The sequence below is a fragment of the Gigantopelta aegis genome, chromosome 15, assembly GCF_016097555.1.
Source record: "Gigantopelta aegis isolate Gae_Host chromosome 15, Gae_host_genome, whole genome shotgun sequence".
NCBI lineage: Eukaryota > Metazoa > Mollusca > Gastropoda > Neomphalida > Peltospiridae > Gigantopelta > Gigantopelta aegis.
The window spans coordinates 12,712,272-12,856,450 of record NC_054713.1 but is presented as its reverse complement, the minus strand read 5'-3'; the positions used below and the strand labels follow the sequence as shown (position 1 = coordinate 12,856,450).

The 144,179-nt window shown below is 38.6% G+C and overlaps 2 protein-coding genes across 5 annotated transcripts; one reads left to right on the top strand and one right to left on the bottom strand.

Moving 5' to 3' along the window:
* The first annotated feature begins 30,904 nt into the window (after positions 1 to 30,904).
* LOC121390367 lies at positions 30,905 to 42,411 on the top strand. The gene is made up of 4 exons (XM_041522163.1): positions 30,905 to 30,997; positions 33,489 to 33,499; positions 40,858 to 41,513; positions 42,236 to 42,411. Exons 1-4 carry the CDS (start codon positions 30,905 to 30,907, stop codon positions 42,409 to 42,411), a joined length of 936 nt encoding a protein of 311 aa, XP_041378097.1.
* Positions 42,412 to 43,169: 758 nt separating this feature from the next.
* Positions 43,170 to 126,441, bottom strand: LOC121390663 (caspase-2-like). 4 transcript variants are annotated; one of them, XM_041522532.1, is made up of 9 exons: positions 125,116 to 126,441; positions 121,741 to 121,897; positions 114,084 to 114,327; positions 106,395 to 106,501; positions 92,173 to 92,361; positions 73,800 to 74,016; positions 72,389 to 72,610; positions 62,715 to 62,824; positions 43,170 to 43,871 (listed from the first exon to the last, which is right to left on the bottom strand). In XM_041522532.1, the coding sequence occupies exons 2-9, from the start codon at positions 121,873 to 121,875 to the stop codon at positions 43,770 to 43,772; spliced, it is 1,326 nt and encodes a 441-aa protein (XP_041378466.1). In that variant the 5' UTR covers positions 121,876 to 121,897; positions 125,116 to 126,441; the 3' UTR covers positions 43,170 to 43,769. The 4 variants fall into 4 exon arrangements, with proteins under 4 accessions (XP_041378466.1, XP_041378464.1, XP_041378465.1 ...); XM_041522530.1 differs by lacking the exon at positions 43,170 to 43,871 and adding an exon at positions 49,374 to 50,204; XM_041522531.1 differs by lacking the exons at positions 43,170 to 43,871; positions 92,173 to 92,361 and adding an exon at positions 49,374 to 50,204.
* Positions 126,442 to 144,179: the final 17,738 nt, after the last annotated feature.

The following is a 144,179-nucleotide window of genomic DNA, read 5'->3' as shown; positions in this document are numbered from 1 at the left end:
TTGGCTGTGTAAGGCTAGTCACGCTAAAAGTATACCCGACTTCCCTATTACTAGTGTAAACTAAAACCTCAATAAATTATCTAAATAAAAATTTGAACTTTGGTTTTCCAAAGTTTAGTTGTATTTACCGCTAAACAGTTTGACAGCTGTGACTCGTATGTACAATAAATATAATTCTTCAAGGTCACGGTCAACTCGGCCATTACCGCCATTTGCAAGTTCGTGAATATATAAACATGATTTGTTAAACACTCAGAAGTGACAAGAAACTTCGTGCGACGACATGACATTATTGAAATATGAATTTAAAATGTACACAAGTAATAATTACATCATTTAAAAGGATCGACATTCGCCCAAACGTAATAACATGGACATAAAAGACTTCGAAAGTTGGCGGTTGGTAATGGTCTCATACCAGAATTATGTGAGCGCCAGTTTACAATTATGAATATATATATATATACATACATACATACATACATACATACATACATATATATATATATATATATATATATATATATATATATATATACATATACATATACATATACATATATATATATATATATATATATATATATATATATATATATATATACACACACACATATATATATACATATATATATATATATATATATATATATATATATATATATATATATATATATATATTCTGTAATGTCTGGAACTATGCCATTTATTATAGTTATTGTTTAATGAAATTCTTAGTAGTGTCGTTTGTCGTGTCACACACTATAGGCAAAAACGAACTTGCGTAACTATTGTTATTAGTGATCGTTTGAATGCACAATGAGAGCTACATTTAGTTGTATTTCATAACAATATGTTTATAGTTTATGAAATTATGTTGTAAATAGTTGCCGTAATTTATTTATGGGATATTAGTGTATTACGATCGCTAAATGTGTTAACTTAATGTTTGACGTCCCTTTTTTTGGTCTTGCGGTCTTCGACTTTTATTTAATTCCCAAATTCCATTGCATATAAAAGCTATGACACAATGTTGACATTAATATTATTGATGTAAACATTTCCATAATTGCAATGTGTGTGTACTTACACACTGAAAACCTCCCATGGGCTCATAAATAAACCTGGGATAAATTTCCGTTTGATCGACTGTTTTGACATGGCTGCCGGGATTTATCTTGCCCTTCAGTAAAGTTTATTTTCCTCCAAAACTTGTACGATCGATTAGCTATGTTCTTAGTTAAACGTATCCTAATATTGTTTGTACATTATGGCAAATCATTTTATTAATTAAGTGAGGTAATAATTGTAAAACTGATTACTGTAATATTAGTGTTTTAGGAACTATATCCTTGTACGCCGAGAACCTGTTTACACATACTGGTTACTAAGGTCTGATATATCGGTACACAATGTTTGTAAACAACAGTATAAAAATGCTGTTTTTATAATATTCCCAAAGGCTTTTTCATCAAAACTATTTTATATTGGAATTAGACCCCCAAAAAAGCAATTGTGCTGTGATAGTCAGTTTAATTTGGATATTGTAAATGCTACAGTAGTAAATAGTAATAAAAATAAATTAGAGAAAAAAAAGATAAAAAAACAACATTTTACCAAAATATACGATGTACTGTTTATTACAGTAATAGTTTGACAGTTATCATCTTATGTCATCATGAAAGTCTTGATGTCAATACTTTAGATCTGATATGTTCTTATTAAATGCAAACTTGAATTTAAAACAATACAGACAACGACAATCAATTAACTGGCCTTTGGAATAAGCCCTGTAGTAAAGGAAAATGTCATTGTTATTTGTATATATGCGCATGCGCTCACGTTAGTGCGAGTTAAAATTACAAGATAGATTTTGTCCCAGAATAATGTAAGCTAATTAAATATGTTCATTTTTACCATAACACTGAATAACAATTGTCAAATAGTATCTGTGCTAGGTAATTATGGCATATCCATTCTATTCTAATAAGCCGACGACATCCAGAATTTAAGAAATACATGCAATGTATTCAATAAGTTTTGATATCTATTTTTAGACGCGGAGTCTGGTGCTGTTAAAATATAAAGCATGTGGCCTCAGACCACAATTAATTACACTATATTTTCTCATATAGCCCCAGTGGCTGCAGCACTTTTATTAATTTCACCAGACCATTGACATTTCACAAGAAACCTTACCTGCCTGGGGCCAATGAACATTCAAAAGGACGACCCCTGTTGTCCAGCTCTTTTTCACGTTATATCAGTGTAAACAAACACACGTGGGCCAAGGGACTGAATCACAGCCATTTCTGTGCATTTTATACAAATGTTGCATTACTTCAAGGTGCTGTGGAAACAGTATGCAGTATCCAGTGTAAACCAAGTACACATATTCACTAACTGCATCCTCTTCCCTGTCAAACCCAGTGTATCAATTCAGCATACAAAGCAGCTCCCCAGCCATTAATCACATAACAAGAAAATTATATTTTCTCGCATTCGTTTCCGTATGGGTGGATAACGCTAGTCTGATGCCATGTTCCCAACGGACAACCTTTGTAAACGTCTTAGTCGCCCTTAACCATTAAGGTCGCCACGAGCGACTGCCAAGTTTCAACCCTGATTGTGTATATATACTCTGACAAAAAAGAAACGCATAGGTGATAGGGAAAGAAGAAAAGTGTTTGATTTTATAAAATATCGTGGGTTTTTTACAATGCTGCTGAATGACCATGTTTGTTAATGTTCCTGGAATGGGACAGCATGCCCAAATGCACCCTAAAAAAATTAACGCACATTGTGGCACGTTGTGCGACAACTGCAGGAAATTGGCGTCAAATGGTCAGATTTTGGCGAATGCACGTGAAACTCGGGGAAAAGATTGGGGTAGTGATGGGTATTTAAAACTGCAATGCTCGCAATGGTGCCTCATTTCCATTTCGACGTAGACGAATTACAAGATGACAAAACTAAGCCTGCCGAATCGAAACATTGCAATAGGCCGCCTCCAGTTAGGTGAATCGCAGTCAGCGGTCGCACGCCACATGAACGTCCATCAGAGCACCATTTCACGTCTCTGGGACAAGTACCAGCAGTTTCAATCAGCTGAAGACCGGCCCAGAAGTGGAAGACATCGCATAACAACTGCAGCACAAGATCGCTATATCCGGGTTCTGCACTTGCGTCACCGAACTGCCACAGCAACGAACACTGGTGGACGCATACCTGGTTTGAGAAGGGTGTCTGCACAAACTTCGAGAGGCTGGTTTACGGGCTAGGAGACCGTATGTTGAACCCGTCCTGCGACGTCAACATCGACATTTACGTACCATTAGTAATGTGATTGACTATGTCATGGGCACGCATCATATATTTCCGATCACTAATCATTTCCAAATTTGCGAATTTGATCCACTTTTGTCAGACATGCATTCTCCCGTAGAACTATTTATTCATGTATCGGAACACGCAAACGACAAAAATACATATAGCTCGGAAAATAGATTACCATTAATAAACGAAAGGTTACGTAAATGGGCACCCGAAATTTTAGGAAATAAAATGAAATTTGACCTAGTACAAATATTAGAACGATCAGAAACACGTTTAATATACAGCCACTGATATATTATGCAGAAAATATATTGGATATGTAATTACAATCGTTAAAAAGTCTCTGTTAGTCAATAACATCTTTAAAATTTTTAGCAAACTCAGGAATGTCCCTTTAATGCAAGTAAATCATATTTAAAAAATGCTTAACAAATGAGCAGTCCGCTGAGAAACTTAAAATTGAAAAGCAACTGAGAAATCTGAGATTAAACGAACAAAAGGCTTTTTATAAAATCCTTAAACCTTAAATCCTTTTACCGCTCATAGAAGATTTTTAAATTTTTTATAAACACCTCAATGAAGAAGAACCGCCAGAATCAGATCACGAAAACGAATTAAATCTTGACGATATCGATATAAATAAACAGTAAAATTGAAGATGGTGAAATAAGAAATGCAATTAAACAACTGAAAATGGCAAAGCAACTGGAATAGATAACATTGTAAACGAATATATAAAATCTTCTATCGATCTGATGATCCCGATCTACGTTAAAACTTATGCTAGACCATAGTATTTTTCCTAATGAATGGTTAATAGGAATAATTAAACCGATTTTTAAAAATAAAGAACCCGACTGATGCCTGAAAACTACAGACCAATAAAAAAAGAAATGTTTTATTTAACGACGTACTCAACACACTTTACGGTTATATGGCGTCAGACATAATATGGTTAAGAACCACACAGATACTGAGAGAGGAAACCTGCTGTCGCCACTTCATGGGCTACTCTTTTCGATTAGCAGCATGGGATCTTTTATATGCACCATCCCACAGACAGGGTAGTACATACCACGGCCTTTGATGTACCAGTCGTGGTGCACTGGCTGGAACGAGAAATAGCCCAATGGGCCCATCGACAGAGAACGACTACAGACCAATAACGTTATTATGCTGCTGTTCTAAATTATTTACCACAATTTTAAACATAAGACTAAATACATTTATTGACGAACATAGCATATTGGGCGAATCCCAAACAGCATTCCGAGAAGGCTATTCTACTACCGACCATCTATTTAGTATTCACTCTTTAATTGAAATTTAAAAAATAGGAAAAAGAAACCAAATGTATCAAGGTATTAAATCTTGCATTTGCACTAACAATATATACACGGAACTATTATCATGCAAAACTGGCGTGCGACAAGGTGAAAATCTGTCACCTGTCCTATTTTCTTTATACTTAAATGACCTGGAAACGTATCTTCTTAGCCAAAACTGCATTGGAGTCTCTCCTGTTATCAATGATCTCGATATATTTCTTGAAGCTGGCAATTGCTTGCTTTCCCTGCTATATGCGGACGACACAGCCCTCCTAGCAACGAACCCACGTGATTTACAACATACCCTTATCATGTTTCACAATTATTGTAATAAATGGAAGTTTAAAATCAATATCAACAAGACAAAAATATTAATTTGTAATGGCTCAACCAATGATTACAAGAAAACATTTACCATCGGAAATAAGGTTCTCGAAAACGTTAAAGAATATAAATACTTAGGTTTAACTTTTAATAAGCAAAACAAGTTCAACACAACAAGAATAATTTTATAGCAACAAGCTAGAAAATAGAATGTAAGTTAAAATTGTTTGACACAATGGTATTACCTATTCTTTTGTATGGATGTGAATTATGGTGTTATGAAAAAACACTGACATTATTGAAAACATACACATACATTTCCTGAGACGCCTGCTTCTTGTTAAAAAATGGTACACCGGTATTTATGTTATACGGACAACTAGGACGTACATGTGTTGTAGACCGATTAAACTAATTATTAAACAAAGAATGATAAATTTCTTGGCCACAAACAAAACTATTCTTTTTATTGCATACATTTATGTTACAGGACTCGTCCGTAAATGGAAAAAAACTACACTTGGATTCAACATATTAAACAATTATTTAACAACCTAGGTACGGCTGATATATGGTTGTCTCGAAGATTTTCAACACAATTTTTTTTTGTTTGAATATATCAAATTGAGGCAGCATGACCAGTACCTTCAAACGTGGAACAATAACATTGCATCATCGTCTAGAGGAAAAAAATATTTTTAAAATTGTAAAATCGGCTAATCTTTTTTAAATACCTCACCATAATGCCTGAAAAACTACGGATCATTATTCTTAAATTCAGAACATCAAATCATCATCTCCTGATCGAAAAAGGACGATGGAATAATACACCAGTAGAAAATAGGTTATACACACTGTGTGATTCTAACGATATTGGTGATGAATATCATTATCTATTCACTTGTGCCTTCTTTACTAAGTCTCGAAAAGCACTCCTAAAACAATATTATTATGTGAACCCCAGTACCCTAAATTTTAAAGAATTAATGACTGGTAATACAATAGGTGTCCTAAGAAAAGTCAGCAAATTAATTAAAAAAATTAATTATAAATTTGAAAGACTACAGCTATTTGTGTATCAATATATACCACATCACTCGAGTTAAATATGCTTTATTATTATAGCACAGTTATTATAGCACAGATATCCCTATGTTAATAAATCGAAATATACTAGTACATGTAAAACAAATTATATAATGAACTTCAATTATTCTGCTATACCTAATATTATTGACTTATTGTATATCTGTATTTTTGTTCTGTCCACTCATTGTATTTTTGTATACATGTATTTATATAATTTAACTATTCATATACTATATTATTTACTATTTAATGTTCTCCTGTAAACTCTGTCCGGTCTTGTCACATATTATATTATGTATTTGTTCATGTTTCCCCATATGGGTGTAATAAAGTTCTGTTCTGTTCTGTAATCTTATTATTTTTTTAATAACAAGAATCCCATTAATTTATATAGATTTTAATATATAATGATTTATTACAGTTTTATTAATTATAAGACACCATAAGTAACACATTAAAAAGAAAAGCCTTAGCCTCAAAGATCAAACTTTGCAATTTAGATGTAAACTAATCGAAGTCACCGCAATACCTTTATTGACATTTAATTTTCAGAAATGTACTATGGTGATACTAGCGTTCAGAAAACAAACAAAACAACTTTAAGCACGAATTTATATTTATGTAACGATATCCAAAATGACGTCATTGCAGTTTGACGCCATTTCCATTCAAAAGTACACCGCGTCACATATTCTAGTAATGGCGGACTGGAATTGTGTATACAGTTTACAAAACCACGTTGTATTAAGCTTGAGGTTATATGATAAAACAATTATTACCCTCAAGTAGGTGTGTGCGTGTGTGTGTGCGTGTGTGTGTGTGTGCGTGCGTGCGTGTGTGTGTGTGTGTGTTTATTACATAATGGAATATATCTGTATTCTTATTGGTCGAAAACCAGTCACATGACCTTCCTTAAATAATGATATTTCCCTAAGTTGGTCCCACCGGTCCTGTCAGATGTGATATTGCCCTGGAAGATTTAACCATTGAAAACTACATTCTCAGTCTGGAGCTCCACGCGGTAAGACATGTTTGTTTCGCTTGTGCACACTGCACGTGCTTTCGTGTGCTCGACTTGGGGGTCCTTCATTTCGTTGGTTTTGTCAGCGAAATGAAGTTTTCTACTGGGATGTATGCGGCCATTGGAACTGATTGAACGCTGGAACGCTTCTCGTTTCGACAGCCTGCACCACCAGGATGGATTCTTTTTTAGCGAGATTCCTTGCCTCCACGCCATTTCTCCGTCTGACTGTCGACTTGTTTTTTCGTGTCTCGTATGACGGCCATTCTGCAGAACGGCACGGTTGTTCGCGTTTAGCCTCTACATATCCGAGCCTGTCCTAGCAGCACTGGAAGATTGACCGCCCCACTCTAAGAAGAAATAGGAAGTGGGGTCAGTCCCTACTACTCTTTTTCTAGACTTTACCTTGCTTTATAGTGATACCATCTCGTATCCTCCGGAGTCGGGCCCGTCCGCACCACTATACCAACCCATGACGACTGGACTATACCCAAGTCTGATACTCTCTCGTTCTGACGGATCCGGCTTCTCAAGATCTGTATTTCAGCACAGCACTAAACCTTCAACGTCTATCGACTGTCAAGCTAGCGGTTTTCTTGACAGGATGCAACCCATCTCGTCCCTTTAAGCTGTGCACCCAAACGGCTTTAACGAGGCCACTCGCGTGGACATATCGATCGGACTTTAAAGTTTTAGATCTGCTTACAAAATTTTATGTCGAAATTACTTCTTATTTTTTAATATTATTAAAAAGTCCGATCCTCTCTTCTTTCTCTTATTTAATTTTGGTCTGTCCTTCTAAAATGCTCCAAATTATGTAAATATTCGGCCGAGCAGTCAATTCTTTTTATTTTTGGCTTGTAACCTTTTTCATTTTTTTTTATTTATTCTATTAACTTTTTTATTAATTGCTATTTTCAAAAAAATTCTCATTTTCAATCCCCCCCCCCCCCCCCCACACACACACACACACACACAAACACCCTCCATCCTGAGTCAGGCCACCGATCTTATCGGAGGTCGGACTCGGGATGGGCGTGTTCGAAACCCTAGTGGTATATGGGCACGTTAAACTAGTTATCATAATCATCATTGAAAACTACGAAGAGAAACAAATTCGATACAGTTAATGAGTAGGTAAAGTAACGGAGCGTCAGTTGCTAATTTTAACGTAAACATCCACAGTCATGTGACAAAACGCTTTGCTGTCCTTCCACAAAAAGATAACAACTTTATTAATGCTGAGTTTCATTCCGAAAATGCCACAAAGTCACGGTCAGTACTCGTCAAATTTTATAAGAAATATCTCTTAGATTTAGAAACACATGATGCACCAAATCGCAGTTGGATTCGACATTGCCTGATAAATAAAAAGGTAATCGTTAACTGTTCCGTATACATGTTTATCACATTTTATGTTTTATTTTGCTATGAATATGATTTTAACACTCTTGCTAGTCACACTGTCTCTAACTTATTTTTTGTCAAGGTAATGTTTCAACTGTTTATTTCCGCATTCCTCTGCTTGTTACAACGCATTGTGAGACAGTATAAGCATTGGCGTAGTTCACTTCTAATAAACAAAGCAGGAACGTATGAGTCGTATGGATGACATTGTGTAATAAAACAACTATTGACCACATTTCCGTCAATATCATGTTTTATGGACCGAAGAAATTGTTATTGACCTCGGTTGCTGTCATGATATTGGCCTTAATGACAGTCAATAATTGATAGACAATTATTGGTGCGGATCGTAATATCAATAAATTAATCAATCAATCAATTCCTGTATTTGCCACATCTGTAATCAGCCTTTGGCTGAAATAGAATACATACATTTCGCAAGAAATGGTTACAATATGAAATAGCATAAACAGTATACAGTGTGTATATAACACACACACACACACACACACACACACACACACAGACATACACACACACAGACATACACACACACACACAGACGCAGACATACACACACACACACACACACACACACACACACACACACACATACATACATACATACATACATACATACATATATATATATATATATATATATATATATATATATATATATAAACAGAGGAGAAAAACGGATTATCATGTTAAAATCTACCGACGTTGCATAGAAAAATAAATAAATTTAGCTAACTGTAGTGTCTCATATTTGGATTTTAATGATAACAAATTGATAAGTTTATTAACCGAAGGCCGTGTACCATGATATTTCTTTAGATACTTAGTTCTTAGGTCTCCAACATGGACATACATATAGTATTCATATTACATACTGGACAGACTATTTGTTCTCTTGGAATATTTTCAAATCTTCCATTTTCAATATTAATATTTAACACACCACATCTAAAATTAAGCAGTGAGATACGAAACTTCAATATATAAATATTATCTAAGTAATTTTCAAAAATATAATCTTGTTTATAATGACAGTACATTGACAGACGTGAGAATGTAGATAACTTCGCTGACGTATTTTGTAAGTACTGATCTCTAAGGCGTTGTTTGATTACTTGGGGAGATAAATATGATATATCCTCATTATCCCAGGTTTCTATAAATCCAAGTTCATAAAGTGGAGATTTCACATATGCAGCCCAGTTCTTACATTATCCCAGGCTTCTATAAATCCATAAGTTCATAAAGTGGAGATTTCACATATGCAGCCCAGTTCTTACAATTTCTAATGCATGTCATTTTAAATCTTAAAGATTTGTACATTTTATAAACAATAGAATTTTGGTTATGAACGATTTTTCACCAATACAAAAGAATTCTTTGTTCACACAAAACAGAGATCGGTATTCGTCCTAATTCTGCTAAAAACATCAGCATTTGGTGTCTCTAGCTTTTGCATTTAAAATAGTCTTACAGAACTTAATTTCAATTTTTTCCAGGTCTGTAATAATATTTATGCTAGCTACTTCGGAACCATACAGCAATATAGATAGAATCATTCTATCAATATATAGTTATTGAAACGTTGTTCATCAAACTTAAAAACATTCATTACATTTTTTCACAAAATCAGCTTGTTTAAAAATTACCCAAACAGGTCGTACTCCACTTTTGTCAGAAATGAAACCCGGTGCGTGAATACCGAGCCTCATTACAGCCAAACAGTTTGTACTCCTGGTGAACCCCCCCCCCCCCCCCCCCCCCCAAAAAAAAAAAAATCCACCACCAATAACAGAACAAAACCAACAACCCAACAAATTTAATTTTTAAAATTATCTACTTGACTATCCCTAAAATTAAAGGGACATACTCTAGTTTCAATCCGTGAAAATTAACACTAAGTTTAGTTAATCTACAAACATGTAACACGTCTGGATAAAGTTACAATTGAGTGAAACAAGAGTCTGTGACTTTGAAATGATGAACTACCTTCTAAAATAGACTAAAACTCGACTCCATAACTGTTATTTCTCAGACGCACGTGCGTTTTTAAAAATATGAAAAATCAATTTTGTGACATTACAAACACCAGGATGACCAGAAACACTTCGAATGTACGGAAATGGATAACCTAAACAATGCAATCTGACTAAAATACGATTTCAGTTATCCAAAACGGCTCTAATAGTCAACAATATGCCTTAGTGTTTAAAAACTAGGGTATGTCCCTTTAAGAATCTACTTCATGTTACAAATAATTAGCCTTCAAACATGGATCAATGCAAAACCAACAAGCGAACCCTTTTTTTACCACAGGGTACACAAGGGTGCTAACAAAGGGATAACAAAGCAAACCTATATTGTGCTAATTATGTTGGATATGCATGGATGAGAGTGTAAAATACATGTATACATGGATATATATTTCAATTAGTGTTACTGTTTTCTGATTCCGAACAAACAATTATATGAAATAAATAATGAATATATTTGTTTTAGGGCTAATTGAAAACGATGAAATGTAACAGTCAATATAGCTTTAAACAGTTCCTCGGCTTACATGATAAAAAATAAAGGTGTGACGATAAATATTTAAGGGCTAAATTGAAAGAAACAAAATGATGAAGTGAAAACGGAAACAAAAGGAAGTAAGTGATTGACAAGTGATCATCTTTTGTGCTTTAAACTGAGTTGGTGATGCTGAACTGTCTAGAGTAGTGGTCGTTAAATCTGTCGTGAAAACAAGACTCTGGTCTACCTAGGTGATGGTGATGTTAACAGGTAATCAATATTTTAGGTTTAAATCACAAATACAAACAACTCTCTCTCTCTCTCTCTCTCTCTCTCTCTCTCTCTCTCTCTCTCTCTCTCTCTCTCTCTCTCTCTCTCTCTCTATATCTCTCTATATATATATAATCAGGGTTGAAAATTAGCAGTCGCCCGGTCGCCCATGGAGACCTTTATTGGCTATGGGCGACCATCGATTTTAGGGTCTGGCGAGTTTGCTACTAGTTAAAAAAGAAACATTAATACTGAATCGAACATGGCAAAACACACTGCATATCTAGCAGCAGAAGACATAGAACATATTAATAAAGATAAAATTAATATAAAACATTAATTTATTAAGTTTAAACCCATACCGTATCAAATAATATTTTATTGGGGGTAAAAGTACAGAGTAAATTAAAACAAAAATTCGTTAAAAATTACCATCAAACTGCATAGGTTAACTCTTTTTTCTGATACATGTTTTAAGGCCACTGATGGCACATTCAAGGTAATCTGAATTACACAACCGTAATACATGATCAGGGCCGTATCTCTGCACAAAGCAGAGTTGAATGGGCATTTGCAAAAATAGTGGATGATTCCATGGATCTCTATCTAGTGCCTCGTTTATAGGAGGGCAGCCTCCCCCTGACAAAATCATTTGCTGGGGCCTTCACCCCTCTTGCATCGCTACAAAGAGGACTGCCAATCCCATACTAGCACGCGCAGTTCTACATTTAATCTCTTTGTACTGCGTTATATTTTACTTTGTATTAAAAATGAGATTTAATATGAATAATTTAATGGTACTTTGTAAAAATAACATGTTTATTTATATTGGAGTTCGTTTTTAAAATAATTTCCTGTGAGCTGGTATGGGTTGAAAATTTAATTTTGTACGGTGAACACATTGTTATTATTCAATAAAGAACATTTTGGCTGATCAGTTAAACTCCAGTGTGATAATTGGAGGGCTAGCTGAATTATATATATATATATATATATATATATATATATATAGATATATAGATATATATATATAGATATATATAGATATAAGGGTTGAAAATTAACATGAAAACCATGGTCGCCAGCAGGGCCAGTTGATGAAAAATCTTACTGGCCCTTCTCAAATTCAACTAGCTCTCCAATTAGCACATTAAAATTGAACATTAGAATGTTCTTTGTTAAATAATAACCATGTATTGACCGTATATAGTCTGTTTACGTCAAAAGAAAACGATAATAAATAAATGAATAAAGTTAAAATTCATATAAAAACATGTTATTAAATTTTAAACCCATACCAACTGAAAATAAAAAAGTTTCATAAAGAAATCCTTTCAATTATATATAAATTAAATATAATTTTTAATACAAAGGTGAAAATAAAATGCTAAAACAGCCAAGGCATGTACCTTGACTTGCATTGAATAGAAAGTCAAATGTAATGCAGAAAGTAAAGGTAGAACTGCACGTGCTTTAGTAGACTAGTCTTGAGTTTGCTGCAATTTTTAAGATTCTATCGACTATAGTAGACTTTTTAACGATTGTAATTACATTTCAAATATGTTTTTCTTCATAAAATATTAGTGGTTGTATATTAAACATGTTTCTGATCGTTCTAATATTTGTACCAAGTTAAATTTCATCTTATTTCCTAAAATATATTTTTTTATATTATTTGAAGACAAAATCCAGTTTGGGCTTCTTACAAATATTAAGACGACCAGAAACACACATATACAGAGAGTGATATTCTAAACAAGTTTAATCGTAGAAATATTTTATTAGTCGGAAACATCTTACAATGAAGCAAACTCAGGAATGTCCCTTTAAAACATCTTACAATGCAGCAAACTCAGGAATGTCCCTTTAAAGGATTTCCTGGGGAGTGGCTATCCTTCTATAAACAAGACACCAGATACAGCTCCATGGAATCATCCACTATTTTGCCAAATGCTCATTCAACTTTGAATTGTGTAAAGATATGGCTCTAGTCTTGTGTTAAGGTTTTGTCGGTCAGATTACCTTGGATTTTCCATCAATTGCCTTAAAACATGTATTTGAAAAGAAGATTTAACCTATGCAGTTTCATGGTAACTTGTAAAGAATTTTCGTTTTCAATTTGAACTGATATTTTTTCCTCAAAAGTTTTAGTTTGAGATGGTATAGGTTTGAAACTTAATAAATTAATATGTTTTTATATGTATTTTTATATGCATTTTATCTGTGTGGGTGGGTGAGTGGTTGTGTGGGGGGTATGTATGTATTGATGTATGAAGATCTATATGTGTTATGTATGTCGAGGTTGTCTGTTACATCCATAGATATTAACGCACTGGCGCAGGTTATAATTAAGTCCTTGCTGGCCTCACAAATTGTCCTATACCGTTGCTGGGATTCGAGCCTGAATCACCGAATCGCCCGCAAATTACAAGACTAACAGCGATGCGTTCTGAGCTTTCGAGGCATCCATAAAAAAGGATGGTCTTTAACTCAACCATGACAATAATCTGCGCCGTCGATCCCGCTTACGTGCATGACACAGTGGGCAGACCTGGCACTGGCTAGTATGTTTTGATGTATGAATATTTATATTTTGTATGTATGTTGAGGTTGACTGTTACATACATAGATATTAACGCACTGGCGCAGGGGATAATTAAATCCTTTCTGTCCTCACAAATTGTATCATGTCTTTGCTAGGACTCGAACCTATGGCACCGAATCGCCCGCAAATTGCAGACTAACCACAATGCGTTCGGATATATCTAGACATCCATAAAAAAGGATGCGTTTAACTCAACAATTTACAATATACGCGATCGATACCGCTTACTGGCATGACACAGTCGGCAGACCTGGCACTGGCTAGTATGTACTGATGTATGAATATTTATATATTGTATGTACATACATAGATATAGCCTCTATTAGAAATTAGCGAGAAAAATTAGGCATAGTTACGTCCCCTAACTGCTCTCTAGTTCTGGCGCGTTCCGGTGACCAGAGTTGTTTGTGAGTCTTCAGCTGAGATTTGTGCATGCCAGCCCCTGGCATCATAAATGTCCCCACCTATACTTAAAAAATAAAGAATGATACAGGTAAAAATTAAGTTGATGAAATTGTACTTTGTTATAACTGACAATGTGTTAAATATAGGAGATGAATCTAGCGAGCTGTCACCCACCCTGATTGTTTTGGTTTTCTTGCATGGAAATGTTTTTTTCAAAGCTGCAATCTTACCTCACATTAATTATCATAATTTCATTTAAACATACAAACACACCTGCAGTTTTAATGAATTGTGTGTGACAGTAACACGGTTGTAATAGATAATAGAAACATTATGTTTATAGTGCGTCCCATGGGGAACGCATTTTTTTGATACTATGGAATTTACAAGTTATTTATTTCTGAGCCGCTTGTTTTCTAAATTATACACAAAAATAGTATACTTTTGTTATTTTTATTTTTACGTCAAACCAAACTTAAATTATATACAAAAACAACAAAACACCATTTTTGTAGGAAGATGGGACGGACTATATGTAATATTCCGATCAGAACAGTCCCCTTCCCCACGTGCTATATTATGTTTGTTTGTTTCTTTCAATGTATTTTCGGGGACGCATGGCCCGACTTCTGCACTAAAAACATCACTAGCCAGCCTCTACACAATTTCCTGCACACGACTAAATATTTCGTTTTCTGCAAATCAATTAGACCTATATAGGCTACGTTGCATTCTAAAGTGTACAGTTTTGCTGTAATAACAACTAAATATATAATTTAACCTAAAACAATCTACCTATAGTAACAGTACCTGTTTTGTTTACATCAAAATATTTGTGTAAATATATTTATGTTAGTCTTGCATTCCGATTATTTAAGGTTAAAATAAGGCATTGTTGTATAAATGATTATAACCGTAAGTGGCAGGGAACACAAAAAACGTAACATTTAAAAAATAAACCCCCCTCAACAATTTTACCTCCCCCCCCCCCCCCCCCCCAATGAAAACCCCAGTAACAACAACAAATCTGCCACCAACTAAACAATAGCCTACAAAACAAGCCCACACACCAAAAACGTGCATGAAACAAAAACATAACCCAGACGAACATGCACATTAAAAGTGTTATCTATGTACATATGGTACACGTGGCGTAGGAAGGTGGCATGGGAAGGGAGCACGCACACGCACACATACACACATACATACATACACACGCACACATACACACACATACATACATACACACACACGCGCACACATACACACACACATACATACACACGCACACGTACACACACACATACATACACACGCACGCACACATACACACACACACACACACTTAATATCTATGTATGTAATAGTCAACCTCGACATACATACAATATATAGATATTCATACATCAATACATACTAGCCAGTGCCATGTCTGCCCACTGTTTCATGCACGTAAGCGGGATCGACCGCGTAGACTGTAGGCCCCATGCATATGGTTGAGTTAAAGAGCTTCCTTTTTGGAAGCTTCGATAGCTCAGAGCGTATCGTGGTTAGTCTGCCAATTTGCGGGCGAATCGGTGCCACAGGTTCGAGTCCCAGCAACGGCATGGGACAATTTGTGAGGCCAGAAAGGATTTAATTATCCCCTGCGCCAGTGCGTTAATATCTATGTATGTAATAGTCAACCTCGACATACATACAATATATACATATATATATACACACACAGACACACACACACAACACACACACACACACACACACACACACACACACACACACACACACACACACACACACACACACACATACATACATACATACATACATACACACACATACATACATACATATATATACACACACACACACACACACACACACACACACACACATATACATATATATAAACCATCATTGCTGCTCCTGAATCAAGAAAAATGATGTAACAGTGGCAAACATTAATCACATTTGGGGGAGGGGGGGTTGGGGGGGTTGGGGGGGGGGGGGGGGGGGGGGGGTTGGGGGGTTGGGGGGAGGGGGTTATTTTGACTACGGCGTGTCAAAACATATTGTACAGTTACTTTTCTGTAAAAGAAGGAGATTGCACACAATTTGACAAACAATAATAGTAAGATAAAACTTTATTAACGTAAAATAGAAATAAAAGAACGAGTCGATGACTACTCCACAATTCAGTAGTAACAACTTTGTTGCAAGCGACTGGAGCGTCAACGCGCCAGAAGTCATTTAGTGGCTGATTGGGGCCGCTCAGTGCTATGCAAATCAAGGGCAGATAAGTATGTTTCTAATAGAGGCTATTAACGCACTTGCGCATGAAATGTAACGCTCAATATAGCTTTTAACAGTTCTCGGCTTACACGATCAAAAGAATATTTTGCCTCGTGATTAATTAGTTCTATCTAGCATATGCTGGGATAACAAAGCAAAATTATTTTATGCTAATTCTGCTGGATATGTACGAACGAGAGAGTAAAATGCATATACTCGTGAATATATATTTCACTTAGTGCTATTGTCTTTTTGATTCGAAACAAACTCATGCGAAATTACATTGGCATTGTTAGACATCGATTTTCTATTAGCGTAAAGTGTATGAAGTAAATAATTAATATATTTCTGTTCAGGACTAAATGAAAACGAACAAATGTAACAGTCAATATAGCTTTAAACAGTTTCTCGATTTATATGATTAGTGAATAAATGTGTGATAATAAATATTTTAGAGCTAAATTGAAAGAAACAAAACGATGAAGTAAAAAAGGAAATAAAACAGGTAGTCATCTTATGTGCTTTAAAATAACTTGGTGAAACATGCATCATTTGGAAGCGGAACTGTCTAGACTAGTGGTCGTAAAATCTGTCGTGAAAACAGCAGACTCGTGTTCTCGACTATGTACCTGATGGTGGTGTTAAAAGGGATCAATATTTTAGTTTTAAATCCAAAACACACTCAAATATATATATATATATATATATATATATATATATATATATATATATATATATATATAGAGAGAGAGAGAGAGAGAGAGAGAGAGAGAGAGAGAGAGAGAGAGAGAGAGAGAGAGAGAGAGAGAGAGAGAGAGAGAGACGGGGGGGGGGGTATAATAAACGAGTTTCCAGTTATTATAAAATTTATTCCCCGAGTGAAATAATAAAAATTATTTCACGAGGAACATAAATTGATAATAACCGGTAGTGAGTTTGTAATTCTATTTATTACCTGAGCTATTTCTTTCTCTAAAAGCTTTTATTTTCGACACACATGCACGTACATGTATAGAAACGATATTAACCACTTTACGCACTGTTCGGTGTATTGCTATAACTTTGTTATTTAATCACATTCATAGATAATTTTCAAAAACAAAAGTTCTCTTTATTCCGGTACAAAATCTATAACGAATTCCATTAAAATGATATTTTGTTATAAATTTAACACTACAAACAGAGCCGTAAACGCAAACACTTTAAACTACATGACGTCATTGTTTCTGTTAGCCAAATCGTGATGACGCCATATTTAGTACCGACAAGGACATTGATTTGAAAGCATCAAATCACCCAACAGTATTGTTCGTTAGACCAATGCATGATACTTTCTCAGTGAGAAACTATGATTTTTATTTTCCCTTTTATGAGCGGCTGCTAGGGTAACATATATATATATATATATAATTTTAAGAAACAATATCCTTTTACATGTTTCATTAATTCATCTTCCGAAAGGAACTGATAAATCATATATATATATATATATATATATATATATATATATATATATATATATATATATATATATATATATATATATATATATATATATATATATATTCTGGGTGTGTGTGCGTGTGTGTGTGTGTGTGTATATATATATATATATATATATATATATATATATATATATATATATATACACGCACACACACACGCACACACACACTATATATATATATATATATATATATATATGTATATATATATGTATATACGTATGTGTATCTATATGTCGTATGTATATATATATATATATATATATATATATATATATATATATATATATTTATTATTATTATTATTATATATATATATATATATACACATACACACACACACACACACACACACACACACAATGTATATTAATTCAGATATATAGTAATATGGTTATTTTTTTACAAGTGTTGCACGTGGCCATCTCTAGTATTTAAAAAAGAAGTTGGTGATAGTTGTATCACTTGGAACCTGCACTGTAGTGGCCAACAACATGGAATCAAGTGGCAGATCTAGACAGGTGTGGCTGATGGTGATGCTGTTATCGAGGGGTAAATTGTATTTTTGTTTTATAAACATTACGTTATTTTACTAGTATCTGAATGACAAAACTATATTCCGTGATCAAAGACGTATCTCTGCACACTGCAGGGTGTTTTAGGGAAAGTCGTGATTGCTTTCATGATCCACTATCAAGTTGTCGTTCCTAGGTGGACTGCTTCTCCACCAGGAAATCCGCGATAGACAGCCCCAATCCCTCCTACACCGTCTGTATGAGGACCGCCATTCTCAGACTCGTTTAGAAAATCCAATCTTGCACAGATCAGATCAGAACTGTATTAACGTGCTCGTGTAAGCCGTGTTCATGTGTTCAAGCACACCCGTCGCAGACTTCGCCAGGACGAGATCAAAATTGAGATGGGTGGTATTTGAATAAGTTTAGAATTTTTAAGTGCTCGGCCGAAATAGTTTAAGGTGGTTTGAACAATTTAGACAGTCTGCCAACATAAAGTGGCAACATAAAATAATAAAATAAACAAACGTTTTTGAACAGGTGCCAACATTTTTTAAAGCCAATACCTGCAGGTGAAGGTTCGCAAAAAGGTTGGCACTAGGAGCTGAAGATGATCCCCGTCCTCTTGAAGTGCTTGCGACGTATGATCGAACCACATCTTTGGATCCATTGGGTTTTTCTAGTTCCAACCAGCGCACCACAACTGGTCAAAGGCCGTGTTATGTGCCTTCCTGTCTGTGGGATAGAGTATAAAAAAGATCCATTACTGCATTAGGAATGAATGAAGGAATATTTAACGACACCCCAGCACTAAAAATACATCGGCTATTGGGTGTCAAACTATGGTAAAGGCTAAAGTTAAGTGATGAACATCATCGAGTTAAAAATTCAACAGTTAAATAAAAACACAGTGTAAAGAACTGTGCTAAAAATACAAATATCACAGATAGATACAATTAAAATTTAGATTAAAAGTCAGTATCACGTAAAAATTGTAAAATAATTTCTGGATTGAATCGAAATGATTCCATCACATTTGTTTGACCAAATAAATCTTTTCGAGTTTCTTTGAGATGAGGACACTCCACCAAAATGTGACGTGCACTGACAGCGCTCACACTGAGGTGGACGATCTTTCTTCAAAATAAATAAATGGGTCACATACGTATGACCAATGCGTTTCTGCATTAGGAAAAATGTAGCGGGTTTCCTCTGATGACTATAAATCACAATCATCAAACGTTTGACATCCAATAGTCGATGATTAATTAATCAATGTGCTCTAGTGGTGTTATTAAACAAAACAAACAAACAAACAGTCCTCTGGAAGTCGGGGAGACACTGTTGAAGATTCAGGTGTTCCTGATGAACGCTGTGTAATCGTTGGTCAGTAGAATCTTCAACATCCGGTTGATCGATCCACTCTCCCTGTGGACCGGGTGTTAGGTTTTTTTTGTAGACATCGCCGGTCACAGCTGTGATGACGACGTTCTTATCTCCATCCCATCCTGTGAGAACGTGAGTGGTAAAAACACCCTTGTGTGTGGTGAAATGTTACCGGTATTTCAGGTTTGTGTGTACTATAAGCTCCTCGATGTCCTTCGTATCTCACGTAAGGTTTGCGTGATACTTCGATGGAAGTCTACCAAGTGTCTTCCGCCATTCGTGTCGCCCGTGGTAGTTGTCGGTGTTGCTACGCACTCAAGTAGCGGTGAGCTCGAATTTCGCGTCTCCTTTCGGACCACTCGCTCAACACTGACGTCACCGTCGGTGCGGACGGGAGTCAGTGGAACCGAAGACGAAGGCGACTCTGTGTTGGCTGAGGCGTCAACCACGGTGACGTGGGATGCAGCGGCTGTCTTCTGTACTGCCTTGGGCTTCACCAATTTCTCCGATGCAACAAGTCGGACTGCAGGGGCCGCCACCGGTAGTTGAGCCACCGGTCTTGACACACACAAACACACACCTTTTTTTTCCTCTTTCGCAGTCTCTTCTTCACGTCATCATACACAAAAGTCAAGGTAGCCCCGGGGAATGGGATCGACAGCACAAGGTACAACGTCTTGTTTCGTCATAAGAAAAATTGGGACTGTGTGATGGAAAAGCGCCTGCTTGGTGCGCTGTCGGTCTGGGATCGATCCCCGTTTGTGGGCCTATTGGTTTATTTCTCGTTCCAGCCAGTGCACCACAACTGGTATATCAAAGGTCGTGGTATGTGCTATCCTGCCTGTGTGATGGTGCATATAAAAGATCCCATGCTACTAGAGGAAAAATGTAGCGGGTTTCCTCTCTAAGACTACATGTCAAAATTACCAAATGTTTGACATCCAGTTAATAAATCAATGATATCAGGTGTTCGCGGAAGGTGAGTATATCCTGCCACAGTGGTGGCGTCCGTCACGAGTACACTATTATTATGAGAATAGGCTAAACGTTAATTTACTTATTACGTTTTTACCGGCCTCGGTGGCGTCGTGGTTAGGTAATCAAAACCTGAGTGAGTGCTCTGCAAGGCTCAGTGGGTAGGTGTAAACCACTTGCACCGACCGGTGATCCATAACTGGTTCAACAAAGGCTATGGTTTGTGCTATCCTGCCTGTGGGAAGCGCAAATAAAAGATCCCTTGCTGCCAGTCGTAAAAGAGTAGCCTATGTAGCGACAGCGGGTTTCCTCTAAAAACACAGTGTCAGAATGACCATATGTTTGACGTCCAATATGCTCTAGTGGCGTCGTTAAATAAAACAAACTTTACTTTATTATGTTTTTCTTCATTTAAAAAAAAATATGTTAATTTTTAAATCATGCTGTTTTCAATCAGGTTATATCTTTAAACTATTACGGTATAACATTACTTTTTTAAATTATGTTGTTTTCAATCAGGTTATTTCTTTAAACTATTACGGTATAACATTACGTTTTTAAATCATGTTGTTTTCAATCAGGTTATTTCTTTAAACTATTACGGTATAACATTACGTTATTAATTTGTATTAGTTATGTCATTTAAAACTCCCAAACATTACGTTATTTTATTAGTTATGTTATTTAAAAAAACGAAAACATTACGTTATTTTACCTTTTATGTACATTGCGCGTTTTTGTTTTTCTTATAAACATTATACGTTATTTTATTTCTTATAAACATTACGCAGTTGCGGTTGTTTTCCCATTAAAATGTTTATTATTAACTTTAACCTAATAAAATTGCAATTAGCTTTTGGAGACGCACGTTTTTTTACTTACCTTTTTTAATATGTTGCTCTTTTAAAGGGACATTCCTGAGTTTGCTGCATTATAAGATGTTTCCGACTAATGAAATATTTCTATGATTAAACTTACATGTTAAATATATTTTCTTGTTTAGAATATCAGTGGCTGTATATTCAATGTGTTTCTGCTCGTCTGAATTGTATCTTTAAAAAAATGTTTTAGCAAATACAATGAAATTTAACCTAGTACAAATATTAGAACGATCAGAAACACGTTTAATATAAAGCCACTAATATTTTATGCAGAAACATAGTTGATATGCAATTACGTACGTTAAAAAGCCTCCGTTAGTCGATAACATCATAAACACTGCAGCAAACTCGGGAATGTCCCTTTAACAATATTTGACCTACGTGCCTACAATTTTCACTGAATGTGGCAAATATCCATATAGTAATGAGAGTGCAGTATTAAAATTAGCCCACATACATTTTAGCCAGTGCCGTATTCAGTAGTTATGTTACACACCACATAACTGTATTTAAAATGTACTAGGCGTGTCGCAAGGCTTGACATTTATGATACAATGTATATATTTTAACATCGGTCGTTTTAAAGGCATACTGTCACAGATTTAAGGACCTTATTTCTCTAAAAATGGATAATAAATAGAAATTACATTAATTATTGGAAACCAAATCTAGTTATTGCATCACCTTAACTGAACCATGATGGGGTGAAATCCATGTCAACCCTCTCGGCAATTTTAGTTTTTGAATTATGGACCATTGCCATAATTCAATTATTTTTACAAAATATCATTAATAATTGGAGTATGGTGGTTATAAAGATGGTTGAATAAAGTACATTTAGGAACAAATCAAATTATTTTTGCTCAGGTAATACTTTTTTAGACCATTAAATAGGTCAGTGGTCTGTAAAAATATGCCTTTAATGTCGACCTAGTAGTTTGCACTAATTTGTTAAGGGGGCGAGACGTAGCCCAGTGGGATCGATCCCCATCAGTGGACCCATTGGGCTATTTCTCCTTCCAGCCAGTACACCACATCAAAGGCCGTGGTATGTACTATCCTATCTATGGGATGATGCATATAAAAGATCCTTTGCTGCTAATCGAAAAGAGTAGCCCATGAAGTGGCGATAGCGGGTTTCCTCAATATCTGTGTGAATCGTAACCATGTTTGACGCCATATAACCGTAAATAAAATGTATTGAGTTTGTCGTTAAATAAAACATTTCCTTCCTCCCATGCCATTTCAGCAGCAGTTCGTACAATGTTTGCCAGGTCTATTGTAATTTGTACTCGTGTTCTTCAATCGAATGCAACCATCAGTAACGTACCATGGTGAATCGTTTATATACTCTTCAAAAGAAGAAACGCAAAACCACATTGTCGTAACATTTGGAGAATTGATTTAATTATTGAATGGTGAGTCCGATAATTACCAAATGTTGCAGGATTGTTCACAATTCACTCTAGTCCATTGTGAGTAAGTGATAGGACACACCACCAAGGTAAAGGTCATCTGGAGTCAATACCGGGTGTGGCCTCCGCGTGTGTTGACAACTGCCTGGCACCGCCTGCCCATTGAAGCAACCAGAGTACGGATGACGTCCCGGGGGATGGTGGCCCACTCGGCCTGCAAGGCTGCTGCCAGCTCGGGCAGGGTCTGGGGCTGTGGTTGTCGCTGTCGGAGGCGTCGGTCCAACTCGTCCCATAGATGCTCAATTGGGTTCAAATCCGGTGATATCGATGGCCAAGGAAGGACATTAATGTTGTTGTTCTGTAGGAAAGCCGTTGTGAGACGTGCTGTGTGAGGCCTGGCGTTGTCATGTTGGAACACTGCGTTGGCGTTGGCCATAACTGGAACGATGTGTGGCCGGAGGATCTGGTCAATGTAGCCCTGTGCATTCAGGTTGCCCTGCACGTGGACCAGGTCAGTTCTGACAGTGTGTGAGATGGCTGCCCACACCATGACACTACCCCCGCCGAATCTGTCCACTTCCTGCACGCAGTTTGCCGCATAACGTTCACCACGACGCCTATACACGCGACATCTTCCATCATGACGTCGGAGCAGAAATCGGGACTCGTCACTGAACCACACCTGTCTCCATCGCAGTTGAGGCCATTGTCGATGAATCTGGCACCACTGCAGTCGGAGTCGACGGTGTTGTGGTGTTAAGATGACACCTCGAAGTGGACGTCTGGCACGAATTCCTACCTCACGTAGGCGGTTCCGTACGGTCTGGTCGGATATCCTGCGCAAACCTGGTATTGCTGCGGCTGTGGAGGTGGCAGTAGTCAATCGTTCTCGAAGGTGGCGTACCCGGATGTAGCGGTCCTGCCCGGGGGTAGTGACCCGTGGTCGACCGGATCTAGGGAGGTCACGTGTTGATCCATGTTGCTGGTAACGGTCCCACAGTCTGGAGATGGTGCTTTGGGACACATGGAATGCCCTGGCAACGGCCGTTCTGGATTCGCCTGCGTCTAGTCGGCCGATGGCATTGTTTCTCTGCGGTTCACTGAGACGTGGCATGTCCTGGATTGTCAACTGTCGGCCAGATACAGAGGCCAGGCAAGCGAACACCCTGCACTTTTATACTGTCGGTGTTCATGTTGCACGTGCAGACAACGCACGTGCAGTGGTGACATGGTTTGCACGTGGCTGCGTTTTTACGAATATTCACATTTTGGAACTTTATTGTACAGTAGCTGCGTTTTATCGAATGTAACCGTGGGAATGTGTTTGGGACATGCAATGACCTTATATTCACAAAGCATGAACCGGTAGGAAACATAAAATCGGAGTTATAACCCATTTGTACCCTTTTGCGTTTCTTTTTTTGAAGAGTATATATATATATCTGTGTGTGTGTGTGTGAATTATTTACTACTCATATATATATATATATATATACTTATGTGTGTGTGTGTGCGTGCGTGCGTTTGGTAGTACATGTAATTACAATAATATGACATTACATTACTTTATTCGAATTGTTTTATATTATTGTTTTATATTATTGTCTTTATTATTATTGTATTTGTACTATACTATTATCTCTATTACTGTAGTGCATTTGTATTAATACCATTGTACTATTGTCTCCTGTAAACCCTTTCTTGTCATTATAGTTTATGTTTCATGTTCTTCATATGCCGTTGTGTAACGGCCTGAGCGTAATAAAGTTCTGTTCCGTTCTGTTCTGTTCCGATTTACACATATGGATTTCACGTACACACACTTGTACACCGCTGTTGGGTAGGCAGATAGTTTGGTTGGGCTTTTTAGTGAATATGCTGTTGAGCGAAGTAAAGAGCCAAAGGTTTTTACTTGATGACTAACAAACATCTTGCTGGCACTGTATGGTCTTTGTTGTCCGATCATCTATCGGTATGCATTGTTATAACATAAGTTAAAGGAACATTCCCGAGTTTGCTGCATTGTAAGATGTTGCCGACTAATAAAATATTTCTACGATTAAACTTACATATTAAATATATTTTCTTGTTTAGAATATCAGTTTCTGTATATACAATGTGTGTCTGGTCGTCTTAATATTTGCATGAAGCCCAAACTGGATTTTTTCTTCAAATAATTTATATATATATATATATATATATATATATATATATATATATATATATATATATATATACTCTTCAAAAAAAGAAACGCAAAAGGGTACAAATGGGTTATAACTCCGATTTTATGTTTCCTACCGGTTCATACTTTGTGAATATAAGGTCATTGCATGTCCCAAACACATTCCCCACGGTTACATTCGATAAAACGCAGCTACTGTACAATAAAGTTCCAAAATGTGAATATTCGTAAAAACGCAGCCACGTGCAAACCATGTCACCACTGCACGTGCGTTGTCTGCACGTGCAACATGAACACCGACAGTATAAAAGTGCAGGGTGTTCGCTTGCCTGGCCTCTGTATCTGGCCGACAGTTGACAATCCAGGACATGCCACGTCTCAATGAACCGCAGAGAAACAATGCCATCGGCCGACTAGACGCAGGCGAATCCAGAACGGCCGTTGCCAGGGCCTTCCATGTGTCCCCAAGCACCATCTCCAGACTGTGGGACCGTTACCAGCAACATGGATCAACACGTGACCTCCCTAGATCCGGTCGACCACGGGTCACTACCCCCGGGCAGGACCGCTACATCCGGGTACGCCACCTTCGGGAACGATTGACTACTGCCACCTCCACAGCCGCAGCAATACCAGGTTTGCGCAGGATATCCGACCAGACCGTACGGAACCGCCTACGTGAGGTAGGAATTCGTGCCAGACGTCCAGTTCGAGGTGTCATCTTAACACCACAACACTGTCGACTCCGACTGCAGTGGTGCCAGATTCATCGACAATGGCCTCAACTGCGATGGAGACAGGTGTGGTTCAGTGACGAGTCCCGATTTCTGCTCCGACGTCCTGATGGAAGATGTCGCGTGTATAGGCGTCGTGGTCAACGTTATGCTGCAAACTGCGTGCAGGAAGTGGACAGATTCGGCGGGGGTAGTGTCATGGTGTGGGCAGCCATCTCACACACTGGCAGAACTGACCTGGTCCACGTGCAGGGCAACCTGAATGCACAGGGCTACATTGACCAGATCCTCCGGCCACACATCGTTCCAGTTATGGCCAACGCCAACGCAGTGTTCCAACATGACAACGTCAGGCCTCACACAGCACGTCTCACAACGGCTTTCCTACAGAACAACAACATTAATGTCCTTCCTTGGCTATCGATATCACCGGATTTGAACCCAATTGAGCATCTATGGGACGAGTTGGACCGACGCCTCCGACAGCGACAACCACAGCCCCAGACCCTGCCCGAGCTGGCAGCAGCCTTGCAGGCCGAGTGGGCCACCATCCCCCGGGACGTCATCCGTACTCTGGTTGCTTCAATGGGCAGGCGGTGCCAGGCAGTTGTCAACACACGCGGAGGCCACACCCGGTATTGACTCCAGATGACCTTGACCTTGGTGGTGTGTCCTATCACTTACTCACAATGGACTAGAGTGAATTGTGAACAATCCTGCAACATTTGGTAATTATCGGACTCACCATTCAATAATTAAATCAATTCTCCAAATGTTACGACAATGTGGTTTTGCGTTTCTTCTTTTGAAGAGTATATATATATATATATATATATATATACCTCGTCATAAATATCGCACCACCCAATTTTGTTTACTAAGTAAAACTGGATCTTCAGCCTCATAAAAATGGTGCTTAGAAAAGCACATTAAACTGTTTATATGGCCTCATGTGAGCGTTCAGTCAGAAAATTTACAACACAAGACCGAATTTGAGCACTAAATGAGGGTTTAATTGTAGCAAAGTAAAGTGCACTAAAATCACCGTAAAATACGGTGAAATAAGTATGGCTGCCGGGGTCGTTACAACAGACACACAACACAGTTCACATTTCATTAATGTCAAACACACTAGTAAGGTCCACAATGACTGGCTAACTCAGTATCTGGTGTAACCGCCTCGCACTTGGATAACATGTGCTACACGCCTTCTCATGCTTGTCACCAGACGTCTGATGCTCTGTTGAGGGATCTGCTGCCACTCATCATGCAATGCATGGGTCAATTCCTGAAGGTTCTGAACTGGAGGATCCCTTGCTCTCACCCTACGTCCCAAAATGTCCCACAAATGCTCAATAGGATTTAGGTCTGGACTTCTGGCAGGCCATGGTAGTGTCTCAATGGCGTTGTGTTGGAGATGCTGAACAACAGCTCGAGCACGATGTGGTCTGGCATTATCGTCCATGAAGACTGGACGTGTGGCGAGAGCATGGTTATCGAAATGAGGCACAACAGCACCGTCCAGGATCAAGTTCTGGTACATCTGTCCATTCAGTGTTCCGGGAACTGTGATGAGGTCAAGTTTACAATCATAGGAACAACACCCCCACACCATGACGGATCCACCCTCAAATGGAACCTCAGCTTGAATGTTCCTCTGATCATATGCTGTGCCTCTCTGCCTCCAAACTCGTGCCCTCCCGTCTGTATGATGCAGCAAAAATCTGCTTTCATCGGACCAGTGGATCCTTCTCCATGTCCTCAGGTTCCAACGATTACGTGCTTGGCACCAGGCTAAACGGGCATGGCGGTGCTGATTTGTGAGGAGTGGACGTCTGATTGGTCGTCTTGCTCTCAATCCTGCAGAATTTAGGCGTCGTCTGGTGGTGCTGATGGACACTGTTGTATGGATGCCATCCATGTCGCAGCTGTGTACAAGTAGACTTTGGGCTTCGTCTGGCTTGGCGTACGAGAGCACGGTCTTCCCCGTCATTGGTTTTTCTGGGACGTCCAGACCTCGGTGCATCCTTCACTTCACCGGAAGCAGTATGTTTACGTATTAGCCTGCTGATAACAGTGTGATTAATGTTCAATTGTGTTCCAATAGCACGACATGACATACCAGTCTGGTGCATACCAATAATTCGCCATCTTTGGTTCAGAGGCACTGGACGCTTGGGCATTTCACTGGTTGGTCAAAATAAAGCTTAATTTATGCCTAAAATCAAATTTTAGCTGTGTCTGCCAACATAACATACACCAAAAGAGGCTATGTGCATACTGCATTGTTAGCAAACCGACCTCCGGATCAATCATGCTCGACCGAGCATGCACGTGCAGCTCGGAACAGGGTGGTTTGTGATATTATGTTCACAGATGTTGTAGTATATTAAATATATACTTGTAGTTTAAAAAACCGAAACTTATATTTTCTAATTTTACTTTAAAATGTGTGGTGCGATATTTATGACGAGGTGTATATATATTAGGAAATAAAATGAAATTTTAACCTAGTACTGTGATGTTGTTTTCAGACGATGATGTGGATTTATGTCGCTAGACATAATCATTAAGACTGTCGACCACACGACACGTTTATTGTCTTTCCCGGAAGTATACATGTTATTTCCGGATGCTGTATCATCCTCAGATGTAAAAACTAAAAAGTACTAGCTTCTAGTAAAAACACAACGTAATTTCTTAAACACTACAAGTACAAATATTAGAACGATCAGAAACAAGTTTACAGCCATTAATATTTTATGCAGAAAAATATATTTGATATGTAATTACAATCCTTAAAGTCTCTTTTAGTCGATAACATCTTAAAAATTGCGGCAAACTCAGGAATGTCCCTTTAAGTTCCTTCATGGTATCCTGTGTAAAGTTCACCCATAATGTGCCATTGTACAGATTACTACAGTAATTCACAAATAATTGTCTTTTAACAGATTCTGAGCATTTTGTAAATCGCCGCAACAACATTAATTTGTTTTGCAAATCGCCGCCACACGCGCACGCACGCACGCACACACACACAATTAATTTAATCTGTAAATAACGACCTCTAACGGGACATGCCAATAGTGGCCAATAAGCAAGAGCTGACTTGGGAAGCATTTTAGGGAGGGGACCAATGGTAAAAGGGTACATGGTGCAACTCCCTGAAAAGGGCACCTCATTGAAAATTGTAAATACGTTCTTTAAAAGAAGGGGCACTTTACTTTTTTAGGGGAGGGACAGGTCCCACTGGTCCCCTCCCTTGGATCCTTGTCCCCTAAAGGTCTATCACTAATTCAAAAACCGTACTAACGATGTAAAATGCGATGAATTGCAATTTCCGTATATACCAATAGCTGCTTTAGTGGCGGCCATCTTGGATTTAAATGACGTTGCAATGTCTTCATTGCTTAGGAGTAATTCACAATGACTTCTTTGACCCTAAAACCCAGTCATAGGCATCAGTTTTGTGATAGGTAATTTCAAGTATCAGATATACTGCCAGTTCTATGTATTGTCAGCCATCTTGACTGTTCCAAAATGCTAAAGAGTGCAAAGTTTGCACTTCGCAGGTCATCAGTTATCACCTTCCGAAGATGCAAAACAGCAAAGAACAATTGTAGGTACTGAACTGCAAGATTCAGTAAACTGCCGCAAAGATTTTTTTTTTTTTTTTTTTTTTTTTTTTTTTTGGGGGGGGGGGGGGGGGGGGGGGGGGGGGGGAGGCGAACGTTTTGTTATAGGATGTTAAAGAATACTGCGACTCAGTAACAACACATACCGACAAATACGTCAAATCGACAAAGGTAATCAGTTAGATTAGACTGTATCCATACAGTACACATACCAACAACAAAGTACGCTAGACATGTAGTCGGCTAGATGATTTCCAGTCTGGTTCACATACTATTTATACAGTACATATACCAACAACAAAGTCAACTATACATAATTGGTCGGCTAGATGGTTTCCAGTCTGGTTAGGTGGTCAGCTAGATGGTTTCCAGTTTGGTTCGCCGACTGTATCATACAGTACACATGCCAACAACCGTCAACTAGACATAGGTGGTCAGCTAGATGGTTTCCAGTCTGATTCACCGATTGTATCCATACACATACCGACAACAAAGTCAACAAGACATAATTGGTCAGCTAGATGGTTTCCAGTCTGGTTCATAGACTGTATCGATACAGTACACATACCAACATCAAAGTCAGCTAGACATAATTGGTTGGCTAGATGATTTCATGTCTGGTTCGCCGACTGTATCATACAGTACACATACCAACAACAAAGTCAACTAGACATAATTGGTCGGCTAGATGGTTTCCAGTCTGGTTCCCCGACTGTATCTATACAGTACACATACCAACAAAGTCAACTAGACATAATTGGTCGGCTAGATGGATTCCAGTCTGATTCACTGACTGTATCATACAGTACACATACCAACAACAAAGTCAACTGGGCATAGGTGTGTGCTAGATGATTTCAGGTGTGTTAAACTAAATATGCTTACAATACACAAACCAAAAATAGTCAATCAAACATTGGTGTCTGTATAGAAAGCTTTCAGTCTATACGTATACATACAGCCCACAACCCAACAGTAAAGTCAACCAGACATAGGTGTATGGCTATATTGGTTTTAGTATGTTTCACTATATGTGCTTACGATAAACAAAGGTGTGTGACCAAATGCTTTCCAGTCTGTGTGACCAGATGGTTTCCAGTCTGTGTGATCAGGTTTCCGGTCTGTCTCACTGTGGAATTACACTACACAAACCAACAGTAAGTTTACAGTCTCGTTTTACTAACTTAGTAGAGGATCCAGTGGGGGGTCTGGAACACCCCCCCCCCCCCCCCCCCCTTTTTTGAAAACCGACCATAACCTTTAAGGGGAAACGTGATTATATTAACTGTTCTGTGTAAAAGGAGAGATCAGTCATCACATCTGGACCCCCTCCCCCCCCCCCCCCTTTAAGAAATCCTGCATCCGCGCCTGTAACTACACAGAGTACATAAAACAACCATAAAATCAACTAGACATCTAGGTTCAACTAGGTTTCCAGACTGTTTCACTAACTATATGTATGCATATGTACAGTACATAATCCAACAAAAAGGTCAACTAGACGTAGGTGTGTGGTTAGATGGTTCCCAGTGTTTCACCGACGATGAATACAGTACCCATAACAACAGTCCTATCCTCCTAGAAAAATGTGTTTTGGTCCCCTACCGGTCCAAAGGGAGAGGACTATAGGTTTCAGCTCCGTTCATGCGTCTGTCCCACATGTTTTCCTGATTTTTGTTTTGCAGGTTTCGAGATATTGAGCTGACATTTTGTGTATAGTTTCATCATGTACTGTTACACATGAAGACTTCCATGACGATTTACCCATTTTTGACGGAGTTATGACCCTTGAACTTAGGAGATGTGAAAATTTGTTTCCCATACTCTTTTCTTCAGAAGACCTTTAGATATTTAGCTGAAATTTTGTGTATAGGTTTATCACATACTGTTACAGATCAAGTTTGAAATTTCATGGCGATTTACTCATTTCTGACGCAATTATGCCCCTTAAACTTAGGAGATGTGAACATTTGTTTTCCGGACTTTTTTTTCAGAAGACCTTTTACATATTAAGCTGAAATGTTTAGTATACGTTTATCACGTACTGTTACTTATCAAGTTTAACTTTCATGGCGATTTGACAATTTTTAACAGTTATGGCTCTTGAACTTGGGGGGGGGGGGGGGGGGGGGGGGGGGGGATCTGGATCTTTTGCAATGCTTGGAGATATTAAGATGAAATGTCTATAGCTTTATCATTTGTATACAGCTATACAGATCAAGTTAAAGTTTCGTGGTGATTTACCCACTTTTCGGAGTTATGGCCCTTGAAGTCAGGAGATACGAAAAATTGTTGGGCCCGGTAGCGGACATGTATTGCTTTAGCAGTACTCTCAAAATGCTTGTTATAAATAATTTCTGTTTGGTTGACATAAGAAGAAAAGTAAAAGTATTTTGGACATAAAAAAAGAAGAAAAAAAAAGCTACCATATTTGTGTGCAATTTAAAAATTATTTGGTTCAGAAATATATAAAACTAATACATATAGTAAGAAAACGCTTACAGCGTTATGGCTGCCATTTTGGTTTTGTCGTTTTTGTTATTTCCAATATTTCCAAAACATTTTTACTTTTCTTCTTAGGTCAAACCAAAAAGAAATTAGTTGCTGGATACATGTATATACTGTTGCACTGGCGTGTTCAACTGGGATTAAATGCCCACTTTTTGGGGGAAAAATCATCAAAACAACTATGGGCGACTCATTGACTTTATTGCCATGTTATGTACTGTAAATCTTCAGCTATAGCTACTGTAAATATTTCACAGCGAATTGGTGCAGTAGGTCTGAATCCTACCAACTGGCACTTTGTATTTTTAAATTAAGTACAATACATTAAAAAATAAAAATAATATTTCTCTTATTATTTTTAAAAATCTTTTATTTTCTATATATAATAAGGAATGTCATATACAATGTGTTATACATATAAAATAATTTTGTCATATGTATCCAGTGGCGTTGGAAGATCCCAAAAAGCGTGGAGGGGGGGGGGGGGCACACTTTTATAAAGCAAAATATCTGAAAAGTGAAGGGCACATGCCCCCTTTGCACGCTGCCCTAGACGGATAAACTCCCAACCCACTCAAAATGTGCTAGCGTCATCGTTGGGAAAGGAATTTCCTTTAGCCAAATACAACCATTTAATTAATTAATCTCTTCCCCACCCATAATAATATTTAAATACGTTCTAATGATTTGGAAGCAAGCACAAATTCAATAAAAAAAAAATATCCTACAAAACAAAACACAACTTACTTGTTTGAAACCCAAAAGCCAAGTAAAGGATAATGCCTCGGCCCGATCTGCACGGATTTTCATACCCTTAAACCCGATTGGCCAGATAATAACGAAGCCCGTAACCTACCGACAACCCCCGAGTAATTTTCCACCACAATATTATAAATTAGACTGGTCTCATACCATACTTTATAACATGCACAACGTAACGTTCCTGACATTCCCTTATTAGTAAGGTTAATATTAGAGATTAATATAATTAATAAGAAGAATAATAAGAAGCAGAACCAAATAAAAATAATAATCAAGGAAATATGAAATGATAGATCGACAGAAAACCAGAAACGCTACAGTTAGATGCACCGGAAAGTGTGTGCTTCGTTTTCTGTTCAGTTCTGGTCTTTTTTACAGGTAGCAGCGAAGTAAATCATAACACACTGTCCACCAAGTAAACATATTAACATAAAAAAAAAATTAAAATAGAAAAAGAAAATTTTCCCAGGTGAATCACACATGTAGTGATGATAGCCAGTCCTTGTTTTGTGCAGCAAGAATATCTGAACTGGGTGATGTCATCCTAAATCTGGAAATAATCTTTCATTTTTGGAGGCACCCCAGGAAGTCTCTCCACCCCGACCATGTATTCACTCGGTATATACAAATAACTCATGGGAAGTAAGATCTCGTTCAACACAATTGTGCACCATAAATGTAGGTGTAATTCCTGCCAAATATCCAATTTCTTACCTATTTTCAAACTCATAAATTATTTTATTAAAAAATGGGGTGCATTTTAAAAGCACTATCTTCGTGGGCAACACGACGCTCACTGGTCAATTTACTTCTCTGCTACCTAAAATAAACGAACGCACGTCTGACTACTTCGTATTGTCGATTTAAAACAGATACATCTCGATGCTACGGCTGATGATACAATATACAATACCCTTGCTTGTGAATCGATTCATATTTTGACAATGTATGGATTCTTATTTTAATTCCAAAGCCATTTATCAACATCAATTTGTACTGAAATGTACTTATTGACAAGTTATATCCTTTTTGGTCTTAGAGAGGAAACCCGCTACATTTTTCCATTACTTTCAAATTGCTAAGGGATGTTTTATATGCACATCCTACAGACAGGAAAGCACATATCACATATTTTGATATACTAGTTGTGGTGCACAGGTTGGAACAAAAGAAAGAAAGATTGAAATGTTTTATTTAACGACACACTCAACACATTTTAATTACGGTTATATGGCGTCAGACATATGGTTAAAGACCACACAGATATTGAGAGAGGAAACCCGCTGTCGCCACTTCATGGGCTACTCTTTCCGATTAGCAGCAAGGGATCTTTTATATGCACCATCCCACAGACAGGATAGCACATACCACGGCCTTTGATACACCAGTCGTGATGCACTGGCTGTGACGAGAAATAGCCCAATGGGCCCACCGACGAGGATCGATCCCAGACCGACCGCTGTACCACTGAGCTACGTCCCGCCCCTGGCTGGAACGAGAAACAGTCCAATGGGTCCACCGACAGGGATCGATCCCAGACGGACAAATGTACCACTGAGCTACGTCCCGCCCCAGGCTGGAACGAGAAACAGGCCAATGGGCCACCGACAGCAGTAGCAGATCCATAAAATCCATTGAGGTGGAATGATAAGGGAACTTTGGGGGAGGTTTGGAGAGGGATCGTAAAAAAATGAAAATTAATATATAATAAAATTATAACTATCGCAAAATTATGGGGGGAGGGGGGGGGGGGGGGGCCCTGACCCCGACACTCGTTTCATAAAATCATTACGACATACAGGCTCGCATAATAATCTCAAAATGTAGCATTAGGTACGTGTATCGTGACACTCCTACATTTTATGCAATTGTTTTCTCAGAGACTATGGGTATACTCTGGGCAGCAAGATAAAAAGGGCAATTTCAAACTGAAAAGGACACTTTTTAAAATGTGTTGGGGGTGGGAGGAAACGGCTCTGCCCCAAACAAGTATGGTACTCATATCACAAGACAACAAATATTAAATTGCAGTGCCTCAATTCCTATTTTATTACTGTACTAGTCAATTCACAGAATGAACACTCATTCAGGTCAAAAACACACTGACAATTTGAAAATAAAACGCCATATTATCACAAAACAATTTATAAGCATGATTACAATTGTTTTAAATTGCAGTAAGAAAAAACAATTAAGTCATGGCAATTTTAACCATAGTCCGTCCCACAAGGAATGCTTTTTTTCATGCTATGGAATTTACTACAAGTTATTTATTTATGAGCCGATTGTTTTTTAAATTGGACACAAAAATTGTATTTTGTTGTCAATTCCCAAACACTTGTTCTTACGTCAAACAAAACTGAAATTATTTACAAAAAAACAAAAACATTTTTGTAGAAGGATGTGACGGAGCATAGTAAGTTTGTTTTTGTTGTAATGATGGAAATTAGTTTACGGATATATTGTGGGCAGGGGATGGGGTGAAGGTGGGGACGGAAAGTTAGTGAACTCACAGGTATTTATGGCATAACAAGCAAATATAAAATTAAAAAATATATTTAAACATTCATACTTCCACTATCTCTAATATAATATATCTATAATATAATATGCAAGGCCTTTTTAACAGTTTTTGATCATTATGATCACTTCTCCTAATTTGATCTGCACTGCCAACCACCTTCTTTGTACTTCGCGGATTCCGCACTTGGCAAGGATCTTTTTGTGCTCAGGTCCTGTACACTACTGTTTACACATTGTGTAAAATATTGCGTATATACACGGTGGTAAAAAAAACAAAACAATTGGGGGGGGGGGGGGGGGGATCCCAGTGTACGGTCATCACACACCATTTAAACTCTTCCATGCTTGGCACAGGTTACATCTAGTAAATACATTTTTTAACGAGTACAGAACTGTAGTTTGGTAAAACAATATCGAGATGCATGCACATGTATCTATACTTAACTCCAAAAGAAACGCGAAAATTTTAAAATATTAAAAAACCCACATTTGAATAAACTATGTACAAATCGATTAAGTTGACCAATAGCCATCTTGTCAGCGTATCCAATTCCACATAACGCATGAAAAAAACGAGTACAGTGTGACGTCACGCACGTGCTGAAATTGACGACCAAAATCGATCTGGAATGCAAAACGGGTGGATCATGAAAGATGCGAATTGCACGTGAAACACTACCAGGCCTGGGTATAAAAGAAACGCCAGACAGCAATGTTCAACTCATTTTACGAGTAGCGATACAACGATGCCACGACTTAACGCTGATTCCAGACATAGAGCTTTGGGGAATTTGGAGGCCGGAATGGATGCCAGGCAGGTTGCACGTGCTTTCGGTGTCCATGTCTCGACAATCTACCGTCTCATAGACCGATTTCTAGAGAACAACAACGTCGTCGACCGTCCACGTAGCGGCCGTCCCAGAGTGACGTCACAGCGCCAGGACCGTTACATCGTCCGAACTCACATGCGTGATCGGTTCGTACCAGCCACCACAACAGCCCGGCAGACAGTGGGAACCCACAACCGCCCCGTTTCCTACACCACGGTACGACGTCGTCTGATCGCCATCCATCTGAACTGTCGTCGACCGTACATTGGACAACGTCTCACACAGCGACACCGCCTTGCACGACACAACTGGGCTGTTCTGCATCGACAGTGGCGGAACCGACAGTGGCAGAACATCGTCTTCTCCGACGAAAGCCGCTACTGCTTAGATAGGGCCGACGGTCGTATGAGGGTGTGGAGGCGTCGAGGTGAGCGCTTCACAGATGCGTGTGTTATGGAGAGGGACCGTTGGGGAGGGCCTTCCGTCATGCTGTGGGGTGCCATATCCTGGGGACGTCGTGTACAACCTGTCATCTTCGACAACAACGGCCGAGGACGCGGCAGGGGCGTCACAGCACAGCGCTACATCGACGAAGTGCTCACGCCTGTGGTGGTGCCTTTTTTCGCGGGTCACCGTCAGATGGTTTACCAGCACGACAACGCCAGGCCACACACGGCACGGGCCACCCAGGCATTCCTGGCACAGCACAACATCATCACAATGGACTGGCCAGCTTTAAGCCCGGATCTGAACCCCATCGAGCACTTGTGGGACGAGGTTCAGCGCATGATGAACCAACGCCCTGCTCCCGTGGTGACACAGCAGCAGCTCCGCCAGGCCGTCGTGGACACCTACAACAACGTGCCCAGGGCCTTCATCAGGAACCTCTTCCTCTCCATGGGTAGGAGGTGTGCGGCGGTCATGGCCAGCAATGGCGGACACACCCGCTATTAGTGGACATGTTTGAGTGGCATGTGACGCCATTGAAGAAGCGCCATGGCCTTGACATTTCAAATGACAATGCGACCTCGATTTTTAACATGTCAATAACATGAAATCTCATCTTTACGAATTGTTTAAGTTTTTCATAGAAACGATTATTTTAAGAACTTTGGGACGTATTTCAATGAGTGCACTCAAAACCTCCAATCTACGTATTCGCGTTTCTTTTGGAGTTTATATTAAGATAATGAAGAGGGAATTTAAATAAGTTGTAAAAACTTATTTAAAGTGCCTCTCAACTTTTTGTATTTCATTACGTCATTATTGATTGAAGTGTGTTTGATGCCTGCATCATACCTAAATAAATTTACATTTTAGCAGTGGATCCGGCAGGGCGGAGTGTCATAAAGTTTAACCACCCCACCCCACTCCCACCCCTGTATGCCAAGTAAAAAAATAAGTCTATCCTCACCCGGCACCAACACATGGCTCTTCCTTGCTGGATGAACTCTGGGTATAATATCCGCCCGGTCCCCTCCATTATTATTTTTAGTTAGGGTTAGGGTTAGGGTTAGGGTTAGGGTTAGGGTTGGGATTATGGCTGGGGTTAGGGCTAGGGTTAGGGTTAGGGGAAGGGGGGACCGGGCGGATATTTTTCCGAACTCTGTACAACACACTGAATAACAAACCAGGGGTGCAGAAAGTACTCGCCCGCTCGCTAAATGCGAGTAAAAATTCCGACGGACGAGTTAAAAAAAAGCAACTACCAGTCAGACAGGCGATCTGGGGGGTTTTGCTGACCGACTGTTATTTATTTATTTTATTATTTTACAATGAATCTGCGTCAATCATATCAGAATTCCAAACCATTCAATCAAACGGTTCAGATTGATGACGAAATACACAACAATACGTTACATGTTTCTATATAGTCTTAGTGGCTATAACATTTTTATTAATATCAGCAGGCCCGTGAAGTTTTGTATGTACCTTTGCCTGCATGGGGGACACATACCCTGAAAAGAACAACCCCTGTTGTCCAGCTCTTTCTCCCAGCATATCGGTTTAAACAGACACACCCTCTAAACCAGGCCGGAGTACACCCATTTTACACAAAAAGCACTACTTTTGCATGGGCCGGAATTACCACAAACAAGTCTTCAATGTCAGCAAGTTACACATGTTTACAAACTACATGCTATCCCCTGTCACTTCAGTCAAACAGTTGCCACTTCATAGCTGTCTGCCATGAAATAATCACAGTCAAACAGCAGAATACTTGCGCGGTCAAATTTCCGGACAACCAAATGAGAAGATAACTGTAATCTGAGGCCGTATTACCAACAGACTACTTGGGATTCCAAACTGCGCAAGCGCGACATTCCGGAAATGGGTTATAGCTCAAACGGAACCGTGCCAAAACGTCCCAAAACGAAACAAATAACCAAATTAGACAAAACGGAGCCAAACGTTTGCTCAAACGTTTGCTCAAACGGCACTAAAATCTATGGCTTAAACAGAAGCAAAAATTAAATGTATGGCTAAAACGGCATTACAAATATGCGCTGTTTACATTATTCAACATTTAATAATGGATGTTCGGACCAAACATTTCCAGGCTGTAACACGCGAACACCGCTTTCACCAACTGATACATTGAAATGCCGTTATAGCTAAAACAAACACTCCCACCAAAAACAAAACAAACAAGCCCCCCCCCCCCCCACCCCCACCCATAGACGTGCACCCATCTGAATCACGTAAAAGCCTTATAACACTGTTCTATATTATTTCTATTTCGTTCCGGTAATTGCCATGTCGAATTACGCATGTGCTTGTTTTTGAAACAAAATAATCAGGTTTTAAATCGCAGATGTAATTTATACTATTCAAAAAAATAAAATAAAATGAATACCGAAATTTAAAAAATAACAATGAAATTTTTAAGTTACTTTCAACTGTATCATTAAATAAATTTATCCTTTTAAAACTGTATTGTTAAATACTATTAAATATTCAAAATATTAAATGCAAGTGTCATAACATATACACTTTCAACAAATATTCAAAATATTAAATGCAAGTGTCATAACATATACACTTTCAACAAAAACAGTGTTCTTAACCCCAAACACTACATTGATCAGATGAATGTCCCGTACATTTACTAGACTAGTATATCAGGGGTTGAAAAATTATTTTAAAACTCACCTTTCAAGGGCAAGTATGATTTGTATTGTTGTTTGCCCGAACTAGTTTTTCACTTGCCCATCAAAGAAATTTCTTTGTAAATACATGAATAATGCAGGTACATGCATAATATATATACAGTTATACATTACATTACTGGTATACCAATGTATTATAAGTATCATATTATATTAAGTAACCAAAATTTAATATGTTGTATTTTACCATTTTAATATTTGTTTTTCTGTCGCAAATTGAGTTTTACATGCGACACAAAACGAAGACGGTAAAGCTGATATTTGGAACAATAAAACTAACATTAACGTCCGCAAATGGTAAAAAACCCCAAAAACATGTAGTTATCAATATTCAAATTCAATAACGGCATTTTTCATATTTTGTTTCGTAAATAATAAATTTTCGAATGAAACAGTTTAGAAAAACCTCGTCACTACCAATTTTTTCAAATCATCCGTCTTAAAAAAATATAGTGCAAGAAAAGTTACAAATAGTGTTTGTGTGTTCCACCTATTTATAGTTTTCTTAATTAAAAACTTTCTGGTGTAATACCAAAATATTTTTATAATCGTCCATGTACTGTAAACATTTTATAGGTAAGTATAAGTCGTATTACACTTGTCACGGGAGTCGGGCAATGGTGTTTTTAAATCCCTGAACTGTATTTTACTATTTTCAGAACAGTGATGTAACATGTTAGTTGTACAGCTTAATACAATGTAATACCAGTAGTATCAGCCTCGAAAAATGGCAATTACACGTTAACCTGAGATGAGATGTACACTATCGATAGACAAGATTTGCAAGTTTATTAAAGTTAAAATTGTGTTTGTGTTTTGCATTTGTCAGATGGTGTTAAATGTTAGGAAGGAGATAATGTAATCGAATTTACAATGCAAATTAATTTATTATATTGAGGAAAGATTGAGGACTTTGAAAAACGTTTGTTTTGTCAGACATTTTATTGTTAAATAAAAATGGGATGGAGAGGGGTAATTCTTAAAAAATATATTTAAGGGCCTACTAGTACTAGCAAGCAACATAAAGTAACACCCAAGCTGCCTGGGTGGTGTAGTGTGTGCAATCTAGAGGTATGAACTACGCTAATTAAATCGTGGTATACATTTTGTGTTGTCTAAAACAGGCGTGTTAGGAGAGCAATCATTCCAGTGTTAGCCGAATATATTTAATAGCAGGACGTCAAGACCTACTTTTATTATCTTGTTTTTAAAAATAATTTTCAGTCCAAGTGCCTCCTGTACTGATCTTATCAACCAGCAAGTAGCTCAATCATCGGTTAAAAATGCAAGTAGCTGTACGGTTACCACAGAGACAGATGTTGATCAATCTGAATCCTGTATTGATAATGCTAACAGCGGGAAGGTTTCCACAGAGACAGATGTTGATCAATCTGAATCCTGTATTGATAATGCTAACAGCGGGACGGTTACCACAGAGACAGATGTTGATCAATCTGAATCCTGTATTGATAATGCTAACAGCGGGAAGGTTTCCACAGAGACAGATGTTGATCAATCTGAATCCTGTATTGATAATGCTAACAGCGGAAAGGTTTCCACAGAGACAGATGTTGATCAATCTGAATCCTGTATTGATAATGCTAACAGCGGGACGGTTTCCACAGAAACAGATGTTGAACTATCTGAATCCTGTATTGATAATGCTAACAGCGGGACTGTTTCCATAGAGACAGATGTTGATCAATCTGAATCTTGTATTGATAATGCTAACAGCAGGAAGGTTTCCATAGAGACAGATGTTGAACTATCTGAATCCTGTATTGATAATGCTAACAACGGGACGGTTTCTATAGAGACAGATATTGAACAATCTGAATCTTGTATTGATAATGCTAAAAATGGTACTGATAGTCCATCAGGTGCAACGTATGACGTTGCAGATATAGTCAACAAACGTGTAACATTGTCAAGAATAAGTGCTGATGAAAAACTAAAATACATCGAAAATCACTTTAAGCCTGCATCAAATTATAAACATTTTTGTGAACAGACAGTGAAGAAGGGACGCAGTGGTAATTCCAAAACATTAAAATTTCAATCGTCGTGGTTAAAGCAATACACATGGTTGGTTTACAGTCCGTCAGATGCTGGTGGATATTGTAAATATTGCGTGTTATTTCCTCCAGAAAACTCAAGATTAGTGAATGCAGTTCTTGTTAATAGACCATTCACAAGTCTACAGAAAGCAAAAGGAAAACAAGGCATCCTAGATACACATGGGCAACTAGAATATTACAAAAATGCTGTCATTGAATATTCAGAGTTCGTGCAATCAATAAAAAATCCAGGTCGTCATGTTGATGCTTTGCTAAATGAAAAAAGAAAGAGACGTACAAAACAAATATTCATATCCTGAAAAGTATCATTGAAGCGGTAATATTTTGTGGAAAACAAAATATTGCCTTTCGTGGTCATAGAGATGACATGTCAAGTACATGTAGCAATACAGGCAATTTCCTAGTAACGCTAACACTTTTGGCCACACGTGATCCAATACTGAAGGAACATCTTCTCAACGGGAAAAAAAATGAGCATTACACATCCAAGACAATACAGAATGAGATCATAAATATTATCGCAGAGTATTTGAGAAATAAAATCACTGTCGAGTTAACTGAAGCGAAACATTCCAAGTATTTTTCTGTAATTGCTGATGAGGTGACGGACACAACGACCAACAAGGAGGTTTTGTCAGTGTGCTTGAGGTTTCTCGTTGGTGGTGAACCTGAAGAAGCTGAGATTGCTGATGTGTCGTAGATTTTGTTCAGTTAGAGCGTACGACAGGCAATGCAATTGCTGATGCAATTCTGAAATCATTGCGTGACAATGGGTTTGATTTTCAAAATCTCCGAGGACAAGGTTATGATGGCACGTCTTCTATGTCATCCTCAGTTAAAGTTGTAAATGGAAGAATAAAAGAATTCGCACCTTTCGCATTATTCTCGCACTGCAAAAGTCACATACTGAATTTGAGCATAGCATCTTCGTGCAAACAAATTAACATCAGAAATATGATTGGTTCCTTGAATGAAATATTCTTGTTTTTTTCAAATTCGCCGAAGCGTCAGAAAAGCTGGATCCGACCCAGCATTGGTTTAACGTACACTACTATTGGACGATTTGACGCCAACAAACCTATCACCTTGTAGGCACTAAATATGATGTCATCACGATTTGGCAAAGCACACATAATGATTTCACGTAGTTTAGGGCATTTGCGTTTACGTCTTTTTTTTCTTCTTTTTTTTCTTTTTTTACAGAATATATAGAACTTTGGGTTTTGAAAATTATCTGTGAACTGTGAATAAAATACAAAGTTAAAGCAATACCCAGAACAGTAAAGTAGTTTACGTCGTTTCCATATACATGGACGTGTAGCCGATGTAGGCTATATCGAAAATAAAGGCTTTAAAAAACAACAAATAGTTGGGGTAATAAATAGAATAACAAACTCGGTACCAGTTATTATCAAATTTATGTCCCTCATAAAATCATTTTCATTTGTCACTCGCTAAAGCTCGTGACAAGTGAAAATTATTTTACTCGGGACATAATTTGATAATAACTGGTAACTAATTTATTATCCTCTATATCTGCATGACAAGTAAAATATAGTTCAAGCAGAATGTTGCTCAATGGTTATTCAGTGAAATCGTGACACACTTTACAACACTTTTCCCCTACCAGGGCTTTAGATTACACTAACTTGGGCACAACAGGTGTTTTTTTGTCTGTTCTGAGCACACCAAGGTCTTTTTAGTACAGTAATGTTAATAAAAGTCGGTAAAGAGTTGTACACATTCAGAAATGCATTTCAAGTTAGTTTAATCTATAATTACAGTTTAATAATTAATCCATTGATTTTGAGAGGAAATGTTTTGAGGTTAGCATGTTTGTACTTCATTTTGGCTTGCTTATATTGGGGACACTTATTTTGGGCACACCCTTTCATAGCCTCAGCTTTGGAAAATCTAAAGTCCTGCCTAATTACATACTTTCCAAAAAAGGTACATTACACATTTAAATATTTTCTTCGAGTATGATGTTGGCAAGAGGTCAAATGGTTTCAGCTAGTAGGCTGTATGTTAAGTGGCTGATGTCTCCGATGACGGTAATCACAGGCCTGGGAAGAAGTAGAAATCTTTCAACAGCCGTGACTCGTATGTCGACACCTGCATCCTACCGTGTGTCTGTCCCCGACTAACTAGACGGTTGACCTGAAAAACAAACAGTAGTGAGGAATAGGAAAGGAAAGGAATGTTTAGTATTTTGTATAAAATTGATCTGAATTTTAATGGTTACACTATTGCACTATATATATTGTCACGGCTACGTGACTGAGGGCCCCAATTTCACAATCTCCCAACAAAAATAACAACAAATAAACAAACCAGTTCAGTATATATATTTCACCAAAACTACAAACTTCTCTAAGCTTAGATTTTATACAAATTTAGTTATAAAAGTTCAGAAATTGTAGTTTAGACATTAGTTTAGATATAGTCATATTCAAACACTGGTAAATGCTGAATAGTTCAGTTTATCACACTAGACTCCAGACCACCGTCTTTTCAAACTTCATATACTTGAACTCCTCGGTTCACACCAGACCACAGAGTATTTTCAAACTCCGGATACTTGAAATCCACAAGTCAAGGTCGTAGTCATCAACAGGGTCGCGGTCTCCAAACATGGTCGATCAGTCCATGCTACCATCACCAAGGTTAACACCACTTTGGCATTCCACCATCAATACGACCATCCATCTTATTGACTCAAACGGCGACACAAATACTGCTGGCAACCCTCAGAAACATATTACAAGCTTAGAACCAAAATACGACCTGATAAATAAAACAAGTTAACAATTCAAGATTTGGATTTGATACGATCATCCATAATGACGTACATACTGGTTTCCACATATAAATACATTTCCAGTAACAATGACTATATCCATTTGTTGCATATTTACAACACATCGCATTTCATAACAATTCCAGATTACCAATAAGTTGAACTATTACTAGTATACAAATATATACAATGAACTATCACACTGCGTTAAATATTCGATATAGGTCAATAACCACTAAACTCACTTGTCACTTTAATGTACACAAATACACTACCATAAGAAATTACACTAGTTTCCTTAATTAGTAAAACTGGAGAAAACTTGGTGTTTTCTCTTTTATAGATACATCACCTGTCCTCATAATTAGTACATATTCCCTACGATTAGTAGACTGGTTCGAACATCCCAACAGCCAATGAGATGGCTTAAATTCTTCCACTGTGTACCCCTTCCTGTTCCGGTCACTTGACTGTAACTTCCTTCTTTTCCCTGAGCGAATCGCACGGAGAACTGGAAGCGAGGAGGTCGGGTGGGAATCATCCCTCAAGTTTTCTCCATTTCTTTTCAACATCACCTGTCCACATAACTAGTGCAGCATTCGACAGATGGTGGCGGGTTCCGTACTCCGAAGATGCACAAGTCTTCTCCCCATGGACCGATAGGAAACTGACAGTAGAAGAAACAAAGCCAACCAAGTTAGCCCATCCTCCAAGAGATGCATAAACAACTTATACCCATACTGTTAGTATTGACAGTGGGAAGGGTGGCATCCGTCAGGGGTGTGGATGAACGAAGTCGTGAATTACGAATAAGGGTCACAATTTCGTTCTCCAAAAAGTAGGTTCTGAATTGTGGGTAAGCGTCGCCACCGCGGATGCAGGTGTTAGGTAACCATCCAACCAGTAATTGTATACCAACGGAAACAAATATGGTGGAAGCATCCATCAGAACATTAAACCAACAAAACCCCGATTTTTTCTTACTAGTAAATCGGTGGAGAAGTTAGTTCAATTAATAGGAAAACAGATCGTTAGTGTGCAGTGCATTGACTAACTAGTGTTATCCAGACAAAAAGTTCCGACACCAACCAGTGCAAGACTTCAGAAAGGTGTGCAAAAACAATTTGTCAAGTGAAGTCCTCATCTGTCGATTCAATGGACATTTGGGGTACAGTCCTGAATCCGACATCAACGACGACGACGACAGAGTTAACCAGAGTTTAAGCTGCAACCACCGGACCCAGATGATGGAATCCCTCTACATCTTCGGTCGATACATCTCTCAGATAGTAGTTTGCAAAGATGGAATCGGTGGCCCAATAACACCCGGATACAATGCTGGAAACCGGAGTGTTACAATGCAGCGACATAGTAGCAGCTAAGGCACGCAATTCATGTGGGTTAGACACCGACGGTGGACGTAACCAATGAATCAGAACCAATGCAGACTGAGTCGAAGATTGTCGGGTAGAATGATCAACAGACTGGGGTTGTTCAATGTCATGTACGGATTCAGGATGACTTGTAAACGCCGTAACTGAAGGCGACCCAATAAAGTCAAGTCTTGGCCCAAAGTCAACAGGCCCAGTAGGCTTTGCCACGTATGGAATGTCACAGGTTCGACTAGAACTTTGGATACCACAGATTGAATCTTGGTCCATCGGTCTGTAGGAACCTGAAGGAGTCCCAGATTGGTACGTATCTGAATCCCAATGAACTGGAGATTCTGTGTTGGTAGTAGTAGACTTTTCTTTGTTGACAATCCATCCTAGTGTTTGCAAGAACTGAAGTACATAACAGATTTGGTTCACTAACTTCGTGTTGCTCTGACACTTCAAAAGACAGTCGTCCAGGCATGGGTAAAATGATATACCCTGCTGATGGAAAACCCGCGCCATCGGAGCTGTTATTCTTGTGCACAGCAAAAAGCTACCAAAATGCCAAACGGCAGAACCATTCACTCGTAGTGCACTCCCTGTAGTACGAACCTGAGATACAACTCTTGTGAAACAACAGTGAACGCAGTGAGGGGATAAAAAAAAACCCTATAACATGTGATGGCGACTGGATAACTTCCAGAGCCAGCGGAAGTAGCGACTGACTGGTAACACCACCGGATGTAGTGATCGACCTGCCGAATATCTCGGTAAAGTCATCGAGCAACCACCGGACCAACGCATTCTGTCGTCAACACCAACCCGGAATGCATGTAACATCGAATCGATGCCGTAGCACAACTGACTGTGTGGCCCAACAACAACAGCGGCAAACTGACAATCGACAAGAAACTGGAAAACAGTTTGTCATCAGGCGGAATGTCTGTAGCAACCTCGGAGCGAGACATATCGTCGAAGATTCCATGCGACTAACATCTCATAACAGCAAGGCAAACACGCACAGTCATATGAACTGAGAACACTGTATCATCAACCACAGATGAGACTGGATCATCATGTGGAAATTCGTCTTAAGGCGCGCATAAGCAGACCAACAGACGGCAAGGCAGTCGCTGGAGACGAAGACCATGAAAAGGCACGTTGGAATCCCCCAGAAACCTGGAAACTAACATCAGACTAAGATCGGTAATGACGGTCCGTGAAACCCGTGATAGGCCATAAAGACCGACTGCGTGCATGGCTCCGGTGAGACGAGGACGACTCAGACTGGTCACGAAAAGAGTATGAAGAACGCTAACCCGGTGAAACCACTGAAGTTCCTTCCACAGTAGCCGCAGGCGACGTATACAGCAAAGTAAAACCGCAGGATGGACCGCTTCCGTAAACACCAAGACAGGTAAAGTCTAGATAGGGCCGGTAACAGGTGTCGCTGGAACCATCAATGGACCCGCCTTAAAATCGCAGGAACCTTGGCAACCATGGAAGCAAACGTCTTCTGCAACATCGTCGGTAGCACCGACCTGCAAAGTACCGGCTGTCAATTAACATCCGAAGCAATCATCGATGTCGGGCCCATCTTGGAATGCGTCGGCGGAAGTAGACGTGACGAAGCATGTCGTAAACCGCAGCCAGACAACCCCTCATCGTCATGTAGTCCGCAAATCCATATTTATAATGGAAGCAGTCGAAGACGCATATGCTCTCATAATGTCCGCATCGGCAAGGTGATCGTCAATAGTGGAAGCCGCAGCTGAACCGAACTGAACAGTAGACGGTACCGTCTGGAACCCTCAGAAACTCTGGAAGCCATTTCAGCCAAAAATCGGCGACAATAATCCATGGAGCCCGTGAAGATTTAATCACCACACCATCTGGGACTGCGTCAGTAACAATCATGGGAACCGGTCACTTCCGTAAACAATGGATAAACAGTCCTTCATAGTCATATTATCCGCGGTATCTGTATCATCCACAATGGAATCGTGTGGTTCATCCTCAGGGAAGTCTCAAAAAAAGTCTAGCACAATCATGCCGATCCACAGTATTTGAAGGTCGTGGTGACCGTGAACGGCCGTAACAGGAACCGAAGGGTCACCGTGAAACATCATTCCGATGACGGCGACTGGAATAATCCGTAGATCGTGGAGAACGGCTCCGTTCACGGCTGCGATGCCCAACAACAGATGAAGTAGATCGGCGATAATCCGCAGTGGAATCCCTAGGCAGTCGAGACACCGTAGCATCCGTCAGTGCGGTAGCCGTGGTCACAGTAGCGCACACCATAGTAGACACTGGAGTAACCAGTACCGTCACGGTAGCCGTAGGTCTAGTAGTGGCTTGTAGCGAAGCTAGTTTCTTGAACCATACTTGGTAAGAGTGACTTCAGCAGTTTAGCCACAGACTCCAAAGTCGGATTAGCTGGAGGGGAAGACGCCTAAACAGAATCCGATTTCTTTGCCCACTGAACCAAGTAGTTGTCAAATTCAGCTGGTCCGAGAGGAAGACAAGAGTAGACAACGAGACTCGACATCACAGGGTGACCGACACCCAGGACAGATGTCGTGCGGGTCTCCTCCCACCAGAAATTTATCTATAATGAGAAAGCAAACACATAAAAATTCACAAATCCGGTAAACAACAAGACGCCATTTTAAAATGGCGACCGACAAGCTAACCAGCACACGACAAAAATAAATTGTAAAAAACACTTAAAATAAACTGATTACAACCAAAATAATGGTATAATAGTAAAGTAACAACATTAAAGAATGTGTCACCACAATAAATCGAAACATAAACCAAAGCAATAAAACAGATGGCTCAGATTACAACAGAGCAAGTAAAGAACGTCCGAACCGCTAGAGGCGAAGGAAAAAGAAGGAAGTTACAGTCACGTGACCGGAACAGGAAGGGGTATACAGTGGAAGAATTTAAGCCATCCCATTGGCTGTTGGGATGTTCGGACCAGTCTACTAATCATAGGGAATATGCACTAGTTATGAGGACAGGTGATGTTGAAAAGAAAAAAATACTTACAACATAATGCAACTCCAAGTATATAATACAACACTAAACCAAAACTGTACTCACCCCAGTTGTTCATGGCAAACTCTTCCACAACACCAAGTTACCACGTCGTGTCCACACACACCCATCGCAGATCGTAGCTCGTGCACAGTATGCCACACTATAGGTTCTACCCCGGCAATAACCCGAACCATGGTGATAACCAAAATGGAACAGTCCGCAGCAAGCTTTGCCCGTGAAGACTAAACCATTACAAGTGCTACAGTATTTGACTGTGCATATGGAAAGGGACCATATAAACACTGCGAGTAAATACATAATATACATAATTATTTACACCCCATTAACATTTATACAAAATAACATATTTACAATAAAATATGGCTGTGACATATATATATACAGTCGAGCACCGTTGTGTCGATATCGTGGGGACCACACATAAATATCGACTCAAACGTTCAGTCAAGTATGTAAATAAAAAATTACAAACAAAAGATGTCAAATTTAAAAATGAAATATAATTTATTTTGTTTAAATCAAATCACGAATTTCATTTAATTTCACAATAACATAATGTAACACAAAGAAAAAATGTTCTGAAATTAATAATAACAAAGTAATTAATCAATAAACCAATCAATAATACTGATGTGCGCAAGCTTACTGAACCTGTTAAAAGTTTTTATAAATTGTGGAATTAAAATGACTGTGGATATGGAGACAATTAAACAAAAAATTACTAAATAAATTTTAACATATTATAACAAAGGATTAAGAACAAAATGCAATTATACAAACTGGAAGAACAAATAACAATCACAACTATCACAACACTTAATTCACAAAGTCTGTTAATAATGTCTGTCGCGCATTACAACAAGGCATGAAAGCTACTGAGCTTAGAAAGTTTGTTAAGTCCCCAATAGCATGGACAGGATTTCCATTGGAATCTCTGCTGTCCACAAATCGAGTTAATAACTCCAGTGTATCTGTTGCTGACGTCAGTGACGGCGGGGGAAGATCGGCAGTATCGTCATTTTCCGTATCACTCTCTGGCTCTGGTTCTGCTACAACAGGGGTCCGGGCAGCCAACACCTCTTCAACAATGCTGTCGTCGGACATGGGAGCACAGGTGACCAGGCTATCATTGGCACGTGCATATTCCATTAAAGTCACACCGTTGGTTACTAGGTGTGACAAGGGAACATCGTCAGTCGGGGTCACTTTCATACTCCAGATCGGCCGACTCAGTTGTATTAATGAAGCCTGCATGGCAGAAACAGTGGTTAATTGTCCCTACTGATACGTTATCCACGCAAGTTTTAAAAATCGGAGCGCATCCAAAACCGAAAGTTTAACTTCAGTTGGGGGTTTTTCTATGGCGGCAAGGTGTCTGACAATAATATGTTTTCGATAGTGCACTTTTAGATTTTGAATAATACCCTGATCCATTGGTTGAGTATGATTCGTGGTGTTTGGGGGTGGGGGAGAAATATCAGTTCTACATTGGTAAGACCAGTAACATGAGGGTGGGCGGGGCAGTTATCAAAAATCATTGCAATTTTTCGTCCTTGTCTACGAAATTTTGTCAATTTTAAAAAGCCATTCTTTAAAAATATCAGACGTCATCCATGCTTTCTTGTTGGCCAGGTACTCAGTGGGTAGTGATTTGACATTTTTAAAACAACGTGGCTTTTGTTATTTGCCAATAATCAAAAGTGGGAGCTTATCCGTGCCAGACATGTTAGCAGTTACTAGAGCGCTAATGCAATCTTTACTGCATTTGCCACCGTGACATTTCACACCCCTAAACTCTGAGGTTTTGTCTGGCATTAGTTTAAAGAAAATGCCTGAGGGTGGGCGGCATTGTAGATGTCGTCCTCGTTGTAAGACATGAGTACTGTTTGCAAAGCCTGTTTCCAGTTATTCATAGCATCTGATCGATTGTTAACGGAGTTCGCCTCACCACAGACTTTTTTAAAAGTTACGTCGTGTCTTTCTTTAAACCTATCCAACCACCCAGTCGAACAAGTAAAATCATTTCTACCCAATTTCTTTGCTAATTCTTCTGCTTTAGCCATTATGTGAGCCCCAGAAATTGCAACATTGCTGTCCCTAGCTAATTTGAACCATTTTAATAATACAGCTTCGTCTACATCTTCAAACTTAGCTGTTCACATTCTTTTTCTAGATGGAGAAAAGGATGAAATTGCAATAGCCCCTTTAATTTTATCAGAATTGTTTAACCATGTACACAAAGTATTTTGAGGAATGCCAAATTCTTTTGCAATAACGCTTTTTGATTTATCACCTCTCTCAACAGCTTGGATAGCTTCTAATTTTGTTTCAATGGATTTTACCGTCAACTTACGTTTCTTTGGAGCATTATCTTACTTACTTACTTAGTAACTGGTTTAACGTGTCCATATACCACTAGGGTTTCGAACACGCCTATCCCGAGTCCGTCCTCCGATAGGATCGAGGGTCTGACTCGGGACAGGGATACCTAAAAAATAGGTGAAATTTTGAATATTAACGCCAAAAGTATAAAAAGGGGAGAACCTATATAAATTATTAATATAATATATTTTTGGCGCAAATTTAGATGGGCTGGTCTAAAATTAATAATAATTATTAACCAATATTCATTAAGCCCATGGGAGGTTAAGAGGAAAGGGGCTGCCAATCATATTTTAAACATTGGTTTGACCAGGTGAGGGTCGGGAGGGAGGGGAGGCCGGCCCTACACAAAACCTAAGGCCGAACCGCCTACGCATATAGCCTCAAAGAATGCCCTAACTCCCGGCATCCCATCACCCCCACCCCCCACCGTGTCCATTAGCAGTTCAGTCCAATCCTGGCAGCCTACTAGTTGTTTAGGAAGTTATTATAACTTCCCAAACCGGCGTCACTTGAAGAGTGACACCAAAGGGTTATAAGAGTTTAATCGGTGGTGCCACTAGGAGAGTGGCGCAAAACATCCAGGGATGATTAATTTAATATTTCATTTTAAGTACCAAGCCTGCTAGAAGGAGAGAGGTGAACCCGGCCGATCCATGGAAAAACAGGCGACTCCTCAGTTGTCCTCCAAAACAACACGATTAGGTTATTTAGAGGACGCGGCGAACACATTAATCTATAATACCTAGGGCAGTAGACGAGGTAATATTAACCAAGCCACTACCAAAGGCACAGACCAGACACCTGCCCTGTTAAATTACATAATTTGTTTTTTTTATTAAAAATATAAAATAATGATTAAAATATGGATAAAATATACATAAACATAAACCTATCAAATTTATTTACAAAAAAAAAAAAAATAATAATAATAATAATAATAATAAAAACAACAAAAAATAAAATAAAATATATAAAAATAAAAAACATAAATAAATAAATAAATTAAAATAAAAGCCAAAGCCAAAGCCAAAATTAAAAGACACACATATTTACAACATGCAATTTTCGGAAGGGGGAGGGGATTACTGCCAGATAAACATATATACACAGCTAAAAGAAATGTCCCCATCCAGCCACCATAAACGTTTGGTAGAGCTGGTAGAGACATATAAATTGATTAAAAAGAATAAATGTTAAATAATATCTTTAATTATTAAAAAGCGATTAACCTGGCCCCGGAAAAATGCAGCCACGCGCAACCAACCAGCTACCAAACAAATTTTGACATAGCCGGCAGAATCGCACGGACTGCCAGCCCCGGGGGCATAAACAACCACCTATAAACAAAGATAATCAAAGATAATCAAAGATTAGATTAATAATTTTTTTTAGTTAAAATAATTAATTAAAATAATTAACACATAACGAGAGACGCAGCCGATCGATAGCTGTAGGTAGCATTTACAGAGCTGTCACCTTGGTCTGAGCTCTGACGTCACTGCTAGCGACACAAGGTAGGCCATGGAAATATCGATCGTGTGTGCAAAAAAAAAAAAAAAAAAATAAGGGGCAGACCGCCAAGGTAGGCTTAGCAAACTACACTATTTTATTAACCCTATATTTATAAATCTTTAAATTTTAATTTATTATTATGATAGTTTTAACCATAATTAATAGTAAACTAGTTAAGCCCGTACCCCGGACGAGCGCATATCGCAAAGCGAGTTCTAAGTGGAGCTACTCGCCGGTGGGTCGTAGCTAACCAATCTATCTATTATTGCTTTATACTGTTTGTCGGGATTAAGTAAATTAGTTGGTTAAAATATAATTTTATTTTTAGCAAAATGATTAATTAATTTAGTTCTATTTTTATTGTATTGGAGCATTATCTGATCCAGTCCCCCCCCCCCCCCCCCCCCCCCCCCCAACGACTCAACAGAGTAAAAAACATGATATTTAATACACGTTTTGCCCGGGACCAGCCAGTCACATCGACACAAACAATATATCGACTCAAGCAAGATCGACTGTAATATAATATAATATATATAATATAATATAATATAATATAATATAATATAATATAATATCTTACATTTTCAGTGCAATCAAACTATGTGATATTTTTCAGATCACATATTTTAAGAATTTGATAACTTTGCAAATTAGATGTAAATTAATCGAGGTCACGGCACTAGGTTTATTGACATTTAAGCAAACATACTTGCGTGACATTCCATAACTGACGTATGCATTCATAGTCATCAAATAAAAAAAAATCAATAGCAATTTTACACTGAAAACTGTACAGAGGTCAGAAAACAAAAAATGTTATGCACTAGTTTATTTTTATGTAAGGACATCCAAAATGACGTCATTCGAGTTTGACGTCATTTCCATTCAAAAAGACACCGCACCACATATTCTTACGTCATTTGAATATCTAGTAATGGCAGATTGGAATTAAAGTTACGTGCACAGTTTACAAAAACGCGTTGTATTAAGCTTGAGATTATATGATGAAGAGATTATTACCCTCGTGTGTTTTGGTATCGTCAATATCATATATTAGGAATAAAAATAATGTATTATGCTCGTCAGAGGCTCACATAATACAATTTTTATTCCCAACATATGATATTGACGATATCAAAAAACACTCTGGTAATATTCTTCTCTAAACGGAACACCCTTGGGACCGAATAAAATGTTCGGTTTAGAGGGGTGTTCGGTTTACTGAGGTTTTAAGAAACAGCCTTGATAACCATTTTTTTATTTTTACTATTAATATTACCAAGGTACAAACATGTACGTCTTGATTATGTAAGATACAGTCGATTTCCCAATGCCAAATGAATCACTTAGTGACTGTAATGTTGGTTTGGGTAAACTTTCGTATTTGTTAGTAATTTTAACTTTATTGTCCAGTGACAACTCTACACGACGCCGTTTTGCTGGACGTTCGGACATGTTGACAATCAATATGAAAATGAAATGCTATTGACGTACCTACGAAACATATCGGAAACAGAAGCCGACTTATTTGTCTAAATAAACAGTGGAACAGAGACAATGAGAATGCAATGAATTAAATTTATGGTACCTTTGTCGGGTCCTCGTGTAAAATAATCAGATATAACCAGCGATAAATTTGTTCGGAAGAGGCTTAACCGAAATCTAGGTAACAGAGACTAATTAGAGCATTGTTCGACAAATGCTCAAACACGTCCCGGACACGCTACACCGAGCATGCGCATACCATCTGGTATAGTTAGTAACACCGCGACTTTGACAACTAATTGGTATGGTCGAGACAGGCGACGCTCCTTCAGAGTTTTTAATTGTTCGGTCTTCAGAGGTAAAATTTGTATTGAATAAACAAAACGGGACACGGAAATTCGTTTGGTATTCAGAGTAGAGGGGTTTCCGGTTTTCAGGGGTTTATTTCAGTGGTTAAAGCTACGTAAAACACGGGACCGTGAAAAAAGTTCGGTGTTGAGGGAATTCCGGTTTACTGAGGGTCCGGTTTAAAGAAGTTTCACTGTATATATATATATATATAAAATACTAAACGAGCTGCCTGTCATACCATTTTTATGAAATGAATTAACAGTTTTGGTATCTAATTCACTTTTGCTCATCAGATACCAACACTGTTCACGAGTTTCATAAAAATGGTATGACAGGCAAGCTAGTTTAGTATTTTATTGATTACAAACCAACTGCAAACAAGACGCAATGTAAAAGTAAGCAGATGTTGAGACCAATAGTACGTTATTTTTCTACGAATTGTGTCGGCAAGTGATCTACGTCATGCCAATATTACACTAGTTAGATATTGAGTGATTGTTATGTCATGAGCAAAATCTTACACTGGTGTGTAATATATACATACATACATATATATATACATGTATATATATATACTGTAGAACATAATGTTTTGCGAACAACAAAGTATTGCGAAAACTATAAACAACTAATCATCGCAGTACTTTATCCACGCAATAATATAGGAACTTTACTTACAAATAAAATAACAATTTTTTTTTAAACATTTATTTATTGTATTATCCATCTATCGTTCAATGAACAAAACTAAACACGAATCCTCACCAATCACCTTGTTGTAATTAGCAAACGGGTGCAACACAACATGCCACACACAACATGCCACACACGGCGTGTAACAGTAAGCACTGGGAATGGGAAACTCTATTAACGTGCCCCTATCCACAAGGGTTCAGGCACGCCCGCCCCGGATTCAGCCTCTGACTTCGCCAGTGACCAACTCCGGGGCGGGTCACAGTAAGCACGGGCAACGGGCAACTCATTTTACGTGCCCCTATCCACTAGGGTTCAGGCACGCCCACCCCGGATTCAGCCTCTGACTTCGCCAGTGACCGACTCCGGGGCGGGAGGGGGGGGAGGGGGTTGGGAAGTGTGGGAGAGAAATGCAGGGGATAATTTTTAATAGTGTGGTATGACCACTTAAAAAAAAATCAAAAGACTAAAACAATTTGGGGTCTACCATTACCTTATATTTATATTATATATTAAATATAGTAGCACCATATAAGAAAAACCTATATCATTCTATTCTTTTATTATATAATTAGTAGGTTCCAAAATAAATAAATTTTCGATCGGGCAGTTCAAAAGAAATATGTTGTATAATTATTTAATTAATTATAATATTTATATATATATTTTTTTTAATTTAAAATTAGCCCTGGAGGATAAAGGATTCGCAAAGGGGGGAACATCGCGCCACTGGCCAATCCGGCGCTTCAACAGGCGGGAGGCCCATTTCGGTCAGTCCGGATTTCCACGGGGGGGGGGCGTTCCGGGGGGGGGGAGGCCTCCTAACAGGCATCCCTATCGGTCCAAACCGCCAACGCCCTATCGCACCCAAATAAGCACCCTACCACGGCGTTCCCCCCCCCCCCCCCCCCCCCCCCAGGTTATCCATACAACACGGGTGGGCCATACTTAAATGGAATGAATGATATGAAAATGATGGTATGTGAAGAAAAAGCCCGCGAGCTGCCGTCCGGTGTGGTGGTGAAACGTATATGGTGTCGTTGTTGGTGTTGAGTAGCATACAGTAAGCACTGTTCAACACTAACAAAGCGTTGGCTTTTGAAGAGTTTTTCTTTTTATTATGGTTTAACAATATTTATTTGCCAAAAACAACATACTGGGATTGGTCAACAGGCTTAGCCTATATTAAGACCTCTCCCTACAATTTACATGCGGATACATGTTTAGATACCACAGACTATAGTAGATTTAAAGGAGGAAGAAAAGAAGAGGGGATAGAGTGAAAGGTGTACAATGTAGGTATAGTAAATAGAAAACCAGAACATTTTCTTTGGATTGGGGAATTTCTGGCCAAAAAATGAGTGTAAACTTTAGCAGAAACGTTTAGTAGCAGTTATGTATTTTAAAGTAGTTTAAATAATTTTTTCATTTTCTTTTTGACTAAATTCTGAATTTCCCAATAGGATCTTGTTATAATTTAGATGTAAATAGTTTGACATGAAATTGTTTCTTTGTTCATTGTATAGGGGACAGTGGAGAATGAAATGATTTGTATCTTCTATTGGATGGCCACAAGAACAAGACGGATCATCTGAGATATGATGAAAGAATTTATGACTATTAAGATCACTGATGTGTAGTCGAAGTTTACAGTGGAGTATCTGCTCAGGTCTAAAACCCAGATAAAAATATCTAGGAACAGCTTTGTCCGATTCCTTTAATTGATATTTAAAAGATACCAATGATTTAGCTTTCCGGACTTCAATGTTTAATGCATTCCACAACCTTATTCCAGAAGGAAAAAATGACTCACAGTGCAATTTTGTACGACTTGCTACTGTCTTTATTCCTTAGACCATATGTTCTATTAGAACTTGATAGAAAAAGTGACAAGTAGGTGGGTGTACCATCATTGACAAGTTTGTACATCTTGCATAGCTTATGGCGTTTTCGTCTGTCTATTAGTGGGATAAATCCAGTTTCGTCATACAATTTTTGACGAGATGTACCTCTAACTGCACCGCATATTGTCCTAAGAGCATCCAATTGAGCAGATTCGAGTTGCTGGGACAGTTCCAATGTGCAATTATCCCATACAACATCAGCATAATCAAAAACTGGAAGAATGAAAGATCTGTATATTTTTTCCAAGGCGGATCTTGATAATCGATATTTAAAGGAACGTAAACAATTTATCATTCTACTTGATTTTTCAAGAATACTATTTATATGATTTTTCCATTGGCCCGTTTCATGAAAACTCGTCCCTAAGTGTTTATGAGTTTTAACTTTAGTTACTTGTTGATTGTTAAAAGTTAGATTAAGATTAACGGGTTTATTTTTACGAGTAAATAACATTGATTTAGTTTTTTTAGGGCTAAATTTCACTAACCATTGGTCTTCCCACCTACTAATTTTAGTTAAGTCATGATTTAACACTGTTTCACAAAGATGAGGATTTTCAAGTTCAATATAGAGTGACGTGTCATCAGCAAATAGACCTATATTGGACTCAATATCATTAATATAGATTAAAAATAATAGAGGACCGAGAACAAAGCCCTGTGGAACACCTGCAATTATTTCCAAAGATTCAGAAGTACTGCCATCTATTACAACCTGTTGCTTACGTTCAGACGGAAAAGTTTACCTTTGATGCCAATTGTATCTAATTTATATATTAAGCCTTTGTGCCAACTCTATCAAATGCTTTACTAATATCGCAAAAGACTACTTGAACCTCCTTTCCTTCATCCAGTGACTTTATAATAATATTATAAAAATCCAATAGTTGGTTTACTGTAGAATCACCTGGAATGAACACTTGATTGATATTTAGTTAGTATACCGTTATATTTTAAGAAATTAAACACATATTTAAATATACATTTCTCAAAAAGCTTTGAGACGTTACTGATTAAAGATATAGGTCTGTAGTTTGTACATTCATGGGCGTTTCCTTTCTTATAGATTGGTATAACATTAGCTTCTTTCTAACAAGTAGGAAAATCAGAATTTTCTAGTGCTAGATTAAAGAGTCGTGTCAGAGGATAAGTTAGCTCATGTGATAGTAATTTCAATAGTTTGTTACTAATATGATATGATAATATTATCATTGAGTACCAGCTAAGGTCACAATACTGTTCGTGCAAGCTACATCTGATGTCGCAATAATTTCTACACACATTTTGGGCTACTGATGGCATATCGCAATACATTCATAACGCAATAAATAATGGATCTACAGTATATATATATATATATATATATATATATATATATATATGTGTGACGGAACATGCTCTTATCTTTTTCGCCTGTGGCGATGTTAATTGTTTCAAAGGGCTGTGTGCAGCTTGGTTACGTAATACCCCCGCGCGACAGTGGTAGTCTTGTATCCCAATATGCACTTAAGACCAGGTGGGCACTTTGTTACGTAATACCCCCATGTGACGGTGGTAAAGCTGCGTCGTAATACACACTTAGACCAGGTGTGGAGGCCATGTGGCCAGTAGTTACGTAATACCTCTGCGAGTTCTGTTTTACGACCTTGTATTCCTAGCAGAATGGCGACAGCTAGTCTACCATCTAAGAAAAAATGCCGTCTTGGTCGCTGTGGGAATATCACATGATAGGGGGAGTACCGCGATGTGCCCCCAGGCGATATTCGGGTTTTGTAATAAATAGCTAGGATTTTAGATATATCGGGCAGAAACTTTGGAAGGCTGCTGGGAAACGGACGTCATCCACTGAACGAAATATATAAGTTCAGTCCGGACGTGGTAAATATATTTTTCTGCTCTGTTGTATAACCTTGATGTGATTGATGTGACTTTAAATATTTTAATACTGTATTATACCAATATTATTTAGACAGTGTTTCCGATAATCTGACGAAGTAAATTGTAGGCTTCACTGTTCTAAAATTATTAAAGCTTAACCAGTCATCCTAGAGGACCTAGGTAAACTGTAGGTTATTGTCTTTATTGTGATAGGTACCAGTATTAATTCTGTATTACAAGGTTACTGAATGAGTAGTTAAGGGTTAATTAAAAATTAACCAGTTAGGAATAGAGTTGTAATTCCTTTATTAATTAAGTTCCCCTGGCAGCGTTTCTCAATTATCACACGTGTGTGTGTTGTATCACGGTGAAGAGATTAGAATATTGTGTAAACTAGACACCTAGTGATTAACTAATTAAGTGATTAGTTCCGGGTTGTTATTATTATTGTTGTTGTAAGTAATTAACTGCAGCAAATATATTTGTCAGCGTAAGGTTAATACAGATTCCAAAGTGTATTGTGTTTTGTTGTGTTTTCTAGTGAACTAAACGTGCTATATTATATATATATTTATATAAGATCTTATCTCTGATTACCTAGAGCCGAGCCACTCGGGTATTGGACTGCCCGATACAGAGAGATCTAATCGATATACAGTTAGGAGAGATATTTGGATAATCATGTTTTATTCAGTTACGGGTATTATAGGATCCCCGTGACAATATATATGAAATAACCAGACCAAATAGCCGTAATTTAAACTGTTCTGAGGTTTCATTAAACAAACATTCCTTTCCTTTTCTCTCTAGAACTTTATCTAAATATACATTGTATATAAATATAAATATCTACATATACAGTGAAACCCCTCTAAACCGGATACCCTCAGGGCCAAGTAAAATGTCCGGTTTTAAGAGGTATCTGGTTTAGAGAGGTTATTTTCTCTACTGATTTTTAAAAAAGGACTGTGGAAAATGTCCGGTTTTGGAGGAATTCCGGTTTACAGAGGGTCCGGTTTTGAGAGGTTTCACTGTATGTATATATATATATATATATACATACAAATATATACACACACACACTGTGTGTGTGTGTGTGTGTGAATGTGTGTGTGTGTATATATAATATACTCTTCAAAAGAAGAAACGCAAAACCACATTGTCGTAACATTTGGAGAATTGATTTAATTATTGAATGGTGAGTCCGATAATTACCAAATGTTGCAGGATTGTTCACAATTCACTCTAGTCCATTGTGAGTAAGTGATAGGACACACCACCAAGGTAAAGGTCATCTGGAGTCAATACCGGGTGTGGCCTCCGCGTGTGTTGACAACTGCCTGGCACCGCCTGCCCATTGAAGCAACCAGAGTACAGATGACGTCCCGGGGAATGGTGGCCCACTCGGCCTGCAAGGCTGCTGCCAGCTCGGGCAGGGTCTGGGGCTGTGGTTGTCGCTGTCGGAGGCGTCGGTCCAACTCGTCCCATAGATGCTCAATTGGGTTCAAATCCGGTGATATCGATGGCCAAGGAAGGACATTAATGTTGTTGTTCTGTAGGAAAGCCGTTGTGAGACGTGCTGTGTGAGGCCTGGCGTTGTCATGTTGGAACACTGCGTTGGCGTTGGCCATAACTGGAACAATGTGTGGCCGGAGGATCTGGTCAATGTAGCCCTGTGCATTCAGGTTGCCCTGCACGTGGACCAGGTCAGTTCTGCCAGTGTGTGAGATGGCTGCCCACACCATGACACTACCCCCGCCGAATCTGTCCACTTCCTGCACGCAGTTTGCCGCATAACGTTCACCACGACGCCTATACACGCGACATCTTCCATCATGACGTCGGAGCAGAAATCGGGACTCGTCACTGAACCACACCTGTCTCCATCGCAGTTGAGGCCATTGTCGATGAATCTGGCACCACTGCAGTCGGAGTCGACGGTGTTGTGGTTTTAAGATGACACCTCGAACTGGACGTCTGGCACGAATTCCTACCTCACGTAGGCGGCTCCGTACGGTCTGGTCGGATATCCTGCGCAAACCTGGTATTGCTGCGGCTGTGGAGGTGGCAGTAGTCAATCGTTCCCGAAGGTGGCGTACCCGGATGTAGCGGTCCTGCCCGGGGGTAGTGACCCGTGGTCGACCGGATCTAGGGAGGTCACGTGTTGATCCATGTTGCTGGTAACGGTCCCACAGTCTGGAGATGGTGCTTGGGGACACATGGAATGCCCTGGCAACGGCCGTTCTGGATTCGCCTGCGTCTAGTCGGCCGATGGCGTTGTTTCTCTGCGGTTCACTGAGACGTGGCATGTCCTGGATTGTCAACTGTCGGCCAGATACAGAGGCCAGGCAAGCGAACACCCTGCACTTTTATACTGTCGGTGTTCATGTTGCACGTGCAGACAACGCACGTGCAGTGGTGACATGGTTTGCACGTGGCTGCGTTTTTGCGAATATTCACATTTTGGAACTTTATTGTACAGTAGCTGCGTTTTATCGAATGTAACCGTGGGAATGTGTTTGGGACATGCAAAAATGACCTTATATTCACAAAGCATGAACCGGTAGGAAACATAAAATCGTAGTTATAACCCATTTGTACCCTTTTGCGTTTCTTTTTTTGAAGAGTATATATATCCTATAATTTACCCATGTCATAAACCCATATGATAATTTACTTTATTAACCCGGTTAATAATAGTATGCAAATTTGCAAGGTCCCTAGGTAATGTGTTGCTGTGGATGGGTCATTTGCTTACAAGCCAACAAGACCTGTGTACCTTAAGTAACGTTTTCAAAGATTTGTTTAAAATGCATGACATCAAACTAATCTGTGCTAATCATGATGACGTCATATTATCGATAGCGGCGACTTTAGTACTTTGATTTACTAAACAATTAATTAAAATGTTATTTTAGAAGTGTTATAGGATAAATAGAATTCGATACTCATGTTTTTAATATGTAAAATATCAACCTCGTCTAGTTAATCGGTATTTGTCTCTGCAGAGCTCGACAAATACCAGTTAACATAAACTCGGTTGATATTTTCCATAATAAAAAATACTTGTGACGAATCCTCTATATATCTATATATATATTTATATATACATGTATGTAGATAGGGCTCTAGAGAGGAAAGGAAAGAATGTTTGTTTAACAAAACCTTAGAACATTTTAAACTATGGCTATTTGGTCTGGTTATTTCAATTCTTGTTTTACAGATTAAAGTTAAAGTTAAACTTTGTTTTGTTTAACGACACCACTACAGTACATTGATTTATTAATCATCGGCTACTGAATGTCAAACATTCAGTAATTCTGACATATAGTTTTAGAGAGGAAACCTGCTACATTTTTCCATTAGTAGCAAAGGATCTTTTATATGCACCATCCCACAGACAGACCTTTGATATACCAGTCATAGTGCACTGGCTGGAACGAGCAATAGCTGCCCAATGGGCCCACATACAGGGATTGATCCTACACCGACCATGCATCAGGCAAGCGCTTTAGCACTGGGTTCACAGACCCGCTCGTAGACCTACCTTGGTCATCAGTTTGGAGATATCTTCTTTGTGAGCAAAATTCTTAAAGATGTAGACAATTGCCTGGATGAACCATGTTCCTTTCTTTTCATCCCTATATGATAAATAATCTAAAAAAAAACAAAATATATATATATATATATATATATAGAGAGAGAGAGAGAGAGAGAGAGAGAGAGAGAGAGAGAGAGAGAGAGAGAGAGAGAGAGAGAGAGAGAGAGAGAGAGAGAGAGAGAGAGACCAGTAATTTTATTTATCCTGCCAATCCAACTTATTTATTCTACTACCATGAATCTAGCATGGATTTTGCAGTATGGCATCATACAATATACATGATGTCATTCCTTGTATGATACAGCTAGCTACATCATTTTGTCACAGTCAGAGTATTTCTAAATTCTAATTTATAAATAAATATATGTCTTTTATCTTTATTGTGATATAAAATTTTACTTACAAGTATATACTGTACTAAAACATATTATTTAAAGAGTATGTTTATTGAAAATCTAGTCTTAAATATTCGAGTGGGCTTATGTCACGTGGCCTATATTATTGGTCTTTGACTGAAAATATAGAAATGTATGTAGTCATCATATCTCACAAGGCTCGCACTTTGTGGTAGGGAGGGGAGCTAATGTTTCCCCCCCCCCCCCCCCCGAGTTAAACACTGAATCTGGATAACAATGTTTATTTAAACAGTTATATAGGATTCCAAACAAATCATTACACATGTTTACATGGATTACAACTAATACTGAATGTTGAATGATGGAAATGTATGGCGAAAGGTTTTCAGGCCAGTTTCTTTTGCCTGAAAAAGTCCATCATTTTACTATAAGCAGGGGTTTCCCCAGGGCCGTTAGGCGTAGCGGCCCGACACGCCTTGGTCCGTAAAGTAAGCGCCTTAAATCAATTGCCGCTACGCCTTGATTTGAAGTGCTTTTAAAAAAACAATACCACAAGTTTGAGCGTGGCAGTCAATTACCTCTTGCAAACAACTTGTGTGACAGTATCTCAAGCTCACCTAATCACTATGATAGGTAAAAACTTCCTAAATACCTAACAATGGACCAGTCGTTTGCTCACAATTGGTGTTTGGTAATTTTACTACGTCTACCGGGTCCGTTAGTCTGCCAGGAAGGCGCTTGTGCGTAACAGGATTCCCGTGCCGAGCAATCAAGCTTCAAAGCCGAACAAAGAAGATGCCAATTGACAGAATCAACTGTACCATTTAACTGAATAAACGATAGATGAAGCACTTTTTAAAAGTACAATTTTAAGTTGCCAAACAATCGTTTCTATCCTGACACCCCCATCCCAAAACACACACACTGAAAACATCGATCTGTGTACATCTGCCCATTCGACAACAAAGGAAACAGTCTTCTGTTTGATACATACAAGAAAAATTATATTTTATTTCAACAACAACAACAAAAAATGTCTAATAAAATTGGTAAGTGGCTAAACTTTTGGCTGATCCATTTTCTATCTTCTGTTGTGAACAAACGGTTACATAATCTATCCGACACCTGAAATATAATAATAAAACCAAATATCCAATTAGCGTAATAGCGATCTCGCGATCGGTAATGAGAAACTGTGTCATCTAGAATACAGAATAATAATGTTTGCTTATTTTAATAATCACGGTTATTAATTTTAACGGCAACATGTATGAAAGCAAAGTCTGAACGATCTGTAGCTTGTTATTTTAACTTTGTAAAGTCTTTGAACCAAAGTAATAAAAACGGACCAACAATGCATGTCAGTTTCAATACACATGCTAGTTCAGGGCCGAAGACAAAAAATAGGCTAGGGCCGAGTTCAGTCAGAGCGAGTAAAACATAAAACAAAAACGTCCGCTAGACTGGTTTATGTCATGTCATGTCATAGGGTTTTATGTGCACATTCAGAACAAGCTGTTGTAGCGCACGCCTGTCGTGGGCACCAGAGCCGGCCATGGCCGGCTCTTCCGTCCATGACAGGAAAGATGGGGGGAGGGGAGAGGAGGGACCGCTTGCACTGGCAGGTGCAAGGGAGCACCAGCAGCCCGATCAAATCGGTAGCAGGCGGGTGGTGGTGCTATGGAATTTGAATGGAGCAGTTAAATGCCAAAGAGAAAAGGGTGCGCAATTTTGATTGAGGGAATTTGGCGCAATTTTGAACGGTCGGTCGAACGGTAAATGGCCGAGCTAATATAGGTTTTGATATCAGTGAATCGAGAGTAGCTCGTTAATTTTAGACCTTTACGATGCTGTGGTGTCTCCCGCTTCACGTTAAACCCAATGTTCACGTCGAGAACCAATCACATAATTCGCGAACGTTAGGAAACCGTTCGATTGCTGCTCTCAGTGTCCATATAGGTCACGCTTGACACTCAGCCGAGATGTTGCACTGTCAAGAGAGTCATTGTCGCGGACATTAAACAATACGATTACACGCAAGTAAATCTTCATGTAAATTTAATATTATATATCATGACATTCGTTAGATAAAGTATTATATAAAAAAAAATTGTAGACTGTAAGGTGACATCTCAAAAGTTAGCTAGATTTTAAAAATACCGTAAATAGTTGTAATAACGTAAAGTCGGCATTCTTAGGCTACGTATTTTACAAGCTGAAATCAACAACAAGCATTTATCACGACGCGGAAATCAACAACATGGCGAAATTTATGAAATTGTTGGGGTGGGGAATTGATGGGTTAGTTTATAATAATAATAATAATAATAATAATATAAAAAGCAGTTCAAACAAACATAAAGATTGCTATTTCAAAGAAATAATGTCATAGGCCTTAGATGTTGGGATGGGTGTTTGCAGAGGGCACTGGCTTTCAACTCTACATATCTCCCCCCCCCCCCCCACTGAAAAATCAAAGTAATATATTAACTGCCCCTACCCCAATTGCTGTCTTTGATTTTGATCAGGGACTAGTTTTATTCCAGTTTGTACATAATTAGCTGAAAAAGATGCATTTTCATATTCATATATAAACACTCTATACAGTACTGCACAAAACAATTTTGGCTAAACCATTTTCATTATGGCTAACAAAAATCCCATTTGGCATAAAATAATAATTATAATAATAAAATTAAATAAATCATATAAATTAAATAAAAATAATTTTAAAAATATAAAATAAATAATATAATAATATTAATTTACAAATAAAATAAAAAACATGATTTGCTGGATTGACAGCAAACAATTGTTTTCAACCCACTACTCCACTTATTTTGGCTTGATTTGTGTTACATTGATGCTAAAAATGTAAGCACCTTAAAAAAATCCTGGGGAAAGGCCTGCTATAAGTAAACCACAACTACAAGTCAACCACAACTACAAGTCAAACACAACTATAGTTCAACCACAACTACAAGTAAACCACATCTATAGGTCAACCACAAGTACAAGTAAACCATAACTACAGGTAAACCACGACTAAAGGTCAACCACAACTATAATTGGGATAATTGCACAGCTGAAAAATCCAATAAAATTGAGTCAGTGCAACTTGAAGCTTCCCGTATCATTACAGGACTTAGGAAAGGAACATCTCCAGACAAACTATATTATGAACTTGGTTGGGAACCTTTATATAAACGTCGCAAAAATAGTAAATTAATTCTAATGCATAAAATACTTAAAGGCGAAACACCTCAATATCTACTGGATGAAATCTTGCCATATGTTAATCCCACTAATCTTTTTACACTCAGAAATCAACGTCTATTCACTCCACCAACATGCCATACTAATTCATATAAAAACAGCTTTATTCCTAATACTTTGGAGTTATGGAATGATCTTGACAGTTTAACTCAAAATGAACCATGTCTGCGTACCTATAAAAAATTAATAAAAAAGGGAAATCCCAATCCTTCATCTACTCTCTATCTTTATGGAAATCGTAAATGTAACATTATCCATTTTCAGCTTCGTAACTATGCTAGCAACTTAAACTATCATTTAATTTTAAGCCATCTTTCTGATAGCCCAAGTTGTGCATGTGGAGATAACTGTGAAGATCATTTTTATTATTTTTATGTCTTCCCTCTGTTCATCATACAAAGATATGATTTATTTACATCGTTACGGAATTACCTTGATATGTTAGACATTGATCTACTATCCGGGTCAGTAAACCTACCAATTGAAGAAAACAATTTAATTTTTAAAGCAGTACATAAATATATAGCTGAAAGTAAGAGATTCGAGTTGAACTAACGTATTATTTTGATTTTACTGCCCCATATAAGGATAGCTCCAACAATAGGATCATTACTATCATATTTTTTCTTGACTATCCCATTTCTATTCTATCTACTCTCTACCTTCTATTACTATATAATAAAAAATATTAATTATGTTAAATATTTTATGCCATTGGACATTGTTATTGTTTTATATATATGATTATGAATATTGTCTGACGTCCATCTTGTTTAGAAGAGCACTTATATAGGCTCTGCCTGTTGTGCAATCCTTTTGATTCTTTTTTGATCAATAAAATATCTCAACAAAACAACTATAGATCAACCACAACAACAAGTCAACCAGAACTATAAGTAAACCACAAATATAGGTCAACCACAATTACAAGTAAACCACGACTATAGGTCAACCACAACTACAAGTAAAGCATAACTATGTTAACCACAACAAGTAAACCACCACTACAGATAAACCACAACAACAAGTAAATCACGACTATAGGTCAACCACAACTACAAGTAAACCATAACTATAGGTCAACTACAACTACAAGTAAACCATAAAGACAAGGAAACCATGACTACAGGTCAATCACAATTACAAGTAAACCATGACTACCAGTAAAGCACAACTATAGGTCAACCACAACTACAAGTAAACCACACCTATAGGTCAACCACAACTACAAGTAAAGCACAACTATAGGTCAACAACAACTACAAGTAAACCACAACTATAGGTCAACCACAACTATAGGTCAACCACAACTACAAGTAAACCATGACTACAAGTAAACCACAACAACAGGTAAACCACAACTATAAGTAAACCATGACTACAAGTAAACCATAACGACAAGAAATTAAGCCATGACTACAGGTCAATCACAATTACAAGTAAACCATGACTACAAGTAAAGCACAACTATAGGTCAGCCACAACTACAAGTAAACCATAACGAAAAGTAAACCACAACTATAGGTCAACCAAAACTACAAGTAAAGCACAACTATAGGTCAACAATAACTATGGGTCAATCACATCTATAGGTCAACCAAAACTACAGGTCAACCACAATTATAGGTCAACCACAACTATAGGTCAACCACATCTATAGGTCAGCCCCAACTACAAGTAAACCATAACGAAAAGTAAACGACAACTATAGGTCAACCACAACTACAAGTAAACCACAACTATAGGTCAACCACAACTATAGGTCAACCACATCTATAGGTCAGCCACAACTACAAGTAAACCATAACGAAAAGTAAACCACAACTATAGGTCAACAACAACTACAAGTAAAGCACAACTATAGGTCAACAACAACTACAAGTAAACCACAACTACAGGTCAACCACAACTATAGGTCAACCACAATTATAGGTCAACCACAACTATAGGTCAACAACAACTACAAGTAAACCACAACTACAGGTCAACCACAATTATAGGTCAACCACAACTATAGGTCAACCACAACTATAGGTCAACCACAACTACAGGTCAACCACAACTACAGGTCAACCACAATTATAGGTCAACCACAACTATAGGTCAACCACAAGTACAGGTCAACCACAACTATAGGTCAACCACAACTACGTGTCACTTTTCATCAGGATCTAAAGATTACTGCCAAATTCAGGTATTCTGAAAAGACAGACATATAAATATAAATTAAAATCAAAATGGAACCAAACAGATCTCAAACTGAGGTCATTACCAGGTAATTTTAATACATTCTCAGCACATTGGGAAAAATATAAATAATTTTGTGAAATATACATTAAGAACTTAGAGTTTAGGGAGGGCAATGTCTTAATTTCTTTTTAATTGATTATAAAATATGTATTCAAATTAATTAATAATAACTATAATTCACATGCACGTGTTGAACAAAGGGGGAGGGGAAGATATCAAAACACATATCACGAATGTCAGGAATTTAAAAACACAGTTACAATAATAACACAGGAAGAATGAATTGTATTTGTGGTCACTTTAATAATTTAAAAAAATCCATGACCCTGCCAGCAGATCAGTTTATGGGTTCGAGTATGCATAAAAGAACCTGTTAGGAAAAAATATAGGCAAATGTATATACTGAATGAATTATTTATAAAAATAAACTTTGATGTATTAATTTGGTCAAATAGTTTTAATATTAAAATTTTGGTCCATATTTGTTTTGTAAAATGCTAATAAAAGTTCTGTGATAAAAAAGAAAAGAAGAGGTATTGTTGCTCATAAATTGCAATGAATAAAAACTAAATCCCAGACATGATTTTGGTATAATAAGTAGTTATGTATTCTACTGCATAGGCCCACCATTTGCAAGTGAAAAAAAAAAAGTTGAGTGGAATTTGTAATTAAAATGAGTGGAATTTGTAATGTACAAAAATATATATAAAAAGACGAAAGAATGTAGATAAAGTTTGGGCCAGTTTCCCTTATCCTAAAGGAACTGTACTTTATCTACTCTTGTATACAGCTTTAAAAAAGTCATATTTACCTTTAAGAATTCGGTACTCCCGTCTTCAATGTTTGGTGAAAAGATGAAGTGTTGAAGTGTAATTGATTAATTTATATAAAGTGCTTGCATGAATTGTTGCATTAATTTACAGGTGAGCACTCAATCGAACGCATCCTAGGAATTTACCCAACCGAATAAAACCGAACCGAGCCGAGCGATAAAAACTAACAAGGAGCTGGGCAAAAGAAAACCGGCTCTGAGTACACAATTGCAATGCACCTAGGGGAAGCTGGACAAAAGAATACCGGCCTCCCCTAACCCAATCCCAAATACTTACTGCTGGTGGACTACTTAGGCACTTAGTGACACTGAAGAGGAGGACACCTTCAAGACGACAAGACCAACAAAAACCACAGGACAACATCACGGGAATACTGCACGAGTCTCCCCTGGGAAACCTAGGGAGACACCCCAGCATCAAATAGGTCTAACTAACGAGCTACTCTCGACTCACTAAAATCAAAACCTATGTTAGCTCTTGATCTTTCTTTATTGACCGACCGCTCAAAATTGTGCCAAATTTCCTTAATCAAAATTGCACACCTTTTCTCTTTGGCATTTTTTTGCTCCTTCAAAATTCCATAGCTACACTACACCCCCCCCCCCCCACCCCACCCCCACCCCCCACCTGTTACCGACTACGGTTGGGCTGCTGGTGCTCCCTTGCACCTGCCAGTGCAGGCGGTCCCTCCTTCCTATCCCCACCTTTCCTGTCCTGGATAGAGGAGCCGGCCAAGGCCGGCTCTTGTGCGCAGGACAGCCGTGCGCTACAACAACTTGCTCTGAATGTGCACGTAAAGCCCTATGATCTGACCTGACCTGGCGATAAAAACAAAATGGCGGCCAACAATGTTCGGAAATGTGTGTTTACATTTTGTCGTAGAGTAACATACTTTGTTGTGCATTAATGGTTCAAATGATCAATTAAGCAAAAAAACAATGTATGTATATGAATAAATAAAGAAAAAAATAAATGTATTATTTGACCACAAAAGTTGGCATTTTATTTGACAACTCGAAAAATTGTAAATTCTGTTTAAGATTTGCAATTCCGCAATTCCGTCTGCGATTCCGTGATGCGGAAAATCGGTACCCCTAGTCAACTACAAGTAAACCATGACTATAGGTCAACCACATCTACAAGTAAACCATGACTACAAGTAAACCACATCTATAGATCAACCACAACTACCAGTAAACAACGACTATATGTCAACCACAACTACAAGTAAACCACAACTACAGGTCAACCACAACTACAAGTAAACCATAACTACGAGTAAACCTTAATTATAGGTCAATCACAACTACAAGTAAACTGTGACTACAACTAAACCACAACTATATGTCAACGACAACTACAAGTAAACCACAACTATATGTCAACCACAACTACAAGTAAACCACAACTATATGTCAACCACAACTACAAGTAAACCACAACTATAGGTCAATGACAACTACAAGTAAACCACAACTATAGGTAAGCCACAACTACAAGTAAACTGTGACTACAAGTAAACCACAACTATAGGTCAACCACAACTATAGGTAAGCCATAACTATAGGTCAACCACAACTATAGGTAAGCCATAACTATAGGTCAACCACAACTATAGGTCAACCACAACTATAGGTCAATGACAACTACAAGTAAACCACAACTATAGGTCAACCACAACTATAGGTAAGCCATAACTATAAGTCAACCACAACTATAGGTCAACCACAACTATAGGTCAGTGACAACTACAAGTAAACCACAACTATAGGTAAGCCATAACTATAGGTCAACCACAACTATAGGTAAGCCACAACTATAGGTCAACCACAACTACAAGTAAACCACAACTATAGGTCAACCACAACTACAAGTAAACCACAACTATTGGTCAACCACAATTACTAGTAAACCGTGACTACACGTAAACCACAACTATAGGACAACCACAACTACAGGTAAACCACAACTATAGGTCAACCACAACTACAAGTAAACAGTGACTACAAGTAAACCATGACCATATGTTAACCACAACTATAGGTCATCTACAATTAGAAGTAAATGGTGACTACAAGTAAACGGTGACTACAAGTAAATGGTGACTACAAGTAAACGGTGACTACAAGTAAACAATGACAAGTAAACGATGACTACAAGTAAACGATGACTACAAGTAAGCAGTGACCGGTCACTATACAAGTAAATGGTTACAAGTAAATGTTGACTATAAGTAAACGGTGACTACAAGTAAATGGTGACTACAAGTAAACGGTGACTACAAGTAAGCAGTGACTACAAGTAAATGGTCACTATAAAAGTAAACGGTTACAAGTAAATGTCGACTATAAGTAAACGGTGACTACAAGTAAATGATGACTACAAGTAAATGGTGACTGCAAGAAAACAGTGACTACAAGTAAACAGTGACTACAAGTAAATGGTGACTGGAAGTAAATAGTGACTACAAGTAAACGGTGACTACAAGTAAATGGTGACTACAACGGTGACTTCAAGTAAACAGTGACTACAAGTAAAAGGTGACTACAACGGTGACTGCAAGTAAACAGTGACTACAAGTAAACGGCGACTACAAGTAAATGGTGACTGCAATGGTGACTGCAAGTAAATGGTGACTACAAGTAAACAGCAACTACAAGTAAATCACGACTACGAGTCCTATTATATAGTGACTTGGAATATTTAGAAGGATTTTGTTGTTTGGTATAATATCCGCCCGGTTCCCCCCCCCCCCCCCCCACCTTTATTATTTTTAGTTAGGGTTAGGGTTAGGGGTTAGGTTTAGGGCTAGGGTTAGGGTTAGGGTTTGGGTGAGGGCTAGGCGTAGGGGTTAGGGTCACAGGAGGGAGGATCGGGTGGATATTTTTCCTGGGTTTTTTTTCACCTGGAATAGTGGCTGATGCTATAAAAACATCTCCTCCGGCCGGTACCGAGGTCTCTACCTTGATGTCGGCCACAGTGTCATCTCTCGATTCATCAGATGAGGTTTTATTTAACTTTAGATCTTTCATCTTCTTCAGTGTATGCTCCATGTTATCAGGATCACTGCCACTGCTACTGCTAACTGGTTCCGCTGAAGCAATGGGTGCACCATGGTGAAATTTATCTATAAATTATAAAAACCATAATTCAGAGTTCATTTCTAAAATATGATTTACGCCAATTTCCAAATTTTGGAGTTAATAGTGAAAGTCAGGGTTCCTGCCAGAGGGTAAGGAGGGTAAAAGAAAAGCACATACCCTAAAATCTTAGAAATTAATGGATAAATTTTGATAACTTGTAACTTGTAATGATAGTAAGAGAACTGCAACTTAAAATTTGTCAAAGCACATGAAATACAGCCTCCAAATTCAAAATAATAAATAGAGATTATTATACGAGCTTGTGTGTCGTACTGACTTTACGAAACGATCGAGTGTCAGGATTTATCTATAATAATACATAAATCCTGACAAGTTTCGTAAAATCAGTATGACACACACGTGAGTGTAATAATTTCTTTTCAAAATGTTTCAACCACAACTAGAAGGAGACGACTAAAGGACGTCATATTTCACATGCAAAGACTGGAAAAAACAACGTCATGTCATGACGTCACTTCCCAAAATTACGTTATCACACTTGTTATTACATGTGTGCTTTGTATGATTATTATTAACTCAGTTATGTTGAACCATGTGGATAATAACTATATATAGTCCGTCCCATCCTTTTAGAAAAATGGGGTTATTAAAAAATAATTTCAGTTTGATTTAACGTAAGAAGAAAAGTAAAAGTGTTTTGGAAATAACAAAAAGTGACAATTTTTGTGTGCAATTAAAAACATATTTTGTTTAGAAATAAATAAAACTGTAATACATACCACAGTAACAAAGCGACGTTTGCAGCATGGACACCATTTTGATTTTGACTGGTAGTCTTGATACCAAATACCTCTATTTTATTAATTTAGTCTTGATACAAATACCTCTATTTTATTCATTTAACTACAGAGGGAGCAACAAGAAAATAATCCGAGTTACATGTGTATCTCATTAAAGCACCACTATACCAGTATCTCCTAAGTTCAAGGACGATAACTGTCAAAAATGGGTAAATCGCCACAAAAGTTAAACTTGATCTGTAATGGTAAATGACAGAGCTATACACAAAATTTCAATATCTCGAGGCATTGTCCAAAAAACATCTGGACAGACCAGACGGACGGTGATGAAACATATAGTTCTCTCCAATAAATAAATATTGTTTATGCCAAAACAACTGTGATTCATTTAACATAATTATTATTCACTTACGCCCTTGGCAGGCTTGGAAAAAGAACAGCTTGGGCTTCCCACTAAGTTTTGGGCAATCCTTTCCGTTGAAGGCTCCTATGATTTCCTCCTTCTGTACCAGTTTCCCGTCTACTCCACATATACCCTGCTTCTCTCCATGAGACAGGATGAACAGAATGAAGCTGTCCAACAAACTGTGGTCCAACTGACTGAATTCGTTCACGGTGCTTAACATTTTCTGAAATTGAAATCATACAATCTGAACGACAAAATCATTATCCATGATCAAGACTATCTCTGCACAGGGGCAGGACGTAGTCCAGTGGTAAAGTGCCCGTTTGATGATGCGCGTTCGGTTTTGGATCAATCCCCGTCGGTTCACCCAGGACGTAGCCCAGCAGTAAAGTGCTTGATAATGCGCGTTCAGTTTTGGATCTATCCTCGTCGGTTCACCCAGGACGTAGCCCAGCAGTAAAGTGCTTGATGATGCGCGTTCAGTTTTGGATCTATCCTCGTCGGTTCACCCAGGACGTAGCCCAGCGGTAAAGTGCTTGATGATGCGCGTTCAGTTTTGGATCTATCCTCGTCGGTTCACCCAGGACGTAGCCCAGCAGTAAAGTGCTTGATGATGCGCGTTCGGTTTTGGATCAATCCCGTCGGTGCGCCCAGGACATAGCCAAGTGGTAAAGCGCTCGCTTGATGATGCGCGGTCGGTTTGGGATCGATCCCCATTGATGCGCCCACTGGGCTATTTATTGTTCCAGACAGTGCACCACGACTGGTATATCAAAGGCCGTGGTATGTGCTATCCTGTCTGTGGAATGATGCATATAAAAGATCCCTTGCTACTAATAGAAGAATATAGTGGGTTTCATCTCTAAGACTTACATATGTGTCAAAATGATCAAATGTTTTACATCCAATAGCCGATGATTAATAAATCAATGTGCTCTACTAGTAGTGGTGTCGTTAAACAAAACAAACCTCTTTTCTTAACTAACTCTGCACAATGCAGAGTCCTTTGGGCATTTGGCAAAATAGTGGCTGATTCCATGAATCTCTATCTAGAGCCTCGTCTATAGGACAGCTTCTCCCGAGGAGATTCTTTACTGGACAATACAATCCTGCACCCTCAGAGGACTGCCACTCTCAGACTAGTTTACTACATGTAGTACAGGACAGAGCTCACTGGAATAAATAACACAGCACAGAGTTTAGGCCATCTTTATGCTTAGCATACATTGTACTTACGGTTCGTACAGAATGTTTTAAAAGACATTCAAGGACTTTTTTAGTGTTTTTCTAGGTTCACTTCTCTGCTTTCAAGGACTCATTATAGTGAAAGGAACAACTTATGAATGCTTTACCAAACTGCTTTTATTACTTATTATAAATTTATAGTGAAAAGAAGAACTTATGAATGCTTTACCACAACTGCTTTTATAACTTATTATAAATTTATAGCATAAAGAAGAACTTATGAATGCTTTACCACAACTGCTTTTATAACTTATTATAAATTTATAGCATAAAGAAGAACTTATGAATGCTTTACCACAACTGCTTTTATAACTTATTATACATTTATAGCGAACAGAAGAACTTACGAATGCTTTACCACAACTGCTTTTATAGCTTATTATAAATTTATAGCGAACAGAAGAACTTATGAATGCTTTACCACAACTGCTTTTATAACTTATTATAAATTTATAGCGTAAAGAAGAACTTATGAATGCTTTACCACAACTGCTTTTATTATCGTAACTAACAAGTCTTTAAGGGCCTTTAACTATAATCAATTAAACATTTCATTTCATTTCAACTTATTTTTGTGCTTATATCCAATTAAGGTTCAAGCACGCTGTCCTGGGCAGACACCTCAGCTATCTAGGCTGTCTGTCCAGGACAGTGGGTTAGTTGTTAGTGGTTAGTGAGAGAGAAAAGGATGTTGTGGTCTTACACCTACCCATTGATTTGTTAAAACTCACTCCAGGTGGGAGCCGGTACTGGGCTGTGAACCCTTTACCTACCAGTCTTAGGTCCGATGGCTTAACAATGAAACCACTGAGGCCGGTAATCAATTAGTCAAATTTCTTCCCTAAGCTCTTTTTGTTTTGCTGTTTCTCACAAGATGTTAGAATGACCGATGTGTGTACGGTTGCCTTCACTCTTCGCCCTAACGGACAATTCATCAGCACTCCCACAATTCACTCCAGTTAAAGACTTAAAGCACTTTAATAAGCACTCTTATTAGGTTTTGTGTAAATTCAGGTAATTTTCACAGGGGACAATATTTCAAAATCTTAGGTAACCAGAAATCAGTTCACTTGACTTTTACTTAATTGTTCGGTTACATCAATATAGTTCTAATGGATGAGTTAGGTCTGACTAATCCTAAAACACTTGGAGCTACATTGGTACTTCAAATGTATTTAAAAACATAAAATGATTTTCACTTTCATTACTCATACATGTATATGGAACCAGTAGTTCAGTATTACAGTAGGTTTTATGACCATCAAAGATCTTGAAGGTCGATTGAGGTCAGAAGTGAAATTTGAAAGTTGACGGTTTTTTTGAAAATTTGTTTCTAATTTTCATTATTATTCATACTTACCTAGTACTAGCACAACAACGGTAACCTCCCACCTGCCCCTAGGAGGTCTTCCCTGGATTCGGTCATTACGGACTTTGAATCGAGGACGATGGTCTGCCTATGCGCGGATATGGATATACATCCAGCAAGGGAAGACAATTCTGCAGTGGAGGAGATGACTCAGGTTGTATAGCATAGTTGTTGTGCTAGTACTAGGTAAGTATGAATAATAATGAAAATTAGAAAAAATAATTCTAATAGTCTTCTTCAACTTACTGTACTAGCACAACAACTATGCTATAACGGACGTGATTTAACACCGTTAGAGCACGTGAATTCAACATTAATGGGAGGAGATAAGAAAACATGAGGACTTACCCATTCGACCAATGTGAATCGTCTCAAGTAATGACAAGATGTAAGACAACCAAGACATACGAGGTATAAAAGTCTAAGTGACTATAAATTATCAATACCCGAATTGCTAAACATCTTCCACCCCCTGCATGAGGTAAAACCATCTCACAAGTGAAAGGAAAACACTAGACTGCCCCAGATAGCAACCACACCCTTTCCCGAAAAGGTGGCTCAACTATCTCCCGACACGACCTGTACGAGCTGCCTACCGGAATAGAGGTCTCCCTCATCTCATGGCTCGGTGTACACAATCACCGACTGGATACGTCTAGTACCATCGGGACCAACTGCCATGTCACGAAAATAGAAGCGGTTGAACGTATGTCGACCCTTCCACACCCCTGCATTCATCACCTTGATAATATCCAAGGAATCGTAAAAATTCAGGGAAGCTGAGATCACTCGAATCTCATGAGGCCGAACTGAGAAGTTCCGCAGAACATGATCTCCTGCCGTCTCATACGCCAGCTTGATCGTGGCAACAATCCATCGAGACAATGCATTCTTAGTAATATCTCCCGGCTGTTTATTGTAAGAAATAAACAGCCTCTTCAGTGTAGTACGATGCAGATAATACTTTAATGTCCTGACCGGACAAAGAGCAGTCAGAATTATCACAAGGCAACGTACGAGACAAACTTTGAATGATTGCCAGAGGAAACTCCTCTCCTGGAGCCTGGTTCTTAGCCACAAAGATGGGATCAGTCCGCAACGCAACAGACCTATCAGGGTTATAATCGACCAAATCATGCAAGAAAGCATCAATCTCACTAATGTGGCGACAAACCGCAAGAGAGACCAGGAAAAGCATCTTCCAAGTCAAAAGTCGAAGAGTGGCAAACTGCAATGGCTCATAAGACGGACCCTTGAGCGCATGAAGAACCAGAAAGACATCCCATTTTGGCAAAATGGAAAGGCCTCTCAACCGTGGATTGCAAAGATTTGAGTAAATCATGCAATACGAGATTCGTGGAAAAGTCTGTCCGACCACACTGCCTGAGAGTAGTGAAGATGGAAGAACGATGACTTTTGACTGTCTGAACTTTAAGCTTCCTTTCCTGGACCAAGGCCAGAAAGTATTCAGCTAAGTCACTGACAGTAGGTGATAAGGGATCGAAATCCAGTTCACCTGCCCAACGAACCCAAGCACTCCAGTGGCATTGGTAAACTCGCTCGGTTGACCAGCACTTCGAAGAGGAGATGAGTTCAGCAATTTGTTCCAAAAAGCCTCTGCCTCGCAGGGAAAACTCGACAACCTCCACGCGTGAAGCCGGAAGAGCAGATTCAAAAGGGGTGGCAAGCGCATCGGCTCCTGCACTAACAGTGACAGAAGCTGAGGAAACCATGGTTGGGCTGCCCAAACTGGCGCCACGAGCGTCACTCGACACGGTTGTATTCCTACCTTGGCCAGAACCCTGCTGAGTAAGACTGGGGGCGGGAAGGCATACAGATCCAACCCCATCCAGTCCATGCTCAATGCATCGTACTCCAGAGCTGGAGTATCAGGAACCGGTGACACAAACACCGGTAACTGGTGGTTCAGCCTGGTCGCAAACATATCCACTTGTGGACTCCCCCACAATAGCAGAATCCTGCAGGCAACCACATTGTGCAACATCCACTCTGTTTGGACAGGTGAACGACGACTCAAGGCGTCCGCCAAGAGGTTATTGCCGTCAACACAATCCCCCACTGATCGCACAATTCCTGGATCTCCAAGGCCCTGCTACTCAGTGACTCGGACTTGGTGCCACCCCAACAAAATTCGACGATGTGAAATAATGCTCCGAAACTGGAGGCAAGCCCGGGGAATGGCTTCCATCTCCAACAGATTGATATGGAGGCTCCTTTCGAAGGCACTCCACACACCTGACAGATGTTGATCCCCAAGATGCGCACCGTACCCCTCTAGGGAAGCATCGGTGAACAGGACCAACTCCGGAGCAAGAGGGTGTAAGGGAATTACCTGGGACAAGCACTTGTCGACCAGACACTCTTGGATCGTCTGCACGAACCAAGGCCCCACCGGAATCAACGTATCCCAACAGCAGACATCCCACACTCTTCAATCGTCTGAACGACTCGAGATGTCCCAACAACCCGCGCAGCGTGCGCACCGAAATGCGCTGCTCCCGAGAGAAAAAAAAGAAGGTTTGTTTTATTTAACGATGCCACTAGAGCACATTGATTTTTTTATCTTATCATCGGCTATTGGATGTCAACCATATGGTCGTTCTGACACTGTTTTTTAGAGGAAACCCGCTGTCGCCACATAGGCTACTCTTTTACGACAGGCAAGGGATCTTTTATTTGTGCTTCCCACAGGCAGGATAGCACAAGCCATGGCCTTTGTTGAACCAGTTATGGATCACTGGTCGGTGCAAGTGGTTTACACCTACCCATTGAGCCTTGCGGAGCACTTACTCAGGGTTTGGAGTCAGTATCTGGATTAAAAATCCCATGCCTCGACTGAGATCCGAACCCAGTACCTATCAGCCTGTATGCTCCCGAGAAAGACGCTGAGCCAGTGCCGTGAAAATGTGGAGGCGTGCATCCATCGGTCAAACGGATGCCTCCACAAGGATGAAGACAACTCCGAGATACGTTGTGACGGTACATGCTCTTAATTTCTTTTCGCCTGTGGCGATATTAATTGTGTTAGAGGGCCGTGTGCAGTTCATTGCACTTAGCCAGGTGGGCAACTTGTTACGTAATACTTCTGCGCGACAGTCCTCGATCGGTACGCCTAATACACACCCAGAGCAGGTGTGGAGGCCATGTGGCTAGTAGTTACGTAATATCTCTGGTAGTGCTGTTTATGGCCAGGGGATTGGTCGCGGATTGGCGACAGCCAGACTGACGATCAGAGAGAAATATACCGACTTTGGTAGAGGTGGAATATCAGATGATAAGATTCGGTGCCGCGATTTACCCCCAGGCGATATTTCGATTTATAATAAATAGCTAGTGTTTTAGAATTATGAGGAGAACGAAATAGGAAGGCGTCCAGGGGGAACGCTAGTCCGTTTGGACTTTGGTAAATATCATTTCTGCTCTGTTGTATAACCTTGATGTGATTGATGTGACTTTTAAATATTTTAATACTGTATTATACCAATATTCTTTAGACAGTGTCTTCGGTTATCTGACGAAGTAAATCGTAGACTTTTTGTTCTAACATTATATGAGTATTTGGTAATATAAAGCTTAGCCAGTCATCCTAGAAGACCTAGGTAAACTGTAGGTTATTGTCTTTATTGTGATAGGTACCAGTATTAATTCTGTGTTACAAGGTTACTGAACAAGTAGTAAGGGTTAATTAAAAATTAACCAGTTAGGAATAGAGTGGTAATTCCTTTATTAATTAACTTCTCCTAGAAGCGTTTCTCAATTATCACACGTGTGGGTGTTGTGTCACGGTGAAGTGTTTAGCATATTGTGTAATCTAAACACCTAGAGATTAACTAATTAAGTGATCAGTTCTGGGTTGTTATTATTGTTGTTATTAATTAACTACTGCGGCTGTACATTTGTCAGCGTAGGTTAATACAGATTCCAAAGTGTATTGTGTTTTTGTTGTGTTTTCTAGTGAACTAAACGTGCTATAATAATATATACTTTATATAAGATCGTATCTCTGATCATACCTAGACGAGCCATACTAGGGTTTAACCGCCTGTTACAGAGAGATCTAATAGAGATACAGTTAGGAGAGATATTTTGATAATCATGTTTTATTCAGTTACGGGTATTATAGAATCCCCGTGACAGGAGTAGAAAATAAACTTGAGCTGGCACCAGCTCCAACTTCACCCAGTTGGGAATAAATCCCAAGTGAAGTATCATGTCGATGACCAGACTCACGCCTGTCAGACAAAGCTGGAATCAACCAGTCGTCTAGGTAGTTGTGCATGCGAATGCCCAACAAATGCACACGGCCTACCACAGCCTTGACTACACGAGGAAAGGTTTGAGGACTCATGGCCAATCCGAACGGCAGCACTTGAAACTCGTAAGCTTTGCCGTCGAATAGGAAGCACAAGAACTTCCAAAAATCCCGATGAATTGGAACATGCAGGTAGGCGTCTTTCAGGTCGATTGACGCCGCTCACTCCCCAACCTGGAGTAAAGCCCGGACAGACTGCACTGTTATGGAAGGAACGACCACGAATGCATTCAGCGGCTTGAGGTTGAGAATCGGTCTCCACTCACCATTTTTCTTTTGGGCAAAGAACAAATGGGGGTAAAACCCCCGGGAGTCCAAATCCACCTGGTGGATGGCACCCTTGCCGAGAAACTCGGCAATTATGGTTTCCACCAGAACCCGCCTGTCGGACGACGGCATCGGAGGCATCTGGGGAGAAGAAGTGAGAGGGAGAGCCGAAGAAAAGGGAATCCGATATCCTCCTTGATGACCGACAGAACCCATGGGTCCAGGTCTGGCAAAAAATGATGTAACCTGCCGCCCACGGGAACGTCTGCTAACGGCACCTCCATTAACAGTTGCCGGTCGTCGCAACACCCCACCCCGGCGGCTTACCACTCTTAGGTGCCGTGCCCTTAGCGGTAGCCCAAAAGCGTGCTGCCCTCAGACGAGCACGATTCTATTTGACGGGGGATGGCGCCATCCCAGATTGCCAAGTAGGAGCAGAAACCTTAGGATTCTGAACCCCCTCAAGAAAAGCTGGTTTCTTGGAGGAAGGCGGGCGAAACGCAGCAGCACCGGAACGGTGCTTACAAGCGTTACCAGGCTGGGGCAGGGGAACGAACTTGACAGACTCCTTATCCATGACAAGGTCGAAGTCCGACCCAAACAGCAAGGTCTCCCTCACTGACCGGCTGCAAAAATATGTTTTCACAACACCGGTAGCCCGAAGCCCAGACAAGTAATGATCGCGTCGCAACAAGAGATTGTCTGCCCACAAATGCCCAGACATCTGGGCGATGTGATGCGACGCCTTTGCGTCGCTAAGGTTTTTGCGTCGGTTAAAAGAACAGGCCCTACAGGACCGACACAACAAGTGCGAGTCGAACCGGGGAAGCCGCTTGCCACAGCCGGCTTCGGCACACACGGTCAACCTCGCGGTTGAGCCCGATGAGACCGTGTCAGACATTCCGAAATATTTCGTAACCCCAATTATCCCAAAAACAACGTATGTCTTGGTAAGGGCTAAGAAAAATAAATAAACAACAATACACTTTATTGAAACGTTTCACGTGAGACAATTAACGAAAAACCGAAAAGTTTGCAGAGCTCGTTAAAAGTACGTCTACAATGGAGGACTGCAGAATTGAGAACGATGGTCTGCCATTCCACGGATATGGATATACATCCGGCAAGGGAAGACAATTCTGCAGTGGAGGAGATGACTCAGGTTGTATAGCATTGTTGTTGTGCTAGTACAGTAAGTTGAATAAGACTATTATCAGTAAATTGCAAATTGAAACAATAAAAATGACTAAAAACAAAACAATAACAACTGTATGATCAACAGAATGAAAAAGATTGACAGAAATGATGTTCCACAGTGATTAATCAACCTTCCTGGAAATTGTCAAAATCGAGAATGACACCCCACGCATGTGTACGGGGCAACTGCGTGATGCATGTGCAAACTATGGAATGTGTTTCTGTGTGTTGATAAACGTTCTTTACTAGGATGTCTGTGGTCAAAACGTATGTTCAGTCTAATAGTTGATATTAACATTAATATTTCAGGTTCCCCTACTTTTTTTGAAGAGTATATATACAATATAATGGCGACAATTACTCATCATAATATAATACTAGTAATGTATACATATAAAATTTGTATAAAAATGTATTTCAATAACATTAACAACAATCAAATTGATAAAAAGAGGGTATTATGTACAACAGGATTTTGAAAGAAACTAGAAGTAGAAAAGAAACAATGAGGTGCATGTGCCTTCAAACTATTAGACTATTATAATCAGAAATCTTGCATCTTGATAAAGTTACCAATGAATAAATCTGAGATGTTCCGAATAGCAGGCTTCGAAATTCACGACGGCTCCACGGCATTTGCCGTACTGCCTTGTGCCTTTGCCGTGATGCCTCAAAAATACCAGTTACTTTACGGCTATGAATAACCGTGCTCTTTTAATTACCTGCCGTGGTGCCCCTTTTGTGTATGTTTATTTTTTTTAAACTTGTATAACCCTAACTTTTATTTTAAAACATTAAACATGCATGAATTCGATGTTCCTCGGTAGTGTTTGTATACAGTTTCTTGGTCATGTATTATAATTGCACATCGAACGTAACAAATGAAAAATTACGGTTGAAACGTACAGCGTTACGGGAAAAAACCCCGCCGTAAATTGCCGAAAGTTTTAACGTCGTACATTTACGAAAAAAAACCCCGTAAATAGCCGAAAAAGAATCCCGGGGCAATTTTGTTTTTCAAAATAGGCTAAACCATGCCTAGAAGAAAAAGAAGACTAAAGAAGACAAAAGTTGTCAAAACTTTTTCATTATTTCAGGTAAAAATTATTATTATTAGCTATTTAAATGTCAGCTGCGTTCAACCAGACTGAGCTAGACTGGTTTGTGCGCTTCACAATAAACCAAATGGCCACGTTGAGAACCAATCAAATAGTTCACGAACGTTAGACAAACGTTTGCTGGCTGAACTTGGGGCTGTTGTTATCGATATTCTTCATGACAAATTTTGAAATTAAAAAAAAAGAGTCTGTCCCATCATTCTATAAAAAATGTTTTTTGCTATTAATTTCAGTTTTGTTTGACATAACAAGAAAAGTAAACGTGTATTGGAAATAACAAAACAATACTAATTTTGTGTGCAATTTACAAATCAATCGGCTTAGAAATGAATAACTTGTAGTAAATTTCATAGTAATAAAAAAGGCGTTCCCTGACGTATAGTTTTAATGTTTATTAGCCTATTGAACGGACCCATGCTAACATCACCCAAATTAATTTATTCCCAATTAACTGAAACACTGAAATAAATGTGAACTGTTTAATATTTGTGGTTATTCTTGAATATTCCGTTTATTTCATTATTACCCATGCTCAGCAGTTGATAGGCCTTACGTCACTAGCATAGGAAGCGGGGAAGGCCGAAGGGGTACTTAGTAGCAGCATCGATGGTTTATATATTAATTTTATACGTGCGTCTGTGTGCCCACCCACCCCACTTTTTGGTATCTTCCTACAGGCTACACCCGTGTATATTAACACATTCTGGGTACTAGGCCTAAGCAGTAGCCAACAACGAAAATTGTAGGCCTACCATGTCTTCTTCAAATGACCTTCACCTTTGCATGCGGTAAAAAACCCGATGACTTGTAGTATGTGCATGTGGTATCGAGAAATCCTTGATTGTTTTGTTGAGATCGCACATTGTTGTTTTTGGAAAATAAACCTACAATGTATGAGATGACTGGAGTTACGATAATACGATATATTTTCCTCTATAGGCCTACAGTATTTAGCAGTTTGTAATAAAAGCCGTTTAATCGCCACACACGTTACCGTACTGTCATGCGATCTCGTGTGTAACCAATTACCGTGGTACCTAATAAGAGCACGTGTTAATGATTCCAATTTCAAACAAATTAGTTATGCTCATATCCATTCAACGTCCAGGCATGTCTAGTCTGGGTCCAGTCTCTAACAACGCCAGTGATTGGGTCCAGGGCACGGCGTAAGAAAGTGCCAAAAAGTGGGGTGGGGGTGTATAAAAACCATCGCTGCTGCCCCCACACCCCCCTCAACCGCCATTTAACACACACACACACACACACCAGGCGCGGATTTAGTGGGGGCCCAAAGGGCCCGCCCCCCCCCCCCCCCCCTATTTTTGGGGTCAAGTTATTATTATTTTTTAACTATAGCATACACTAGAGTGGAATTAGCCTACACAAAAATGCACTTATTTCCCAAGAGTCTTTAAATTATATTTTGTTTCGATATTTCTTCCCATTTACCGGCAGCCGCAGTCAACGGAAAACCAGCCTAATATGGGAAGGAGAGATGACCACTTTAACTTTTTAAAAAAAACAGAAGAGACCAGAGTTTATGAAATTTTGAAGATAACAAAAACAGTATGACAATACCAAAAACATACGTTAATATAGCTATTTTGTTACTCAGATGCGAGGAAATCGCGTTTCAGGCCACTTAAATTTCAAAATTTTGCGGGGGAGCATGCCCCCGGATCCCCCCAGGAATCTCGGGCACTTCGTGCCCTCGGGCCCCCCTATTTAAAAATCCTGGATCCGCACCTACACACATATTAAAAATAATCCATAAATGCTGAATGAAAATAGGCCATGGTGTCCTCCGACAGATTGGGATTTCCCTCCACATTTTTTAATCTATAATTAAATGGGTCATTTGGTTAATCATGTTATTACAATTATGTTTGTTGGAGAAAAAGTTGAAATTAGGGTGGATTTTTTAAATTATAGTTAGATATAGAATTTACAACAAAAATAATATAAAGATTAAATTTTTATTTATTTAATTATTTGTATTTCAAATAATTTAACACTGAACATTTCATCCCTTTTCCTAAAGTTTTGATTGTATTGTTCTGAAACGTAATACACATATTCTCTTGGTAGTCTCCACAAAATAATAAAGATGTCTAAACTTGTAAAAACTTTTGTTTTTTTGTTTTGTTTTTTAAATTAATGAGATTGTAAAATTGAAATAGAAATCTTGATTGGTTAATTCTGAAACTTAATACCTGTATTCTACAGTGATTCTCTGGAGATACCTTCACAAACTAATAGATAAAATTAACATATCTACTTTTATTATAGATTATTTTATTTTATTTCTTTAATGTTAAGACTTTAACATAACTGTCCAGCCATTCAAATATAATTTTCTTTCAGTCATACTCCATCTGCTCAGATGGTCTGAAACTAGTGGACTTTGATCCATTACCTGCTGTAATGAGATGTAACAGCAGCAGTGTTTGTTCAAGGAGATCAGATACGTCATAATCTCTCCACCAAAGTTGTCTTTAAGGACACCACAAAAAAATTAAAATACTGTTTTGTTTAATGACACCACTACAATATTTTGATTTATTGATGAATGACCAATTTAACAGAATTACAGATAAAGGTTTTTTTCTGGTTAAAATTGACTTCCTAAAAAAGACTGCCTTGGTGCCCTTTGAAAATGTATGAACGTAGCCTTTGTGCCTTTTAGGTTAGCCTTGGTGCCCTTCATTTCCTAGATTTTTAAAGGCTATTATAGCCTGCCCTTTTAACACCGAATTTCGAGGCCTGGAATAGTTGCCAACCAATGTATTATATAATTTGCATATCTTCACAAACAAAATGTTAATCGTAAGGACTATCGTAAGGATGCTTTGTGGAACGGCTATAGAGTTTGTGTGCCAGTCAAAAAAATTCATTGTAAAAGCCGTCCCACACTAGCACAGCACGTCGGCAGCACGTCAGCAGTGAAGCGGCAATAATGCCCACATATACATGTACACAGCCTGTCAAACAGTAATAAAAGAGAGAACAAAAGCTGAAAAGAGGAAAAGAAAAACGGATTTGATTTGAAAACAAGATAATTTCAAGTAAATTGGTTTTAATGTATATATTTGTATAGAAGATTACTTGATAAAAAACGCAAGAGGAAGTTTCAGGTAAACGACATCATTGACCAGGCATTGGCTGCCATTTCCGTGTCTTTGTAACTAACCAATTGGATATCGTATATGCATGGGTGTTTCTGCACCTCTATGATCAACCTTTCTTCGTTAATATTTAGTTTTGGCATTGTTTCTCGGTAAAATAAAGATATTCGTCAATGGTGTGTGGGGTTTTTTGGTGGAAGACCTAAAATATTACAACATTATGACATCATAAACTGGGGATTTCTGTGTGTGTCAGAGCAGCAAGCAGCAAAAATCGCTTTTGGAATGATAAAAAACCCCAGACGTTGATGCGCTGCGCTAGTGGGGGTATGTATATGGTAATTCATTGGAAGTTATTTTGTGCTGCCGACACGCTGCGCTAATGTGGGGCAGCCTTAAGTCACTACAATAAACCTTAGCTATGATATTCTTTCGTGGAACAGGGCCTACAACAGTGGGTTAGTGGTTAGTTGTTAGTGTTAGTGAGAGCTAGAGAAGTCAGCGAGTGTGAGCCGGTACCGGGATGCAAACCCTGTTCAGTGAAACCCCTATAAACCGGACACCTCTGGGACAAAGATAAATGTTCGGTTTTAAGAGGGATCCGGTTTACAGAGGTTAAGTTCTGTCCTGGTTTTTAAAAGGGGGCTCTGTGAAATGTCCAGTTTTGAGGGAATTCTGGTTTACAGAGGGTCCGGTCTTGAGAGGTTTCACTGTACCTACCAGCCTAAAGTCCAATAGCTTACCTACTATACCATTGAGACCATTAGTTACGGTAGCAGGGGCAGTGCAGACAGTACGGCCGGTTTCACTGTATCTACCCGCCTAAAGTCCAATAGCTTACCTACTATACCACTCAGACCATTAGTTACGGTAGCAGGGGCAGTGCAGACAGTACGGCCGGTTTCACTGTACCTACCAGCCTAAAGTTCAATAGCTTACCTACTATACCACTCAGACCATTAGTTACGGTAGCAGGGGCAGTGCAGACAGTACGGCCGGTTTCACTGTACCTACCAGCCTAAAGTCCAATAGCTTACCTACTATACCACTCAGACCATTAGTTACGGTAGCAGGGGCAGTGCAGACAGTACGGCCGGTTTCACTGTACCTACCAGCCTAAAGTCCAGTAGCTTACCTACTATACCATTGAGACCATTAGTTACGGTAGCAGGGGCAGTGCAGACAGTACAGCCGGTACAGCCATGGCCTTACCACTTTTATATGTGTGTGTGTTATATTTGTTGTATTTGTGAAAATGTACTTCACAGCTGAATTTTAATGGAGAGTCTGGCAACATCGAGCCAGTCCACTATTTTTAACACTGTGCCACCCCTGGGTAGTCACAATTTACAGTGTGTACAATTGGTGACTGATGTGTAGATTCTAATCCCACATACTATAATAAATAAATAGAGGATAATAAACAAGTTACCAGTTATTATCAAATATATGTCCCGAGTGAAATAAGTTTCACTTGTCACAAGCTTTAGTGAATGGAAAGTAAAAATTATTTCACGAGGGACATAAATTTGATATTACACAGGTAACTGGTACCAAGTTTGTTATTTTATTTATTACCACGGCTTATTTCTTTCTTTTTTAAAAGCCTTTATTTTTTATATACATAAGACGTTTTGCTATTTATTTCTATATGAGGAAGTCACATTTAATAGTCCTGTCTATAAAATGTCTTTACCACAACAGATTGAAAAATGTTTCTAACAAAAATAATTTTTATTTCGTTTAATTATTTCCAATATATGTATATACAGAGAGAGCTGGTGTATGCATGTATTAATTTATTAATATTAATGTTATTCATACTCAGATATAATGATTGATGCAATAGTAATTTGAATTTGAAATTGATTTTCACAACCTTTACTTGTGCGTATCTTTATCAAAACTATTTAAAAGAAGATAAAATGACTGAGTTGTGGTAATGACATACCGGTAATAGTTGTGGTGATGGCACTGTTGTGGTAATGACATAGAAGAAATAACAAAAACAAACACACAATGTCATAGTGAAACGTCTAACATCATCTTCATTAGCTGAGCAAGCATGGAACGTGGAATGAAGAAACACACCAGAAACACATCTTATATACACTGACATGTGTTGCTGTTTGAGACTGGAACATGTTCAAAGTGGGTTTAAAAAATGTTAACTTGCAACATCAATTGATAACACTAAAAACAAAAACTTCTATATCATATTGTGTGTAAATCTGTATCAAAGTATACACCATTAATTATGTTTGTAGAGATCAATGCAAAATGGTTCTTTCTCAGAACCAGAGCAGCCAGTTTTATGCACCAATGTTTAGTTATACTGGTTTAGAACAAATATAAAACGTTAACTGGAAAAGGTTAAATTTTGAACTCATAACGCGTCAACAGCATACAATATCTGATTATTACTGCTTTTAAGCTAATAGTCTGTCTTAATCACTGACATTCAAGCCATTTGCAGATTGCATTCCATGTTGCCTTGTTGATCTCTTGGTGTCGTTGTGTAACAGGCTTTGCCTCATCAACCAAAGAAACGATTTGATTCATTTTGTACCAAACTATATCATCAATTTTCGAAGGCCAGAGGAGCGATTAACACCAACACTGTGCATGACTTTCACTTCAACTTCATCGGAATCAACATCTTGAATTATTCCTGGTTTTTGGTTTCTATTCTTTTTCGATATCGTTCTCTTTCTTTTCTGAGGTATTCTTCGTGTTTCTCGGGATCATTTTTAAATTTTCGCATGTACCTCCTACTCCTTTCCTTGTCTGACAATGCAGCCATCACCGAGACATGAGTTTATAACTGAAACAACAACAAAAAGCTAGTATTAGCATTTCCACGTTTTATTATAATATATTTTGCTTAATAACATAGTTTTAGGTCGTTTTTAGGTTGTAGTAATTCCTTTTGGGGATTATAATTATAGAAAGTATATATAAAGTTATGAACTTTCTGATAAGTACACAATCAAAGTTTGTCTTAGTAAAACAAATAAAAAATAAACATTGTCTGCACACAGTAATTCATTTAGTTTATTCATTCATTTTATTTTTTACTAAGACAAGCTTTGATTTATCTTTACTTTGAAATTGTGTTGTAGAAAGTACATAACTTTATACATACTTTCTATAATTATAATGCTCGAAAGGAACTACTACAATTTAAAAATGACTGAAAAGTACATGATTAGGCCCTTTAATCACTGACATGTAAGTATCACCTGTCCAAAACGATATATACTTTTTTTTTTTTTTAATTCTGCTGTTATATAAGTTACTTGATTCTGACTGTCTAACATCACTGAAAAAATAAAAAATAAAATGACACTAAATACTGATTTTTAAAATGTATTTTGAACTAAATAAGTGGTGTTGTTTGTAATTATACAATGTAACAATAATCTGTAACTGTTTGTGAATTTATTGATGTTTACTACAATTACAATCCATTTCCTATGAAGTTGCCATTCAGTTTTTACCAACAATGTAGTTGTTTAAATACTTAAGGTTTCAATGTCATTACCGCAACATTTTTGTTGTTGTTATAATGACTGTTTTGGTAATGACATTTTGTACATATTTTGGCCTTAACAGGCTACCATACTTTTCAAAGCTATTTCAGACATTCCATATGGCATGTGTTCATAACTAATTTGAAAGAAATTTAAATTAAACAAAACTATTGAAATGCATAAAACAGTTCTTAAACATACGGTAATGACACATACACTGTAATTAAGCTACTCACCTGAAATTATGAAGGAAGTGGTGATTTTCTCATTAATCAGATTTACACCAGTGTAACTTCTATTAGCCACATGTTGAAAAAAAACGCCAGCAAACTTTCAGGTCAGGAAAGGTGTTGAAGGGAGATAACCCACAACAAATGTCAGGCTAATCATCTGCTCGTTGTGGTAATGACGTCAAATTCAGGGACAAGTGTCAGTGATGTAACAAAAATATTTTTTCTTTTGGCAAATAGTATAAATATGAGTAAACATTAAATATAGAAGTAGAACCTATACGAAACTAAAATTAGTTCTTAAAATTGTTTCTGATTATTTAGTTATAAGTGAAAATCGAAAGCAAAGGGAGCACAAGTAGGGATAAGGCGAAAATACAGTGTGTGATCTGTTTATTCAGCACAAACATAATATAAATAGCATGATATGTAACTTTAGTCATGGTATTTTTAGAATAGTATTTCTCATATGTTCCCTATATTTCAGTAAAATTTTAATTGTGATTGTGTAATATAAAAATAGAAGTATTTGAAAGTCGGGGACATAAAATTGCCAATTTATGTAGAATCACCCAGTTCCGGTTTTGCTGAATCGATCAAAGTTTTAATATTATTATTTTAATAAAGATTTCAAGATATACGAAAAACAATAAAGATGTTTGTAAAGTGATCCCCTACTGTTGGATACATATTTTGTTATTTCCATCTTCATCGAATGAATCGATCGCTGTAATAAAATATTATCGCCAGCTGATAAAAAGTAATTTCGTTTTTGTAAAGGCGGTGTATATATTATTTGGCACCCAAGATAAATGATTTTAATGATAAACACTACCACTTCCGTTGTTTTTATAAGCTGTGATATCCCCCAAAATTAATTGTTTGCAATATTTTATAAAGAACTGATAAATAAACAGAATGACAGAAATGACATAGTACAAATCATCCATTACAACCAATTATATCTGCAATTGTGGACAAAATACCAGACGATTGTTAGTGGAAACAAAAGACAGAATGACCATTCTGATCATGTGACAAATCTGTTAAATTACATTACGGCAACTGTCGTAAATGTTTCGTCAATTGTTTTTTCGTACACAACATGGCTCGTTTCCTTTGATATGTCCAGTGTGCAGACTGATCATTGTGGGGTTTTTTGTGTGTGGAAAAAGTGTGCATTTGTAAATAGCGGATATAGGTGCTGTAAAATATAGTAGGGTGCTGTAAAATAAAGAAGGGCGCAGAAAAATAAAGGAGGGCGGAGAACGTGAAAGGACGGTGGCAAAATGCAATAGCGGGGTGGGCCGCCCCACTTAAATGGAGCAGCGAGAACACTGTAATATAAACAAGACAGTTATTCAGTTAATTATGTGATTTAAGAAATATATCATAGATGACTATCATTTTTGAATGCACGACTCCCAAAATAATACCCTGTGAGTCATGATGACTCCCATTTTCCAGATGCTAGGTGGAACCCTGTCGTCATATCAGTAATCCGGATGTGGTGATGAAGTTTGCCGTCTTCCGGAGGTCGTCGACAGGTCCGACACAGTTTTGTGTTGAGGGACAGGTCTTCCATCCAAACTTTCTGTCTAATTTCTTCTCGGTGCGGGCAGGTTTGTAGAACGTGTTCCTGTGTTTGCTCTTCAGCACCACATTCGCATTGCGCCACCTCTGCAAGTCCTATCCTTTTTAGGTACTTCTTTAGGCCACAATGTCCAGTGTGAAGACGGAAGATTAAAGTTTGTTCTTTTCTGTCTAGTGCAAACTTTAACTAAATCTTATGAACACGTTACACTATGGTATACAGGTCTTGATGGCTTCTAAACAAATCACCATTTCACAGCAACACCGTATTACTGAGAACGTGAAAATTTGCTAAATTTGCTAAATTATCGCATGGGTTTATGACATGGATATCATCGGTAAGTTATAGGATAAATAAATTGGATGTACCTCAGCTGTCAAATCTTTACGAATGCAAACTGTATAGCCCAGCTGCTCTAACAGCTGACTGACTGTGGACTGGTCAATGTTGGTTCCATGTCGATCTGCCAGATTGCTGCCATTCTTCTTTGGCAGTTCAAACTTCTCGTTGTTTATCACTAATGCAAGTCCTCTTGGCTTGCTCTGATGTTTGTAGGTCTAGAGTGAGCCAGAAACAAAAAGAATGTTCAATCATTTCATTTCAACTTACTTTCGTGCTTATAATTCAATTAAGGTTCAAGCAGGCTGTCCTGGGTGCACACACCTCAGCTATCTGGGCTGTCTGTCCAGGACAGTGGGTTAGTTGTTAGGTGGTTAGTGGTTTGAGAGAGAAGAGGGTGTAGTGGCCTTAAGAATTTACTCGGAGTTGGAGCCAGTACCGGGCTGCGAACCCTGTACCTACCACTTAACCACTGCACCACCGAGGCCGGTTAATGTGGAATATCACAGCACATTACAAACAGACCATCCTGAGGTTTCTGTCATTGTTAAGGTAAGTGGCAGGACATAGCCCAGTGGTAAAGTGGCCGGTTAATGTTGAATATCACAGCACATTACAGACAGACCATCCTGAGGTTTCTGTCATTGTTAAGGTAAGTGGCGGGACATAGCCCAGTGGTAAAGTGGCCGGTTAATGTTGAATATCACAGCACATTACAGACAGACCATCCTGAGGTTTCTGTCATTGTTAAGGTAAGTGGCAGGACATAGCCCAGTGGTAAAGTGGCCGGTTAATGTTGAATATCACAGCACATTACAGACAGACCATCCTGAGGTTTCTGTCATTGTTAAGGTAAGTGGCAGGACATAGCCCAGTGGTAAAGTGGCCGGTTAATGTTGAATATCACAGCACATTACAGACAGACCATCCTGAGGTTTCTGTCATTGTTAAGGTAAGTGGCGGGACATAGCCCAGTGGTAAACTGGCCGGTTAATGTGGAATATCACAGCACATTACAAACAGACCATCCTGAGGTTCCTGTCTTTGTTAAGATAAGTGGCAGGACATAGCCCAGTGGTAAAGTGGCCGGTTAATGTTGAATATCACAGCACATTACAGACAGACCATCCTGAGGTTTCTGTCATTGTTAAGGTAAGTGGCAGGACATAGCCCAGTGGTAAAGTGGCCGGTTAATGTGGAATATCACAGCACATTACAAACAGACCATCCTGAGGTTCCTGTCTTTGTTAAGATAAGTGGCAGGACATAGCCCAGTGGTAAAGTGGCCGGTTAATGTTGAATATCACAGCACATTACAGACAGACCATCCTGAGGTTTCTGTCATTGTTAAGGTAAGTGGCAGGACATAGCCCAGTGGTAAAGTGGCCGGTTAATGTTGAATATCACAGCACATTACAGACAGACCATCCTGAGGTTTCTGTCATTGTTAAGGTAAGTGGCAGGACATAGCCCAGTGGTAAAGTGGCCGGTTAATGTTGAATATCACAGCACATTACAGACAGACCATCCTGAGGTTTCTGTCATTGTTAAGGTAAGTGGCGGGACATGGCCCAGTGGTAAAGTGGCCGGTTAATGTTGAATATCACAGCACATTACAAACAGACCATCCTGAGGTTTCTGTCTTTGTTAAGATAAGTGGCGGGACATAGCCATGTGGTAAAGTGGCCGGTTAATGTTGAATATCACAGCACATTACAGACAGACCATCCTGAGGTTTCTGTCATTGTTAAGGTAAGTGGCGGGACATGGCCCAGTGGTAAAGTGGCCGGTTAATGTTGAATATCACAGAACATTACAGACAGACCATCCTGAGGTTTCTGTCTTTGTTAAAATAAGTGGCGGGACATGGCCCAGTGGTAAAGTGGCCGGTTAATGTTGAATATCACAGCACATTACAGACAGACCATCCTGAGGTTTCTGTCATTGTTAAGGTAAGTGGCGGGACATGGCCCAGTGGTAAAGTGGCCGGTTAATGTTGAATATCACAGCACATTACAGACAGACCATCCTGAGGTTTCTGTCATTGTTAAGGTAAGTGGCGGGACATGGCCCAGTGGTAAAGTGGCCGGTTAATGTTGAATATCACAGCACATTACAGACAGACCATCCTGAGGTTTCTGTCATTGTTAAGGTAAGTGGCGGGACATAGCCCAGTGGTAAAGTGGCCGGTTAATGTTGAATATCACAGCACATTACAAACAGACCATCCTGAGGTTTCTGTCTTTGTTAAGGTAAGTGGCGGGACATGGCCCAGTGGTAAAGTGGCCGGTTAATGTTGAATATCACAGCACATTACAGACAGACCATCCTGAGGTTTCTGTCATTGTTAAGGTAAGTGGCAGGACATAGCCCAGTGGTAAAGTGGCCGGTTAATGTTGAATATCACAGCACATTACAGACAGACCATCCTGAGGTTTCTGTCATTGTTAAGGTAAGTGGCAGGACATAGCCCAGTGGTAAAGTGGCCGGTTAATGTGGAATATCACAGCACATTACAGACAGACCATCCTGAGGTTCCTGTCTTTGTTAAGATAAGTGGCAGGACATAGCCCAGTGGTAAAGTGGCCGGTTAATGTTGAATATCACAGCACATTACAGACAGACCATCCTGAGGTTTCTGTCATTGTTAAGGTAAGTGGCGGGACATAGTCCAGTGGTAAAGTGGCCAGTTAATGTTGAATATCACAGCACATTACAGAGAGACCATCCTGAGGTTTCTGTCATTGTTAAGGTAAGTGGCGGGACATAGCCCAGTGGTAAAGTGGCCGGTTAATGTTGAATATCACAGCACATTACAGACAGACCATCCTGAGGTTTCTGTCATTGTTAAGGTAAGTGGCGGGACATGGCCCAGTGGTAAAGTGGCCGGTTAATGTTGAATATCACAGCACATTACAAACAGACCATCCTGAGGTTTCTGTCTTTGTTAAGGTAAGTGGCGGGACATAGCCATGTGGTAAAGTGGCCGGTTAATGTTGAATATCACAGCACATTACAGACAGACCATCCTGAGGTTTCTGTCATTGTTAAGGTAAGTGGCGGGACATGGCCCAGTGGTAAAGTGGCCGGTTAATGTTGAATATCACAGCACATTACAGACAGACCATCCTGAGGTTTCTGTCTTTGTTAAGGTAAGTGGCGGGACATGGCCCAGTGGTAAAGTGGCCGGTTAATGTTGAATATCACAGCACATTACAGACAGACCATCCTGAGGTTTCTGTCATTGTTAAGGTAAGTGGCGGGACATGGCCCAGTGGTAAAGTGGCCGGTTAATGTTGAATATCACAGCACATTACAGACAGACCATCCTGAGGTTTCTGTCATTGTTAAGGTAAGTGGCGGGACATAGCCCAGTGGTAAAGTGGCCGGTTAATGTTGAATATCACAGCACATTACAAACAGACCATCCTGAGGTTTCTGTCTTTGTTAAGGTAAGTGGCGGGACATGGCCCAGTGGTAAAGTGGCCGGTTAATGTTGAATATCACAGCACATTACAGACAGACCATCCTGAGGTTTCTGTCATTGTTAAGGTAAGTGGCAGGACATAGCCCAGTGGTAAAGTGGCCGGTTAATGTTGAATATCACAGCACATTACAGACAGACCATCCTGAGGTTTCTGTCATTGTTAAGGTAAGTGGCGGGACATAGCCCAGTGGTAAAGTGGCCGGTTAATGTTGAATATCACAGCACATTACAGACAGACCATCCTGAGGTTTCTGTCATTGTTAAGGTAAGTGGCGGGACATAGCCCAGTGGTAAAGTGGCCGGTTAATGTTGAATATCACAGCACATTACAAACAGACCATCCTGAGGTTTCTGTCATTGTTAAGGTAAGTGGCAGGACATAGCCCAGTGGTAAAGTGGCCGGTTAATGTTGAATATCACAGCACATTACAGACAGACCATCCTGAGGTTTCTGTCATTGTTAAGGTAAGTGGCGGGACATAGCCCAGTGGTAAAGTGGCCGGTTAATGTTGAATATCACAGCACATTACAAACAGACCATCCTGAGGTTTCTGTCATTGTTAAGGTAAGTGGCAGGACATAGCCCAGTGGTAAAGTGGCCGGTTAATGTTGAATATCACAGCACATTACAGACAGACCATCCTGAGGTTTCTGTCATTGTTAAGGTAAGTGGCAGGACATAGCCCAGTGTCATTGTAAAGTGGCCGGTTAATGTTGTAAAGTGGCCGGTTAATGTTGAATATCACAGCACATTACAGACAGACCATCCTGAGGTTTCTGTCATTGTTAAGGTAAGTGGCGGGACATAGCCCAGTGGTAAAGTGGCCGGTTAATGTGGAATATCACAGCACATTACAAACAGACCATCCTGAGGTTCCTGTCTTTGTTAAGATAAGTGGCAGGACATAGCCCAGTGGTAAAGTGGCCGGTTAATGTTGAATATCACAGCACATTACAAACAGACCATCCTGAGGTTTCTGTCTTTGTTAAGATAAGTGGCAGGACATAGCCCAGTGGTAAAGTGGCCGGTTAATGTTGAATATCACAGCACATTACAGACAGACCATCCTGAGGTTTCTGTCATTGTTAAGGTAAGTGGCAGGACATAGCCCAGTGGTAAAGTGGCCGGTTAATGTTGAATATCACAGCACATTACAAACAGACCATCCTGAGGTTTCTGTCTTTGTTAAGATACGTGGCAGGACATAGCCCAGTGGTAAAGTGGCCGGTTAATGTTGAATATCACAGCACATTACAGACAGACCATCCTGAGGTTTCTGTCATTGTTAAGGTAAGTGGCGGGACATAGCCCAGTGGTAAAGTGGCCGGTTAATGTTGAATATCACAGCACATTACAGACAGACCATCCTGAGGTTTCTGTCATTGTTAAGGTAAGTGGCGGGACATAGCCCAGTGGTAAAGTGGCCGGTTAATGTTGAATATCACAGCACATTACAGACAGACCATCCTGAGGTTTCTGTCATTGTTAAGGTAAGTGGCGGGACATGGCCCAGTGGTAAAGTGGCCGGTTAATGTTGAATATCACAGCACATTACAGACAGACCATCCTGAGGTTTCTGTCATTGTTAAGGTAAGTGGCGGGACATAGCCCAGTGGTAAAGTGGCCGGTTAATGTTGAATATCACAGCACATTACAGACAGACCATCCTGAGGTTTCTGTCATTGTTAAGGTAAGTGGCGGGACATGGCCCAGTGGTAAAGTGGCCGGTTAATGTTGAATATCACAGCACATTACAGACAGACCATCCTGAGGTTTCTGTCTTGGCGGGACATGCACATTACAGACAGACCATCCTGAGGTTTCTGTCATTGTTAAGGTAAGTGGCGGGACATGGCCCAGTGGTAAAGTGGCCGGTTAATGTTGAATATCACAGCACATTACAGACAGACCATCCTGAGGTTTCTGTCATTGTTAAGGTAAGTGGCGGGACATAGCCCAGTGGTAAAGTGGCCGGTTAATGTTGAATATCACAGCACATTACAGACAGACCATCCTGAGGTTTCTGTCATTGTTAAGGTAAGTGGCGGGACATAGCCCAGTGGTAAAGTGGCCGGTTAATGTTGAATATCACAGCACATTACAGACAGACCATCCTGAGGTTTCTGTCATTGTTAAGGTAAGTGGCGGGACATAGCCCAGTGGTAAAGTGGCCGGTTAATGTTGAATATCACAGCACATTACAGACAGACCATCCTGAGGTTTCTGTCATTGTTAAGGTAAGTGGCGGGACATGGCCCAGTGGTAAAGTGGCCGGTTAATGTTGAATATCACAGCACATTACAGACAGACCATCCTGAGGTTTCTGTCATTGTTAAGGTAAGTGGCAGGACATAGCCCAGTGGTAAAGTGGCCGGTTAATGTTGAATATCACAGCACATTACAGACAGACCATCCTGAGGTTTCTGTCATTGTTAAGGTAAGTGGCGGGACATAGCCCAGTGGTAAAGTGGCCGGTTAATGTTGAATATCACAGCACATTACAGACAGACCATCCTGAGGTTTCTGTCATTGTTAAGGTAAGTGGCGGGACATAGCCCAGTGGTAAAGTGGCCGGTTAATGTTGAATATCACAGCACATTACAGACAGACCATCCTGAGGTTTCTGTCATTGTTAAGGTAAGTGGCGGGACATAGCCCAGTGGTAAAGTGGCCGGTTAATGTTGAATATCACAGCACATTACAGACAGACCATCCTGAGGTTTCTGTCATTGTTAAGGTAAGTGGCAGGACATAGCCCAGTGGTAAAGTGGCCGGTTAATGTTGAATATCACAGCACATTACAGACAGACCATCCTGAGGTTTCTGTCATTGTTAAGGTAAGTGGCGGGACATAGCCCAGTGGTAAAGTGGCCGGTTAATGTTGAATATCACAGCACATTACAGACAGACCATCCTGAGGTTTCTGTCATTGTTAAGGTAAGTGGCGGGACATGGCCCAGTGGTAAAGCACTCGCCTGATGATAATACTAAACCAAATAACTTCCGGCTGGGTCAAAGTTCGAGGTGCACCGAACCTTTTATAGAGAAGTTAACACCACAAGTCCTGTGATTAGTGGTACATGTAACTGTAAGTGTGTTGCATGGCTGTAAAAAAAAATTAGTTTCATCTGGGCAAATAATGTATGCAATTTTATTTCATGTAGTATAATTGTGTCAAATAGCCTTGTGCTTGAAACATGTATGGGGTGCCTGTAAAAAAAGTACTCATATTTTGTGCGAAATTAGGGGTGTTGTAAAAACATCTGGTGGTACCGAAAATTAGCCATGAAAGGTACCTTTTTCTGCAGTTAATACTTTGAGATAGGGGTTGTAGTACTGATATTTATGGGTCATAGTTTGGTTGATATATTGCACATAGTGTGTTAAACACAAACGTTAACATGGTCGCCTATGAGATTTTAGTACGACCTGATGTTCGGTTGGTCTAGGACTGATCCCAGTTAGTGGGCACATTGTGCTTTAGTATAGTGTCGTTAAACAAAACAGTGTGAAAATGTTTATAGCAATTTATTTATTAGTACCATTATGCTTAAATATTAATAAGTGGATGTGTGAGGAAATAAAAGGTTTAGTTGAAGAGAATGATCTGAGTTTTCTGCTAATTTATCTTTGACTAAAATTAAATGCATTTTCGTGTGTAGAATATCAATGAGTTTCTAATTTGCAATGAGTTTCTGATTTGCAATGCTCACATAAAAACAAAAGTAAGATTAACATTTTTTGCTTGTTATTTTGATTATACACTATAAAAACAGATTTAAATTGTATGGTACATAATTATTTTTTTTTTAGAGAAAACATGAGGTGTTTTCTATTTTATAGATACAATACCTGTCCTCAAACCAAGTGCATTCCCCCCCCCCTCCCCCCACGCTAATGGTCTGGTCCAAACATCCCAAATAATGGGATGGCCTAACGTTCTTACACTGTATGCTCCCTCTAGTTCCGGTCACGTTACTGCAACTTCCTTCTTCTCCCCCCAACCCCCCCCCCCCCCCCCCCCCCCCCCCCGAGTGCATCGCACGGAACAGGAAGCAGGGAGGCTTGGGCGGGAATAAATCCTTGAGTTTTCTCCATTTCTTTTCAACATTACCTGTCCTCAAACCAAGTGCAGCATTCAACAGATGGTGGTGGGATCCTGAATCCGAAGATGCTCCTGTTATCTCCCCAAGGACCGAATGGAGTCCGACAAGTGGAAAAATAGGCTAATCAATGTGAACCAGAAAGGCAGCATCCATCAATAGTGGCAGGTATGGCTCCTAAGAATCAGTGGATTTAGGAGATAATGAGCCACATCTCATGTAGGTTCTGATAGGGTGGGAAGACTTAGCCACCAGGGATGCAGGTGTTACAGTACGCGAACCAACCATAATTGCGTCTAGATGGCGACTCCGACCAAGCTAGATGGCGTCTAGACTAGTCGGCAAAATTTGAAAATTTCCTGTTAAGACGGTTGATCAGCGGTAGCTGCAGACACTGAAAACGTGCACGAGCTACTTGATTTGAGCCTCTAAGCTTTTTTTTGTTCGTTGTTGTCAATTGCCACTATGCTACTTATGAATTATAAAAAAAAAAAAAAATATATATATATATATATATATATATATATATATATATATATATATATTTATTTATTTATTTCACGTGGGGTTTTTTAAATCGCGATTGATGTGTTTATAAGACATTCGCACTACAATGAAAATAATAATTAAATAATAGATTTTTATTAACCAATAGCCCTTGTAAATTGTTCAATGGGAAACGATTACAATAAACAAACAATGAACAGGAGCATATGGAGAAGGGAGAGTTCTTCGGTTTACTAAGGAAAGAAGTGAAATCTAGAGAAAAAGGGGGAGACGAAAGAATCAGCTTGGTTTTGCGCACGTGATATTTAGCACAGCAGTGGACAGTTCATTTCATGTGTGAGGAGATGTCGAATCTGTTTTCACGTTTACTACATTTAAAAAAGTTAAATAAATAATAATAAAAAAAGAGAAAATTATAAAAATAAGTGTTTTTAAAAGGATTGGGGGGGGGGGGATACTGCGGGGTTTTTTAAAATTAAATTTATAACATATCGGCAGTTAACAACAACCGACAGATAAAGAGGTCACAGATTCACAGCAAAGTGACCAGTGCGTATTTGCAGAATCGCAGCAAGTTGTTACTGGTGTGGAACAAAATAGTCTGATAGCCAATTTGGTTTTAAACATCCGTCCCTCAAACCACCCTCTCCCCATTTTTTTTTTTTTAAATCGGCGACACATCGAAAAGTCAAACTGATCCCCATCATATATAATGAATGCTTCCACAGCTGACGCAAGTTGCACATGAGTCAGTTTCACAATTTATTTATTTTAAAAAATTGGTGTTTCACTTTTATGACTTGAAGCTGTTAATAACAATGTGCATGTAAACATGGTCAATATAATAATAATGAACAGTTCTGGATGAAGTGCAAACGTAATTCTTGTTGAAATAAAAATTTGACAAAATTGCCGATCCGCGAATTTTTGGAACCCTTTTTTTTTTTGCCAAGACCGCCGAAACCGCCGAGCCGATTGCCGATATTGCCACTTTGGTTGGTTCGTGTACTGTAGGTAACCTCCCAATGCATTGGAGTGTTATATAATAACAAACAACAACATTGTATGGGTGCATCCATCAGAACACTGAACTAAACAGGCCTCCGAGTGTTTTCTGTCCAGTACACCAAAGAACTGTTAGTCCAGTTAGGAAACATATGGCCAAGTGCAGTGCAAGGCAAATGTTATCCAGACAAAAGTACCAGCACCAGTGCTTGAACAAGTGCGTGCACAGAACAAAAGTCTAAGCAAGTCCTCACCTGTCGATTCAATGGACATCTCAATGTGCAGTCCAGAATCCGACAGCAACATCAAAGGCGACGAGGACGACTAGTGTTCATCAGAGTGCACAGCCACCAATGACCCAAATGATGCAAACCCTCGACATCTTCAGTAGAGACATCCCTCAGATAATAGTTTGCAAAGATGGAGTCCTTAGCACAGAAACAACCAGTAATAATGTGGTGAATGGGTGTGTTACAGTGCAGGGACATTGTGGCGGCCAAGGCACATAACTCATGCGGGTTAGTAGCTGAAGGAGCAGGCAAACCTTCCTTCTGGTATGCAGACAGGATCATAGACTGAATCCAAGTAGCCACTGTATTCTTCATAATGTTCTTCAAGTGACTCTGGTGACAGGAGAGGAAAAGTCTCTTATGACGTTGACGGAAAGATCTAGTCCTCTCAATGTAATGTTGCAGAGCTCTCACAGGACACAAGGATAAGTCCTCCACATCCTTCGGGCCCACAATGGAGGATAAGGCTTGAACCATATATCACCGAGACGCTTGATCTGGCAGTTGACAAAAATGCTGAACTTGATCTTCAAGCTTGAAACCCTAGATCATTTTGTGAATCTCAGGGATGGCTAAGAACTTCGTTCCGGTAGCAGGATCACGAACAGTGGCAATCACCAAAACATAGCCTGCAACGGCTGACCCTTTGAGCCTCAGTGATGTACACAGATACAGCAAAAAGTTGGCTAGACGAGGCACTCTGATAGTCTGTGGTTTAATCTTCTTCCGGATACACCATCGGTGGAAGCACAGCCACCAAGCGTTGTAAGCCACAGTAGTGGACGATCAATGAGCTTTCAAGATAGCCTCTGTGGTCTGGGAAAAAAAACCTTTCTTCTTTAACCCATTGGTGATAATGTCTACGTGTGTAGCTGGAACAAGCGAGGCTGCGGATGGTGTAATCTTGACGTGGAATGCAGCAACAGATGATCCCAGTCTGGCAGTGGAAGTGGATTTGGATCTGCAAGTCTGATGAGGTCTGGAAACCACACCCTGGTTGGCCACATTGGCATGATTAGCAGAAGGCGACAGCAGAACTGCTGGAATCTCTGCAGCACCCTGGGAAGCAGGATTGGAGGCAGAAATGCATAGGCGTCCATCTTGTCCCAACTGATGGCCAAGGCGTTGAGGTCTATGGTGTCTGGATCTGGGACCGAAGACACATACACTCGTAGCTGATGGTTGAACCGTGTAGTGAAGAGATCGATGTTTTGTGTCCACAGGTGGTTACACACTCATCGAAAGGCCTCCGGATGTAGCATCCGTTCTGTTGACTGATGTGCTGACAGACAAGATAGAGTGTCTGTGAGGACATTGGATACCCATGGAATATGTCGAGCATGAATCTGCAGAGGGATGACATCGACCAGACCATGCAGCCAAAACGTCAATTGCAGAAGACTGCTGGAGTGTGTACCGCCCTGGCGATTGATGTAAACCACCACAGTAACACTGTCTGTGGCCACAATGAGAGACGTTCCGATCAACATCTGATGTCAGTGGAGAACTGCATTGTAAACAGCCAACATCTCCAATAGGTTGATGTGAAGACCAGCTTCTTCTGGAAACCACAGCACTGACGTAGTCTGGTCATTGAGATGGGCTCCCCAACCTTCTAGAGACGCATTGACGAACAGATGGTGGGTTGCTTGGAATGGTTGCCACCATTGAAGGCTGGACTGCAGGTCGACTGGTAGACTGATCACCAACTCGGGGTTGTTGTACCAAATGTAGGTATACAGGAACATCTGGACCCAACGAAGTTGGAGTCGACCTTTGAGCGTCAAGTCCTGCATCGACATCAAGAGACCCAAAAGGCTCTGCCAGTCACGGAAAGACATCGGGGTCAACAAGGCCCTGGTGACCATCGACTGAATCTTCGACCAACAATCGATGGGGACCTGGACAAGACTGAGATCTGGACGAAGACAGGCTCCGATGAACTGCAAGTCCTGCGTAGGAGTCAACCGGGACTTCTCTAGGTTGATAATTCATCCGAGAGACTGAAGGAACTGCAGTACAATGTTGACATGGACTGAGAGCTGAGTCTTGATCTGAAACGTCATCAGGCTATCGTCTAGGTACAGGTAGAAGGAGATACCTCTGCAATGAAGAAACTGCGACATTGGAGCGGTGATTCTGGTGAAAAGCCATGGAGCCACGGATATCCCAAAAGGCAGGACTGTCCATTTGTAATGACTGCCTTGAAGGACAAACCTCAGGTAAGCGACATGGATTGGCACATGAAGATAAGCATCCTTCAGGTCTAGTGAAGCCAGCCAGTCGTCTGGATGCACCATGTACAGTAAGCACATCTTGAACAGTCAACATCTTGAATACATCTTGATGATGTTCCACGAAAAGAACCTCTCACATGCTTGAATGGAGTCTGTGATGGAAACACATTCTTGCGTTTCGTCAACTCTCATCACCCTAGCACATCTGAAGTGCTAGCCGCTACTGGAGACATGTATACGGACCGTTGGTCAGGAGCCGTTGGAAGTGTTGGAAGCTGCATCCGATGAAGAATGGTGATGGCGATCCGAGGGACCCATAGGAGGCCGTGGAGAATGACTACAGGTGCAGCTTCGGTGAGATCCAGAGTCCTTAGACTTGTCTCATAATGAGTGCAAAGACCGATGTCCCATGGAACCCGTCTTCTCGGGCCGTCTACTGTAGAGTCAACGAAAACCCGCGGAAATCATGGAATTCCCATTTTCCGCGGAAAACACGGAAAACATGTATTTTTGGTCAAAATAGTCCTTTTTTTTCATTTATTTTTACAATTTGTTTTTTTTTAAATCGTACTTTTGTCGATAAAGAGACCTTTTGACTTCTTATTCATTGAAATAACCTCATGCTTTCTTACTTGACTGGTAAGTGACAATAACTTAAAATACATTTAACGCAATGGCACATAGCGCATCATAAAGTTCAGTCACTTTCGGTTTCCGATAATAACGGTATTAACCGAAATGTAACCTTAAACCGTTATTATTGTGTATCTGTAAATTAAATGTTGTTTTTATTTTTAAATACTTCCAAAATAAAACATTCTGATTCACTGCAGTATGAAAGATTATTTTTTTAACAACATTTTCATTCAATAATTGTATCTTAAATTTACTAACATTTAAATTGTTGTTGAAACAGACTTAACCCAGACTGGCATCATTCATTAACAGATGCCAGTATGTATTACAGTATATACTGTAATACAATGCAATGTATGATTATTTATTGTTTATATGTTTACATGCAATCAAATACTAGACTGTAATTTAGTATAGTTTGTGTCCGCTCTTGAATATATAAGTCACAGAAATTGCCGTTTTGACGACGGTTTGTATGCAAATGATGGGTTCATTGCGGAATTACCGGTTTCTTACCGCACGGAAAATCACGGAAATTGCCATTTTTCACAAACGCGGAAAATAGCGGAATCGGCCGATTTCCAACGCGGAATTTGCCTGTCAAACGCGGATTTTCAGTGGCTCTACTACTGGTAGCCACGGCCATCATAGGGAGCCTGGTGGAATTCATAGGATGTACCACATCCACCACCGAAGCTGAAGTAAGCACTGGATCAGAACCCAAAGGGACTAGAATCGCCCCTGCATCCGAAACTGCTGGAGACTTGGTGGCCGACATGGCAGCCATGGTTTCCTTAAGCATCGCAGGCAACATTGACTTCAAGATGTCAGCAACTGAATCGAAAATGGGAGACGGAGCTATAGACACCGGAACTGGCTTGAGATGACCTTTAGGTAAGCAGTGAACTCCTCCGAAGACAAACCGGAACAAGTGCCACATCTTGCTCCCTCATGACACGGAGCATGGCAACTAGGACACAATTCATGAGGATCATCACCTGACATGAATTTTCTACACCGAACACACAATCTAACTAAACGAGTTGAAATAGTATCCAACATGATTAACGTTTTTCAATCTGTGAAATAGAAAGAAAACAAACCATGAACTGAATAAAGCCGGTAAAGAAAAGATGCCATTTTGCAAATGGCGACTGCAAATTGTTACCCAGCACATACACAAATAAATTTGGCAAAATAACACTTGATACCAAGTGAAAAGGCCAAAAGAATACATCGATAAAAATAATAATACAATGGAGAAAATCCACCATAATTATATTGAATATAAAACGAAAAACCAAAATTTTTGACTCCAGAAACACAGCCAAAGAAAAGACATCCGAACCGACAAAGAAGAGAAAAAGAAGGAAATTACAATCACATCATCGGAACTAGAGGGAGCATATAGTAGAAGAATTTTAGGCCATGGATCCCATTATCTGTTGGGATGTTCGGACCAGACTATTAGCGTGGGAGGGAAATGCACTTGGTCTGAGGACAGGTAATGTTGAAAAGAAATGTTTTGTTTAACGACTCCACTAAACCACATTAATTTATTAATCATCTGCTATTGCATGTCAAACATTTGGTAATTCTGACTCGTAGTCAAGAGAGGAAACCTGCTACATTTTTCCTAATGCAGCAAGGGATCTTTTATATGCACTTTTCCCAATACCACGGCCTTTGACCAGTTGTGGTGCACTGGTTGGAACAAGAAAACCCAAATTAGTAAAACAGATCAACTGAGGTGGTTCGATCCTGCGACACAAGCACCTCCGACGAGCGATCAACCGACTGAACTAAATCCCGCCCCTAATTCATAATAAAGAATTTTATCATAAATTTGGAGGGAGGGAGGGAGGGAGAGAGCGAGAGCGAGAGAGAGAGAGAGAGAGAGAGAGAGAGAGAGAGAGAGAGGGGGGGGAGGGAGGGAGAGAGAGAGAGAGGAAGGGAGGGAGAGAGAAGTAGGGGCATACACATACCTGTCCACTGTCTGTGTTGGATCTGATAAACCTCTCATACATCTGCCCCGATTTCTCACAGACCTTTACTGTAACATCTTCTGATAATCGGTTCATATCAGGCCATGCTGAAGAATGTAACAAACAAACAAAGTTAAGGTTTGTTTAACAACAGGGCTAGCTCTGGGCTAGCAAAAACAATCACCAAATTTCTTCTCTTTTTTTCAAAATACAAAGCCCACAGTTAATTTCCAACAAATTATCAATCATTACACAAAATATTTTCACCGAATTTAAGTAACATTTCCTATTCTTAAAATTTAACAACTGGTCAATTTGGTGAGTGGCAGTGCTAAACCTTAAAAACAGAAAGAGATAATTTTTTTATTTAACGATATACTCAACACATTGAGAGAGGAAATCGGCTCTCGCCACTTCATCAAGTTCATGGGCTACTCTTTTCGATTAGCAGGGAGGGATCTTTTATATGCACCATGTATTTACCCATGAGCATAAAGAAAATGCATAAATAAATTCCTAATCAACTTCAATATAAAAATCCAACAGTTAAATTAAAACACAATGTAAAGAACTGTGCAAAAAAATACAAATATTGATATACGTAAATTTAATTATTGAATTCCTACTTCATGCAGTGTATTGTCATGGTAAGCGCATCTACAAATGTCAAGCGTAGCCTGCCCAGAGGCAATTAGATGCATGCCAGGGACTGCGAAGGGTAAAATTATGTACCTTAAACTCTTGAAAATTAATAGATACATTTTTTTATGTCAAGAAAGATTATAGTATGAGAACCACTGTTTAGCATTCATAAAAGTACATCTATGTGCATGTCCAATTTCAATTACAATTTACATTTTGTTTGTATTACATACCCTCAAATTATTTTCTGTCAGAAAGATGGAGAGTGACAGTGAAAAGACGGGAGGGAGGAGGGTGCGATGTAGTCGATGTTAATATATTTTCTGGTTACCGTTTAGAATATCAGGTAGTACTAAACCAAATAACTTCCGGCTGGGTCAAAGTTCGAGGTGCACCCAACTTTTGATAGAGAAGTGAACAACACAAGTCCTGTGATTGGTTATAAATGTGAGTGTGTTGGTTGTAAAAAATAATAGTTTCATCTGGGTAAAAAAAATATGCAATTTTATTTCATCTAGTACCAATGTGTCAAGTAGCCTTGTGCTTGAAACTTGTATGGGGTACCTGTAAAAAAAAGTACTCGAATTTTGTGTGGAACTAGGGTAGTCATAGACACTACCCGTTATCTCAGAAACAAGCAGCTTGACCCCCAATTTTTTCTGATTCACTTTAAGTGTGAGGGGTGGTAGTATTTATATATGTGGCGTTTATGTTGATTGATACGCTGCAGGTAGGAGTTTTAGCCACATATGTTACTATTGTCGTCTATGGGATTTGATTTGGTAGTATACACCCTATAGCACATATTCAGTGCATAATAAAAAATATTATAATTTTGTCATTTTATTTAATTAAATTATACTGGTTGATTAATTAGCCATCACTCGGCCATGCAAGTTCACAATGACCTTGACCTTGACAATAATCTCTGTACATGGCTCTGAATGGAGTTTGAATCAATGTTAGCACTGAGGAAAAGTTGGTTTTGGCCTATAATTCATACTGTAAAGATTTCAATAATTTCTTTTTACATGGTATTTGACTTGCCATATACAACTGCTCTTAAATATGGTATTATATATAGGCAACCTGAACTAAGATTTTAATAGCAATATATTTTTATATTAAAAATAACATTTGCCAATAGTGGGTTAATGTCTTTAGTTTCCATTAACATAGTTAATTTTTCATGTATGAAATTCTGAAAACTCAAATTTGTAAATTTAGAACTTGATTTTTATTGTCATTTTGAGATATTTATAGGGTGCTAAGGTATATTTTAGACAAATTTGTAGTTTTATGCAAAATTTAAAGTAAATTTGAAGAAAAACTTTACCAAAAACATAATTACTAGTAAATTTGCCTTCTGTTCTTATTTACAATGTATACATACAATAAGGTTGTTAAACATATATTTAGATCTCCAGATCATTTTTTTTCTTCTTAATAATCACTTAGTTAGCTCTCATGAAGAGCATTTTGAGTTTATACTAGATTCAGAACCAATTTTTTTCAGATTTGATTATCTGCCTTGGATTAAGTTGATAATTTATTTTATTGTTAAAGCTGTATTACCTAATGTTACTAGCTAAATAAAATGCTGAATTACAGATTGTAGGAATACATCCAATATACATACTGTATTAATCTGGATTAGAAAATAATGCAAGAAAATAGATGTTTGCATAATTTTGTCATTTAAAAATAGCTTTTTTCAGTAATTAATCAAAAATAAATGTGTGAAAGCTACATGATAATTCCAGATATCACAACTATTAAAACCTCCAACTACAGTAGGCTATAAATAAAATATAGTCAGGAATATTGGTGCATGGCTGGCAATGGTTTTGATGATTCATTGTGAAAATCAGTATGGCCGAAGGATTTGAAATTCCCACACCTGGTAACTTGAAGACACCCACACCCAGCATACAGGATTTCCTCCCAACACTAATGTTCAGGACATTAAGTCATTACTTCATACAGGTACAGTCATGTTGGTGTTTCCTTCCTGAGACAGTGCATTTTTTTAATACTGATATTTCTTTGATGTGCCTGTTAAGGTCTTCATAATCTAGGGGTCAATCGAGTGCATGTGTTTTAATGGAATTCTTTAAAGGGGTAGATGTACTCTTTGTTGTCTCTACATATATACCTGAGTACACATACCTAACTGAAAGTAAATATCTTCAGGAGTTTTATTTTAAAACATTTTGTTGTTTAATATGACATATTGCATTTGTACAAAACTGTGTGCAATATATAAGCCTTTTGAGGTGTACATTATATTAGGCTGCACTGTAGAAACAAGTTTCAGTGAGGTTGTCAGTTTATGTCAGAATACACCAGACACTGGTTGTCATAAAGACACATAGCTGGACACTTTTTGAAAAATGTATGTTATCAGTATATAGGTAGTACTAAACCAAATAACTTCCGGCTGGGTCAAAGTTTGAGGTGCACCCAACTTTTGATAGAGAAGTGAACACCACAAGTCCTGTGATTGGTTATAAATGTGAGTGTGTTGGTTGTAAAAAATAATAGTTTTATCTGGGTAAAAAAAAAAAATGCAATTTTATTTCATCTAGTACCAATGTATCAAGTAGCCTTGTGCTTGAAACATGTATGGGGTACCTGTAAAAAAAAGTACTCGAATTTTGTGCGGAACTAGGGTAGTCATAGACGCTACCCGTTATCTCAGAAACAAGCAGCTTGACCCCCAATTTTTTCTGATTCACTTTAAGTGTGAGGGGTGGTAGTATTTATATCCGTGGTGTTTATGTTGATTGATACGTTGCAGGTAGGAGTTTTAGCCACATATGTTACTATTGTCGTCTATGGGATTTGATTTGGTAGTATACACCCATCAGTGTCTGTATGTTCATTGTGTTTCTGGTCGTCTGAATATTTGTAAGAAGCCCAAACTGGATTTTGTCTTCAAATAATTTCGTACATAGAAGATTTGTTTTTAGCATACTGCTGAAATCATAAACATATTGTAACATAAATGTCATGGGATTCTTCATAACAGGCCTCAAAACTCGCCAAAAAATATGGTGGCCCAAAAATATCTGGGCCACTAAAATTTCATTTTCAATGGATCAAACTTCCTTTAGGTAGCCCAAATACGAAATATTCATATTTCAGATTTTAAGCATTATATATAATTAAGCATATGAAATGTGCTTCTAGATAGCAAAGATACCAACATACATGATATTGAAATACAAAATTAAAAGAAAACACTGACCTGAGCAAATTATTTACTTATTTTGTACATATTTTACAAAATGTCTGAACTTAATAATTTTTTGATTAAATCATCAATGCAAAATTGCATGGCATGACTCGTCTCCCAGGGATAGCTAACGTATAATAAAATTTTAAAATGTGCAACCAAGTGGGCTACATAATTGTTGTTCACGTGTTAGCTAAGTGTTGTTCATGTGTTTATAGTGTTTAATATAAGTATTTGTAAGAAATAGATCCCAAATAAATCGAGATTTAAAAAATCAACAACCAGAAATTGTAACACCACGAAGCAGATGATGAAAACTAAGACGGCATTCAGGAATGTTCGGATTTGATCGCGTATTCGGTCGAGATGTTCCAAATGGTTACGAACTGGATCAGGATGACATTTGGTCTACAACATCAATGTTTATAATATACTGAAAGGAAAAAGAAACGTCGGGTCATAAATTGTGGGAAAATTCCTAAATAAGTGGGCGGATTTGTATGGAGTTTGTTCAAATAACTCATTGTGTTATTGTGCATTATACCCTGAATCCACACTCGATGAAGTGTGATAGGGAGCGGCGTACGGCAAGACAGTGAAAATCACTAAAAGCATGATTCGGACAAAGTCTGGGGTACAACTCATACCACACTGTAGTGTTACCTGTTACAGAACACAATTCGATGCGTTATTTGGTAAAACTTTAATTGCCATTATGCCATGCTTGACCGAAGTTGAGAGGGGTCAAGCAATTTCACAGTTCATGCAAGGTCATACGCAAAGACAAGTTGCCGTGCAATTTGATGTGAATGTTCGAACCATACAACATCTTGTGATACGTTTGTAACAGGATGTTTTAACAGACATTATATGACAAACATGCATTATTTTAAAACACTATTCATGTATTTTATTCTTTATTATGTTTCTGTTTAAGTTGGCTTGGTTGGCTATTCTTTTGTTTCACTCTGTATTTGGCTGAGTCAGCTTGGGTAGTGACTTTCTGTGGCCTGGCCAGGTAACCAATTCAATGACAAGCCCAGTGTCATTGTTTCTAGGGTTTTCAATTTACCTGGTCAGAGGCAATTCAGTTTTAGACCAGAAAAGACGTTTTTTTGTTTAGCTCCAGGTTTTCAAGTTTCATTCAGCACAAATACTAACAGCAAATAGCCACGGTAATTGCATCCCGTAATGTACTATTAATTTTAAATGAATTAATGTTTAAAGTGTGTGTTTAACTAGTTTCATTATCAAAGGATAATTAATTAGCTAATAATAATTTGATTATGTTACATATAACATGACTCGAGCTATGTAGTTAATGGCTAAATGTTTAGTGCATTCTTAAGATGATAGGTTTAAGTAAAGATTTTATTAATAACTGAATTATATGTAACTTGATATATTTATCAAAGATAAGTATAAAATGGATGTTTATAATGATAATAATTAAATAACTAATATATTTTATTTATTGAAGAATGTGTAATGTACTTTTGAGTATTTTATAATAGTTAGTACCTAAGTTAACAAGGCTTTATTTTGTTAAGTTATCATCCCGTAATGTAGAGCACAACCAGCATCTACTTAAAGACCTGACCCACAGTCGGTAGGTACAATAGTTGAATGTACATATAATATGCATTTTAGTATTTATTTAACATTATGATATAAGCACAATGCTGTGCTTTGTAAAAAGTTACATTCAGTAATGTGTACTGTAAATGTTTATGTAAATTCAATTATCAATTGAATTTACGGTATTTATATATAGTGGCAGTTTTGTATTTATGTATTGATACATTTGAATGTGTCAATCCTATTCATTGTGTGATAATACTAAGATAATGTTATAAAGATATATCGTATTTGTGGAAGTAGATGACTGTGATATGTATATTTCGATATGTTATTGATTATGGTTTTTAATATTATTTCAGGGTCTTTTATTTTTTGAAATCCTTTTGATGATGTTGATGATGTGATTACCACCAGGATCCTCACATCCTGTTGGTTAGGGGATCCAATAAAAGAATCCTAGACTGCATCGAGTTGTCCTTTTGTCATAAAAAATGCACCCAGTTTCACGTTTCAGTTTCAAGGGTTGCCGACCATCCCCGGTCCGGGCGTCCACGTCTAACGTCACGCTGAGAGGACCGAGCAATCAGGCTTGCGCATTTGCACGATCATCACGTTACTGCCACTAAAACTGCTCGCAACACCATAGGTACCCACAATTGTCCCATCCACCACAAAACTGTAAGGAATCGGCTGAGAGAGGCCAATCTCGTTATGCGTCGTCCCTACGTTGATCTCCCTCTGACGCCATTACATCGACAACGTCGGATGAATTGGCTGCGTGCACATGCACCGGGAAGGTTCCGCATGATGCAATGGAGGCATGTACTGTTCACGGATGAATCAAGGTTCAAACTTTTCCGGCCGGACAGGCGACGTCACGTGTATCAACATCATGGGAATTTGCCGATGCTTGTGTTGATGAGAGGGGCAGATTTGGGGATGGCTCAGTCATGGTCTGGGGTGGAATTTCCCATGGGTTGAAAATGCCTTTGGTGGTCATCGCTGGGAACCTGACAGCCATCCTGCAGCCTCATGCCATGCCCTTTGTCCAGCAAAACAACCTGACATTGTAACAAGACAACGCGAGGTCGCATGTTGCAAGAGTGTGTAGAGACTTCCTTGCAGCAAACAACATCGTCCACCTCGACTGGCCCGCTTACAGCGCCGATCTGTCCCCCATATCGAGCACTTGTGGGATCAGTTGGACAGGAGAGTGAGGAATCATCCAAACCCATCCATCACCCTTGCCCATCTCAGAGATGCCTTGGTCGACGAATGGAATAACATTCCAATGAGGAGTGTGAATGCCTTGATGAATTCCATGACCAGGAGGGTCAGGGCAGCTACACAGGCACGGGGTGGTCACACACAGTACTAGTGAGACCAGTGAGACTAGTGGACTCATACACAGACTAACAATATTTAAATGACATGTGACGGATACTAATGAATTGTTTTCATGAGTGTTTGATTTCAATTATAGGGGGTATCCTCATCTGCCATCGGATTATGTTGCCATTTATTTCACATTTCAATAAAAAAAACTACCAGTATTATCATTAGTGTCCGTCCTTCATATGTAGTACACTTGTACATATCGTGTCATACAATTTGATCTGCTGGCTTTAAAGTTGACCCAACATTTCTTTTTCCTCTCAGTATATAAATTAATGTTGGCAAATTACAGTAAGCCGATACGTTCAATTTTGTGACCTACAAGCAAGATTTTAAAGTGGAATAAATATATGTCATACAATTATTAATAGTAATTCATATATTATATTAAGAAGATCACTCAAATAATATTATTTGGGCGACTTATGCCATTATGTTTTAATATTTAAGTCGCCCAAACGGGGATTTGGTCGCATTTGGGGACCTGGCCACAGGCCATTTCGAGCCCTGCATAATCTTACACATTTTCTGGTATTTGTCAAATAACAGAATCCTGCTAAATTTACAGTTTATGCTAGTCTCAGACTACCAACTGCCACCACAAAGATGGCCAACTTTCTGCTCCCATGACTTCTACAACTGTCCAGTTCCCAGTCCGAGCATTCTTACAATTTTCGTTTTTCATCGTATACGACTTCTACAACCAATCAGTTGTTAGGAGTTTAGGAAATTACAATGTAACCGTCAAGTTGGCCAACTTCGTTGTCACAGTTGGTAGTCTGACCCTAGCAATAACAAAAGTCCAACCATTCTGATTTCTAGAGAAGACTTACTTTCTGGCAGGTCATAATCATCGTCATCATCTAACGGAACACATGCTTTGGCTCGTCCAACAGCAGCTAGTTTTCTTTCTTCTTCCGCTTTCCTCTGCTCTGACAACTCTGGCTTTAAAATATCAGCTGCTGATCCTTCCTTGTTGTTGTCGAGAATTTCGTAAAACTTATCAAACGCCTTCGGCCCTCTCTTTGATAATATGTTCAACATTTCCCTCTTCTTGTCTGTTGGCGTACTCTCTGCCTAAAACGTTGTAAAAAATAACATACTACTCAACTTTTGTTAGAGACTATTGGAAAAAATACATACAAAGGTACATGTAAAGGGATTTTTACCTGGAATTTATCCAGGTTTTTCAGTAGGGTTCCATAGCTGATGGGATTGGAAAAATGAGTGCGATTTAATCATAACCGCGATTTCTTATAGGGACATACAATGTACCCTAGTTTTTAAACACTAAGGCATATTTCTTACTATTCGAGCCGTTTTTGATAACTGAAATCATACTTTACTTAGATTTTATTGCTTAGATTATCCATTTCCATACATTCAAAGTGTTTTTGGTCATTCTGGTGTTTTTAATATCACAAAATGTATTTCTCATAATTACATGCATCGATCTGACAAGTAACAGTTATGGAATCAAGTTTTACTCTATTTTTAGAGGGTATTTCACCATTTCAAAGTCACATACTTTTGTTTCACTCTGTTGTAACTTTATCCAAATGTGTTACAGGTTTGTAGATTAACTAAACTTAGTGTTAATTTTCACGCGTTGAAACTAGGGTCTGTCCCTTTAAAGCAACTGAATGATACAAAGCACGTTGTGTTAAATTAAGTCATCAGACATGATGATTACAAGAATATTAACACATTAAATTGGGAATTGTCAATGACACTTGCTTATGTTCAGTCCTACAGAATGCCTGGATAAATCATTGATGGGAAATATATCTAATTATATATCTAACTGTAGTTATATGCAATGACTATGGTAAGGTAAGGAATGTCCAAACCGCAGTCTCATTAGTTGTATGTTGCATAAATTTAATATATGCGCACATATAATTGGTTATCATGACATATATTTGGTATATCCCTACTATCTACATGTACCCCGGGGCAGAAATTCTAAAAGATGATTGGATGTATTATAAAACATTATGGTGGAGGAGGTTTTTGCCAAACTGTATTATGCAACATTTTTATAACTGGTCATATATCATTTTTATTTCAATTCATAAAATGATTACAACAATCATGGCCAATTTCTTGATTATTTTTTTTTTCTAAAAGTTTTATAAGCATGGGGCCAGGGCCTATACCAAAGAAAGAAAGAAAAAAAAAATTATACCTAAAGAAAACCCAATAATGTTGATCAAACTACATAATATTATACATGTACATGTATGCATGTATCCCAAGATGACAATCATTAAAATAAAATATAAAATTCAAACATTTAAAAGTTTAAAGGTCAACGTTTATCAAAAATGTAATTCACTATTGTTTAGTATCTACATATACCTTTTAAAATATATATGAAGCATCAATAAAATAAAATAAAATAATTTACCCGTTTTTAATATATTTGCAATAAAAAATTGTGTTTTTCCCATCGCTTGCCAAAAAAGCCTGTCGACTCCAAGGGCCAAGTCACGTGACCCTGTGACGTGCTAACAGGCATAACATGATAGCGTGATTCGCAGCCTTTCAGACATTTTACTGGGAAGGTGGAACACATGTATTTTAAAACGCGAAAATTTTATGATATTGAATTGAATTGTACGGATGGAATATTCTTTTAGTTTAGTGTTTGGATGTATCAAAGTGCTCAGCAGTTTTTCTGAACTTTAAACAAACCGACAATCACAGGGCTTGCATGGAAGTGGTTCTTAAACAGAACCCGTGCGTAATGGAAAGGACCATCATGATGGGATAGGATCTGCAGTGACCACTTCACGGGGACCCATCCCCAACCCCATCAAACTTTTTTTTTTAAACTATTACATTTTATAAAATCATATATACACATGTATATACATAGTGTGGGTTCTCCCCCCAGTGGAGGGTACCAAGCCTAGAACGATAAAACAATGTGGGGCTTGTATTTCATAATTGAATACAAACATTTTGTGCATGTGTATATATATGTTTTGGCAGTTTTATTAGTTACTATGTAAGTAGAGAACATCAACCAACAAACGGTTTACCTCAATACTGAAACCTCTTTTTTCTTGGTCCTATGACTGTCCGGTTTTGAGGGGTTTCACTACACACACACACACACACACACACACACACACACACACAAAAGTTTGTATATACACACACATGCACGCACACACACACAAAGTTTGTATATACACACACATACACACACACACACACACACAAGTTTGTATATACACACACACATGCATGCACACACACTCTATATACACTAAATTTATATTTATATATATATATATACATACATACATACATACATACATACATACGTAATTTTGACATAAATATTATAGTCTTAGAGAGGAAATCCGCTACATTTTTCAGGTACCAAGGGATCTTTTATATGCACCATCTTACAGACAGGATAGCACATACCATGGCCTTTGATATACCAGTCGTGGTGCACTGGCTAGAACAAGGAGAGTGAGAATGAGAGCGTGAGCGTGAGCGTGAGTGTGAGAGTGTGAGAGTGTGAGAGTGAGAGTGAGTGTGAGTGTGAGTGAGAGAGAGAGAAAGTGTGAAAGTGTGTGTATGAGTGTGAGAGAGAGAGAGAGAGAGTGTGTGCATGTGTGTATAAACCGGCACAGTTTTAAAGTCCTGTTCAGCTACCATTAATTTATACACAAAGAAACAAGTTAAGCAGCCCCTGTATTTTTCACAATGACTTGTCTTACGAGGTTTGGCGTTGAAAGCCTGATAACATAACCTCGAAAAACAAATGTGTTTTGCAAGAATACATCTTTGACAGTAAGAAAACATAACAAGTGTATCCAGTTTTGAAATATTAATCATGATTCTGAGGAGAATTCCAATATACTGTATTTGAGCCAAAACTGAGGCACAATAAGTATTGAGGTGCAGAGTCAGAAACACAAGTCAACATCATGACTGATGATGAAAAATGTCATTTGAAGTTCACAGATGACATTCATGACACAAATCATCAATAGCGGGTAAACCCACCACGTGCCTGGATGACAGCTTCCACCTTTCATCTCATCCCTCCAGTAAGTCGTCTATCTGCTGCATGGGAAACTGTTGCCATTCCCAATGATGAGCTGCCTCTAATTGTGCCAGAGTCTATACAGGTGGGGTCAGTGCCTGTACTCGATGCCCCAAGATGTCCCAAACATGCTCTAGCGGGTTTAGGTCAGGACTCATGGCCGGCCAGGGCAGGGCCATCACAGCTTCAGTTTGGAGTAAAGCTGTTACTGCTCGGGAACGATGTGGCCTAGCATTGTCATCCATATACAGAGGTCTGGTGGTGAGTGGATGGTTGTCAAAATGCGGCACAACAACTGGTTGCAGGATGTTACGAATGTACCGATTACCACTGATGTTGCCTTGGATGGCGACAAGATCCAGCTTACAATCATGTGACAGGCAACACCAAACCATTACTGAACCTCCACCATACGGGGTCATAGGTCGTATGTTCCTGGGTGTGTAGGCAGCATTTTTATGCCTCCAAACTCTCAATCGGCCATCTGTGACATATGGATCAGGAACCGGCTTTTGTCAGACCAATGTACTCTTTGCCAGGACCTCAGATTCCAACCTCTCCGGGCCAAACATCACGCTAAACGGCATCTCTCATGATGATCAGCAAGAATGGGACGCTTTGATGACCCTTCTGTCCTTCAATCCTGCAAATGTCAGACGATTCCTCACTGTTCTGGCTGACATCCGTCTATTGGGTAACCATTGGCTCTTCAGAACAGGAAACGTAGCAAAGGGTTGACGACGTACGAGCCAAAGCAGGGCCCTGTCCTCGTGCTGTGACATCATGCGCGGTCTCCCTGACCATGGGAGATCCTTTACAGCATTGGTATGCCCGTGTTTTCATATCAGTCTGCTGATTACAGTGTAATAATACCCCATGCAGTTGACGTCCTACACTTTTGAAGGTCATGCCGGTCGCATGCATACCAATAATACACCATCTTTGGGCCTCTGATAACCATTGACGTGCCATATTCAACGATTAAACTTCAACAATGCAACACAGTGACGTTAAATGTCAACAATTGCAGTGTATTGATACTGCATTTTGAGCAAAGCATGGGTGGCATGATGCACGTGCATGTCGTTCTGTTATGGGACATCACAGTTGTCCTTGTACTCTCCTATTATTTTGATGGAACATCATTCTTGACATATTCGTTACGTAATTTGCAGTTTTTACGAATGGGGCTATTTCAGTACTAATTATATCTAGGGTACTTAACTCTCTTTTTTTGTGTGTATTAGGAAACAAAAAATCTGTCGACACCGGATGCCTTCTATTCCAGACTTCGGATGCAAATTCAAGAACAAAAGAACCTTTCCTGTAGTAATTAGCTGTCTACACCTGCACGCGATCTTGTCCCTATACTGTCTACACCCGCATGTGATCATACCTACTGTCTGCCTGTGGTCACCTTTTAACAATGACAGCAGTTTCCCAGTAATTAGGACACCACAGAAATAATCGCACCTCTTTGAAAGCTTAACAAACAATGGACAACACCTGTAGTAACGGGTGTAGGTAGCAAGATAAATCGTATTATTATTTGTATGTGTTCATACCTGTATTGCATCATACTGATCTGTCTACGACAATAAATTCAGATCCCTATTTTATGTGATATTAATCAATAAAATAATGTTATTTATTCTGCTTGTTGTTTTAAATGCATTCTGATCTGAACACATATTTTTATTAGTCAAATGTTAACATCCAACTTTCAAAAGTCGGGACTGAACTTGTGTCCTGCCTGTGTACAAATGTGTTAAAGGCATACTGTCACAGACCACTGACCTGTTTCATGGCCTAACAAAGTATTACTTAAAAATATATATATTTGATTTGTCTCTAAACATACTTTATTCAACCATCTACGTAACCACCATACTCCACTTATTAATGATATTTTGTAAAAATAATTGAATTATGGCAATGGTCCATAATTCAAAAACTAACATTGCTGAGAGAGTTGACATGGATTTTACTCTATCATGATGTAGTTAAAGTGATGCAATAGCTAGATTTGGTCTGTAAAAATTAATGTAATTTTTATTTATTATTCATTAAAAGAGAAATAAGGTCCTTAAATCTGTGACAGTATGCCTTTAAGACCAACATGTCCAAACTTGCGTCTGTTAAGAATCAGCTGTTTTTCAAATAATCATTCTCTGCTGTTGGTACATGTATGTTGACCTACTAACAGAACGTCTGATGCTACATCACAGCTCTGATGCGGGTCAAATCGACTGAGCAGTGGGGGGTTTTCCCAAGCGTTATACAAAAAGTCACTTTATTAATAACTGGGATGGTATTTTTGTTTTTTATTTTTATTACGTATTTGTTTGATATACTGTGTATTAATAATGTGCCATGATTGTGGACCTTTAATAAAAAAGCATTTTGCAGAGCTTCTAGATTATGGTAGCCCCATCCCCATGGCTAATGATATTCAATGTTGGGCTAGTAAATAACTACATTTGCCATGCCCGATGGCTAGTGAAAAACAAAAGAAGTAAAATGTTGCAGCTAAGTTGATTTTGTAAATATGAATATCCTGCCCCTACCACCACCACCACCCAATGTTAGTGTTTTTAAACTCTATCTCCCTCTTTAGGTGACATATCTGATTATTACTATCATTTAGTAAAATTGTATCAACTTAAAGTAAAGTAGGGCTAGTGAATTTTTAATCGTGGCTAATAAAGTTTTTAAAACACTGATCCTATGGCTAACGGATTTTATAAATATTTTAGATGACCTGCATTTTGATGAGAGCACTGCTGCACGCACAAATCCTGTACGAGGTCCAAAATATTTTCATGTTATCTAATTTCAAGGGCCATAACTCAGTGAAACATGGGTAAATCACCATGGAAGTCAAAGCTGGGGTCTAATTCACTGAAACTCTCGCAACTTTGCGATCTCGCAGTGCAATGATAAAATACTTGCAAAGAGGATACTTTGTTGTCTAGCAGAGCCTTTTAGGCCCTGATCTGTAAAGTTCTGTATACAAAATTTCAGCTCAGTATCTTGGGGCTTCGAAGAACAAACAAAAAGTCAAGAAAGCTATGTCTGACAGACGAACAGACAAACAGGCAGAAAGACAGACAGATGGATGGATACAAAACCTAAAGTCTCCTTCGGTTGGACAAGTAGGGAATAATTAAATAAGAAATATTACATTTGTATTTTTTTTTTTTTTTTTTTAATCTTCTTTTTGTACGTGTATACCTGGTAGTATGTATACATCTTTTATGTCAATCTAGCCAGTGCTCCACGACTGGTATATCAAAGGTCATGGTATGTGCTATCCTGTCTGTGGGATGGTGCATATATAACAGATCCCTCGCTACTAATGGAATAAGGTAGTGGGTTTTCACGCTAGAACTAAACGTCACAATTATCAAATGCTTGACATCCAATAGCCGATAATTAACAAATCAATCTGCTCTAGTGGTGTTGTTAAACAAAACAAAATCACATATTACATATTACATATTACATGTACCTACATGTACCCGAGTTGTTTAATTTTTATAAACATTTGCCAAACAATTTCATTTGGGTTATCACACCTTAGGTACGAAATTTGTCCCATATGTGACATTATTATGTTAAATTATAAAAGTGACTGACAAAACTGTACCAACAAACGTCTTCATGACTAAATCACTTGAAAATAGAACAATTATTTATGCCTAGTCTGTAAAACTCATGGACGGGATTGAGCTCAGTTGACCGAGTGCTCACTTTAGGTGTTTGCGTGTCCAGATCGAACCACCTCAGTGGATCCGTTCAACTGATTGGGGGTTTTCTCGTTCCAACCAGTGCACCACAAGTGGTCAAAAGCCATGGTATGTGCTTTCCTGTCTGTGGGAAAGTGCATATAAAAGATCCCTTGCTGCATTAAGAAAATATAGCAGGTTTCCTGTATTGACTAGGAGTCAGAATTACCAAATGTTTGACATCCAAGTGACGACAATTAATATATCAATGTGCTCTAGTGGTGTCATTAAACAAAACAAACAAACTTTTACAAAAACAAATTACCTATTCTGGACAGGGGTATCAGTTAATAGTCCCCTTTTAAACTCACCAGGAAAGAAAGTTTGTTTTGTTTAACACCACTAGAGCACATTGATTTATTAATCATCAGCTATTGGATTTCAACCATATATGGTCATCTTAACACATAGAGAGGAAACCCACTGCATTTATTCCATTAGTAGCAAGGGTTATTTTATATGTACCATCCCCCAGACAGGATAGCACATACCATGGCCTTTGATATACCAGTCGTGGTGGACTGGCTGGAACAAGAAATAGCCCAATGGACCCACCGATGGGTATCAATCCTAAAACGACCGTGCATCAAGTGAGCGCTTTACCACTGGGCTACGTCCCACCCCATAACTCACCATGATGTCTTCCAACATGTTGTTTGTGATGACGCCATTTTCTTCTAAAGCATAAACAATAGTTCCGATGTCGTGAATCTCCCTAATAATAGCACTCCTGTTTCTCCGCAGAATCTCTCTATGCTGATCATCCATGGTTTACCCCGACCAGTGTCACCTATATTGTATACAAGTAACAGGAGAAAAGATTTAGTTCATCATGTCATTCCAACACACAGACAAAAAGGTTAAGTTAAGTAATATTTCTCTAAAAGTGTACAGTGATATTGCCCACCCATGGAACAAGTGTTTGTATAAACAACAGCCATGTTCCTCATCACAGTACAGGGAATATTTTGTTTAGTATCGCGTTGTGATTTGCTACGCAAATTTCAGAGATTGCCACACAATTTTAAAACATTATATAAACAGCAATGCTAATCACTTTTCAACTGACTAGAAATCTCACTAATCAAGATTTTGAAAACAAAATGTTCCCTGCAGTAACAGGTCGTTTCACCTTATTACTAGTTCAACTCAAGTTCGTTTCGACCAGGGTCAATTTGTATCATCAACTGAGTTGTTTCACTCTAATTTTTTTTTTGTTAATACATGTATGTAATAGATTAAACTTATATTTACAGATAAAAATAATGTTATAATTTAGTTTATTTCCATTAATAAAAAAAATTCTTTTTTTAATTTCAGGTTGAAATATTTTTTAGAAAAAAAAATTCCTTACATGTTTCTTTCCTCATTCTTATTTTAAACACTATTTATTCCATCTTTTTATGGTGGTGGGTGTAATTAATATATAATATAATAATATATACTCAAAACATACACATAAAATAGGTGAAAATATATTTTTGCTAAATAAACATACTTATAAATAGGTCAATTAAAAAAAAATTTTAATAATTTAGTGTGTGGAATTTATGCCAATGTAAAAACAATTTCCACAATTTCTGTCTGGACAAAATGTGAGGAAAATCTAACAGTACTTTAAGGTACATGTAGGAGAATAATTTATCGTAGGTGTTGACAATGTTGTTCAGACTTTAGTGTGTCGATATTGGTTGCTAGTTGTAACATTAAGTTTAATGTCATGATTCATCTTGGGAATATATAATCAAACTAAAGGTTTGTGGCATCAGATTTCGAAAAATAAACCATAATTCAGACACAGCACAGCTAGGGCACAGTAGGCCTATTTCACAAGAACCATTGTTCTGTTCGTGTGTCGGTTATGCAACTTTAAAATCACGTGAACCGCCAATTGGTTACGTGGTGACCAATTAATTTCTAAAATTAAAAGTACCCTATTAGAAGTCAAATTGAAAATCAGTTTATTTTGTTAATACATTTGAACCACCAATGTAGCATAGAACTGTAGTTCAAGTATTTTACAACTAGGTAGGTCGATTTAACTCATCGGTTATATGAGAACTATATTCACGTAAAACTCATGTGAACCGACTTTCAGTTACCCAAGATTTTGAAAATATTGTCCCCTGCAGTAGCTGGCTACCATTTGCAGCCCTTAAAATTTGGACACATTTGCTACGGCAGTTAAATGCTGTCGCAAATAAATTTTGCAACAGCACTACGGCAGCAATTTTAAAAGAAAAGATTAATGCTGTTAAAATTATTCATCTATGATCCACTTCAGTAATAATATGCTAAAACATGAGATATCAACTTTACTTTTGTATGCTTTTATACCGGAATAAACCGATTTATATTAATTGAGGATTAAATTGGGCCACACTAGACTATAAATGCAGTAATTGGGAAGAGTTGAGAGCAAAATGCCTACAGACTTTTCACCACTCTCAGATTTGCGACAGCAATGAAATGCTGTCAAAAATCAATTTTGCGATAGCTTTTGCGACAGCATTGCCGATTGCTGCCGTGAATTTTGAGGAACTGCATTTGGTCGTCAGTGATTGGTGAAGTATTACACACAGTCACCTCTAGCGTTATTCTCACATATATAATAAAATAACACTACAGGACACTCAAGCTACATAATGAGATGTTCATAGTTTGAGGAAATGAGTATTTTAGAGTAAACATAGTTGCGCACCCAAGAATAAACCGTAATAAATATTATTTACTTAAATAGTTGGTCCTTTATAACACACTATTTGTTATTATTACCCATATGGGCTCAAATATACAGGGTAATATTTTTTCAATTCTGCACATGAAGTGTGCAGATTGCTTCTACAGCCACTGATTGGCTGGCTCAAAAATCACGACGTTTGGTTGGTTGCTTGGCATGGCCGGAACTTCACTTTCATTCATATAATGTTTCCATTCATGAGTCAGATTACACATACGTTATAAAATCTACAAAAATTTACAAAAACAAATAGACTCATTTGTTTCGTAAACATGAAATGGTATAGTTTAATAAGCAGCGGCTTTAGTAATATATAAAAATACTTATTTTCAAATGCAAATACAGTTGTATTATTTTGTACTGTAAACATTTGGCTATAACAAGAACGCTGTTATGCTATAACGTCACTTACATTACGTCATGTAATGCGCGTAAGATTATATGACATAATGGCTGATGGCTTTGTTGTAGACTGCAGAGGAATATTTTTACATTAAAAATCAGTTAAAATTGACAATGGGTAATAAAGAGAATAACCAACTCGCTACGAGGAGTTACGAATTATCTGTACCTCGTGAATGAATGTTGTAAAACCCTCGCCAAAGGCTCGGGTTTACAACATTCATTCACTCGGGATAGATAATTCATAATTCCTCGTAGCTCGTTAGTTATTCTCTAATTAATATCTACTGCCAGATTCATTTGCCAAAGCAAGTTTTTAAATAAAACCCACTTTTGGCACACTATGTAAAACATAATAAATAATAACGCTCTATTCTTGTTACATGTTTGGCAATGTCAGTCTCTGGACTCTTATATCCTCGAAGGATCATGAAGTGTCTTATTAACGGGAAAATGGCTACAACGCACACGCATTGTAATCGCACAATCAATTTGATTATTTGATCTATTACCTTATTCAATTAACTACAAATATCAATTAATAAAATGTTTATAACATTACAAGTGTATTCCATCAATAGATAAAACACGTCACAGTTGAATGTGTACATTCCAAGGCCTGGATCAGAAAGCATCCTATAGGTAAGATGGGCTTCCATAATTTGTTTTTGTTGAAATAATACATACATCACGTGATCTGACCCAAAGATGACAGCAGACGTGACAGTGACAGGATTCTTTCGCTGTTGACAAGTGCTGATTATTTAGATGCAGGTAGGTATTAATGTAGCATATGATTTTAATCGATGCTACTATTTTAAATAACGATCGTGTATAATGCATTTTGTATAAAAATAACTTTTTACCTGTCTTTTCCACATTTGTTTTTCTTTATCAGTAGCAAGTACTTCCTGGTTTAGAATTACTGTGTTGTCAAAGTTCACACGCTTGCAGATTCGTAATAAACAAGCCGTACGTAAAATAGGACGCTTCTCGACTTAGGATGCCTTTCGATCTTTAGCGATATTTGGTATTTGAGAAAAATTACTTTTTACTGATGAAAAAACAAATGATGCAGGGACCAGGAAGTGTTTTATCATTTGATGATTTGTTGATAAATGCTAAGTCATTGGTTTGCACGTGCTCGCGAGTTTTGGATTGCAAACAAATGTGACGTGCGAAACTATTGATGTACTAGCTCATGTCACCTCCAGCCTTCCCCTCCCCTACAACTTATCAATAAGGGAAAGACTAGAGGTGACTCGAGCTATTAATGTACGCAGAATCCTGGTCGTTTCGCCCTAAAACCATTTCGAACTCTGTGCTGTTTCGCCCTTAGTCCTATTGACCCTGGGTTGGTTCACCCTAAATCTCATTCCTACAGAATGGTTTTGCCCCCCCCCCCCCCCCCAAATAAATATATTATAGTTTTGAAGTATTTTTTTTCTTCTGTTTATTCATTATTCATGACCAAATATTAGGTAATTTTCTGTCTTTGGATATTAATGCTTTATCAGCTGTTTACTTTCTGTCAGCTGAAGCTAGGCGAAATCAACATGCCATACTCGACATTTGAACCTCAGGTGGGTATGTAGTATATTTAATAAGAAACCACAGCACATCAGCAGTATGCAATGTGACTGTTCACAAATTATTAATGTGAATACATTATCTGTATAATTATTATCTAAGGCCTGTACGTATTCCGTGTATATGGCTTGAGTAAATGATATTGGAAATAAACAAAATTACAATATTATTTTTATCTGTAAATATAAACACGCAATATAGATCGCAATGTGTGACATCTAAAAATCAATGGATATAAGACAAATCAATGAATAAATATACTTTATTAACAAACTAAAAACTTGGGCGAATCGAAACATGGGGCGAAACGACTCGGTTAGTGGTACGAATCGATCCTGCTCAAAACGACTCGGGTGAACTAGTAATATGGGCGAAACAACCTGTTACCATGTACGCGACTACTGATTACTCTGCGATACAAAAGTTAAAACGCCAACTTTTTAAGTTAACGAACTGTGGGATAAAATAACAATAGAATATTGTGTCCTACACGATACAAACGCAAAGGGTTAAAACAAAAATTACCATTGAGACTAGTGGAAAATTAACAAAACACTACGCAAAAACTAAATGATTGTTTTACTGACTTTAGTTTCGAAAAAGCAAAAAACCCCTAAATTGGAAACAGAAACTAAAGGAAATGATTGACAATTATCGAATTGAAACAAGATCTAGGACCATTAAGAATCATTGAAACCAGGACGTATTACGGTTTGCGATTTTCTCTTTTCGTGTTTCATTTCATTTTAACGTATTTTGAGTTTGTATCCAGTTCAGTTTCATGCATGCTGTCCTGGACACGCTTCGAATTGTATTTCTGTCCAGGATAGTGGGTTAGTGGTGAGAGAGTTCAAAGAAGTTTGTTTTGCTTTACGACACCACTAGAGAACATTCATTGAATAATCATCGGCTATTGCCAGTACTGGATGTCAAACATGGTAATTTTGACATATTTAGTGAGGAAACTCGCTAATTTTTTCCATTAGTAGCAAGGGATATTTTATGATATGCACCATCCCACAGACAGGATAGCACATACCACGAACTTTGATATACCAATCGTAGTGCATTTGCTGGAACGAGAAATAGCGGAATCCGGGTCGTTTCGCCCTAAAAACCATTTCGAACTCTGCGTTGTTTCGCCCTATTCACCCAGGGTTGGTTCGCCCTAAATTTCATTCGTATCGAGTCGTTTTGCCCCCCCCCCCCCCCCATAAATATAAATATATATATATATATATATATATATATATATATATATATATAATAATAATAATAATAATAATAATAATTTATTGTAGTTTTGAAGTTGTTGTTTTTTCTTGTTTATTCATTAATCATTTCCAAATATTACGTACCGTAATACATTGTCTGTATATTATCTAAGGCCTGTACGTATTTCATGTATATTGTGAGACATCTAAAAACGTTAGTTTCAACCTCTGGTATATACTGCATAACAACTGTACAATAAATAAAAGTGTATTTATTTATTGTCAATGGATCATAGTATTTGCACAAATAATCAATGTCACATATTCCTACCAATCACACCCACAGCTGCTTTTACTCCGTAAATATTTCAGGTGCACCTCGAAATTTGACACGGAACTCTTCTTGGTACTATGCAACCTCTACAGATGTCATCTGCCATTGAAACCCATGTTAAATTGCCCAACTTCAAACGAAGATTGCCAATAGAACGGGTTCTCGTTGGCACTAACAACATACACCATTCCTAATATACATTATATAAGCATTTATTTTCACTCCAAAATTGAGAACATTTTCGTCTCATTTTTTGCTATATGACAGCATCGGGGCTAGACGTAGCCCAGTGGTAAAGCGCTCGCTTGATGCGCGGTTGGTTTGGGATCGATCCCCGTCGATGGGCCCATTGGGCTATTTCTCGCTCCAGCCAGTGCAGCACGACTGGTATATCAAAGGCCGTGGTATGTGCTATCCTGTCTATGGGATGGTGCATATAAAAGATCCCTTGCTGCCAATCGAAAAGAGTAGCCCATGAAGAGGCGACAGCGGGTTTCCTCCATCGATATCTGTGTTGTCCGTAACCATATGTCCGACGCCATATAACCGTAAATGAAATGTGTCTGGCTGTAGTACTGGTCCGAACAGGTGGTTCATTAAATGATTCACTCCGGCTGTCTCTTGAGCTATACACCCATGTCTCAAAAGGTCAATGCACAATATTACAAAATAACGTGCAAAATACAGCCAGAAAGCCTACGATTAAACATACATATTGTTTTAATTCTTCACCATTTCCTAGAAGTGAATATGTGAACCATAACATGTGTCACAATAGTGGACCGTGATCAATGTACTCTCACTTGGAAGTGATCTGTGTAGTGAGACCTTAAAGTCTAGTAACAGATTTTGTCAAACATCGTTTGAAGTCAGTTTGATAATTTGGGTCATTTACACCATGAAAAGCTATACTAGACCAGTGTAACTTATGAACTCTAAACAATACACCAAAAGATAGATGCACCATACCATCCAATAAAACTTCATATCACATTGTTACTCCTTGGTCATCCACACAATAGATGGCCATCAAACAAACAGCCACTATATGGTAATGTATGACCTTCTGATATAGGGAATATGCAAAGAAGCTAATTATCTAATTAGTTCATTAAAAATATTAGTTTTCATCAATTGTTGCTATGGGCAACAATTGTTTCATAGTGAAGTGTTGAAATCCTGGGAGGGTTTCTGTATATTTCAGCATGAAAATCCACACATTATTAATGGCAGATACAAATTCTACTTTTATAGTAGAATACTATGTTATATATTCACAATACCATCAAAACTGTGTGTCATTATGACTGTACATTCGAAAAAATGCATTATGCACAAAATCACAGAAATTAGGGTGAATTTGGATATTGACCTTGTGACCTTTTACAATGAGAAACTCGGTGTTAGACACTCAGATGAATTTATATATTACATGTAAGAACACTAGAATATACATTTTGACACACACACCCCTAAAAACTAAAACTAAAATATAAATAAAAATAATAAAAATAAATAAAATTGATGTTTGCAATATTTACCCAAATAGGGCCCCCATAAGCTTGGTTCAAATCCACATCGATGAAATTACCTTTTATAAGGATGCTACACTAGTACATTTTCATTTTGGCTTGCTAAACTTATATTTTTGGGGATAAAAAGTAAATACTGACATGGAGAATAATATAGCATTTAACCATCTCATTTATACATTTTCCTTTAATATGCTACATAAGTGCATCTATACAAGAGGTAATTTAACCCAGGTTAAATATGCGTAGCAGAATGCATATTGATATAGATCAGTTTACTAACAGTCATGATATTTGCCTCCATCTCCTTTCTCCAGTTGTATATTATTAAAAATTAGCTTTGTAATTTATTGCAATAACAACTCCAATACAGCACAAGACTGAACAAGAAAATATCTGCAATATCCACTTTGACTAGATATAAAACAACACCTATATATATATATATATATATATATATATATATATATATATATATATATATATATATATATACAGTCAAACCTGCCTTCGCGGCCACCTCCATATGGCGGCCACCTGTCCATGGCGGCCACCCTGAGGTCCCCCAATGAATTTTACTATATATTTTACCTCTATATGGCAACCACCTGCTCAACGCGGCCAGCGGCCACACTTTTGTCATAAAAAAGCGAAAATGAACCTGCTATCACTTCGGACTTATATATAACCTGCATACGGCGGCCACCTCTCTATGGCGGCCACTTTTGTCATGTCCCACGAGTGGCCGCCATAGACAGGTTCGACTGTATATATATATATATATATATATATATATATATATATATATATATATATATATATATATATATATAAACAATTATTTACTCAGGTAAGTTTTTGTGTTTTATTAATAAATATACCATGTTAAACCCTATTCTTAAAACATTTGTATGTTTGTTTGATGAGGTAACACTATATTTTAGTAGGTAGTAGACCGTGACATGAAAATAACTGAGGGGAGTTATTAATTGCTCCCCTAACTTAGATTATGGGGGGAAGTTTAAAATATTATTAATATTCACATGCCAAAGGGAGCTATATATTATTCTCCTTGAACTAATCTCAGGGGAGTGATGGTAGCTAGAGAGAGATATAACTCCCCTTAGATGACAAGGTCTGAGGTTGGCTATATTTTATTTTTGCTATTTTCTTTTCGCCTGTATTCAACCAGTAAGGAAGGTCAACATCATGAGATAATTTCACAATCTGTAAAAACAATCATTTCATTATTTAAAAAAACTGGGGTTTTTTTTAAAAGAATAAAAGAATGTATTCAGTGGAACATTTTCATTGTTGCCATTACATCTAGATAATAAGAATGACAATAATAATACAGTATTTAAAGTTGTGAAGTATCAACTTTGCAATTGTTTAATTATTACATTCTATTTGGAAATAAAATAATTATGTTAAATCATAAAAATAATTATCGTGAATCATGCATACACATTTTATTATTATACATACAAATTATATATTTTGTAGCCCACATCACTGAAAATTGCATCAACAAAAATTATATTCTGCCCAACCTGCCTCTAGTCCGGTCCCCTCGACATACAAGCTATACGAAAGCACGTCGATAATAAATATACATTGTACTAATTCAGATTACCGTTGTTCGTTTCTCTTATATGACAACCCAAGCTGCTATAATACGTATAAGACATGCTGCAACTATGTGTTAGCTAAAGAAAATAAATGACAATATGCAAGGCATGCAAAAAGTTAATATGATAACTTTATTTTATGTAAATCAGAAATCACTAAGGCTTTGCTTCACCCCCAAAGACCCGGATGATCGGTAACTAGGCCGTGTGACGTCCCGCCGGTTCCGAGAATAAACACAACATAGTTTCTTAAACACTACAAGTACAAATATTAGAACGATCACAAACACATTTAATATACACCAATTAATATTTTATGCAGAAAAATATATTTGATATGTAATTACAATCGTTAAAAAGTCTCTTTTAGTCGATAACATCTTAAAAATTGCAGCAAACTCAGGAATGTCCCTTTAAGATCCTTCATGGTATCCTGCGTAAATTTGCCGCTACTCTCAACGCATTTTTCCGTTTTGACCAAATCGCGTCTTAGATTACATGCATTCTTCTCCAGCCTTACGTACATTAACGACTGGGGTAATAATGGGAATTGTGCCGAATATGTAAACTAGGGTGATGACTGCATTAAATCACGTGACTCTGCCACTGACGAATTGTTTTTAACAAATATTGATAAACACTTTAAAGGCATTTAAACATCCAGACGCAACTTCATACGTTTTTAATATTATGGGAAATACTTTTAACAAATGATATTCACCAGTGACATATTTTAAAACAACCATATTTATAGTTTGTTTATTTATGAAACGTTGGTACTGAGTAGTTATGGTGACCGGAAAAATACCTTGCAGGGGACATAACTTCTCTGGAATATCTTGCAAGGGACATAACTTATCTAGACGTACACGCCACTAATGGTAGTTGTTTTTCTTGATAATAGCGCGCATTCTTCTGTAAATTATATATAAATAACGTGGTAGATGTTCAATAAAGCTTTTATAGGTTTAATTAATACCAAATTAGTTCGTTTTTGAAGAATAAATCACATTGAAAATGTATTGAGCCACTGAGGACCAAAACCTTTTTGTATCCATTAGGAACAGTAGATACTGGTGTTGAGTCTGTGCGTGATAATCCATGAGGAACAGTAGATACTGGTGCTGGAGTCTATGCATGATAATCCATTAGGAACAGTAGATACTGGTGCTGGAGTCTAAGCATGATCATCCAGTAGGAACAGTAGATACTGGTGCTGGAGTCTATGCATGATAATCCAGTAGGAACAGTAGGTAGTGGTGCTGGAGTCTAAGCATGATCATCCATTAGGAACAGTATATACTGGTGCTGGAGTCTAAGCATGATAATCCATTAGGAACAGTAGGTACTGGTGCTGGAGTCTATGCATAATAATCCATTAGGAACAGTAGGTACTGGTGCTGGAGTCTAAGCATGATAATCCAGTAGGAACAGTAGGTAGTGGTGCTGGAGTCTAAGCATGATAATCCATTAGGAACAGTAGGTACTGGTGCTGGAGTCTATGCATAATAATCCATTAGGAACAGTAGGTACTGGTGCTGGAGTCTAAGCATGATAATCCAGTAGGAACAGTAGGTAGTGGTGCTGGAGTCTAAGCATGATCATCCATTAGGAACAGTATATACTGGTGCTGGGGTCTAATCATGATAATCCATTAGGAACAGTAGGTACTGGTGCTGGAGTCTAAGCATGATAATCCATTAGGAACAGTAGATACTGGTGCTGGAGTCTAAGCATGATCATCCATTAGGAACAGTAGCTACTGGTGCTGGAGTCTATGCGTGATAATCCATTAGGAACAGTAGGTACTGGTGCTGGAGTCTAAGCATGATAATCCATTAGGAACAGTAGATACTGGTGCTGGAGTCTAAGCATGATCATCCATTAGGAACAGTAGCTACTGGTGCTGGAGTCTATGCGTGATAATCCATTAGGAACAGTAGGTACTGGTGCTGGAGTCTAAGCATGATAATCCAGTAGGAACAGTAGGTAGTGGTGCTGGAGTCTAAGCATGATAATCCATTAGGAACAGTAGGTACTGGTGCTGGAGTCTATGCATAATAATCCATTAGGAACAGTAGGTACTGGTGCTGGAGTCTAAGCATGATAATCCAGTAGGAACAGTAGGTAGTGGTGCTGGAGTCTAAGCATGATCATCCATTAGGAACAGTATATACTGGTGCTGGAGTCTAATCATGATAATCCATTAGGAACAGTAGGTACTGGTGCTGGAGTCTAAGCATGATAATCCATTAGGAACAGTAGATACTGGTGCTGGAGTCTAAGCATGATCATCCATTAGGAACAGTAGCTACTGGTGCTGGAGTCTATGCGTGATAATCCATTAGGAACAGTAGGTACTGGTGCTGGAGTCTAAGCATGATAATCCATTAGGAACAGTAGATACTGGTGCTGGAGTCTAAGCATGATCATCCATTAGGAACAGTAGCTACTGGTGCTGGAGTCTATGCGTGATAATCCATTAGGAACAGTAGGTACTGGTGCTGGAGTCTAAGCATGATAATCCATTAGGAACAGTAGATACTGGTGCTGGAGTCTAAGCATGATCATCCATTAGGAACAGTAGCTACTGGTGCTGGAGTCTATGCGTGATAATCCATTAGGAACAGTAGGTACTGGTGCTGGAGTCTAAGCATGATAATCCATTAGGAACAGTAGGTTCTGGTGCTGGAGTCTAAGCATGATAATCCATTAGGAACAGTAGGTACTGGTGCTGGAGTCTAAGCATGCTAATCCATCAGGAACAGTAGATACTGATGCTGGAGTCTAAGCATGATAATCCATCAGGAACAGTAGATACTGGTCCTGGAGTCTAAGCATGATAATCCATTAGGAACAGTAGGTACTGGTGCTGGAGTCTAAGCATGATAATCCATTAGGAACAGTAGGTTCTGGTGCTGGAGTCTAAGCATGATAATCCATTAGGAACAGTAGGTACTGGTGCTGGAGTCTAAGCATGATAATCCATCAGGAACAGTAGATACTGATGCTGGAGTCTAAGCATGATAATCCATCAGGAACAGTAGATACTGGTCCTGGAGTCTAAGCATGATAATCCATTAGGAACAGTAGGTTCTGGTGCTGGAGTTTAAGCATGATAATCCATTAGGAACAGTAGGTTCTGGTGCTGGAGTCTAAGCATGATAATTCTTAAACCTTTTTACCATGTATTTCAATCGTTCTACCTACAATTAGTTGTAATCCATGTAAATAAAAATCGGTGGTGATTCGTTTACAACCCTATATACTCGATACTTTGGTCAGAAACAAAAAGTTAAAGTGTGTTTTGTCTGGAGCACACAAATTTAGTGTTAAACATTTGGTAATTCTAGCATAATATAGTCTTAGAAGAAGTCCGCTACATGTTTCCATTAGCAACAAGGGGTATTTTATATGCACTTTCATACAGACAGTACAGCACATATCATGGTCTTTGGATCCACTGAGGGAGTCCGATCCTGCGACCAGAGCACTCCAGGCGTGTGGTTTATCGACTGAATTAGTTCCAGTTTAAAAGTGATGCAGAGGAGCCCTTACATTTGAGGTTAACTTTTGTTATCAGTATTTTGTTTTGTGGAGCCCACGTGAATGAAATGTAACTAAATTTTAGTGTTGAGCGGTCGCGTGAGGTGATCAGTACTTGTGCTGTGTGTGTGGAGCTCACAAGGGACGAAATATAGCTAGTGTAAAGCCAATCTAATTAAAATTAGCTCCACTATTACATGTGGATCTAACATGTTCAGTTGACCTTTCATTTGACCAATCAAAACCTTACTTGCAAAATCATGCCAGTGATTTGAAAAGAATTTGAAAACATTCGGGTTTGTGCCGAGGGTATACGAAACGATTCGGGTGAATTACGAAGTATGCCGGAAACTAATTTCAATATAAAATTTTATATAAAATTCGTTTCAAGACACACAAAAAAACCGTGATGGTATAGCCATAAAATCTGTTTACACCAGTATACAATCCAGAGTTTATTACTACACTTTTCCCCCTGCTGTTTTAATGTTGAAATAGACCAACAAGTTCGCCTATTGTATATATAGTCTCGACCGATATATTTAGAATTGGTATGCTCCCGAATAACGTTATAACAGGCTACGTGTAATTGGTCGATATTTAAATTGTTATTTATAGATGAAATGTCACCTGGACATGGGAGTCCACGCAATGCTGTTAGATCTACTGGTGAGACCAGTAGAGCTAATTTTAATCAGATTGGTGTAAAGAGGTCGCATGAGGTGTGATGAGTCTCAGGATCAGTCGCTGTCCTGGATACACACTCTGCCGGAGTATCTGTTGTTTAAAGATCCACTACAACCATTAGGCCAAACAAAATAAATTTCTGGTCTCTGGTCAGCGCGCGCGTCGATGGTTGTTTTTGTTTTTTGTTGGGGTTTTTTGTTGTTTTTTTTTGGGGGGGGGGGGGGGGGGTAATTTCTCGCGGTATGACGTCGGTTTTCGCCGGGATAAAAAAAGAGAAGGAAAAACAAAAGCCGCATTGCCGCATCGATTCTAGAACTTTGGTCCGACTTTAACCGATCTTTTTTCTTTTTTTTGTTTTTACTTATTCACTCACCATTTAACACGTCTCACTGGCCTCTGTGGTGTCGTGGTTAAACTGTCTGACATCATGCTGGTAGGTACTGGGTTCGCAGCCCGGTACCGGCTCACACCCAGAGCGAGTTTTTAACGACTCAATGGGTAGGTGTAAGATCATTACACCCTCTTCTCTCTCTCACTAACGACTAACAGCTAACAAGTAACCCACTGTCCTGGACAGACAGCCCAGATAGCTGAGGTGTGTGCCCAGGATAGCGTTCACTGGATATAAGCACGAAAGTAAGTTGAAATGAAATGAATGAATAAATGAATGACACGTCCTGACATTCAGGTTTGAACTCCATTCTAGTTCCCAGGATAGACTTGCCCCATAGGACTACTTACAAGCATAAATAAACAATGGACAGATTTACCCTTGGAACTCTACAGTGTGTGTGTGTGTGTGTGTGTGTGTGTGTGTGTGTGTGTGTGTGTGTGTGTGTGTGTGTGTCCAAGATATACGTACTTGAAACTAAAGTAGATGTAACAACATGTCATATGGTTGGTTGATAGAAAGTTAAGCGCACAAGTGCAAGTGCTGGAGTACTAGACCGAATTGGAACGGGGTGGGGGGGGGGGGGAGTACTAGACCGAAATGGAACGGGGGGGGGGGGGGGGGGGGCGGCGGGACGTAGCCCAGTGGTAAAGCGCTCGCCTGATGCGCGGTCGGTCTAGGAAGGATCCCCGTCGGTTGACCCATTGGGCTATTTCTCGTCCCAGCCAGTGCACCACAACTGGCATATCAAAGGTCGTGGTATGTGCTATCCTGTATATAGGATGGTGCATATAAAATATCAGATCCATTGCTACTAACAGAAAAATGTAGCGAGTTTCGTCTCTAAGACAACTAGAATATTTAAGCATTAACAAATGTTTGACGCCCAATAGCTGACGAATGATAAAAATAAAAGTGCTCTAGTGATGTCGTTAAACAAAACAAACTTTAACCTTTTTAGACTGAATGGGAAAAAATAGCAGCGACGAAATGCTGCTAAGAATACAGTCATTCATCCATCCATCCATTCGCCACACTTGAAACATTGCAATATTATAATACTTTTAAATCTCGTGATGCAGGTACGGAAAACAAGTTTGTAGGGTCTCCGCTATACTACAGTGTGCCAGTGTACAAATTACTAGTAATTCACAAATAATTGTATTTTAACAGATTCTTAGCATTTTGCAAATCGCCGCAGCATTCGTTTTTTGCAAATCGCCGCAACACACACACAGACACACACACACACACACACACACACAAACACAAACACAAAACACACACAAACACACACAAAACACAAACACACAAAACACACACACAAAAACACACACAGACACACACGTGGCCGTTAAGCAAGGGCGGACCCAGGAAACATTTTAGGGAGGGGACCAATGACAAAAGGGAACATGGAGCACCTCTCTGAAAAGGGCACTTCATTGAAAATTGTAAATAAGTTGTTTAAAAGGAGCACTTTAAGATTTTACGGGAGGTAGGTAAAATATTTGTGCGAACAATAATTCCATACGTGCATGTAGGTATCAATGTTATTGTAAGAAAAACTCCATATTGTGCCACTACAAACATTTGGATGACCAGAAATAAAATGACAAACAAATAGATACTGATATTCTACTAAATTTATTAGCAGAAAACGCCATAGTGGCTGCATAGTGGCTTGAACTTAATGGCAGCACCGATGGTAATCGCAGTAAAAAAGAATTTAAAAATGTTTCATTTAACGACGCACTCAACATATTTTATTTATGGTTATATGGCGTCAGACATACGGTTAAGGACCACATAGATATTGAGAGAGGAAACCCGCTGTCGCCACTTCATGAGCTATTCTTTTCGATTAGCAGCAAGGGGTCTTTTATATGCGCCATCCCACAGGCAGGGTAGTACATACCACGGCGTTTGATATACGGATTTTGATCAGGGTACGGCCCTGATCTTGGACACTTGGGATATTTTGGGCTGCTACAGGCACCCCATAGTATTTTATATAATTTTAACAAAGGTTGATTTTAAGTTAGTTAATACAAAACATATAACATGTTTATGCAGCTTATTTTGGTATCTTCGATTCAAGCAATGATAAAATTTATCTGTATTAAAAGGAGAATGCAATAATTGAATTCGTTGCACACAATAACCATGCATTTGAAGTAAAAATGATTGTCTGAGATAAAATAAACTGTAGGATATGGTCACTTTGTAGTCTTGGCGCCCATTTTTGTGGTCATCTCAGATTTAAATGATTATGCAAATATATCAGCAGAAGATTGTTATTAATGAATTCCTTAACCCCTGAAGGTCTATTACTAATTCAAAAACCATACTTACTAGATGTAAAATGCGATTAATTGCAATTTCCTTATATAGCAATAGTTTCTTTAGTGGCGGCTATCTTGAATTTAAACAACGTTGCAATGTCTTCATTGGTTAGTAGTAGTTCACAATGATTTCTTTGACCCTAAAACCCAGTCATAGGTAATTGCAAGTATCGGATATATTGCCATTTGTTCATAAATGTATGTATTGTAATTCTGTATTGTTTGTACCTGGGGGCCTCAGGGAAGATTAGCTTTTGCTAACTGTGTTACCCTCACTAAATAAAGAATTTATTATTATTATTATTATTATTATTATTATTATTATTATTATTATTATTTCTATGTATTGGCAGCCATATTGACATACAACTAGACATACACATGTAGGTGGTCGATTGGATGATTTCCAGTCTGGTTCATCGACCGTATCCATACAGTACACCTACCAACACCAATATCAACTAGACCTAATTGGTCGGCAAAATGGTTCCAGTCTGGTTCACCGACTGTATCATACAGTACACATACCAACAAGAAAGTCAACTGAACAAAGGTGTGTGCTAGATGATTTCAGGTATGTTAAACTAACTATGCTTACAATACACAAACCGAAAATAAAGTCAATCAAACATTGGTATCTGGATAGAAAGTTTTTAGTCTAAACGTATACATACATCGTGTACAGTACATAAACCAACACAAAAATCAACTAGACGTAGGTGTCTGGTTAGATGGTTCCCAGTTCCCAGTGTTTCACCGACGATGCATACAGTACTCATACCAACAGTAAAGTCAACTATACTCCGTCCCAACCTCCTACAAAAAATCGATCCCGTCGGTGGACTCGTTGGGCTATTTCTCGTTCCAGCCCGTGCTCCACAGCAGGTGTAACAAAGGCCGTGGTATGTACTATCCTGTCTGTGGGATGGTGCATATAAAAGATCCCTTGCTGCTAATCGAAAAGAGTAGCCCATGAAGTGGCGACAATATCTCAATATCTATGTGGTCTTTAAACATATTTCTGACCGTAAATAAAACATGTCCTTAGTCTCTCCTACAAAAATGTGTTTTAGTCCCCTACCGGAGAGGACTATAGGACTATAGGTTTCATCTCAGTTTGTCCGTCAGTTTGTCTGTCTGTCCGTCCATATGTCCCACGTTTTCCTGATATTTGTTTAGTTTTTTTGCAGGCTTTGAGATACTGAGCTGACATTTTGTGTATAGTTTCATTATGTACTGTTACACATGAAGTTTGACGTTCATGGCGATTTACCCATTTTTTTTACCGGCCTCGGTGGCGTCGTGGCCCTTGAACTTACAGAGCTGGTAGGTACTGGGTTCGGATCCCAGTCGAGGCATGGGATTTTTAATAAGATACCTCCAAACCCTGAAAGTGCTCCGCAAGGCTCAATGGGTAGTGTAAACCACTTGCACCGACCAGTGATCACGTAACTGGTTCAACAGAGGCAATGGTTTGACTTTCCTGCCGATTTAAGCGCAAATAAAAGATCCCTTGCTGCCTTCGTAAAGAAGAGTATATGTGGCGACAGCGGTTTTCCTCAAGAAAACAGTGTCAGAATGACCATATTTTGACGTCCATAGCCGATGATAGGTTTAAAAATCACTCTAGTGGCTGATACATAAAACAAGTTTGACTTTACAAACTTTTATTTACCCATTTTTGACGGGGTTATGGCCCTTGAACTTAAGAGATGTGAACATTTGTTTTGCAGACTTTTTTTTCATCAGACCTTTAAATATTGAGCTGAAATTTTGTGTATACATGTAGGTTTATCACGTACTGTTACAGATCAAGTTTGACTTTCATGACGATTTAACCATTTTTGACGAGTATTTATGGCCCTTGAACTTGGGATATGTGAAAATTTGTTTTCCATTTTTACAATGCCTTTAAATACTGAGCTGAAATGTTGTGTATACATGTTGGTTTATCATATACTGATACAGATCAAGTTGGACTTTCATGGGGATTTACTCACTTTTGACGCAGTTGTGGCTCTTGAACTTAGGAGATGTGAAAAATTGTTTTCCGGACCAGTTGTATTGCTTCAAAAGTACCTTTAGAAATGAGCTGAAATAATTTCTGTTTGGTTTATCACGTACTGTTACAGATCAAAGTTGACTTTCATGGCGATTTAAAAAACATTTTTAACAGAGTTAAAACTCTTGATTTTGGGCAATATGAAAATTATGTTTCCGTATTTTTGCAATGCCTGGAGATATCATACCATGAAATGTAGAAATAGCTTTATGATTGTATATTGGCTTTATGGACGATCAAAGTTGGAAGTTTTCGTTGGTTGATTTTTCCCACTTTTCAGAGTTACTTTTCCTTTTCTTTACGAAGATACGAAAAATTGTTAGGCCCAGTAAAACCCATGTATTGCTTTAGCAGTACTATAGACATAGCAAAATGTGTTCATCTAGGTAAATAATCTTTCAATGTTACCTGTTTAGACGTAAGGAGAAAAGTAAGTGTTTTGGGAAATTTAAAAAAAAAAACCCCAAAAAAAACAAACATCAGTTATGTGTGCAATTTATGTATTATGTGAATGAATGAATGTTTAAACGTAACCCCATGGTACGAAAAATACATGGCTGCGATTGTGGTTTTATGGTAATGCAAATAAATAAAGTGATGCTCAACATTTCAATATAAAAAAATACTTTTACTAAACAAAAACAGTGTAAAGAAAATGTGCAAAAAAAACCCCAATTTTGTAGAATTTTACGGATACTGTTCATCTATACTTTCCAAACTTCAATTTTGTGCTGTAGATGGCCATTCTCAAAGAGAATGTTACACCCCTGCACCACGGTGAGGTTACAGCTCACGCAGGGGTGTATGTACTGGTGCACTGGCGTGTTCAACTGGGACAAGGAAGGAAATGTTTTATTAACGACGCACTCAACACATTTTATTTACGGTTATATGGCGTCAGACATATGGTTAAGGACCACAGAGATATATAGAGAGGAAACCCGTTGTCGCCACTTCTCATGGGCTACTCTTTTCGATTGGCAGCAAGGGATCTTTTATGTGCACCATCCCACAGACAGGGTAGGACATACCACGGCTTTTGATATATCAGTCGTGGTGCACTGTCTGGAACGAGAAATAGCGCAATGGGCCCATCGACGAGGATGGATCCCACGTCGACCGCGCACTTTACCACTGGGCTATGTCTCGACCCTCAACTGGGATAAGTGCCCACTTGTAAAAAAAAAAAAAAAAATCATCAAAACAACTACGACTTGTCTTTATTGCTGTGTTCTGTACTGTAAATCTTCAGCTGTAGTTACTGTAAATATTGCACAGCGATATGGTGCAGTAGGTCTGAATCCTACCAATTGTCAATTTGTATTTTTAAATGTAAGTACAATATATTAAAAAATAAAATTAATATTTTTTTGTAAGTGCTTTATTTTCTATATATCACAATAAGGAATGTCACATCAAATGTATGCTATACATATCAAATAATTTTGTCATATTTATCAAACAAACTCCGGTATGAGCAATGTGTTATAGACTTATGAATGAGTGTTACCACACCTGTCGCATAATCCACATTTTCAGTATTTCATCCAGGTATCTGAGAAACGTTTCCAAGTGGAGGTGGCAAGGGGAAGGAAATGGTTTATTTAACGACGCACTCAACACATTTTATTTACGGTTATATGGCGTCAGAAGGGCAAAGGGGAGGATGAAAGAACCTGCAACTAAAAATGATGCATCCCCTCGGCTGAAAGGCAAATTAGTATAGAACCCCATTCAACTGCTAGCACTTCATTAGCGGTGTCACGATGCACCGATATTGTTATGTGTTTAATAGTCTTCAATGTCACTCTAACGTCTATTCCGATAGTTAGATGCACCGGAAGTGTGTGCTCCGTTTTGTTCAGTTCTGGTCTCTTCTAGAATAAACACGTGCGTTCGCACGTCTGACAACTTTGTATTGTCGACATAATCAAAGTTAATGCCCCTTTAACACTTACACATTTGGTCGTAGGTTTGGCCACGTTTCGCCGCGTTCTCGAAGAACGCGGGTGGTCGCGAAGAGTGGAAATGGTCGCCGCCGAAGTACGCTCATTGTATGCCCATTGTACGTTATCACTACGTCTAGTACGTTCAACTAGATCGCGTCCAAAACACTTGCGACCCCCGTACGCTGTTAGTACGTCCATAACACCCACTGTACGTCACTGTTACGTTGTTAATGCGCTTACCGCGATCATTTTACCCTGTATCACGTCCAATTTACGACCGGTTCCACGATCGTAGGAGGCTCAGTACATTTTTTTTGTACGTCTTGAGTACCGTGCATATAAACCCGGGGTGGCTTGGTTAGCTTTCATTTCCAGTCTGACTTCCGATGAGTAAAGATCATGCCAGCTATTGCAAGACACAGGTTGATGGCAATATATGTTGCCATTTTGAATGATTTAATTGCTGCAGAAGACCTCGCCTTGGCTGGTTTGGCGAAAGAGGTGCGGAACGACGGGAAACGGCGTGAGTGGTGGGTGAGGCCTTGGCTGCAAGCCAAAGTACTCTTTGGCCAGTACCAGCAGATGGAGATGGAGATTGCTGACCACGCCAGCTTCCAGAACTTCCTTCGCTTCGAGCCGCAAATGTTCTATGAACTGGAGAGAGTTGGTGCTCGCATTCAACGCCAAGACACCTTCAGGAAAGCATTTCATCCAGGCTTCAAGCTGGTTACTGGTCACTGGCTGCATATACAAGTCTCTCGTGTATAACTTCCGAGTGGTGCACAACAAATAACCTTGCACTGTTCATTCCGGAGACACGAACTCGAAAAATAAGGCCTTTTTTCGAGGTTGGCCCCTAGACCAGTTGTTATGATTATATCCTTAATGTGCATTTTAAATGAGAGGGTTGTTCCTATATCTGTTGTACAACATCAACTGAAATGATGCATCCCCTCGGTTGAAAGGCAAATTAGTATAGACATATCGCTATTTATATGCGGAGCGCGAACAACAAAAATTAGGACGTAGTAAGAACGTGCTGACAACGTACGACGGACTCCATGAACGTACGTAGAACGTAGCGAGAACCTAATTAGAACTTCCTGGACGAATGAATGAACGAATGAAAAAACGCCAAGAGAGCCCCGAGGACGTAGTCAGAGCATACAATGAAGGTAGTATGGACGTACAACAGACGACGAGAACGCAGTCAACAAATTGAGGTGGGATGCAATGGCTCCGCCCCAAACAGGTATAGTACTCGTATCACAAGACAACAAATATTAAATTGCAGTGCCTCAATTCTTACTTTAAATTTATATTACTGTACTAGTTAATTTACAGAATGAACACTCATTCAAGTCAAAAAGACACCGACAGTTTGAAAATAAAACAATTTATAAGCATGATTACGTATTTTTGAAAATTGCAGTAAGAAAAAAATATCAAGTCATGACAATTTTAACCATAGTCCGTCCCATGCTTTTTTTATACTATGGAATTTACTACAAGTTATTTATTTATGAGCCGATTATTTTCTAAATTGAACTTAAAAACAGTACTTTCTTATTTCCAAAACACTTTTACTTTTCTTCTTACGTCAAAGAAAACAGAAATTATGTTTAAAAAAATAAAATTGTAGGAGGATGTGATGGACCATAGTAAAGTTTGCTTTTGTTGTAATGGTGGGAATTAGTTAAGGGAACAGGGTATATTGTGGGCAGTGGTTGGGGTGAAGGCAAGGACGGAATGTTAGTAGACTCACTGGTATTTATGTCTTAACAAGCAAATATAAAATTAAAAAATATATTTTAAAAATCATACTTCCACTATCTCTAATATAATCTATTATAATATAATATGCAAGGCCTTTTTAACAGTTTCCGATCGTTATGATCTCTTCTCCTAATTTGATCTGCACTGCCAACCACCTTCTTTGTACTTAACTGATTCCGCACTTAGCAAGGATCTTTTTGTGCTCATGTCCAGTTGACTACTGTTTACACATTGTGCAAAATATTACTTACAAAAATTAGTTACATACCGTAATTACAATGGCAATGGACGTCGCCATCTTTATTACTTAGAAGTGGCTATATTTACGGTTGCCGTGTACCAATGGCTAATGGAGGGCTGCAGCATATTTACACAGTGGTAATATTTCTTGAGGGGAAAGCCCAGTGTAAAATCACAACACACCATTTAAATTCTCTCATGCTTGGCACAGGTTACATCTAGTAAATACATTTTTTAAAATACAGAACTGTAGTTTGGTAAAACAATATCAAGATGCATGTTCATGTATCTATTAAAGCCGCACACCCTAGTTCCATCCAGCGAAAATAAATTATAATTTGGTTAATCTACAAACCTGTAACACACTTAGATCACGTTTTTATCAAATGGAGTGAAAAAGCAGGTTTTATATCGATAAATACCATGGAAATCACCATGTCCCAATTGCTTGAAATAATTTTAAAAGTTAGTATTCTGATGTCACCGGTAGATGTCGCTCGAAGCACAACAATGCCTACGTCACGACAAATTTCACAGAGTGCGCACAGACTTGGGGTGCGTTCTTTTCACCTCTCCTGGACATGTTTCAACTGTTCTGTCCTGGTTGTATCCTCTCTCCAGATATCGTAAGACTTA

Coding starts and splice junctions, on each gene's coding strand:
- LOC121390663 (XM_041522530.1), bottom strand. CDS start 121,875: ATGGATGATCAGCATAGAGAGATTCTGCGGAGAAACAGGAGTGCTATT. Junction 62,825..72,388: donor AGCATCAGCCACTATTCCAG/GTGAAAAAAAAC, acceptor GTTTTTTTTTAG/ATTATTTATCATATAGGGAT. Junction 50,205..62,714: donor TCTCCAAACTGATGACCAAG/GTAGGTCTACGA, acceptor TCTGCCATGCAG/GCTTCATTAATACAACTGAG.
- LOC121390367 (XM_041522163.1), top strand. CDS start 30,905: ATGCTTTCCAGTCTGTGTGACCAGATGGTTTCCAGTCTGTGTGATCAG. Junction 41,514..42,235: donor TGGTACTGATAGTCCATCAG/GTGCAACGTATG, acceptor ATATTATCGCAG/AGTATTTGAGAAATAAAATC.